At 37.4% G+C, this 115,090-nt stretch overlaps 5 protein-coding genes across 5 annotated transcripts; 3 read left to right on the top strand and 2 right to left on the bottom strand.

Annotated features, from left to right (window-relative positions):
• Positions 1 to 20,413: 20,413 nt before the first annotated feature.
• On the bottom strand, positions 20,414 to 34,249 carry LOC139138704 (armadillo-like helical domain containing protein 1). The gene is made up of 11 exons (XM_070707207.1): positions 33,785 to 34,249; positions 32,788 to 32,856; positions 29,859 to 30,025; positions 28,530 to 28,726; positions 27,574 to 27,658; positions 26,927 to 27,046; positions 26,189 to 26,261; positions 25,476 to 25,605; positions 24,645 to 24,722; positions 23,532 to 23,613; positions 20,414 to 22,454 (listed from the first exon to the last, which is right to left on the bottom strand). The coding sequence occupies exons 1-11, from the start codon at positions 33,988 to 33,990 to the stop codon at positions 22,435 to 22,437; spliced, it is 1,227 nt and encodes a 408-aa protein (XP_070563308.1). The 5' UTR covers positions 33,991 to 34,249; the 3' UTR covers positions 20,414 to 22,434.
• Positions 34,250 to 34,520: 271 nt separating this feature from the next.
• LOC139138705 (transmembrane protein 53-like) lies at positions 34,521 to 39,224 on the top strand. The gene has a single exon (XM_070707209.1). The coding sequence runs from the start codon at positions 34,540 to 34,542 to the stop codon at positions 35,398 to 35,400; it is 861 nt and encodes a 286-aa protein (XP_070563310.1). The 5' UTR covers positions 34,521 to 34,539; the 3' UTR covers positions 35,401 to 39,224.
• Positions 39,225 to 40,666: 1,442 nt separating this feature from the next.
• On the bottom strand, positions 40,667 to 49,139 carry LOC139138695 (sodium-coupled neutral amino acid transporter 7-like). The gene is made up of 7 exons (XM_070707191.1): positions 48,287 to 49,139; positions 46,732 to 46,930; positions 45,407 to 45,545; positions 44,463 to 44,616; positions 43,836 to 44,098; positions 42,785 to 42,984; positions 40,667 to 41,604 (listed from the first exon to the last, which is right to left on the bottom strand). The coding sequence occupies exons 1-7, from the start codon at positions 48,587 to 48,589 to the stop codon at positions 41,414 to 41,416; spliced, it is 1,449 nt and encodes a 482-aa protein (XP_070563292.1). The 5' UTR covers positions 48,590 to 49,139; the 3' UTR covers positions 40,667 to 41,413.
• A 7,646-nt stretch (positions 49,140 to 56,785) lies between these two features.
• Positions 56,786 to 81,442, top strand: LOC139138694 (protein wntless homolog). The gene is made up of 12 exons (XM_070707190.1): positions 56,786 to 56,983; positions 69,518 to 69,796; positions 72,744 to 72,874; positions 73,858 to 74,025; positions 74,734 to 74,870; positions 75,549 to 75,589; positions 76,314 to 76,441; positions 77,623 to 77,720; positions 77,885 to 77,948; positions 79,194 to 79,337; positions 80,436 to 80,685; positions 81,140 to 81,442. Exons 1-12 carry the CDS (start codon positions 56,878 to 56,880, stop codon positions 81,262 to 81,264), a joined length of 1,671 nt encoding a protein of 556 aa, XP_070563291.1. The 5' UTR covers positions 56,786 to 56,877; the 3' UTR covers positions 81,265 to 81,442.
• A 10,373-nt stretch (positions 81,443 to 91,815) lies between these two features.
• LOC139138701 (uncharacterized) lies at positions 91,816 to 103,712 on the top strand. Its single transcript, XM_070707204.1, has 6 exons — positions 91,816 to 91,955; positions 99,167 to 99,209; positions 99,679 to 100,308; positions 102,243 to 102,294; positions 103,011 to 103,046; positions 103,557 to 103,712. Exons 1-4 carry the CDS (start codon positions 91,905 to 91,907, stop codon positions 102,254 to 102,256), a joined length of 738 nt encoding a protein of 245 aa, XP_070563305.1. The 5' UTR covers positions 91,816 to 91,904; the 3' UTR covers positions 102,257 to 102,294; positions 103,011 to 103,046; positions 103,557 to 103,712.
• Positions 103,713 to 115,090: the final 11,378 nt, after the last annotated feature.

Here is a 115,090-nt window from a genome sequence, read left to right as displayed (position 1 = left end):
AGAGAGAGAGAGAGAGAGAGAGAGAGAGAGAGAGAGAGAGAGAGAGAGAGGAGAGAGAGAGAGAGAGAGAGAGAGAGAGAGAGAGAGAGAGAGAGAGAGAGACAGACAGACAGACAGACAGATAGACAGACACAGACAGAGAGACAGAGCGATCGACAGATAGACAGAGGGGAGAGAGGGGCACACACGAGCACCAATACGTGTTTTTGAGGTGTAGTCGCTCTCTGTTATCACTACAGACGTGTTGACGACAATCTCTGCAATCTGACTACAAGGACGTAGTATTTGATTTTGGGCATTAAATCTGTCTGCAAGATACCGTGCTGTGGGCAACAACACTTTTACAGGTTCTATGTTACTATCTTTCAAGCGTTTGACTTTTGACACTCTGCGGTTAGTTGCCTGTGTAGAGGGTTCCACTGAGATAACGTTACCGCCGGCGTTCCTTTTCATTTTCAGAGAGAAACCCAAAATGAATGCACGGGCAGACAGTTTAAACATTTTTCAGTGTTCTGCAAGATTCAAGTACAATCACGAGAAATACCAATCACACAATCCACACGTACAATGGGTCGTGACAAAACCTGGCGATTTATAATGTTTTTCTCTTTTTATCTTCAGCACGTTGAGAAGTACATGTCAGAATGAACATGCCATGTTCAGCATGACTTTTGTAAATATGTAGTTGTAATTATGCTCTATAATGACTGAACGTTTCCAAAACTGATGATATACGTTCAATATCGACGAGTTTTCCCGATTTTCCCGTCAAATTAGATTTATTGCTTGGTAGAAAGGGAAAATTGTCGCTTTTGGTTTTGGAACGCTTTGAATCAAAGGCTTACATTGAAAGGATAAAGTCTGTCTTTTTTCATCATTTTGTTACCAGTCATGTTTGTGACTGAGCAGATAACTGTGACCCGTATACAAAACTGCAAAAAGAAAATGGCACTCTGCAGTTAGCTTGTACAACTACAGTTTTTTATTTCAAAGTTGACGATTAAAGGCATAATGGGGGAATTTTAAATTTTGGAATAATAAATTGAGGCGCAAATTGTAAAAAAGAGACTGTCGCTTGTGGTAGTTGTGATATTTGTACAATTTTGTGTAGTTCACAGCATTGATAACAACGATAATGTTCGCTATCCCCTTGATAACGAGCCGCGTGTCTGCCTCGAACAATAGCGATGACGCTGAGCGAATCCTGTGCAATAGTCACTAGCGTCAGGTCAAAGTGTGATCTCGTTTACACCGTGTGAACACAGTGGTTGTCTTATCACTGTGATAAACGTAGACTCAGATGTTTGGCCAAGGGTTGTCCACGTGTCTTACGTTATACCGAGCACGAACTTTAACCATTTCCGACACGCGTGTCCCCCTTTCATGCAAAATACGAGAATCATAGTTGTGCCGCGTGATTGATATTTTCAAGATTTCCATCATGTCGATGAAGAGTGAATAATTCCATAGCGATGGGGTTTTCTCGAACTTGTGATCGCGAGTACAGACTCAGAACGACGTGTGCTGTTAAAATACAGAGCAAACGACGCTGTTTGTAGATCTTACAGACAGCAAAATAGCTCTGACCAGTATTATTTTTTACTGTAAGTCTCCCGGAACAGTACTCTTGATCGATAAATTTGGGGGATGTTAGGCCAGTGTTGACTTACGAATTGATGAACTTGTTGAAAGCATATAATAATTAATGGAAGAATATGCTTTTTCTTTTAAACTATTTTCAGAAAGATAAATAATTTTTTATAAGTCGCAGATCATTCTGCTCCAAGGCTTTTAAACCGTGTTATATTCACTTTTTTCCACGAGCACGTCATCTGCGGTCAGTCTTAAAAGAAGTGTAATGTTTCTGATAAAAGTCAAACCAAATGCGAACAAGCTATCTGTCAGGGAACAAAACGCGCCAGAAATATATTCCTCAGCTGATGGTTCAGGGACATTTATGATACCAATGATGTTTCATATTTTCATTGGGCTTTGATTTCACAATAAAAACTTTTACATATAAGTTTGATTAGGAAGGCAAACCAAGGTAAAATCAATATCATTATGATTGTACTTTAAGTATATGAGTCATGCCAAGCTGCTGCAGTTGAGAAAAACACTTCGGTACAGCGTTATCGGGAGTCTACTGTTACATGGGTGAAGGCCCAAGGGTGTGTCAATGTTTTTACATGCTATTGTTGGGTGTAAGTATTTGTACATGCCTTCTGTCAAATTTCCTGTTTTCTTGAGAGCTGATACAATATGCTATGTACACAAAATATCATGGCCTTTGCCGTGCAGTCTTGCTAACAACATTGTATAACTGGATTTTAACGTAGTTGCTCTGGTTCGTCCCGCGTTGTACGCTAAACCAACGCAATCCTACAAGTTGTCGTTCTTGTGTTGACGTCAGCGCAAACTTATATTTCGTCTTCACAAAGATAAAAGAAACCTAGATTAAAATTTTAAATTTATGATATATGAATATTATCAATACAATGGCATTAGCATATCATCTGGATTGTGTTTGCTTACAGCACGACCATATCTCGACGATAAACAACCCATGGTTGTTATGTGCCTCAGAGTCGCAACGTCCTTACTTGCACGGTCAGAGACGCAAATAGAGAAAGGGTATACTGGAAATCTTACAAACGTTTTGGTGCTCATAATCCGAGCTGTGTTTGTGTGTGTGTGTGTGTGTGTGTGTGTGTGTGTGTGAGAGAGAGAGAGAGAGAGAGAGAGAGAGAGAGAGAGAGACAGAGACAGAGACAGAGAGAGACAGAGACAGAGACAGAGACAGACAGACAGACAGACAAACAGACAGACAGACAGAGCCGGAGAGAGCCGGAGAGAGACAGAGACAGACAGACAGACACAGACAGACAGACAGACAGACAGACAGACAGCCAGACAGATTGGCCAGAAAAAAGGGGATTATGCAAAAGCATCATTGAGAACCATCGCGCAAACGCTTAATGTAATAAGTTGCATTCAAAACGACGCGGCATTATATTCATAAAATGAAGGAAATTGCAAATTCGCATTTGAAATGACTACCCTGGTTTTGAAGATCATTTTTGAAAAATCGCTTTTTATCGAGCATATCAGACGTAGTTCAACTAAAGTGTCAGGGGCACTCAATAAGGCCGCATTTAAATTCTTGTTTCTGGTTGTGTGTCCATGCGCTGAGAGTTTTGCTAAAAATACCTTTTCATGCAAAGTCTTTATGTTGGTGATATTCCAATGCAAAACCAGGAAAGGGCTTTCCTTCGCCATATAGTACTGATTGATAGCAATTGTATTCCATAGCGTAATGGATATTTTTTAGATAACGTACCCGATCTACTCCAGTTACCACATTTGATTTGGCATAGAAGATCATAATGCAGGAACATAATATATAGAGGCGTAGATTAAATTGGAGGCGAGAAAAGGATTGCAAATTATCTCAGTGGATAATGTATTGTCCAAGAAACTCGCAGTGTTAATTGTGAATGATGAACTGTCCCTTTTCTTTCATCTCATCACTTTACATTGCTGGTATATTAGAATTTCAAAAACTATCTGCATTGAGATGCGTTGATGTACACAGTTTCCAATAGTATTCCTTTTGAATCTTTTGCTCTTTGTCGTAAAAATATGAGACATCTGTGGATTTTTTGACGACGTAGGATTTCTGTGAAAATCTCGAATGAATGAATAAACGAATGGAAAATTAAAATGCTCTTGCAGTAGCTGTTAATTTTATATTCACGGTATGAAGCGATCATGCGGTGGACAGCAATATGGACGCCAACAAATTGACCCTGTAAAATAGCCAAATGAGTCACACTAGTATAGAATTTTTGACTTTGTGAGATATCAGTCAGACTTGACAGAGCTGTCAGTGGCTTTCTTCGTAACGAATGGCGAGTCACGTAGTAAAGTATATCTCGACTGAATGATGCCACGTACTTTTGTCCAAAGTTAACCACTGTAACCAGTTACTCAGATGATACGATATGTCGCGCGTTTGGCCAAAGTTAACCAGTTGCTCGGACCGCATTCATAAATCAGAACTTTCGAACTTTGGTCCGGAGTTGTTTGATACCTCATTCAGGACAGACCGCAAACCACGGTCGGTAATCCTGTGCAAACAGTAACAGTCGTAAATTATTTGTCCTGAGAGACCGTACGTAGACGATTACCTGCCGAATCGGATACAAATTATAATAATTTTTACATTTCGTGACATTCTTTGAGGCAATGAAGGTCGTCGCGAGGAGGGAGTTTAACAACTAAAGGTTCTCGAACTTTGGTCTGCAATATTCACTCCCCATATTAAATTGTTTAAGTGTATACTCTGAACCGACGAAGTGACGTGGTTTTCCTCATTTGATTTCACATTATATGAATTTGGTATTAAATTGACAATTTTCTCGAGACCTCGTCAGCTGATGAAGCGTATGATTTAGTGACTAGTATCTCGCGTTTGTGGGTGTATTCTGACAACACCACTTTTGTAACACTTCGTCTGAAGAGCAGCCTATCCCAGAATGCATTACCTAAGAACTATAGCTGGGAAGTCCTGTGAGTCAGCGGCCAAGAATGTTGACTGTCACAGGGGTTGCACCCAACCATAGGAAGTAAATACAAGAGAGAATTGAAACGTGGACAATAATTTGTGTATACGTATGAGTCATATTTGGTTTTGTATCATGGGTCACATAAGGTCACAAGGTGTAGTTTATCCTTGAACCTGAGAACAAAAGGAAAGGCATGAAAACGTATACAGTTACGGTGTATCCATGCACGATAAAGCCATAGAACCGTCGAGATAAGTGTTTCCAAATTAACAAACAGTCAAATGCGGCAGTCCTTCGTGAGAACAGGTGTATAATGTACATCTTAACACGATTGGAACTAATTTTGGATAATTGGATCTTCATATTTTTCAAAAAACTCAAAAGTGTGAGGTGCCCTATGGCTGAGTGTTGCAATATTACAAATAACTCATAAAAACAAGTGTGTAACTTAAAAAGGAAAGCAGATCAGATTACATTTGTAGATTAAACCGACATTACTTCACCATCCAATTATCCCAAATTAGTTCCAATCGTGTTATCTTGCTTCTCATGACTTTACATTCTCCTCAGATTATTATCCGAGTTTTCGATCACTGACCAACAAAAATGTAGTCTTTTGAGTCAAGGCAATTAATCTGCCCAGATTGTTCAAGTAAAACACCCCATTTGTTTGACTTTGTGCCAATTCCATAACGCCACAAAAACAAAACATTCGGAATCGGGCATTTTTTCAATAGTTCATTTTACTCTTATTTTATTAGCTGATAAGGAGTCCAAAGTTTAAGTTTCGAACGTTCAACTCGTTATTGTTATATTTTTGAATGCTAACGTGATTGATAACGACATTTTAACAGCGTGGACGAATAAAGAAGCATATGATACGTCACTCATCGTACGATGATGTGGCTGAACCATGGACCCTGCGTATCACTTGGTACTAAGTGAAGATGGCTCGGTTATCCGTAATTCGACGTATGGTTATCTGTTACTACGACGCCGTTGTGTTCCCTCTAACATCAAATCTTGAGGAATATCTTGGCGGCTTGTAGAAACAACCATATGATTGATATGCCCCATTAGCACTGATGACAGATAGGAAAATTTGACACACTGACGCAACGACAACCCTTAGTACATAGTACGTATATTGTATGAGGTCATTGAAAATCTCAACAAGCCAAGACCGACTTTTACTGGAAACTTACAGACGACTTGAACTTTGCTACCTGATTATAGCGCGTGCTTTTGATACAATTATGGGACATAATTCACTCAGAGTAATAAAAAGGATCATTTTGATGGGATTGAACAGAAAACAAATTTGTATGTTTTTTTCAACTGATTTAGAATTCAGAGTGGAGGCACACACAGAGAGAAATCCATCATTTTAAAATGACTGGAGCACCAAGACGGTTACGAGGTTTTCACTGATAAATGCGATATACTGCGGATGTTTCCTAAACTCTTATGTCACCGTGACCTAACCCTCTACATTGTCATCGGGACGGCAGAAAAAATGGGTGTCAAAAACCGCAGCAATGCCTCATTTGTATCCTGTGACAAGTAAGCGACAAGGTTCAAAGGGCTGTAGTCTGCCAGTATTATACGGCCGAAATGTTCCCAAGAAACAAGTGGTTTGAAATACCCGCAATGTACTGTATTGATGACATTCATAGTGTCGCTAAACGTAAGGCGAGAATGTACATTTATTACAGAGTGTTTCTAGATACTATAGTAATTTTCATTCGATGCAAAATCCGGGAGGGGTGGGGTTGAGGTAGACTTGGTTCAAGTCTATGATTTGTGAATGTGTGAGTGGGGGGAACACGATGATTTGTGTTCTGTTTTCATGTCAAACGTGTGAGTGGGGTGGAACGCGATGCGATGTGGGGGAATTTCACCCGGACTGTACTGCGCAGACTCAAAGGTAGGACTCGATCGCTAGCAAAACCTGACCTGGGCTGCCAAATTAAAAAAAAGTTTTTCGTCAAAAAAGAAGAGACACAAGAGAAACTGTTGCAAATCTTTTTTTTTTTTGAAAATTCACCGACTTGAACCAAGTCTAGGGTTGAGGGGACAACTGCCATCCAAATGAGGGTTTCAGCCATGTTTCACACGAATCTTACAACTAACTTTTATATAAGTTTCACTCACGTATCAGCTATTTCTTCACGTACGCTACGTAATGACTGTCCATCTCGTTCATAAACAACGTGTTGTGGCGCAAACAACGCTGTGCGGATTTTACTTATAATTCTTGTTGTGTGTGGAGGGACTTTGTTTCAACCTTTGAATAATCGATATCTCGCACTGAATGGGACCATGATGGAGGTAAAAAAGTAGACTTTCGTGGTTGTACCATTATTATGGCGCTACTGCGGCCACTGTCACGATTTCCTTTCGAAATAGAAACGACGGCAATTGCTAGTTCAACTTTAATGCGGAACCTTGGCAGTGGAAACTGAGGACAGAAAGCGACTACGAATTGAAGAGGGCAAATCTTGAGTTCAACATCCGGGCTACCAGAAATAAACTCTCATTGTCACAATGAAAGCACAATGCACATCGTGTTGTGAATGAGTGAACAGCACAAAAGGATTATTGTAATAAACAAATCGTGTGAATTCTCTTTATTCACAGAATTGTTTTCTGGTGCCTGTTTTGCAAAGAGTAAACGGTATTTGACAATAACAGGAAATGATCTATGCCTAATGCCGTAGCTTGAGGATTAAATCTATTATGGAACCGATTTGAGTCTGCTACCTCCATGGACTTACGGAGACCGAATTCTTCGCCGCCTTCGCCATTGAGGATATCACAAAAGCATGGCAACCAGAAAAATCCAGCTTTCACCACCGTTAGTTTGGCTCTGTTTGGAGTGATATAATTTTAATCGTTCATTGAGATTAAGCAGTGGAATAATGAGAAATTTGTTGAATCATGATCAGTTTCACCAGGGTCCCTCCTGTGGAGGGACCGTGGTTTCACCAGCGTCTCTGATCAGCTACTAACTTATATAAGTAATTAATTATTTGCTTGGTGTGATCTCAATCCTCAATAATATACTAGTGTAAATCAATGTTCCACTCTGAGCTTGTTTGGTGTGACATAAAGGAGAATGTAATGGGAGAAACACGACAAAAACATTTTCTATTAAAAACTTGTAACTTCATAACGTAATGTAGTGTTCAACTCACAACATTAACAGGAAGCAGATTGCCGTAAAAACGTCAACACGACTACGAGATGCATCAATACGTGTACGAACGAGTGCATATGCCTTGTCGCGGACACGACTACCTGTTGATGTATCAGAAATAGTCTGATATCCACATTTTGATCTAAAATTAGGTTTTTAGGTTGTCACATTTCTTCTTTCTTTCAATACTCACTAAGATTACAATTTAATGGAAGGTATACAACAACAAGTACAATAAAAACATTAATTTAAATGTACATTACAAGTAATTTCTATTATTTGGCCAGTGTATTATTGTTCAACGAAGCAGCTCTGAACACGAGTTTTATAAAATTTACCGAAACGAAAACTTTTCTTCACTTCACTTCATAACAGTATGATCAGCCATGACCGCGGTAAAATATACCTCCGTAGATAACCTTGTACCAGGTAAATCAGAGTACTTACAAAGCGTCCAGTACATCGAGGCTCACAGTGGGATAAAAAAGAAAGTCGTTGTATGTTCTGGTAAAAAAAGGTAAAAAAAAGGAAAACGCATTTTACTCGTAAAAACAAATAAAAGTAGCCAAACGATTGCATTTTACATCTGATCAACGCCGGGTATCGTCTAAAAACTTTCAGTTTGTAGATTTTCACCTGACTCTCCTTGCAAACCAAGTTTACTGACACACAACGCCACTCAGGCTGACGGTAAACTTTCTACGCTTATTGTCCGCGAGTGATTGTATTCAAATTTCCCTGTCAAATGACGTCACCTGTTTACGTGCAGCAACCACTGGCATCCATCCAGGGCAGCCAACAACATTTTTCCCATGAAAAGGTGATCGCGAGCCTTGTCTTGCCTCGTGGGCTTCTTTTACTGCTGTCAGCAGGAAAAGGGGAAATTGTTTATGTCTTCCTCAACGTTTAACCTGCCATAAGTCTAGGAAGCGAATACGCTTGTATCAGGGTTGCTGTGGAGTACTCGTATCGTTACAGATTAGAACTTGTTCAACGGGAATCGGGCTTGTATTTTGTGACGGCCCTGATAATAAATTAAAATGAGCTACAACCCCTCCCCTCCCCAGTTGCCGGGGGTACAATGCTCAAAATATAACACGAAACGCTGCATGGGCGAGTTCTGTACAAAAATCGAGTATATACCAGCCTGCGAAGGAAGAAGTTACCATTATATTGCATTATATTGAGAGACTTCTGTGTTTATAGCATTAAAAGCTGTTTCCGCTGCAGTCTTAGCACGAAAAATGGAGAAAACAGAATCAAATATTGAGCGATCACCGAGCTAGTATACAGGTCCATAATTCATTCACCGACGTGTTTGTATTCGAAGTTTGAAATGACATTCGATGACAAATCCAGCTGATTGCTTTTGTTTGATACTAGGCTGACTGTTACATGCCTTAGACTCTCAATAAATTGTCCAACAAATCTCTGACTTGGATACATTGATCTGATAGGATAAATAATTTATTTTATGTTTTACAGTTAACTCAAGCAGCAAACTTTAAGGCTACCACTACTTACTGATCACGATGTCCGACATTGCAAATAAAATATATATGTGCTGCCAGTGACCCTAATCTATTAAAACCCTCCGACCTTCGAAACTTTTTTCTCATTTTTTAAATCCACTCATGGTTGTCCGTATTTTGCTTTTTTTATGGGTCACACTGAAATGAAAATAAAAAATAAAAAAGTTTCCGATCGACCTACCCTATTTCACGAGGTCTCGTTGACGAAGCTTTATTACTAACTCAACTACACATCGAGGTAGATTTTTTTTTATTTATTACTTATCCAACAGGAGAACCCAATTTTAGGATGAGGTACCCATAACCCACAACCCAAATGGAGCAATGAGGAGTAAAGTGCCTTGCTCAGGGGGCACAACACCTTGCTGGAGTCTCAAATTCATCGTCCTCAGACAGTGAATCCGTTTCTCAGAACCTACCGGGTTACCATCCCTCCGATAGTGAGTCCAGTGCCCTAACCACTACCCCACGGTGCCTCCTTCCTCCAGTAAATTACTGAGAAAAAGTAACCATGGCAATGTAATCAGTTTAATCAGTAAATTGGGCTCAAAATGCATCAAATCTAATGAATTATAACACTTTCTTATCGTAAAATATGAGCGTTTTGAGTAAAATATCTCGAGAAAAGTAAGGTCAGTCAAAATATTTTCTTTTTCTTGGGAATCGTATAGTCGGCAGATTTTTGTCCTATCTATGTTGGAGGTAAAAAATTGACACCACTATTTGTTGTGTAGGAATTAGCTCAAGGGACAGGACATTTGGTCGAGCATAGACCTTTTCCGCTGGACGGTTAAAAAGGACCCGCTGAATATTTAGCATGATTGCATCAACTCTTCACGACATTTTTGTTTAAAGTAGTTTGCGCCTCGAAAGTGAAAGACTTAAACTTTTTCTCAAACTTTCCCAAAAGAATCTTTCAGCTAGTCTCTTTCAAAATCAAGAATAAAATTCGGGGGTCATCGAGCAAAGTTTGGTACCAGAAAAACAAATTACCCAAGATTTACCGATGTTTGAATTTCAAAATGACCGCCATTCCAATGTTAACTCTATGGAGAAAATGAAAATTTCCGCTTTTCGAAATACTAAGACGGTGAAATGTTTTCTTACTCCAAGAGCTTTGAAATGAGTCCCTACGAGAGGTAGATCAGAACAGAATTGTAGAAATTTTAGAGTCCGCGTATCTGTCCCCGATGTCAATGCTTTTACTGATCGATTTTGTTTATCATACGGTAGCGATTTTCTGATATCAGAAACACGTTTCCAGTCACGGTTTAGTACACGTTTTCAAACTCACATGTACAGCGATCAAAGCAGAAGTTCAAATATTTTGTGACATGGTCTTCAGATTATCTTGGATCTGACACCAAATGACCAGACAAACATCTCACAGAAGTAAATAAATCGGAATCAATAATATTTGTCTTTCGATCGACGATCAGATACACAGGGGAAACTCTTATCTTAAATTAAGCCGTCTGAAGTGGGAGGGACTGTAAGCCGTATTGCTGTTGGCAGACGGTATGCACTGATTTTGGCATTTCTGTCGAACTGTCCATGATCATGACGCAGATATAAGAACAATTTCGTAGAACTCTACCATAGGGTCGAACGAGCAATATATTGATTTATTAATTGTGATAAATAACTATATTAAAATTTTCACGACACAAACTTGAAGTGTTCATTCTGCCTGAACAACTCATTAATAGCTCACAAGATAAATGATGTCAGTCTTTTAACGTATGACCAGTTTAATGTAAAATGGTAAGTTATTTAATTCAATACATCAGTGTGCTGCTTACCGGACCCTGTGGCACAAGATGTGAGGAGAAACACGTGTTAAGGTGGTCACGTTTTCAGACTTGGATCATTCACCTACCCAGTGGAGACGGTGATGCTCTTGTAATTTTTGTTATGCAAATATGTACATCTACGATGATTTATATCGCAAAAGTGTGCCGTCAACAAAGAACAAAAATGAGAGAGAGAGAGAGAGAGAGAGAGAGAGAGAGAGAGAGAGAGAGAGAGCGTGTGTGTATGGGTCTGTGTCTGTGTGTTTAATTTACAGTGATTTATAAATGGCAGACACATGGCCGAGAGAAAAAAGAAGTCTACATTGCGTTGATGGCGGTGGGCACAATGGTTGCAAATATACCAGAACCTGGAGAATGTATGAAGAGCTGCTATTGCTGGTAACAACTGCGCGTGACTTGTATGGAAGATTCTCTTCTCGGTTTCCGATCAAGCATTGTAAAATTGCCTGAGAATTGTTGATATTTTATTGACCTTTTTACGCATGCAACATATTAAAATGGTGGCCTTCCCTAATCCTCAGACGACATCAATAAATATAAAAGAATGTAGATATTTGTATAAAGGGTTTCATAACCTAACGTAGAAAGAGTCTAGATGAGACACTTTCCGGTAGATCTAGGCGAGGAGAGACTTAACGTGTAGATGCTTGAACTGTCCTAATTTTTTCGTATCAAATTTCTGCCAATATAATAGCCCCAAGGCGTGTTGGCCTTGTTCACAAAGTGACTTTAGTTAGTCATTGCAAGCGTCAAAACACTTTGTGTACACGAATTAGGCTAAGTTGCTATCACTTTAATCAAACCACCATATCAAGGGTGCCTGTTACGAGGATTTCCGTTGACATTGTTGATTGCGACATGGCTTGAGGTAAACAACGGGCAGCCGTGAAGTATGAAGAAATGGATTCTGTTCTCAATAAACTCATGCAGAAAAAACTGAACGATACAAATTCTTCGAGGACTTAAATTATTGGCAGATCAGAGCAAGAGTTCGTGTGCGGGACAACAATGCTGGAAAATCGTATGGCCGGTATTCATAATAAAAAAAGGAATTGTCCATTCTACAGAAAAAGAAAAATCAACAACAATCATAATTTTCTCGATTCTACAATTTATAGATTAGTATGGAGAGGTTATCGTGTTATAGTGATTTCCTTTTATTTTGAAAGTAATATTTTGAAATGGAAAACATGCATGCCAACAGAAAGTCTAGTACTGGCCCTGCATGGTAACAATAAAAAGTGTGTGTTTCGGGGGGGGGGGGGGGGTGCGTGCGATGTGTTCAAACCCACATGGCTTGTATAGCTCTTTATTTATTGCATATAGTTCGTTGACTGGTAAGAGAATGATTTCCAACATTCAAAAAAGTTCGAAATACTTTCTTATCTCCGACCCTTGCACCCCTTTGATTTTTCTGGTAAGTAGATCGACCTGGGATTTGTAAAGCAGCTGGGCCGAGATAAACCGTATCGGTACATCGCCTCCAAACATACACAGCCTACTGTATACGATGACATACTGACCAATAACTGACACAAATACGGCAGTCTTCATTCCCTGGTTCTCGCATTAGTGGCAGTTGACATTGACTGTTTGTGTTGTCTTAATCTATTGTGTTCCCCTGTGAGAGCTGTGCACAGCTCAGTTAACCAGTTTGTTTAGAATAAAGCTGATTAAAAAAGTTGTAACCATGCCATAAACTATTCATCATTCATAATAGTGTCTGCCAAGTTTGCAATAATCATTTGCAAAGGAGATAAATTTCAAGGGTTTTCGTAGAAACTGATTTTTGAAGCCTACGCACGCGTTTGTAGAGGAAGTTTACCCATACCAAGCACAATCATTGAATTCTTAATCTGAGCTATGTTGGTGTCGGTATGGAAAATGTACAAATGCAATCAAGGTGACTTTAATTACCAGCTGGGGGCGTTGTTGCCACCAGAGAAACACTCAAGGAACATGGCGAAACGAGAAAAAAATCGGAGTACGATGTTTCCACTTTCTGAAGATGTGCATCAGCTTCTGCTGATTTTCATAAATTATACTTCATGAATCCCAAAGGTTGGTAACGGAAATTTCCTGTTGACCACATATATTTTGCAAGGTCACCTTGCCAGGCACTTTGACAGGGGCGGGGGTATTTATTTACTTTGTTGGGTGGAGGAGGGCGTGGATAACGATGACTGTGCCTAAAGCTAGTTTTTAATGATATCTCTTTAGAAATCCCGACTCCTATGTTCTACGAGCAGCCGGACCATTTTTGGTCCAAAAAAAAAAAAAAAAAAAAAAAAGAAAAAAGATTTGTTCCACACGAAATCACGAAATGGCCGTAGTGGAAAGTCGATGTACATCCCAACGTCAATCGATAATAACCATATAAACTCTTTTTGGTATTTATATACATACCAAATACGAGCTAAAAATCAGATGTAGAGATGGCGACTTTTCCACCTTTGCTTGTTCTAGGTTGTAAGCTTGTCCAGTCGCCTCAGCCAGCAATGGCAGCTCAGCCGCACTTACATAGCAAGGCCCCACTCCTCGTTCCCTCAACTTAACTATACAGTAACGATGGGAACAGCGTCAGCACAGGGAACTTGGTAATCTGGTTGTTGTTGTTGTTGTTGTTGTTGTTGTTGTTGTTGTTGTCGTCGTCGTCGTTGTTGTTGTTGTTTTTGTTGTTATGTTTATGTTTATGTTGTCATTTGCTAATCAAATCGAAAAACACTAATTTGTTGCAGCCGTTGTTCCATTCACGTTGATGTTATTGCAAATACATGCAAAGAAAAGCCATCAATACTCAAAGCAATTGCGTCGATTCCGTGGCAGCAATTTTGAAGGAGCGGAGCTAGGACACGGATCGCCCGTATTACACTTGCTACCTTGCAGCGAGGAATGTAACGGTGGGCTCCGTACATAGTACCCCGCTCAGTCCTTTCCAGGTACATATCGACCGTATCGCCATGGAATCCCTATGGTTATTACGGTGATTGAAACAGCAGTTACAACAGCTTGGTATTCTTAAACGGTATCAAGCAAATGACAACAACACGAACAACAACGACGAAAACAACAACGACCACCACCACCACCACCACCACCACCACCACCACCACAACAACAACAACAACAACAACAACAACAACAACAACAACGACCAGATTACTATGTTCCCTCTGGCGTCAGCTCAATTTCTGCTCCGACAAACCGAGGGATGTAAGGTCCACCCTCTCTGGGTAAACGCGATGGACTGTGCACAATATGTCACATATATATTCTAGCCAGGACTAGAATCCAATTGTCAACAATAACATGGGGTTCTACATACAAACATAAACACTTGTACTTTGTTTTGGCTCGTTGAACAGTCATCAGGCAACAAAACACGGTGATTAAAGAAGAAAAGCCGCGTTTTACGGAAAGAACAAAACTACATGAAATGATGCAGCAGACAGATTTTTTCAGAATCTGGTCTTTTCGCTTCAACGAAAGTAGACTGTCCCATGCAGATATGTTAATATTGGTATAGACACTTATTATTTTTAAAGAAAGGTACAACACTACCGCGTGCATAGACGACGTGGCTTGTTTTAACTGGACCAACTCAACTATTTTCCAGAGAGGTCCATATATAGTATCAGGGCTTAGAACATGCTCTTAAGTACCTACTTTTCAGTTCGAAACAGAGACCGCATACCGGAGTAGAGATGTTCCGATCTAAAATACCATTGATTGGTCGTTGAAAAGTGCGGAGGCGAAAGGTATAGCATTGTTTTCATCGATTGAAGTGGGTAAACAATATTTTAATTACAAACCATTATGACCGATGGCCTTTTCAGCCGGGGCTCGACTCACATGGTGTTTTTAACTTGACAGCATTTTCAATCGATTGATCTTCCTCGGTTACAAAGTTTTTAAATGTTTTTACAAAAAAAGGAAACATGGATATCTCACGATTTTCACACTGTGTGAACACCACCATGGATGTTTTTGTGATGTTAATTTATTAATCGTATGCAGGACCGGAGAGGTGACCTAGATATGGGGTCATTAACCTTTCCTTTGCCTCTTAAAATAATAAATCACTGGACATGACACGCTGGGAAAACTTTACTTTGGATTAGGCTCTGCCCAGGGTCCTCTATTTCACTGGACAATGTAACGGCTAAAATTGGCTCACTTCCCATAGTAACGACCTACTCAAACGGACTGGATAACTTCCAAAACAAGATTGCAAATTATCACCTGACATGAGTGCCCACCTTATAGCTGTCAATCAAAAAGAAAATCAGGTTTCTTTGTGAGATGTTTTTTCCACGAGCTATATATGTATATCACACTCCAAATTCAAGATGGCAAAATTCTTGTTAATTTAAGCATCCACTGATTTCTAAGGCTTGCAGTTTCAAACACGTACCACGCCAGTTTTCAGTTTTATTAAACGTAAATAATCAGAAATATCCTGAGTAATGGTTATATTCAAGAAGCACATTTATTTTCGCGGGATAGTCATTTCCTGTGTCTTCCTGTCCTGGATATCGGGAAAATTTAACATTTTTCGATGGGTTGATTACCAAGGAGGGAGTCATGAACTATAAAAGTTGGTGAGCAGTATGGTCATTCGAGCAACGGTGACGGAAAAACTTTGTCAGTTGATTTAAGGTTTGCAGTTTTAGAGCTGAAACACTGACGTCCTGACCGTAGATGGGAAAGCAACTTGAAATTTCAGCAATGAATTTTTTTTTAACATTCTTCCAGCAGTTTCATCCTTGTTAATGCCATACACCTTTGTCTGTGTGTGTGTCTTTTGATTCAAATAAGAGTTGATAATGAACCTAAAACCAATTTCATTTCCTTACAAAACGGTCAAGTACAAACTGAAATAAACACTCTTCTCTTTTAATACTGTTTTTCAGTCCCTAGAAAGTTTTCATGGAGCAAAATGACAAAATGCCGGCATTTAAAAATCACTTTTCATAGCAGAAAAGGACATTCATATGATAACCTGCAAAAACTACCTTACTCAAAAAATATTTCATTTACATATTGGCCACGTGATATTTTCTAGATCTCTCTCTGATTCCTATTGATTGAAATAGGTTGAGGTGGGAATTTCCACTCTGGTCATTAATGGCTGAAAATATGATTGTATGTTAATAGTGACCTTTAGTCCTGTGTCAGAGGTCAAAGGTCAGAGGGCTTCTCCTACCTCATGGCCTGTGACAGAATTGGCACTTTAACCGATAAAAATAACGATCGATATGCGAGTGCAATGACACTTTAAGCAGTACGTGCCTCGAAATTTGAACGCATCAGACTTTTGCTCAAACTTTCCCATGGAAAAATTCCCAAATTCTCTCCGACAGGTCAAGAATACAAATCAAGGATCACTGTGCAAATTTTGGTACCAGAGAAAAAAATACCCAACATTTACCGATATTTGAAATTCAAAATGGCTGCCATCCTTTGTTAACTCTATGGGGAGAAATTAAATTTTCTATTTTCATAAAAATAAGAGGGCGGAAACTTACTAAAAGAACTTCATGATGAGCTCCCCAAAGGTGAACAAAACCTGGCAAATCTGACCTTTCCCTTTGACAAAGTCCATTTATTTTGGTATATTGTTTGAAATCCCTTATGATTTAGTGCTTGACACAATGTATTAATTTATCAAAGATCAACATTGGACATGTTTATGGAGTTTTTCATTTATGGAATTAATCGTTAACAGAAAATTGAATGACAGCACAGTACTGTGCCAACCACACGATGCCTAGTAACAGGTACAATGGTGTTTATTTATTTATTTGATGTGGTTTGCCAAGTTCTCTGATTAGTTATGAGACAAAGTCCAAGATTTCAGAAAGACTAAACGTACTTACTACTGCGGGTGCAAGAATTGTTCGAGACGGGTAGTTATGGCTTTAATGACTAGCAAAATGGCCTGCTACACAGCGAGATTGGAAGTAATTAGCAGTAAATGCAGCTCCTAAAATAACACGAACACTAGAGTTTTGGCCTCGGCAGATGTTACTATCCATGTCTTTCTGTTCCAATGGGTAAACATCACCAATAGGCCTAAATTAGCAATTCAAACACCAAAAGTTCACTACTCACTTCCAAATGCTCAAAAACTAAATTGTTCGTGAACAATTCTTGCACCCCTTTGTGGGCCCTGGGGCAATCTTGACACTAGAGGATGCCCAGATACGGGTGTTTTGACAGACCATTGGTTTTGGTTTATAATGCGGGATGTGAATGTGATAGAGCAATGTGCAGTACGCATTTCTGTTTCCATCTTTGGTGTCTACAGACTGGCAGGGGATTGGGAAGAGAGGGAGAGGGGAGGGGTGAAATGGTTATAAACCTTGGTAGCTGCTCATGAATATTGAATAGAGAAGAAATGGATTTGATGAAACGGTGCATGATCTTGGTGACCGAGATTAATCTATTACCATACTGTGATGCGTTTATCGAAAACAACTTCAATGCACCAATCAGCTTAGCACTTGATGACCGATAGAGGGCGTGGCAGCCAGGGCAAATGAGTAAGGCCAAAGTAATTAAATTCTTTGTTTTGCGTCCCCACCCGCGTAGATTTTTAAGGTTTTCATGAAAAACACACACTATGTATTTGAATAGGAAATGTTAGGACATGACCGATTAGCTTTTCTGAATTAAAATTTTGTTACAATTTTTTATTTGCTGCAATCAAATTACATTGTGTTAATTCTTGTGTGTGTTTTTCAGCTGCTTAGACACGTGCCTTTTCCCATTTAGAGTGGACGCAAAAAAAAGAATTTAATTACTTTGGCCTAACCCAATTATGCTGACGACCTTTAAGAAGTCGACAAGGTCGTATGATGTACACATATCAGCTAGTGTAGCTTTTATTCATATCTCACAACAGATAGGATCTGAATTAATTATTATTTTATATGGCACATGGTTGATCAGCATAGCTGGGGAAAACCAAACGATAGAACTGAAGAGGGAGGAAGACCAGAATAAATATAGAAATGAAGAAATATTAGAAAACGGGGTGGGGGTGGGAGGGGTTTGTAGATACACATTGATATGGCAAGAAATTAGTCTTTATCAAGAGAGTAAATCAAATTAAATAGCTAATGGTTCAGTTTGCCATCTACATCATTCATACACAATGAATTTGCATTTTTCACAGCCTTCTCTGCTACCTGTAAATTTCTTCACAGTACATCAATGGCATAGAGCAATGCATTGTTTGTGGCTATTGACAAAGGTTGAGACGACCCAAACTAGCCAAAATTAGCCAAACCAGCATAAACCACCAAAAACGACCCATATCATCAAGTAAACGACCTAAAACAAACATTCTAGGTATTCAGGGATACAATAAAACCCCACCTTCTGGAGAAACCGTCGACAGAATTGCGGGCAGCCATGTTGTTGGTACTATCAATTACCAAGTTGTGGGGCTCATTTCGATGACACAACTGAAAACGAAAATAACTTCAGCATCGTAACTGGGCTCACTGAAGGAGGGCGCTTTTTCAAAGCAGTTCTATCTTGCCATTTAATGCCATGTCTGCTGTGGGTAATATGTGTAATTGAAAAATGGATCCACTTTGAGTACATCCAGCCAAGTGAATGAAGAATTTTTTTTATTGTTTCATGTATTTTGAAGCACAAGTCTACTACATGTGTTATTCAGTCACCATGATAATTCAAAACCTCTATCAGGTGGATGCAGCTGTATTATTGATGATGACTTGTTTGTGAAAAAAATTAAAGCTTCAAACTTTTGAAATTAAAACCTTTATACAGTTGAAAGTCCTGCGTGATGTTGATAATGCCACGTGCTTAGAGTCCGAGTCTACATTCATTATCTGTCAGCCTGCCTATGTATGTATGTATGTATGTATGTATGTATGTATGTATGTATGTATGTATGTATGTGTGTGTATATGCATGCATGCATGTATATGTGTATGTATGTATGTATGTATGTATGTATGTATGTATGTATGTATGTATGTGTGTGTGTCGGATCTCAACATATAAATGTAGACATGCATGTTTCCTGTAATATGCCCTTGTATCAATATGGCCATGTGAGGGCGCTGTTTTTTTAAAGCGACCACCCACTTAATCTGTTATTTGCTAGATCTTCAACTTTCCATGGTAACCTGCATGCACGCATATATATGTTTGTGTGCATGCATGCATGCATGCACATATATGCAGGTATGTGTATGTACATGTATGGAACCAGGGCCACGGCACATGTTATCTTAATATTTGGTTTGTAGAATTTATTCAAATAAATTAATGTTGGTATCAAAAAAAATGTGAATGAGCTGTAAAAATGTAATAAACTAAAAACTTTGATCTCATTCCTTGGTAAGCCACTAAACACGACAACGGGGAAATTCCCTGTGCTACACTTTACGTTGTAAAAGCAGTAACAATCTTGCACAGCGCCCTCTATTGAAGAAACAAACCGAACCCCTTAACTCGTTGATGGCATGTATAGGAATTTGCAATGATCGAAAATGCCGGCTGGTTTTCGCCGTTTTTGGGGCGGTTTCTCCAGAAATCTGAGACATATTTCATCCCTGTGCTTATTTTAGGTCGTTTACTTGATGATATGGGTCGTTTATGGTGGTTTGGCTAATTTTGGCTAGTTTGGGTCGTCTCAACCTTTGTCAATAGCCATTGTTTGTTGTGCTCACAGCTCTCTCTTTCAAATGACTGTCCAAAGCGTAACCATGTTTCCTACCAGCCTCAGCAAAACAACCTGAATTCATCACTATTCATGCATGTCAATGTCAGTTGTCCATCTCTATTAAACAAACACTGTCTTTATACAATTCACATCATCATGTCTAAACATAATAACTCAACACTCAGCTACTCACGTCTGTATGAATCATTGAACATTAAATGGACTTGCAAGTCTTTTGAATTCAAGCTTACATGTAAGTGCCAGACAGCAAACTTTACATTCCGGCAAAACCCCAACAGTGGTATGGTAAGTAAATCAATGTTAAATCACAATTTAGAAACCTGCAGGACATCGCTGCTGCATAGAAAGGAACGTGTTTGGATCTGGTACATGGTGTAGAATCCATTTTACTGAGAATAGCCAGCAAATGAGAAATTTTGAAAATTAAGACTGAATGTATGCCCCTTCTGGGCAATCTTTCACCGCATTGATATCAATGGTTAATCCTGATAGCAGTTGGCTAATTATCCCGTCAATAAAATTGTGACAAGAACAAACAACTGAACAGAAGAAAAAAAACAGAAGTGATAACTAAATTGGAGTGACTGTGTTGATGGAAAACACTTAACATTTATTTAAGATAAAAACGCTGCCATCAAATACAATTAGTTGACCTGAACTGACCTCTCAAGATTGCAAAGGTCAAAGGTCACTGGACTGATATTTACATTTGGATGTTTTCAAACTAAACACTGCCATGCAATACAATTAGCTGACCTGAACTGACCACTCAAGATTGCAAAGGTCAAAGGTCAGAGATCTGCAGATATCTACATTTGGAAATTTTCAAAGTGACATTAAAATAACAGTGACATAGTATTGTACAAGGTAACTCAACAAAGAGTGAATATGCCTGAAATCATTGTACTTTGACCTGTTTACCCCAATTCCCTGTAAACAGATCCACACTCATCATTGATAACAATGGGTTTGGGTCAAACCATGGTGGTGAAAAGGTTAAATGTAACCAGTTTGAATTATAGGGTAATTCTAATTATTATGAAAAAATTGGTGAGACAGATGCATGAATTCGGATGATTCATCTATTGTTAATCTTTACAAAATTCTACATAAAGTTATGCTTACATTAATACAGAAATTCTCCACCCTTGAAAATTTTATTTCACCTATGTGTTAAAATCCTTTATGGACAGTACGTAGCAACTTTTGATGGCTGCTTGGGTAAGTTTTGAGACATGTTCACTGCTTCACTACAACTCATTGCTGTGTGGTGAATACGGTCCTGACTCTTGCTAAATGCAACACAGATTACACTGGAAAACTCAGTTGGCTGACATTGGGGAACTTATAAACTTATTGGGAAATCGATAATTAGGTCTGTTGATTGTTTCAATTGCATGGTAGACCTGATATTGTTTATTATTCTCAAAAGCTTATTATAACCAACATTAAAAATTTTTTGGACAAGTAACCTATTAGAGTGTTGGCCATAAAGCACAGGAGGTTTTTTGTGCTGAGTGTCCCGGTCCCGAATCGATGGGCAGCATTGGAAGTTTTGTGCTGTGCTTTCTTATTGCAAATCAAGGTGATGTATTGCAGATTTGCATGCATTACTTTCAGGTCCTAAATCAAGTAGAAGAATCAATTTTCATCTCTGAAAAGAAAAACTTCCAACTTTCAGGCGAGCTTTCAGCAAAAACGTAGAGAGCCTCCATGCAAATGGCAATATCGGTAGACCCACTTAATACCTTTACACTGAGTTGAACACTGCATTGTGCTCAAATGCTATACGTATGCGTCACACTGAGGAATTTTAAGCTGAAGATTAACTCATGGTAATATTGCAGTTCTAGTTGTTGCTGATGTGCAATGAAGTAAACTAGGTTCAAAACATTCACAAAAACTCATATAACCATTGACATTTTGTCAGAGCAAGATTCTGCAAATGTTTAATGACTGGGTGCATCAAGACGTTTTGGTTGATACAATGAACCGAAACACTAATTACTAAAGATGTTGGGTTCTACATTGTCCATTTGATGAGCGGCTGGCAAAGATCTCACACATAATTATAACGTGACAAAATTTACAGAATCGAAACCTTTCAGCCTGAAAAGTTCAGAAACAAGACAAGAAAACTTGACAATTTCTTTCATGCATATACTTTAACAGCTGTTGTTTGGGGTGGATACATTCTCTGTTGAACCAAAACACCCAAGATTATATATTATACGATTTGAATTACACATCAGGTAGTAGGAATAAGGTTGCTGTGAAAAGACAGATTTACAATGAAATTCAGTTCCCTGCATTGTTTTTAAGTTCACCAATAAGACCTAAAAAGTGGCTTGTACAGTGAGGAGCCCTCAGTTAAATTGTGACATTATGTTCATTGCAAAAGCAAAACAAATTTTTTACAAATTTTTACAAATTTTAATATTTCTCAGATCAAATTGAGAAGAAATACTCCATGTTTAGAGGCTCTACGACGATGGAATCTTGCATGAGCAGGACGATTCAATATGGTCGCATTGTAACCTACCAGATGTCATCTGAAACCAGTCCTGCACAGCCATTCCAGCATTGCAACATCATACTATTCTTTCAACTCCACAACTGAAAGATTGACGGATGATAAAACAATGAGTGTCAGTGGAATAAAACAGCCTGCTATATTGCTCACTATTGCAAGACAAATAGCCATCTCGCAGTCACATGCTGTACACATGGACAGCATCACTCTTTTCATGAACAGTACCAGCTGACTGGCAGGAAGGGGAAAATATGTATTCATTAATGAGGAGGAAGGTGGGTATAAAAAATGACGGGATCTTGGAAATGATGGAAAAACTGTGTGAAGTGTGTTTGATATACATATTTACCAGTAGTATGGTATAGCTAAGGGTTACAGTTGTTGGTAACAGGTGATAGGTCTAGTTTTTGTAGTTGCATACCAAACTTGGGCTGGGAAATCTGTCACTTGAGGGCGCTCCTCACTGTTGGAGTGCCTCAAGCAACAGATCTGCCTGTCCAATTAAAACCAAACAAAAACAAGTCATGGACAATTGCTTGAGTAAAAGATACACTTAAGCTTGAAATGGTCAATGTTGTTTTTGTGAGTCAAAGTTGTATTTATTTTATGAGAAATTCTGTTATTACAATCACAGGCATGGTGGGAGGAGAATCACTCAATGCTTCAAGACAAAGCATCTGAATATTTCTATATGGTATCAGTGGCATAACTTGATGGATATATACAACATAAGCACATTTCAGCCTGTGGAATGAAGAATTCTCTTCTAATATGGAATTACAGAAACCAAATTTCATAACAGATGGCACTCTGTCCTTAAATGACCTTCACATACACAGATAAAGGTCATTCAGCTCCAAGTCAAGGAATACACAGAGAAAACTGACATACAAAGACACAGTTCCTTTGATACAATCACCATTATAACAAAATAAAAAAGTTCACAGTTTTTTCTAATTGCTAAAAGAGAAATAGACTTAAAATGCTCCCACACTGCACGCAACACAAAAGAAAATGTTATATTCTACGGTGTTTATATTTATTATTAAATGTGCAGAAAATTTTCCAAGTCACAGTCTTTTCGATTTCATTGATACCACACATAGAAATATCAGACACTGGTCTGTGTTATTGAATCAAATTCATAACAGACTACTTACTGCCTGGAATGTTGACTTTGTTAGAGCGCAGAACATCAGCTTGTACTGCATCCATGGACAGGTATAGGGCTTCTGGATCAGACTGTGACAGAGACAAAAAACAAAGTGATCAAAAAAGGAAAGCACTGTGCAATGAGTGTTCAATTCAGTGCAAATAACATCATATTCACCTGGTTTTTACAGTAAATTTACATGTTTATTCCCTGCTAGTGTCCCCAAATTTCCTCTGATATTGCTAAACAAAGACTTTGTTACTTGAGTAATGATAAGTGTTTCCGTTTACTACCTATATTCTCAGTGCTAATCTGAAGGAGAGGGCTCAGCCAAATTAGAGTTTGTTTTGACAGACTGCACACGTTATTTGCAGTAAAGTGGAGCAAAAATCTATGACATGGTTGCCATGGTACGCATGTACTTTTCTGTTCTACTGATATCCTATTTGTTGAATCTTCAGAATTTTCAATTGATAGTAATTCTTTGAGTACTATGTACACACAAGATTTAGATCCATCATTACTCAAACAGAAACAATCAGTTACAGTTTTTCACATTGAAAAGTGACTGATGGTAGCATGCGCCTTGCAAATGAAAGGCTTGAACTTTTGCTCAAATTTTCCTCGATGAGACTTTCAACCATACTCTTACCAAATCGAGCATAAATATCAAGGACCACTCTGTAAATTTTGCAACTAGAAATACAAACTGCCAAAGATTTAAAGATATTTGAAATTCAAAATGGCCGCCATCATCCCTGTATTAACCCTATGGGGAAAAGTTAAATTTTTGATTTTTCGAAAAACTGAGATGGCAAATATATTTTTTTACTCAAAGAGATTTAAAATGAGCCCACTCAAGTGGTAAGTCAGAAACATATTTGAAAAATTTGGGCATCAAAAAGCTGTCCTAAAGGCGCATACTACCTTAAAAGTACAGTGTCTACAAGTATTGTTATTGTTAACGCAATCAGTGAAAAGAAAGAGTATTTTGAATTATCCTGCACACTACAACAGTTTATTTTAATATTATATTTACTGGATTTGATTTGTGATTATATTTCAGAGAAAGTTTCGTTGTTGTTTGGACAAGTTTCACAACATTTACGATTCCACTTACAATAAATGCTTGATACAATGCTTCACCCATAGCATCTTTGACATGTTCATCCACTACAGGATAAGATGAGGTCAAGAACTGAAACAAAAAGGTCAAAGTTCACTTAGCTGGAAATTAGGAGGCCATTATTAACACTGGTAGGCTTGCAATCTGAAATAAACACAATTTCCCCATCTCTAATGTTTTTCATTTTTTTGTATTCTGTAATCACATTCTGTTCTAAATACTATATAACAAAACAATTTTTTCACAATAAAGTTCTTACATTTTGAATATAAAGACTCATTTCATTTCATTTTAGCTTATCATGATAATAATCTGTTCTTTGAATGTCAATCTGTTCACCCGTGCCATTCAAGAATGGGAATAGATAATACAAAACAAAATAAATTGTCGTTTTTTTTCTCCATATACTCAAGTCTCAAATAAGATATTAAATTTCATAAAGTAGTATCACGTTTTTGGTTTAAATCAATTTTTATCATTAGTACGGAAAGTGAGATTTTCTACTCTAAATATGTACATCCTTCATTCTTTGAGTAAACTACTGCCACTATACTCTAAACTCTAGATCCTCTGCTTTTTGAAAGTACAAATAGTATGAGGAGATTTTAATGTCATATTTGATGAGAAACACTGCTTTGAAAAAATGTGTGTTGGTTAAGTGCAACGCCACCTCAACTCAAACGAGTTGCATTCTCTGTAATAGTACAAACTGAACAAAGAGTCTCACAGAAAACAGTATGAACATAATGATTTCAGGTCAGTGGAACAAAGTAGCAAAGTAGCATTCCTGGATGAGCGACACACAATGTTCTGTATAAAACCAACCTCTAGAGTTATGCTGGCTTGTCTCTGGCTGTCAGCATGGTCTTCATTGCCCATGGCAACCATTAAATTATGCACAACCCGCAACTGAATCAGCTTCTCACCAATGTCTTCAAACTCCCTGACTAGAATACTGGAATAGCACATAAGAAAAAATGTCACAATCAGATTCAGGAATGAATGCAAACTTTTACAATGAAAGATAGTACAGTGACTTATTCTAGTTCAAATTTTTTGGTCTACTGTCTACATTATGGTGGAATGGTGACATATCTGGTGTTCAGTGTGGTGTAATGGTGAAATACCAAGTATTTGGCTGGTTTAACCCATGATGTATGCAACTTGTGTTGATTCACCTTACACTGAGCATTTCAATAAGCTTCAAGCATGTACAGCAAAATGATATAATTGACACATCAAGTAAAACTACAGAAACAAGGCTATAGTAACCATGTACAGAAAAGATGTTGGAAATAAGTTATGTTCTCTTTGAAGAGACTTCAAGTTCAAGACTATTCAATATTGCCAGTGAGTAACATATGAACTTTAAAGGACGGACTAAACAATTGAACAAAGGATGATTTATTTCTAACTTTCAGGGGCACTCTCTCCTGAATACTTTGAGTTATTTTTCTAAGCATCCTTCTTGTCTGCTGTTGTTTGCTAGAATGTTACCGGATTAAACTAAGAAGTGGGTCACTGGTGAAAAAACTCACCCTATGACCTTGGCAGCTGCAGCTTGTTGTACAAACACTGGCAGAGGTTGCTTCATTTCAGGTGCATCAGGATCTGAAAATGAAGAACATCAACGGTGAGGGCGCTGTGCGAATATCTGACATTGTCCATGCACAGTTCAATTTCCTACATGACTGAAATATCATAAGTGTCAAGGAGCTAGCCAGTGAAAGGTTCAACAACTGTTCCACATGCACTTCTTAGTTGGACAAATTAATCCTGATCAAGATGCCATGTCTGCCATGTATCATTTTGTGAGAAGAAGTTCTTTTTGAAATTTTAAAAGAGAAGGCAAACTTTGACTCCATGAAAATATGGGTGTGAAATAGATGATTAAATTTCACCTGAAGTTCCACAAGTACACTGTGTTAAGAATTCTTACAGGAGCATATTTGTTGAAAGCATTTTATTTCTCTACTAAAACACAAAGTACAATGTAATTCTTTTACACATCAATGTTTGTCAAAAAAATGTCAATGAAGACAAATATCACAGCTCTCTGACTCAACATTCATTTTAAACTTGGAGACGATTGGCAGTTCATGTTATCATAATAGACGTAAATTATGGGAGAACAGTAATGTGCAAAAAAAGCACCTGAACTATAGGACAAACAGACTTTGGCACTAATTGGCATGAACTTATTAACACCAACTTTTTTCTGCAAACAGTTGGAAGTTTACGTTATAAAAGACAAAGACTCAAAAGTTTGCACTCACCATCAAGGATCTCTGGTCTCCTCATCATATCTTCCTTGGCTGGTATCAAGACTTGAACCAATCCCCTCAACAGCTGTTCTTGAACTTCATACTTCATTAAATCTTTGATGAGTTCAATGGCTGGCACACAAACAACATGAAGAATAGATTTAAATGCAATGCTAATTACTGATAAACTACGTCATTGCTTTGAGAGCTGTTAATACTGGCTATTTTCACTCTTGTCTGTTTTAAGCAATCGTGTTAGAACCTTACCCTTTGATTGTTGAAAACAGACTGTGTAATTTTTTATGCAACATTTCTTTCTTTGCTTGAGATAAATCCTGTATTAATCCCCCATAATTGTCAAAGCTCACTGTCAGTTGAAAATTTTTCAATTTGGTTTGAGCATTGGGATTTTGACCAAAATAAAGCTACCTAACAAAACAAAACTTTTGTTTTCACTTTGATCAAAATTCTTAAAAATACCTTGTCAACATTAAAGTATTGAAGTTCATAGAAGTAAATTTTACAGAGAAGATTTGAAACATCACTAATTGAATCGCAAGCTTCATACTTGATAAGACTTCAGAAGTTGTTAAAATTAACTGAATAATTTTCTCAGTTATGGACTATGAGGGCGCTTTTGCCACCATAACAAAACTTACCTTCATACTGTACTTCTAAATGGAGTGTTCTCAGTAGGTTGATCAGTGGCTCTACAATGTTGGGATTTGCTTGTCCAACAATGGGCTGATGGAGAAATCAAAGGTTTGTTTCTGTCAGAAAAATGTATGTGCATGGATAAAATAATACAATATAATATTATATGGATAAAAGTGACCTTTTGCTTAATATTCAATATACCAGTAATCAGATTATCAGAATGTATGATTTTCTCAAGCATTTTCTGATAACAATTTTGAGACTGAACTATGGGCTCATTCTGTATGAGCTTAACAGCATTAAAGACATAGAGACAAATAATGGTGACTTGTTGTTAATTTATTGTACCGTGTAAAGTCATGAGTGACCGTGAGGTCTAGCGTCCTATTGATCGGCCACTTTCATGACCCCTGTGTGACCCTTACATCCTGGCATTTTTATTTGGTATGCGTTTGCCATTTGGAGTTCAAATTATGAAACGGTCAACCATACCATAGAATTTATTCACTCAAAGTCATTTTGAAACAAATATTTGTGATTTTCTCTTTTACAAATGGGAGAAAAGTTTATGTTATATGATGCTATGCTATCAAAAATGCCAGGACGTAAGGCCACTCAGGGGTCATGGAAGTGGCCTATTATTCCTAACTTAAGGCGCACCCTGCTAACCTTGGTCCACGTAGTACTGGTAGTATGCCTCTAGCTCTGTACTGTACAGCTACTAGCTCTGACTTATTTCCCGTCTGTTTCAAGAATATTGACTGAATTCATGTCTGTATATCAACGTTATACAACAACAACATAGACACTGCAATAAGTTGTAGCATTTTTTCTTTGCCTGAATGATAATTTCCTCAGTCAAAACTTAAAATTCTACACGCTGAACGTAGATTATGAGAGATGTGGGATTGTTCTGCTCCCGACGTACCAGTTGTGATTTATGACATTACACATTTACCTGTACAATTCTGAGTGTCTGTGCAGCCATTTGCTGTGCTTTGGGTGACGTTGAGGGCAGTAGAGCAATCAAACCCTTGTATACTTGTACTTCATACTTTGGATTACCCTGTGCTAACATCTGAAGGAGATTTCTTGCACAGTCCTGTGTTTCTTCCGACTTTGACCTTGCTAGGCACTCTGCTACTGCTCTGATACCTGAGTTATAAGGAATTTAAAAACTGACCTTCTTACATGTACCTATCATCAACAGATGCACAAAGACCTCAGGCAACAAAACTTTGCAAGTCACAGATAACATTCTGACATATTTATAAAACCATTCCTGTTCAATTATATTGAGTAGTTTCACTTATCTTTGATAACTTCCACTTACATGCAATCTTCAATTCATCTTGTTTGTGTAGATGTTCATGACATGACAATTTTATTTAGCTTTAAGGTAGTATGCACCTCGAAAGTGAAAGACTTAAGCTTTTGCTCAAACTCTCCTCAAGGAATCTTTCAACCATTCTCTTTCAAACTAAAGAATAAAAATTGGCGCTCACTGTGCAAAGTTTGATACGAGAGAAACAAATTGCCTATTAATTACCGATATTTTAAATTCAAAATGGCTGTCATCCTTGTGTGACTCCAGTGTTCTCCCAAGAGCTATTATAGAGTGGTGGCCGCCACTCTATAATTTTTGGTAAACAATAGAAACTCATTACCATAACAATTACATTTATTGTTATGCAAATTAGCCGCCACTCTATCAGAAAATCCTGGGGAGATCACTGGACTCATATGGGTGATCATAAAGTTTTTAATTTAAAAAAAACTAAGACAGAAAAAACTTTTCTTTCCCCAAGAGCTTTAAAATGAGCCCTCCACAAGTGGTAGATCATACAAGAATTGTAAAAGTTTGAGTCCAAATATCTCCCTGTCACCGAGGCACATTCTACCTTAATGGGATCACAGCCCCTTGAGCAACTATGATAAGATGAATCTGATTCAATCTCTAATATGGCACTAGGTTATTGAAAACTGCCCATGGCTGCAGAAGTTGGTCTATGATTGGTGAAAGTATATAACTACATTTTGATATTCAATGAGAACACTCTTCTTGTGACCAGAAATTGCTTGAATTTGTATGCAAGACTTGTACATTGGTAAAACCACAAATGCTTCTAGTCCCTCCAGATTGTCACATGAATGAAACAAAAAATTCTCCAGCATGGCAAAATTATCATAATGGTCCAAAATTCAGTTTTATCATTGTGTGTAAATCATACTGCCTAGTATGTTTAAGTTCCAGAAATGATGTCACTAACACAGCTGGGAAGCTTACCATAGCTTTCACAGATCAGTTCTTTGTACTTCCTGCCTGCAGTGGCTATGCTTTGAAGCAGTCTCAGTGCCTGGGCTTTGTCTTCCTCCTTGGCTTGTTTCAAACCCAAGATTTCCAACACTGTCAGCACTCCACCTACTTCTAAGAATTCTGCTAAAAATTTATGGCTGATAGTGAAGAGGAAAAAAGATAAAACTGGTGAAAAACTAGTTTTATTCCATTAGGTATTCGGAATGAACTTTGTGGAACTGCTTTAAAGAATAGTGGAAACTAGTGATAGAATGTCGAAAGTGGACATTAAGCTTTGGATGCTACAAGCCTGAGGAATTATGTATTATTCTGACCATGCCTGTAAAATAATAACAGAACATGCTTTCTTCTTCCTGTTTGATGATTCCAGACTGACAGACAATAACATCCCATCACTCTAAATACAAGCACTGACAGTTGTAGAATATTTAAGCAATAAAGCACACCCAGCGATAGTATACCACAAGATTTTGACCAATTAACGACATATAGGTTCACCAGCGATAGTGAGAGTATATATGAAGTAGACTGGTCAAAATTGAGTGGTATACTGTCACTGGGTGTGCTTTATTGCTATTATATCATAACAGTATATTGAGTATTTGGGACGAAACGTCAAAAAAGGATTTTTGCACTTGCCGAGAGTTCATGCATGTGCCAACCAAGGTATATCGCAAATATACTACTGTGACAGTTCTTTTCACATCTCAACCAATCAGATCACTGCATTTGTGCCATCAATATACTGGTATGATTTAATACCTAATAGTGAATTTGGAGGAGTGGGGGTTGGGGGTACCACTGCACCATAATTTAAGTCTTCTTTTCAAGTTTTATGTTTCACTTGTTAAATGCTCAAAAGATAACATAAAGAGTCATGGGGGTATTATAGTAAACATAGGGCCAAAGTCCCTGAAGCTACTATAGACATGGATACAAAATTAAGTATTTCCTGACTGTATGAAATTATCTCACTAAGGTCATCCTACGGACAAATAAACTAAATATTAAAGCTGTCTGACCAGCGGTTTTGAAAGAACAAGCAACTCAACAGTTGACAGAGCTCTGTTGAGTTATGTAGAGAATAACCTTTTGTGACACATGTATTGATGAAGAAGGTGGATATCTTTGATTAACATTGTGAGTTCTGTTTAATAAGTTGAGACTGTACATACTCAGAGAAAGCACACTGAAGAGACAAAGGTTTGAAACTTAAGAAGTTCAAGGTCATCAAAAGCATTATAAGGAATCATGTTACACTTTCATTGCACTGTTTACACAGATTGCATAATTGCTATAAATAGCACATGAGGAATCTTTATACAGCCCAGCTTTACCATAAAAACCCTATCACTTTGACCACTCTTTTAATTGACCACTCTATTTTTTTCCTCAAAAAGTAATTTTATTTTATCCTTACCAAGTCAACCATAAATGGAAATTAGAACTTTCTCTATCTCTATCTCTATCTCTATTGACTATTTTGAGCAATTTCTTTTAGATAACATACAGGGCACAATAAATGACGGTTCAGAATATGTCAAAGTTGGGATTCAGGAAAGTTGCCTTTACATGTTTTAATCCTCCAAGATGGTAAGCATTTCACTATGAACTGTCAAAAAAAGTTGAACTTTCTGATAATTCTACACTAAAATTATTTTGGCTTTGATGATTTCCTAATTAATTCAATTATTTAAAATCATATTAATTATTTTTTTCTGGGTGAATTGATAGGGTTTATACAGTACAAGAATTACATACAATGTAAGTCAAATTTTGACCAAAAATTACAAAAAAATTCCTTAAAAATACAGATTTACATATTTCATCACAATTTGAACAAGTCTAAGTTGGGTTACCCCTAGGGACCTGTATACCAAATAACAAAGCTGTCTGACCAGCGGTTATGAAGAAGAAGATTTTTTACCAAAAACACCTTTTTTGGCATTAATTTGCCTATTTTCAACAATATCAAAAAATTAAAAAAAAACAGTTTCTCAAAATCGTATTTTTCATCTACACAACAAATATCAAATCAGTAAGTACTGCGGTTCTCAAGATATTTGAGTGGACGGACGCCTCACAAACGGACATACATACATACATACATACAGACTGACGACGGACGCCGGACGGATACCCATCCCAATAGCTTCTATAGACTATAGTCTATAGTAGCTAAAAAATGAAGAGAGGGATAATTATGAAAAGTAAGGCCATTGTTGATCAATTGATATATTCGCCATAGAGAAAGCTTAAAATACATAAATGGATACATCAATACACAGCAGTTGATGCTTATGACAGAATTAACTTTGTCATTCAGGAACGTAATAAAGTTACCTGTTTGACGAGAACTAGATGAAAACGGATTTGGCCAGAATGTGCATTTCCATAGCGTATAGCTTCACAAGCCATTGACGACCTTATCAAGTTGCCAATGTTCAATGTTATGGTTCAAGGGCAAGGATTGGGCAAGTATTTTTGGTTGAAATTTGTGTCATAAAAAGCTACGGTATCATAAATCTTGCGAATTCATCTGCAATTTTTGTGACGCAATAATTTACCATCTGGTGATAGATCTCAACACCAAACTATTAAAGTCTGTGACAAAAAACAAAGATAGATGAAAGTAATCAGAAACACTTTTCCAATTTCATTAAGTTGTCATTCATTAGAAAAATTTTGACCGCAAACACCTAAGTGTTTGTACATTGGAAGGTACTATCCAATTTTTTAGAGGTTATGCGAATCGACTGTCACTTGATCCTTATGTACTCTAATGGGATTACCAATAATTTTTTTGCAGAGGATCTACACTTTGGAAGGGCCCTATACCTGTTCTGGAACCTTGTATGTAACTGGTCTACATTTCCTATAGAGTGTGTTCATTACTTACCCACTTGATGATGACAAAAAGATAGTCAGTGCTCTAAGCTGAAGGTTTAAACATGTGCCCACCATGTATCTGCAGTCAATATGTTAAGGTATGTTGGAACACACACAGAAACTATCACACAACATGTGGACTGTTCTACTCAGGTTTAACTCCATCGATTGCCCAAATGATTTGCACTACAAGAGACTGAGATGACGACATCTAATGCTTGAAGTATGTTAATCAGCTTGGTTTGAATGTGCAAATTGAAAGAAAATGAGTCTTCAGCCGTAGGGAATAATTCTCGGCCTAAAAATAGTGCACCAACAAGATGAAGGAGTTCCTTGGTTCACCACTCACATCCAGTATGTTTATATGTGTGGCCTGCACAGCTGTTCCACATACAATTCTAGCATACTCGTACAATCTTGCATTTCAGTATCATTAGACTAATAATTTATATCTGTCACACAGCACCTTGTGTTTCGATTTCCAGAGGTTGTGTCTTCTGTAGTATGTCTACTGTCCATGTCATTTCCAATCACCATGATTACACACTGTAAGACAACACAGGTGAGCTGTGCCATGAAGGTAGTCATTCACTCTTACCTCTGTTCAAATTTTAAAATTTTGTGTGCAGCACCAGCAACTTTGTGTTTCAAAATGTCAACTTCCTCGCAAGCTTTAGTTGTAACTTTGGCTCTTTGTAATTTTTGTCTTCTCTTTTTTTCTTGTTGTTATTGCAAAAACTAATCCATTACAATTTGCAAAACATTCTGTTTCCTCTGGGAATTACTGAGTATTTCTTGAATAAAAATATCAAAGAGAGCGCATCATTACTGCTAGTATTGTTGTTGTTGTTGCAAATGCCAGAAACAAGTTATGCTAATGACAGACTCCTTCAATTTTGAATAAACAAACGTAAAACAAACAAACAGACGAAAAACACTTACATCAAATGCTAAGCTTCCATACTTCTTGTTATAAGATAAGTACTAGTAAGTTAGGTAAAGGATACGTTAGCCTCAGCCAAGCCGTTAACCTAGCAAGAAACAGACTTGCAGCCTGCGCAAACTCCGCTTCGAGTTCCGGTCCCGTTGCACTGCTACACTGTGAAACAAAATTGGATAATATCTTGACTCTGGCACCCTTCGAGCCTTTGTCCCACTCTTGCAACATTGCCATAACTTTCGTGACAGCGGTTGTCTGTTTCGCACTCGACATTTTAAATGTTCCCGGGTACAAATTATCAGCGAAACCGCGACGGGTGTGAAACTTGGAAGCCGAATGTAAAAACTGCACTGTGATCGAGTTTCAAGATGCGTCAAGGACGTAAAACGCAATTCATTTTGAAAGCAACTTCAGCTTTTGAAATGAAAGGGAAGGTGTCTTCAAATATTGAGTAAAAAGCGTGTATATGAGCACATTTCTTCAACGTAAACAGCCAGTCGTCCTCGTTTGTTATAGTGTTGCTATCGAGTACAGTTAGCATGCGCGAGCTAATGGATTGTGGGTAGGGATGCCCTTTGGCTGAAACCATTTAATGATGGGGGTTCTTCTTTCCCCTTAAAATGTACAATTTATTTAGTTCGATACTATTCACGCTGTTTTGCGAATAAAATTTACAAATAACCAGGTTTTTACAATTACGTGCTGAACAAAAAGCAATTGTTAAAGCACGAAACCTATAACCATATGTGTGCATATGCGCAATTACCCCTGCAGCTAACAAAGATTGAGATCCCTTTGCCCGTTCGTCCCAAAGCGTTCAAAATGGCGACTGAGGGTGAAGAAGAACTGGAGTTTCACGTTACGTTTCCACCGGCTCTTTCTCCCGAAGACGACGGCGAAGAAGGTGAGAGGGATGGCGCAGATCTTCAACAAGAAAGGGCGGAACCTGTGGTAATACTCCTTGGTTGGGCAGGTTGTCAGGACCGGCACCTTGCAAAGTATAGCGCTATCTACCAACAACAACGTTTCACTACCATTCGATATAGCCTACCAATGGAAGACACGTTCTTTCGACCGGGAAAACCTAAAGAAATGTCTCTTAAGATCATCGAGTTGATCTTCGATCTTGGACTTGAGGATAACGTTATCATCTTTCACGTGTTTAGCAATGCTGGCGGATTTCTGTACCGAGGCATAACTGAAGTTGTTCACGATCCCAACACCGTCAAGCAGGGAACCATCAAAATCGGAGGGGTGATATTTGACAGTTCGCCGGCCCATACGAGCATTATCAATGCAGTCAGGGCGCTAGTTAACGGAATGCAGGCCAACGCTGTCGTCAGGTACGCTATTGCTGTGTTTTTCGTGCTCACGCAGTGGTTGTCAGGCATAGCTGGACTGGTTTTCCCACCCCTTCGCCAATATGGCTCTGGCTTTCAAGGTTACATGTATGCGCTGGAAAATGACAAGGGACGTTACCCGCAGATGTTCCTATATTCCAAGGCAGACGCCGTCATACCGTACAGCGAGGTCGAGAAGTTTGCCGAACGCCGTCGGGTGTTGGGTGTTCCCGTTCGACAGATGTGTTGGGACGATTCCGCTCACTGTACTCTGCTTGTACAACACCGAGAAGAATACATAAACCAGTGTGTCCAGTTTGTCAACGACTGTTTGAAAACCTGACTCTAGGCTAACTAGAAATGTGTGTGCATAAAAACTGTATGTTAGGCCTGTACTAAGCCTTACTTTTGATTTATTCTTTGGTAATCATAGATTTATGACCGACTGAAATCCAAATAATGTGTATTTGGTCGATTTGTTGACGTTAATTGCAAGTTATGTGGTTGCAAATTTGTGTCCTCAATATGTTCTGTCTGCTTGTTTATCAAACCATACAGTGGAGGGGGAACCCCCTCCACTGTCTATGATCAAACTGATCTGTGCAGTTCCCCAATCCAAATTGGAAGCTAAAAGGGGAAGTTCACCAAGGCAGATTTTTACGTATGTGTTAGCTTCGGGGGGTTTGTTCCAGAAAACCCACTTTTTGCCATTTAAAACCTGCATGACTTTTCACCAAAAAAAACAGGATGGAAACGGTGGTGGAAGTTGCATTTTAGGGCTTCATACATTAAGTTGATGAAGCCCTAAAACTGCAACTTCCACCACTATTTTTTTCCGTTTTTGTAAAAATTTGCACGAGTTAAGAATGGCCAAAATGGCTTTTCTTGAATAGGCGACTCCAGCCGTGGTGAACTTCCCCTTTAAGAATACTCCACGATATGATAACAACAAATTTCATAATACAAACCAGAAATATAACTTGCCAGATCTTCTCTTAACAATCTATTCTGCACAATCTATTCCGATGCAAATACACATTTAAAAGCAAATACAATCTTCAATGTAAATAGTAGTACCGGTACTATTCAGTTTTCAAAATCAGGGCATTGCATACACAAGAATCATGTATTGAGAGCATTGATTTTGAATATCAAAACTTTGTATTTGATTTGTGGATAGCTTTTGATCAATAGATATAAAAGCACTGTGTAAATGCCCTGTCTTCTTTCTGCCTTCCTCCCACTGAATTTACTCTGGACAGTTGCTGACAAATTCGTTATTGGCCTTACAATACAAACCAAATGTCTAGTTTTTGAAATTGACTGTGCTGCACCTGTTTAAAGCAGCTCACACTGTTTTACCCCCAAAGTTTTTACCCAGAAGGGTTCTCCCCAAGGAGAGTTTGATAATTAGGCCAACCCCTTTTTCAGTAATACAGCTGTATATTTATATTTTATTATCTGTGGAAACACCATTTTCACAACAAAAGAATATTCAAATTATACGTTGTGTGAATTGGCACCCTTCTGGGTTTCCCAAGCTATGGAAAACCATGCCTAGTGATAAAAATTGAGCAACTGGTCACCATGTATTGTATTTGCTGCTTATTACTTTGTCATGTGACATTGTTGAAAGCCATATCACTGTTCTCAATCCAGACAATTAAAGGGAAACAGTCGTCAGAACTGCACCTGTGTGAGTTTCTTGTTTACAAACAATGTTTTTCGTGCATGTTACCTAGATGCATCTCATCATCATAGCTCCAACATTTAAATCATACGATGTAGATTATGACAGACATGTTTTAATTTTCATCAGTCACCATTGTACCTTGGATACAGCGTTGACATTGGTCGTATGGGTCCCATACGACCTTTGAGTGCAGTTCTGACGACTGCATCCCTTTAAGAAGACTATCATTATATTCAAACAAACAAAATGCCATTGAAAATGAATCTTGTTGCCATTGTATAATTATCCCTTTACCTGCCAGACAGTATCACTTCCCCATCTACCAAGTCAGTAAAAAGTGGTATTGAGCCAAAACCTTACTTATTTTCACTCACTTTGCTTTGTATGTTATAGCAGCTATAGTCTGTATAAATCATGTTTACAGTATCTCTGTCTTCAGGGACCTTCAAATCTCCAAGTCTTTGTTAAAATGCACCATATGGGACTTGTTTGGTTCACTTGTTTTAACAACTTGACCTGATGGTGAAACATGAACTTGGCAGGAAATGGGTTGAACCTTTTTACAACAACAAGTCTGATACATTCCTGTTGTTTTTAGTTGGCTGGATGGACTGCTGTACGGGCAAATTATGTGAAATATGCAGTACGGCATCACCAGTTATATGCTAGATATAGACATTTTGAGACCCAGTCACATATGTGGCATGGATTCAAGAATTGTCATACTTGATGACTTGTTTTAAGAAGCCTCGATAAGTGTTATCTGTTAAGCAGTGATACTTTTATCCTCGCAACATCCTGTAATTTTTTGCTTGATGAGTGTGTATGGAGAAGTTTGTTATGACAGGAAGGTTGATCTCACTAAGAAATGCCTGCGTTCCAAATCAACCCTGTTTGTTCAGTGTCTTTTTATATCTATCAGTGCTTTGTGGGCTAACTGATTTTACTCAAATTGGTTTTCAGATAATTCAGTACTACTATAGTAACTACTAGTTCAATCAAATAGTATACACAAGAATTTTGTTAAGGCAACAATCTGGTCCGATTTCAATTGTACTTATTTCAATACATTGACACAGTTTCTACACATATTAATTTTCATAATGGTACTATAATTTCCGTCCAATTGTAAAAGTACATTAATAAACAGTTGTCAATGCGTACTGCAGCATAGAAAATGAAATTACAGTTAATGTAACATTATTGTATTCTTTTATAATTTTATGATTGACTTTATATACTGGTACATTCAGTTGAACATTTCCAGCTGATAAGATGAGAATTCATGTTCCATTACAAATATTTTGAATTTGTTCAAATTGGTTCATGATCTTTGTGTAATGTGTGTTGCTCTTCAAAGTTTTGGTGTGATCATAGAAGTGTTGATAAAATTGTTTGTATGTGGGACAAATCAAATCACAGTTAAAGAGGCCATGTTAATATTTATCACAAGAGTGATACAAGAAAACTTTTTTTTCTTTTCTACAATTTCTGCTCTTTTACAGTAACTCAGTGTCAATCACTCTATTCTATGGTACATCCATCTCTCCAAAGACAGAGTTATTTAAAGTGTACAGGAAACAAGGATTATTTCAAATTTTATTGCAGATATTTTCATTCATTTGTTTGTTTGTTCAATTGTACAAGTGTATTTAACCCTTTCACCACCATGGTTTAGCCCAAACTCATTGTTATCAGTGGTAATTGTGGACCTGTTTAAAGGGAATTGGGGGTGAACAGGTTAAATTTTTGACGTTTGTGAATCTTTTAGAATCAACTTTTCAACTGTAGACCATGATCTACTGCACACAATATGGTCAAACACATGTTATTGTGTTGTTTACTGTGATAAGTTCAACATATCTTAAGTTATTAAGTTCAACAAGCCCTGAATGCAGGAAATTGAGATGAACACATACTGGTGCAGTCACACACATTTAGACTTCTGATTTTCATACGAATCCAAACAATGCGATTTCGTCCATTAACTTGAAGTATCAAGTTTCATCCCCTCAAATACATAGATACTTGCAAAGTTGCAAAATTGAGCATGACGATGGATGTACTCGGGAAAACCTGCATTTTGCTCCTTTTGATTCAAGTATGTTGTGCATTTAGCGTAAAAAATTGTCACGATAGCAGTTTGGTCCAAAATAAAAGAAATCAAAGGAGCATAACATTACTATCAAGTTGTCCACGCCATCCTTATGAAGAAGTAGCTTCGCAGTTATGAAATCATTGTACACTGACCATGCTGCATGAATGCAATTAATCACACATTAAACTGTTTTCAAATTGTCATGAAAGTTGCATTTTGAATAATTTACAATATCATCATTGTCACCTTTCCTATTTAACACAGTTTTCTGAACAAATTTACCTTGTAGTTGATTCTTTTGACATTCCTATGTGAAACTCTAACAATTTGAATGTTTTGAAGTGAACGTTGCAAAAACTAAATTTTCTGAAGCAGAGTGGGCTGCATATTTTTGACTGTTTTCTTTCTGTATGCATTTACCTTTTCTGCAACTGAGGGATTTCAGATCATGTTAAAGATGTGCCTTTCTGTCATTGCCAGCCAGTACAATCATCACACATTTAAGCAATAAAGCACACCCAGCAATGGTATACCACAAGATTTTGACCAGTTCACGACATATATGCACAAGCGATAGCAAGTGCATATATGAAGTGAAATGGTCAAAATCGAGTGGTATACTGTCGCTGGTTGTGATTTATTGCTATTATATCATAACAGTATATTGAAATTCTGGCATGGAACGTCATAAAAGGACTTTTCCTCAAGCCGAGAGCTAGTGCGCATGCCAGCCGTGGTATATCGCCAATATACCACAGTTTTCGCGTCTCGACCAATCAGATCACTGTATTTGCACCATCAATATACTGGTATGATATAATTTTAATTATATCATACCAGTATATTGTTGGCGCAAGTTGTGATCTGATTGGTTGAAACAAGCAAATAAATGTGCTGTATTTGCAATATAGCACAGTTGAAACAGGCACAAGCTCTCAGCTTGACAAAAATTCCTGTTTTGATGTTTCAAGCCAGAATTTCAAATATTATGATATTACAGTAATAAACCAAGTCGGTAATGGGAATACCTCTCGATTTTGACCAGTTCACTCTATATATGCAAATGATATCGCTTGTGCACATATGTCCTGAACTGGTCAAAATCTCATAGTAGACCATCACTGGGTACAGTTTATTGCTTAAATAGTACATATGTTACATAGATTGTCCCAGTATTGCCTCCAAGTTTTACCAACTGCATGGCATGTAGATCGTGTAGGTTGCAACTGTTGTATATTTCATATTTCCCATCCATTAATCAACTACTTCATTCTGTACAGAATGGCTGAAACATTCCACAACAGAGACCCTGAAACAAAACTGTCATGAGTTTATGATTCTAAAATGTCACAGCTGAAATCACCACCCAATCATTGACCCAGTACACGCTCCCTCCAGACAGTGACTGGGAACATCTTTATTCTGTCAATAGGTCAAGCCTTGTTATTCTGAACAAAAGATCCTGTAATGAGGCTTTCATGCATGATACCTAGATGCATCATTTCAACATAGTTGCAAAATTTAAATTTTACGATATTCATTGTTATAAATTTAAATTTTGCAACTATGTTGAAATGATGCATCTAGGTATCATGCATGAAAGCCTCATTACAGGATCTTTTGTTCAGAATAACAAGGTTACAAACATGTTTTAACTTTAATCAATCGCCAACATACCCAGATACAGTGTGTACATTGGTTGTAGGGGTCCCTGGCAACCTTTCAGCAGAGTTCCGACAAGTGCCTCCCTTTACAGATTTTGTTTTTCATGGTGCCTCAAGAGTAAATAACAACAACAACAACAACAGAGACACAATATAGACTCTTTAGCCTTGCATTATTTATTGTCAAAATTAAAAGTTCAATACAATGCAACATTATCACATGTACATAGTCTTTATGCTATTTGGTAAGTTTATTTGAAACGTTCATTCATTCAGTGTTTTCCTGTTGTTATACAACAATTGTAAAAATGCAGCACATTCGTACTTGTCCCATCCTTAGGACAGCTGTTAGTTTGTTTGGACATTATTCACTCTTTCAAAGCTTTCATGTTGTTACACAACAATTCTGTAAATTAAAATTGATACAATGGTCTGCCAGAAAAAAAATGTTGCTAATCTAAAACAGATTAATTAATTGAATTATTTTTTTCCAGCTTGTAACTTGTACTGTCTCATGTAGTACTGAAGTTGTACAGAATTAATAAGTTTGGCAATCTTTCAACATGTCAAACAATATCAGTAGTATTTCGTATCAAACAAAATTCATGAAAAATGGGCGACTTTGTCCCTTTAAACATGTCTAGGATGTCACGACAATCATACCGTACCTTTTGAAGTGTGGGGGTAGAGTTACCATGGTTTATCACTCATGATGGGATTGTCAAATATCTGGTGAGGCAATGGGGACATCTTTAACTATTGATAAGCTGCCATATAAGGGTGCAGTATCGTAGTCCCTTCACCCTTTCACCACAATGGTTTTGTCCATTTTCCTCTGTTATCAACTGGTGATTGTAGAATAGTTTACAGGGAACTTGGGGTGAGAAGGTACAGTTTTTCATTATTGGCATGGCGACGTGGCACCTGCACCTGGGTATGTTCCTTGGATGTCCTTCATGATCGCCATGGTGATGCTCTCCCCGAAGACAAAAGCCCCTAGAACAGTGAAGACCACGCCTAGACATAGAAAGAAGCGGTTGACATAGCGACTGGTCGTAGTGTTTTGAAGCCCACACTGTAACAAACACAAACCTGGTGAGAAAAAAAGATTACATGGAAATGTCATTTAATTGGCCGAGAGATAAATTACAGCATTCAGAGGAAATGTTCACTGCACCAACTAAGAATACATCAGTAAAAGACGAAATATAGTTTGGATGAACAGATATGAGTTAGGGTTTGAGTATAAAAGACTGAAGAAAAGGTAAAAGATATGTATGTCTCCATGAAACTGAGTCTGCTACATGAAAGTTCAGAGTTTGCGCAGTGCTGGATTGTGTAGATCAGCTGGAGTTATGGGATTTATGTTACTTAGTTACCACAAATTTGCATATTCATATATGGTAAATAAGGGGTATCATTCTCATTCCCTTCCAGAATCTTAGTATAGTAGCATGTCATACCAACAACACTTGTTTATGTGAAAATAAGTAATTGGCTCACACAGACACTGGTGACTGTACAGAGCTGTCCGTGGTTGCAGATATTTTGTGAAAGCTGGCTGCATGCGTGCAAACATCAGACTCTGCTGCTATCCGGATGCATTTTGTCAGTGATGCATGCATTTCTGTTGTTGCAGCTTGTAGTTTGAGTCATTAATGTATTTTCTAGTTTTCATCATAACATTAGCAGAGACCTACTGAGTTGTATTTTGTTGTTGTTGTTTGTTTGATTTTCCAGAAATGTAATCCTAACTTTTGGATGAATATTAATTCTTGCATATTAAGCCTTTGAATGCTGAAATTTTTCTAACAAAAATTTCTGTGCCACATTTTTCCCATTTTTATGAATTTTTCAGTAATTCTTTTGAAAATTTTGGACAAAATGGACAGCACTTTTCATAGATGCCAGTTATGGGTCAAAATTTTGGGGAAAATCTGAAAAAAAAATGTTTGGACCTGAAAAATGTTGTCTAGGTTATATCTCATAAAGGTGACAAAAATTGGCTTTGGCACTCAAAGTGTTAATGAGTGAACAATGATATCATTTGCACACAGCCCCATTCCTTTCATGAGTTTTGATAATCAACTGTACAGTCGTGTGTGTGGATCATTAAAGTCAGCAAGCACTAACAGTCTGTTCTATGTTTGCACATCTCAGAGTTCTACTTCAATAATCATTCCTTTGGAATCATGCTTTTGGTCTGATTCCCCACTTTGAAGCACTCAGTGGTCAAATATACTGGAAAATGGGCGGAAGATCTGCACCTCACCTGGAAAGAAGAGAATAAATGCTGCGGCAAAGGCACCGACGACTGAGATGATCATCATGATGTTTGGTATGAACAGTGCAGCGAGCAAGGTTGTTGTAAACCACAGCAAGGTGATTGTGATTCGGAAATATTTTTCTCTATACACTACTATGTATGACATCATCCCACCACAGTCCTTGAAAAGACCTTGCAATGCCGCTCTGTGGAACAAAACAAATGAAAGATGTTAAATACATATGTAACACATATGCTGGCTTGTCATTGCAATATATAAACTAATTTTTGTATTGAGAATGTCTCACAGAGTCTAAAAGTTTGTCTTGTTATACATGTATGTGGAATTGATTGTTATTTTGTGTGATGGTTTGGGAAAAGACCTGTAGCAAGCTTTGAAGCTGAACTACAAAACTGTTCAGCAGGCAATGACTCCACTTTTTGTGCGTTGCCCTAGAAAAGTCTCGATTGGTAGAACTCTACAGAATTTACATCCATACACACCATTCCAATTAAATCCAATTAGTTTTCTCAAAGTACTTTTAATATTTTGTTAACAAAGCCTGTGATACAATAATGTATAATATGATAGTTTGTTTAGTAATAAACCAAATAATTTCATTTTACTTAATGAAATCTGTTTTACCTAATTGATAGTAAAATTTATGAATGTAACACGCCTTATGTATGATAACATCATGAATATTCATGAGCAACCACCGTTCTCTGAAGGCTAGGTGAGAACCCTTGACATTATATTTTTTGTTACTTTGTAGCTCCTGGTTAAGGCATAGCTTTTTGGTTTCCTCTCGATTGGTTTTTGTATTTACTACAGATACAAACAAAATTTGGGCATGATAACACATCTGAAGAGCAGAGCTTTCCAGTTTGCTTGAAAGTTTCTGTTTAACCTTTTTAAAAAAATATCACTCTGTTTTGACTATCAAGAGAAAGACTGGTGATTGAACAATCATGAACAGATCAAACATGCTATTCCCAAATGAACAAGTACCAGTGATAATTGGAATTGACAAAACAATATAGGACAGTCCCTTACCTTGCACAATAATGCAAGATTGGATACGTTGCCAGCAGTGAAATGACCAGCATGATCCGGGCCACGGTGACCTTAATATCATCTGACCCATAGGACATCAGGATGTCACCTTGGACGCTGTTGCCAAATGTCAGGTAACCATAGATACCGGTGACGGTGTAAATGGTGAAAATGACAGTAAATGCAAGGCCGACCACTTTTGAGTATTCTCTCAAGGTGCGTTTCTTTAAAGTGCAGTAGACTGGAACTGAACTCATGTGACACTGAAGTATAAGAAAATATGAACTTGGCAATGCAGTGAATACATGAGAGAAAAAACAATTGTTGGTTTCATTTGGAAAGAATAAAATTAATACAATAAAATGTGTACACTTAATCCAGTAACTTACAATGTATACAACCAAAATGGAAGTTGTAAGAATGGCATATTTTGATTCGTGACTATGTTGAAAATTGATCTGTTTTGGTTAAGGCACATGTAATTCTTTTGGGAGAAAAAAGTCATTCCTGTTTTAATATGTTTCAGAAAATGAAAGCTGAATTTGCCATAATGTGGCAAAAATGTCCCTGTATCATGTATTGGCAAATCCGACTTCACACATGGGCAATTGACATACTTGAACTTACCTGGAATGCGAAGAAAATGACGGGAAATGCCACAAAGATGTCCATCCATGATGCTGGCTGTGTTGTGATTGGGCCCCGATTTGACGTATCTGTTATGTAATACTGAACAATCACAATAACGGCTATGTAGCTATTGGCCAGTGCTCCGAAGAAACTGAAATTCAGAATATTAAAATAATAAGGTTTTGAAAGATTGCTTTCATTCCTTCTAGAAATTGGGAAGGTCAGCCAAGATCTTTTTATTCTTTTTTTTATTTTGGATGGGGTGCAACCCATCAAAAACCGCAAAATTTTGGCAATTACTTTGGAGTTGTGAAACAAGCTTTTGCATACATATAGGGTAAGTCAAGTAACCAAAGCGCACAGTATTTTTGTTTCGCATTATGTGCCTAGATTATTACATTTTGACTTGCATACACAAATTATTTCAGTTCCAATGATTGCAAGTGACGCTGCCACTATGGATGTAAACCCATTTGGGAAACTTTTGACACCAAATTTCTGAACAGATTTCATACACTTTGACTTGAAAGAAACCATAATTGTTTTGTTATCTTCTCTGTTGATCGATCTACTTGATCCAAAACGAACATACTTGAAGCGAGAAACAAATATTGTGCCCTCATTATTATAACACTCGTTCAAATCCATGAATACGACATTTACCCATTACAAGATTTGAAAATCAGACTTCATGAGAACTTGTTCCAATCCATGAATACAACTGTTCAATTAATGTCACATGAGAACTGCATTAACCCCAAATTCTGTTCTTAAATTTCAAATCCGACATGAGTATCCTTACTTGTTTCACAAGGAAGAATTCCATCTTTCAGGAAAAGAGACCATCTCTATCTACGAATATATCCTCAAATGCCACTTTAAATTTAGGGCCTCCTTGTAAATGTTAATGCAAAACCTGGAAATATCTGATCAACACTGACCTTGAATACTTCAATACTTCAATTTTTGCCGGGAAGCACAGCGGCAAGATGAAAAGAATGGAAGAGACAGAAACTGTGAATCTTCTCTGTAAAAACCAGTGCTGACAGAAATAGTCTGTTTCAAATATCAATTCCATTACTGAAAAAAAAAGAAGAGCAATACAACTTGATGTTGACCAAACTCTGTTTTCACAATTCCAAATTGTCACTGAAATGAAATTTGTCTCTGGCAATATTGCTGTAAGAATGTTTGTATCTTTGTCTATCATTACTAAGGGAATAAAGAGTGACGCACTGATCATTAACCTGTTCAACCCTAATTCCCTGTAAACAGGTCCACACTCACTATTGATAACAATGGGTTTGGGCCAAACCATGGTGGTGAAAGGGTTAATGGTTATTAGTGAGCAAGGGCCATATGAAAGTAAAACATTGGTGGGCACTGCAGTTTTCTTCTCGCAAAGTGCATAAATAAACTTTGTTTTTCATCTTCTCTGACCTCAGTGATAAACATTAATTCATTCTGAGCACGGAGTCATTGACTCATATTTATAAATGTAGTCCGACAAATCAATGAAAATCTTCATTTTTTAAAGATTTTGCGCGCAAGAGGCCTTTTTGACATGCAACAGAGACAAGCAAACGTGAAATGTACAGAACAGTGATGGATGCGTTCACTTGCAGTGGCTGTGTGTGAGAATGATACTAGGTCACACAGCATACTCAAATTTGTTCACTTTCATTTCTCTAAAAAGCAAATAGGCGATGAAACACCTACATATGGCCAGCTTGACCACTCCTCTGTAAATCAGTAAAACTGAACAAAATAATTGGCTCCTCAGTCAAGATATCATGAAGTTGAGCGTTCTCCCAAGAACTTTTGCGAGGATGGCTAATTAGCATATTTATTTGCATATTTGTGCTTAAATTAACCTATGACCTGCAGTAGGTTAAAAGGTCGCCAATAATATCTTGAAAATACAGGACTGAAGAGCAGTAAAAAAGTTGCTTTTTGCTGTCAGAACAGTACACGCTTTTAACATAATACATCCTTCCAAATCAGAAGTAGGATGGCGAAAAGTCAAGAGTCACTCTGACTCATTACAGTAGAACGCTGAGCCTGATATACATGTACATGTAGGCTGATTTTGTCTACTGCTCGTTCTTTGATGAAAATTTAAAAAATCAATTACTTATAAAAAACACAATTGTGACCCAAAGTAGTTCAACAGTAAATATTATCAATAAATGTGCAAAGAAACCTCAGTTATTATGAGATTTGAAAATGTCAAGGCTATACAGGTGAAAAGAAAACAGTAACTTGCCTTTATCAAATTGGTCACCAAGGACAACAAGGTATGTTATGCAGCCTCCGAGACCATAGCCCATGATGACAACCAGACAAGCGATCTTGACCTTGTTACCACAGAGTGAGGCTACCGCTGTCTCGTAGGTTACCGTCTGGTGTATATCAGAACTGTATGCAAGAACCATGAGGCTGATGGCAGCACAAATCACAAAGACCTGTGGTAAAAGAATTACAGGTTATGTTTACGCTCTAGTCAACAAGTCATATGTCTGTAGCTTTATTCAACATCAACTTTGAATGTTGAATTGACAGAACAAGCCTGATGACTCCTGGCAACTTTTTCTTAGATAAACAATCATGTCTCAACCACCTTTACATTTTGACAGACATGCAGCCATACTGTCAAGTCATTACCTTTCCACTGGACATGGATTAACTTGCTCCTGGTGAACAGAATATCACAATGTTTGAAGAGGGGTCATGCCAGAGATTCACATATCAGATTGCCAACTAGTACCTCTCCAGTTTTTATTACATGGGTGTAGTGACACAGTTACTGCAAAATACACTATGGTGCTTCGCTTCCTCTGACAGGAAACTTCGGTTATTGGGTGACTCTGATAAAGTGGACGTCATCAACTGGGCGATGGAAATAGTTTACATACAGTGACCATATAACTCATAGACCTATGGTCATGTCTACATCAACAAAATTGTTTTGAAAGCAAACGGCTACTATCTATCAATGGCATGTACATTTTTCTATCTGCTAGATCCTGTAATGTATTTTGGGTATTTTATTTTAATCTTTGGATTACACTCAAAAAAATTTCAGAAAATTATATTTAATGCTGATAAAGTATATTTGCCAGCATCATATTAATTCATATATGTCCATCAAGCAATGGAGCTTCTACCATGCTTCAGGCTGCTGGAAGCTTTTATTGGAATCATGTATTTGCTTGATTGAGACACATAATACTGGATAAAATAAACAATACCCTAGCTGCTTGAAACCAAGGCTAACTGATGTCTCTTCAAAAGGGAAAGTTTTATTGAATGACCATTGATAGTACTGCCATGGCTTACACTGTCTCCTCATACAGAATTGCCAAAGTCAGGTAGCTCTGGATGGCAGGGTTTTATGTTACTGGCTACGCCCCCACATAGCCCTGCCATGCAGAGCTATAGGCTAAAATAAAGGAATTGCCAGTTGTAGGTCCACTCAACAGGTAGACGGGTAAACGGTTGAAAACACAACACAGAAAATTTAACACAGACTCAATTTGCCTTCTCAATGTGATGAATAAAACAGCACGGATTGACAATGGGTAAAACGTTCGTGTTGTTTCTAGAGGGATGTTCTAAGTCATCACATGGTTCAATGGTTGGCATGTGACTGTCCCATATGGCCCCTCCCTCGATGGGTAAACCAAAGGTAAAAGCTACCTCTACCACAAGGTTCAACCATGAAGCAAAGAATGGCACGTTCAACCATGGAGGTAGAGGCGAGATCTCGCCCGCTACTAGCCCGATGGTTCAACTATCCCCTGAATGTAATTGTTTCTTACCACTTGAAGTATAATGCACACAACAATCCCGCCAGCGGCCCCATATACAGCTGGGAAGGCCAACATGCCGGCTCCTATGCATGCCTTGATCATGATGAGCGCTGCACCGAACACAGAGTTCTTGCCAGTGCGGTAGCTTTCCTCATATGTACCCGAGGAGATCAATTTTGGACCGCGATAGGACGGGTCGATGGATCCACTACTGAGTAGAATTTGGTTGTCTTTGAGAAGTGGCGACTCTTCGCTTGGTTCGCCGAACACGCTGACCACTGGGTCGTTGAGGGAAGCTTGTTGGACGGACATTGTCGACTTCCTTGGCAAAGTAAGCAGCCACAAAAGAACTGGGCGAAAGTTTAAATGCGAAATGCCTCGGACTCTTTGAGTTAGTGTCCTTCACCTGTCTCCGAACTTGGGTCAAGTTTGGAATACAGTATGGTGGTAATGCACGTCTTTGTTTCCACTAGTACAGAGAAAGGCCATGAGAATTTCCGGTATCATGTACAAGTATTACACATCAAAAACGTAGTTTGGTGCAAGAAAGAGACACCTACGCTACTATGTCTTCGCCATGTGGTTTACAGGTTGATTGTGTCATACCCACGCAATACAATGACAAATACATTCAGCGAGTCTTCAGGTTGCACGGACACAATGTTGTTATTATCATCACCTCAATCGCTTCTGCGGGCCTCTGAGCAATGCTTGCTAAAATACGCATTCATATGGACCAAATCAGTTTTCTCAGAGACAACTTCGACATTGTGCAACCAGAAACAGCCAAACTTCGAAGAATATGGATGTTGAAACTAAAAAACTTTGACAGTACATCAGGTCAGGTGACCCAGTCACATGTCCATGAGGCATTATGACTATTTCTACCGCCTGGTGGCGTCACGTCTGTTGCATTGCTCAGGAAAAGAAAACTGGCTGCCCAACCTGTACTTTCCAGACTTTCTTTGAACCGCCACCTTTCGAATTTAGGTGACAGCTCTCTACATTATGCACTGAAATATTTTGACTTAATAACGGTAATGCCAATTTTAAATTACGCTGCCAAAATATGGGGATAGCATGAAGGGTATTGACCGTGTAGAAAATTAGAAAATTAAACAATTGCGTGATATTTAGCCTTTTCAAAGCGATACCAAGGTGCTGTCTATTTGTTATAAACTCCAGTATGATAAAGCTGAGCGAGGTATAATGCTTACACTGTTTGGCTCTAGTAAAATAAAATTTTATGTAGCCTTGGGTTTATGTTGCCAACAAAATAAATGGGCGTCTCAAATATTTTTCAGTGAACAAAGATGCGAGATATACAGCCTGACATGAACTGCCACGGAGACATATCAGTCGTGAGCTAAACATCTATTGTAGATTTACAAGTCAAGCTAAACTAAACTAACTAAACTAAATAAACTGACTGAGTTTAGCTTTTCAAGATAAGAAACATTTTCAAGAAATATTTTTTCGTAATTCATAAAAGGTTTGCCAGAGTTGAACTGTGTCGCTTCAACTATCAGGCCATGCGTTACGTATTGAGCAACGCCGACGGGAAAGTGAAACCATTAAAATGGGAAAGGTTGTGTTTTGTATATAATAGTGGTCAAGCTTAGGATGAGTCCCATATGAGAAATGTTACTCCGAAATATTTCGAACCTCAAATCATGTGTAAATTTTGTCAACTTGTGTCATCGGAAAGCGGGTATTTACTAAATTCACCGAGCAGATCTATTTATTTTGCTTCAAAACGGGATAAGCTTTGCTAACATACAGCTAATCGTTTGTACGAGTAAGTGATACACATACTGTAACTTATCTTGTATGTAAGGGCTTTATCCTCGGTAAACTACTTAGGGTTCCAAGACAAGAAATTGACCTCTTTAATCTAACAATTCTCAGAACCCCCGTACATTATGCATTTTCTGAAAGCCTAGATATAGGGGAACATTTTTGTGACCACTGAGTGTCACCATTCTTTACATAGCTATCACGTGACAGGTAATTTGCATAACCTTTCAAAAATCGGTTTTCCCTATGTTTTTGTCTCAATATTTCAAAATATCTTACTTAAACTTGCTGGAATGCAAGCTGTTACAAGGCTCTTTAAAAGTCTGTCTCAGATTTTTTATATCTTGCTTAGTTTTTATTTAAGCAAAATTTTAAAGAAATCAACTAGGGTTAAATTCACCTCACTGGAAGTTTTTTCTGGCATAAAAATTGTTTAAGTAAGTTTTAAAAAATTCTGAGACAGGCTTTAAAAAAATCCTCGGAATAGTTTGCACTCATACAAATTTCAGCCACATATCTCAAAGCATTGAGACAAAACATAGGGAAAACCGATCTTTGAAAGGTTATGCAAATTACCTGTCACGTGATAGTTATAAACAATGGTGACACTATGGTAACAAAAATGTTGCTCTGTATCTAGGCTTTCCGAAAATATATAATTTACGGCGGTTCTGAGCTTATTAACCACTATAGAACTGGTAGCTTAAAAAGGTCAATTTCTTGTCTGGGAACCTTAAACTCTATGTTTTGAACACTTTTCCAGTTTGTCCCACTCATTTTCCAAGACGCTCTGGCTACGCTTTACAGTTATCTAAACGATTTAAAAATTTGTTTGGTAATCATTAAGAAGACCTCCTTACACTCAAAAATACAAAAAGCATGCTTCAAACGAGACAGTCGGTGCTCTGTAACAAGTTGTCTTCATGGAATCATGAAAGTCATTACAGCTTGTTGCACAGCCGAGCATTATTATGGAATTCGTGGTTCATGGAAAACATCGCGAATACAGCTGTCAACGTCCCGTGTCCCAAATAACATTGCCATCTATCTATCTATCTATCTATCTATCTATCTATCTATCTATCTATCTATCTATCTATCTATCTATCTATCTATCTATCTATCTATCTATCTGTTTGTCTGTCTGTCTGTCTGTCTGTCTGTCTGTCTGTATGTCTGCCTGTGTGTCTCTGTAACACACACACACTATATATCTATCTATCTATCTATCTATCTATCTATCTATCTATCTATCTATCTATCTGTTTGTCTGTCTGTCTGTCTGTCTGTCTGTCTGTCTGTCTGCCTGTGTGTCTCTGTAACACACACACTATATATATAATATAATATATAATATAATTTTATATATATATATATATATATATATATATATATATATATTTATAGTGTGTGTGTGTTACAGAGACACACACACACACACACACACACACACCACACACACACACACACACACATATATATATATATATATATATATATATATATATATATATATATATATATATATATATATATATATATATATATACAAGCTTACGGCAACAAATCACTTACACTGATATATTACAACATTTATGTACATTCAGCAGTATTCGGTAGCAAATTAACATTTGCAATGGATGTGATACAAGACAGACAAGACAGTGCAGGTAATCACATTTATTTTGAAGCCTAACATTCCCTTAGAATGGATATATCTTGTATGTCATCACCGCTCGAAATTTTCGAAAAGTCGGTTCTAGTGCAAAATTTAAACATTTGATCTATGTCATCTTTAAAGGCGCACTCCCGTATTTATATCTGAGACACTCATGAAATCTCTCAATAAAAGCCAGACTTTCAAAACAACCCCATGGTTTTCTTTGGCAACTGCTGATGACTCAAATGTTTCTTTAAAAAGACGAAGCTTCATGTTGAATCCGCTGCAGACAAACATTTCAGAACGAGCATTATCATTAATGCAACAATATGATGGGTCTTGTTTTTCATTACAGTCAATTTCCAGTAGCTAAATACACCGTTTATCACTCACCATTATCTTGTTACAAAGTGATAAACAGACCTGAAGAGTATTACCAGAGCATAAACGGTATAAAGTTTCTTTGGAACGTCATTCTGAATTAGTTTAGTCAAAGACAGTAGTCTATTTGGTTTAGTCTGCGTGAGCTGTAAACTTTAAATGTGCACGCCACACGGCAGTGTTTCGATAAAAGGACGAAACAAATTCAATATGGTTTCCGTCGTTAATATTCATGATAAAATTTAATACTTTATATTTTTTTACAGTTATGTTGAAACATTACCAGGTATATTCAACGTATTCATTCATCAATCGCCCTGTGCAATCATAGTCCCGAGTCCCCTCATGGTCGCCAATTCTGGGTATGGCGCCATCACCGTCAGTAATGCGTTGATTGCAAATGTGGAAGTATTTGCGGGTTAGGTGATTTCGAAAAAAAGAAAAAAATCAATATGTGTAAAAGTAGAGGCGACGATTCCATGTAATAATTTGCTTATTTTGTCCGACAATAGTAACTTTTCTCCAATTGATAGGACAAATAATTGCATGCCCAGCGAGGAACTGGTTGTGAACTTTTTATTTTAGGCGTTAGGCTTGTGAACTTGAAGGCAATATGATCGTACTTATGGTGAATTGTTTTCGATGATCTTTCGCCTTCGTTTACATAATTATTTTCTCGAATTTTTCGCAAAATGCACGATAGTAAGCTAAATTTTTCAAGTAGTTTTTTTTATGTTGATTTGTGAAAAAAACAAAAACAAGAGCGCACTATGATGTTAACTAGGAAATTTCGAGTGATTATTTGTATGTCTGATTTCAACACTTTTTAATGTAACTGGTCCTAAGATACTTCCCAAAAAAGGTTTAGAGTAGAGAAATATAGATATATATATGACTATCCGTCACATAGCATTTTATTCGGCTTTAATATAATCCCCTCCCCCTCCCTCCCCACAGTGCTCATGATATTGTGATGACTCTCCAGTAAAGTACCAAATTTCCCACAAGTTGCTATTGGAAATAATCAGAACTTTTTTATGGAAACTTTGACCTTTTCTGATTTGGCAGATATTTGAATACATGTGGATATCTTCACCCGTTTATGCATGACGTACGGTGTATAGAAGGACTGTACCATACGGCAAACATAACATATCACGAAAACATATTTTCACGTTTTCTTTCCTTTTTGTTACTAGTATTCAATATTTTACCGCGGCGGAATGCTTGAAGACACCCTCAATAAAATCACCCCTAAATCATTGCGTGATGTATCTGGTATTCATCATTTTACCTGTTTTGAACGTTAAGCGATTGTCATGTTTACTCGTGTCGACTGTCGGCGTGGACCATGAATGAGAAATTCTTGACTGATGACAGTAACTGCTGTTGGCTCTTTGTTGAGGATTATCAAGATTCATTCACGCTGCTCCGAGTGGCGGTGCGGTATCGTAACCGACGCAAAATCAATAAGAAGTCATTTAACAGAAATAGAAACAAAATGAAAAATCGATGATAAATGAAGAGAAACAAAATTTCTTTACATACGAAGGCCTTGTTCGATAAAATAGTGATCGAACACTGAGATCGACAAGACTTCAGTAGCCAAAACTGAGACTATAGGAAACTGCTGTGTAGAGAAAGCATTAAAGTGCCATCGAAGGCTACCACGGATTTGTGCTATAAATATCGGGATTTGATGGAGATGGAACTGCTGCGATTTCGATTCCGATTTGCCCCGGAAATAGATATTAAACCGTAACGTTTATGGATAGCATAGATGTGACATAGGAACAGGGCTGGCTCTGTGACGACATCAACACTTCGCACTTTTGGAGGGAGGGGGTTTGGTCTCGTCTTTTCAGCATTATGCGACATTGCGGCCCCATAGTTTAGCATTTGGAGGTAACGAGTAAGCCATGTCAGGTTTGCTAGTTTCCGCTTGTTTATGTTACATTATCGGTACTTGATGGCGACGCAAAACAGTGCACGTGAAGTATTCTCACTTCATGTCCGCTTTCAGTCAGTTACCTGGCTCTATTTTTTACACTTAGGGAGCATTCGATTTTTATGGGGAGGGGGCAGGGTCGGTGGAATTTGAGCGACAAATGAAATGTAAAAAACCACCCCTCCATATCAAATTTCTAAAATTTGACCCCCCCCCCAAATTCATCAATTGTAAAATGTGACCCCCCCAAAAAAAGAAAACATTCATCAGATTTGATTCATTAACCCTTCGCACCCTATAGCCCAGGGCTAGTCCCTTCAAAAGTGTTTTCAAGGAATAGAGTTACTCATCCCAATTTTCATGCACAAAAAAAAATAGCCACCCTCTCCCAGATGTCACAGTCCGTATCAATAATATCTTACTTGACTTACAATTTCCCATTTGACCTTTGAACTTTCAAATAATCCTTTTTGAACTTTACAAATAATCACTGGGTGAAATTCGAATATCATGTCGGTTTTTCAGATCTGCTCTAACAAATACAATATTTATATCAATTGTCAAACTTTTTTAAAACACAGATTTTAATTGCTAGTTTTGCATTGTAAAAAAAATTTTCAAAGTGTCCTCACAGATCACTATGTATAGAGAATCAATTTTTGGTGAAATTCCAAAATCAAATTTCTTGCAAAGACATGAACTTGTAATCGCCCTAGTCTAATCAAGTACACTAATATCAATAATCAAGAGTTCATAAATGCACAAATTTACCTAGTTTTGTATTTGAAAAAAATTATTCATAGTTTCCTCATAGACTAACATGTATAGTGAATCAACATATCTTGGTGAAATTCCAAAATCCATTTTCTTGCACTTACATCCACTTGTAACCACCGTAGTCTAATCAAGTACATTAATATCAATAATCAAGCGTACATAAAGACTCAGATTTAGCTAGTTTTGTATTGAAAAAAAAATATTCATAGTTTCCTCATAGACAAGGTAGTGAATCAACATTTCAGTGAAATTCCAAAATCAAATTTCTTGCTCACACATGCACCGGTAACTACCCTAGTCTGATCAAGTACATTAATATCAATAATCAAGAGTCTATAAATACACAGATTTAGCTAGTTTTGTATTTAAAAGAAATCATTCATAGTTTCCTCATAGACTACTCATATATTATGTATTGAGGATCAAGCAAGATTTCGGTGAAATTCCAAAATCAAATTTTCTTCAATAAATCCATACAAACCTTTTGTAAAATTTGACCCCTTTTCAACCATTGATTGTAAAATTTGACCCCCCTAAAAACGGTTTCGTAAAAGTCAACCCCCTGATTTCCACCGACCCCCTCCCTTTAAAAAACGAATGCTCCCTTGGTCTATCGATTCATTTTGTACCGTTCCTCCTCTAATCATATATTCCCCATGATTGTTTTTTATACATCTTGTCAGTTTTAGTCACTGGTTGTTGAATCCTTCATATAAAAAGCAGTAAGGTGTTCAGCCAGCAGCCATTAACTTTATCACCTGTTTCACCATGTAATACTTAGGGCTTTTCTGGAACCCAACTCCTTTTCATTAATATTAAAGGTCAGCTTATCTTGTCTTGTATTATATGTTGTATGTGCCCCAATGTAGAAGACAAATGGTCGCCCGTTCCGTCAAAGTATATTTGAAGTGATTATATAGCCTTAAATATAATCATACGAGTTGTTGATATTTAAATATCTAATTTTTGAAATATTAATCATCTCCTGTCTTCGGATATTGATATCACGTAGGCCTATATCTTAGAACTTCTGCGTAGATTCTGTTTACTTGCCTAAATTTAATCTTGGTCTTTTTTTCAGTGCCTTTCTTGGCAAAGTATACACGACATGATCCAGAAAACGAATTCACTTCAAATGGGAGCAAAATGTTATTGACACTGGCAACATGGGTTTCATGTAAGCGAAAAGCGCGCCATTGAAGTAAAACATCAGAACATATGGAGGGGATATAGGCTAAGATGGGTGGGGACAGTTATAGCTCTATTGACGTAAAGGAAGTTTGACGGTAATGATAATGATGTTGGCCAGATAGTTGCTACAATATAAGCCGATGGAACAACAGGAAGCTGAGCGTTTTGAAATTGTATTTATGAATAGAAGGCGTCATAAAATTTATCACTTTATTGAACGAGAATTATTTTACAGTGTATTTAAAATGAAATAATGCGCATATATCAAACAGCTAAAAGATTCTTCAGAATATGCAATATTGTTCAACTTCTGGCTTTGCATATTGTTATTTCTTTATTTATTTTGCATTGATGGGCTTATTCTGACGGCAATCCCTGACAAACCGAAGGTTTACTATTGTTGGAGAAAAAAAGCACTTTGCTATATTTCTCTCCCGCAGGTTTAGTCTACCGCTGCTTGAAGATTTGAATCGTATCTTAGTATGCTTTCTCGACACAGCGTTCATCCCTGTAATTGTTCAGTGGTAGGCCTAACTGTTTCCAACGATGACCAGCGGATATGCCTTGACCTTGGTGAACTTAAACCTGCATTTTAAATCGCGGCATGTCTGATTCATTGGTAATAAAATGTGTTTACATTTTTCAGACACGGGGACACTTGTCGGCGTTTTTTAGAGCTGAAGACGTTTGGTTGCTCAAGACGAAATCTGTCTTCGGGCGCTGATAAATTATGCATGCAAGTACGCAACGCATGCTCAGTAAGGAAGCTATAAAGCTGAACTTTGGAGTTCGGGTCGTAGTTTTGCTCGTATGCACAGCTACGTATAACGGGTGAAATCTTAGATTATGGCAGGTGCAGTGCTTGAAAATCTCAGCACTCGGAAACTCATCGTCCTCTGCGTGGGTCTGCTACTCCTACAGATCGTATTCTTCCTCGTTGGAGGCCTGATTGGTGAGTATATATGCTGGACAAGTTTGTCCGACTTCAACTCGGCTCGTTATCTCGTGTCAACTTCAAGTTTACTAAGTCTCGTGTCACCTAGCTCTGTCACATTGTGTGCAGTGATTGTGTGTGCGTGTCAATGAATGTACAGTAACTGTTACGAGTGCCGTATAATGTGAGCCATATTGCTGCTCTAGCTCATCCTCTGTGCCAAATCGAGAAGTTCGCGTTGGGTTCATCATTTCTTGTACATTTGAGCGTCGGGCAGACGGTACGCGGTCTGGAGCTACAACCAGGCGCCTAATTCACACTCGTCATCGGAGACCAAACCACGGTCTCTCCACCGGCGGGTACCTTGTTATTACAGTCGTCGGCATCTTGGAACAGCGTACGTTTTCAGTCGCGAGTCGTCGACCGAATCACGACATACAATGTAATGATGGCTACAGTCGCGAACATTACGAGGAAAGCGCAGAAGATTTCAGTAAAAATATTTCGGAGAACCGAGCATCGCGTCGTCGTGTGAAGTCTCGTGTGTGGCATGTCTGCTCTTTGAATGCCCTTCAAAGGACGCAGTCGACGCTTGATTGTCTTTTCATTCACGTAGGCCTATACTACTAGAGTATCGTTTCATTGACATCTTTACAATAGTAACCCCCTAGTGCGAAATTCCCCTCTGTTGAAAACGTATTTGTTTGAAAATTAACTCAGGTCATTGATATGATTACTCTGGTGGCCAAGGCGATTCTGCTGTGCAACATTCTGTCAAATTGATGCAAACGAGGGGAAATTCCACAAATTCTTGCTTTTTCTCACCTATATGTCGGTCTTTCTGTTACGGTCACAGAGCGCATAGTAATTGTAATTCGCCGTTTCTGGTCGGAATATAAAGACTAAATAAGCTTGCCCCGCGGTGAGACCGTTTTTTCCCTTTACAGTAAAACCCTCTTAGATACATCTGCAAGATGACCTCAGTTTTGAGTGGCGAAGGTCATGCTAGGTCCACAATGTGACCAAGGGAAACCCTCCTCGGAAGCCCTAAAGTCCTCCGTTGTTAGCTTTTGATGACCAGTTGAACGGATATCGGATATTGTAAAATTGCTTATGGCTATACATCCTGAAAGACTAAAAAATGGGAGTTTTACTTAAACGAAGACAGGGTAAAAATATTCTGATACGGTGGAACGGCGGTCGATTTTTGTCTTGAAACCGTGGATCCATGGAATTGTTTCATCAAAGATCCCGCCATGTTTACTTGCTAGTGTCTCGTTTACATTTCCATGACCTTATTTATTTATTTATGTAAAGGTTGTCTGGCATTTGAGGTAATACTGCTGAATTCCCTCCACGTTATCCGCACCACATCTTCCCCACAATACACATGAAAGCCAGCCATTTGATGCCAAACAGTGTCATGTTGGCTTTCATTTTTGCCCAGAAAATGTGTAATTTTTTGCTGAAATCATTGATATTGGATACATTGTAAACTGATGAATATGGGGTACTAGTATAGAGGGTGTATGTTTGGAAAAACCTCATTTGAGTCTTTATGCTCAAATCTAGCCCTGCAGAGCAGGGCTTGATGTTACCGGCCACTCAGTCCTACTACGCAGAGCACAGAACAAGCTCAGCTCTAACATAACTATTATACCTCTGCTGTTGTGATTGTGGTAAATTTGTCCTTTAGAGGCACAAGTTTCTTGTCTCATATGACAGCTCAGTTTTTAAGAAAATGTTTCTGTGATTTTTGAGAATAGGAGAATTTGGATAAAAAACACCCAAAATTTCAAATATCCGTCACATTTAAATAATGGTAATGCCAGTGTAATGACAGCAAATAATGTTTTTCCTTAATTTGTAAATGAAAATTGTTTGGCACTTAGACTAAACATTTGGAAGCTTTTGTGGTTTCCTGATAATGAAAGAATTCATGATTAGTAAATTAATATGGCTGCACTGTATATATGCTGCTAGAGTTGTCTGTTTGATTTTTCAAAATTCAATGTACATACATGTACCGGTACCTTAGCATTATAACCTTGGAGTATTGACACTGGGCTGTGTCTATGTTCCTGAATATCTGTGTTTCCAAAGAGATGCCGATCCCTAAAGTACAGATTCCCACAGCCACAACACATGTTTTTGTTTCTCATGTGTTCATTGAAAAAAATGTGTTAATCCTCTCCTTCTCCGTTTCTAAATTGGATTTGATTCAAGTTTGGTATTCAAAAGTCGTTCACAATTTCCAAAGCTGTGAACAGCCTGATGAAAGCCAGTGTAACTTAGGATATTCTGTGTTTTGATAAGCACCGTTCCACCAAATCATGGAGTTCTGTAGAAGCGCTTCTTTCTCCGTGGTCAAATATACAAAAGAAAAGACATCATAGGCCCTCCACCAAATCTAAGAATTTATGTAGTATCGACACTGTAATTCATGTTGTATTGACCCTGTCACCACTGAAATGCTCTCTAAGCCATACTGACACTTCACTGATAAATTCTTAGATACCAGAAAAATTGATCGTACAGTATTGCTTGTACTGGTAAATTGATTATGCAAAGAACCTAGAAATTCCCAAATTTCCCTGAACAGTTTCAGGAATGTGTTTACTTAGCAGAGACATTGGTCACTGCCATTGCCTTATTAATCAAGGAATTCATCAATTCCTTTGAAATGTCGATGGCTTTGTCTTGACATTTGGTTGGTTACAGGGTCAATTGGCAATTGCCAGTTAGCACTAACACACACTATCCCCTCCTCTTGACCCAGGGTTTATCAAGTTAACCCTTTGAGTGCTGTGATTTTTCCCGCCAAAATTTTAGTGCAACATTTTACCAATTTTTATGACTTTTTTGTAATCTTTTTTTTTTTCAATTTTGGACCAAATGGACAACAAATTTCATCGGCTACAGTCTTTTATCAAAATTTTGGCAAAACTCTGAAAAGAATTGACTGTGCACATTTTATAAATGAGACAAAAACTGACTTTGGTGCTCAAAGGGTTAATGCCCACCTCAAACTGAAGAGGTGGTAGCTTTATATTATGTAGCATAGTTGAATGACATGTGTACCAACATTTATTTTGTTCTGGAATTACTTGGTACATCTGATGAAAATCAGGTGAAATTCCGTTCTGTAGCATTTAGAAAATTAATAAATAAAATATTTTAATAAATGAGAAATAAATTAAACATACAGAACAGCTCTAATAAATAAATATGTAAATAACATACTCTTGAGGATAATGTAGAATTTTGATTAATAAATGGTTTTTTTTTTGCATGGACACAGAACTCGTTCTGTCCGTTAAATCATTGAATAGCGTGAATTACTTACTTTTTAAAGGCAAGTCTGAAGTTAAAGGAAGTGAAGTATTTTAGAAGAGATGTATGTCGATTTTTCTGTAGCAGTTTCAGAAATAGTCCAGTGTGGAGAAGGTTGTTAAAACTTTAAAGAGGACTTTGTGATCAAGTATTCCCTGAGATCACATCCATTGTGTGCAGCAATAAGTAATTTCATTGCGGGATTACTTCACTCAATGAAATTTACAACTGTTGTTTTAAACTTTAGCACCGATGTCCTATGCTCCAAGGAAATCCTGTTCCGCAATAAAATCTAACCTTTTGAATGTGTAGCACACGCTGCAAAGGTTTTCTGGATTCATTAATTTTGTTGTAAATTTCATTCTTCGCACTGTTTAATCCCTTGATCCTAGATTATTAGAATTTTCAAAACTTAACCAGTATCAGAAACCAAAGAGTTGGTGGCAGTTCAATTAGCATACCTGCTATCCCTAGTGCTGTCTTCTCATACAATTTATTTATTTGAACACGCAAAACAACTGAAAGATTTTAAAGATCTCAATAGTGTTCAGTTGTTTGATACGACCAAATCTTACTGGTGGCATTCTAAATCCCTCTATTGCTGTAAACTTCAAGGTATTGCATGTATTTTTTCATGAGTTTGTGATGGAAATCACCCAGACAACATACCGTACACCACTGTGTTTACGGCCTTGTCACTGATTTCAGAATGTGGCCGACAATCTTAATAGATAATTATTTTAACAGAAAGGCGGACCTTTATCAAAATCTTCAATCCCCATTTCCTAGTGCAGGGATCCAAATTTACTGTTGAAAACAATGGAATAAGGTCAGACCATGAAAGAGTTTGGGGCAGTGGTTGGGGGCAAGTGTTGGGTTGAGTGTACGGTGATTTTGTTGTATGCAGCAATGTGAAAAAAACAGGAAAACCAATAAACAGTAATATTCTGGTGGTTTTTTCCATTTATAATTCCATCCTCACTATGTTCAGGCCGTAAACTTCTCTGATTTTCATCCTGTTTGTAAAACGTATTTCCTTGTTCCACTCCATTAATCACACAAGAATGTCTGGCGTTCCATTTTCAACACATTGTACCTGACGAATGTTCAATGTTAATGTTGATAAACACAAATTAATTTTGGTCCAGAGGAGAATTAATTTGTCAACAACAACATTGCAAATAGTACACAATGGTGTGTTTGCTATTGGTAAGAAACTCTACTCGTTTTCTATAAGAAAAATAATAAAAATATGATGAAAATTGGCAGCTACTGTCCCTATAACTGAGCTGATGTAGCGTTAGTCACAATCCAGTGCTTTTTTGCAATAGTTGATTATTTTTGTACATGAAATGTTTGATATGTTATGAACAAAAAATACAAGTTGTACACACATAATTCTCACCAAGGAATTCCCAGGAGTTCTTCCATTGATTCAAAGACCTCAGATCTCACAGTTTGGAAACTGTGTGAAGTATTTTCTGCTGGTTGTAGCATACTGGATCGATTGGTGATGCGTATCGGATGAAAAGACTTCACCATTGATTTGTGAGGTTAGGTTTTAGGCCAATAAATACTGATGACATATCCTGAAAATTGAAATAGCAAAATTTCCAGGGTCATGGAAAATTAATAGTCAAACTTTCAGTTTTTGTACACGTAAGTACACCACAAATACTCTGAGAACATGATTAATACATTTAACCTGGTCATCAAAGGTGGTAGAAATTAGTGTTTTCGGTTGTTTTTAACAAAATAGTCATGTCCTCCATGTACATAATAGATCATCCTAACAACTCTCCTGGTAAAAACCGTACTTGATATTACTGATAACCACTACAGCATACATGTAGAACTAGGTAACAGAGGTTCTGTGCACTTCAATTTGTCAAGCTCTACCACACTAGTACCAGTCACTGTCCCTTTGTACCACTTTAAAGAGCCAGTAATGTCAACTTTTGATGAGTTTTTTCATTATTTTTATTTCGTATACCAATTGCAAGTTTGAATCTACTCCCAGAAGAATGTTGAAACACCCACTATTTAGCTTGTAAACATAGCGACCATAGTGTAAAATAAATTGTTATTGTTTACATTTGAAGTCTAGTCTGAACCAGAATTCATTGGTCAACGATAACAACGCAGTCTACACATGTACAGGCTGAGTTGACGAGCTGAATACTATGTATCTCAATTAATCCATCACTAACTGGGTTTTTCTGTTTGACCGGGAACAATTTTTACACATTACATGTACCATGTTTATGTCATAGGGTTAATCAGGAAAATTTGAAGAAATTCCAATATTGACTCAATGAAAGTAGAAATGTGAACATTTAGAGGGCAACTGCATCGATCAGACTTTGGGTAGAAATTGAAGATGCTTCAACATCACCATTTTTGCATAAATTATAGTTCATATTTGCATGTTCATACACCGAACCCTGTAATCCACTGGATTTTATAGATCAGCTATCAGCTATAGTAAGTGCAGTAATTCAAATGACAAATATTATGCTTGTGAGGCAAATGCATTATAGTATTGTTTTTGGTTGTCGAAACATTTTAAAAGAAGCATTTAAAAAAAAAATTAGTGTCCATACATATAAAACTAGCCAGTCAGAAATTTTGATGTTGACTCGTATGGAAAAATGCACTGTTCCTCAGCATCCTCGGAAAACCTTGGAAAGATGTGCCTCTGGGTGTTCGCTAGTTGTGCACAATGTACCTGGATTTTATGATGCAAGTATCCACGTCTTTGGGGAGATATTACCAAGATTGTGTCACAGACCATGAAACTCACACAGCGTTTGCCGCCTGTTTTTATCACCGAAAGATATACAGCCACTTTCATGTAAGGGACATTCAGACTAATTTCTATGTTACATGTCCACAGATTAGTGTGGGGAAAAAAAGATACGTTTTTACTGAGGGAAGAGATAATCCTTTACTTCGTTAAATAATTCTGTGTTGTGTTGCAATAATTTTATTATTGTAAGTTTCATCAAAATCATTGTTTTTCTCTGAATACAACTGATATTTAGGCAGTCAAAAGAAAATCACCCCTAAAAAACCAGATTTTGTAAAAGTACTGAAAGATTTCCTGTAGTATTATCAAATACATTTTTGATATCATATCATCCATTTTTGGATTTTTACGCATATGACTTTCTTGACAATATTTTCCCTGTCCATTGAATCAGCTTGAGGTATGGATATATAAAGAAACTTGATAAGCTTGAATTCATATGTAGTGTTTCTCATATTGTCATTAACATCTAGCAAGATTTTTTCGTTATTGTTGAACAAAATTTTAAGCAGGGGAAAGTATTTTTTTTTCAAAGATCTTGTTATTGTTGATTGTCACATAAATTTAATAAATGAGAACTTTATTTGATGAAATTGATGAAATGACTTGATTGATATTTATTTGTTTTTCTGATGTAATGAATAGTCGAAATCTTGTCTGGCCTTCAGAAAAGAAAAATATTAGCCCTCCGTGTGTTAGTGTCAAGAAACCGTTACATACCTCCAACCCTGTCATGCAATTTTATCATTTGTCATTTTTAAGTGTACTTTTCAGGGAGAAACCTGAATTCTATTCAAAAACCAGTGAAAAATGATGTTCTTTCTTGTTTGCTGAAGAGGAAGATTCATTTCAAGGAAATGTGAAGGAAACATTTTCTGATTGTGAAGTGTAAAACAGCACTGAAATGTGTAGCAAGACCTTTTCAAAGTTGGATTACTGCTCTATAGTATAGTCTGACCACTGCATACTATTGCAGCACAAGTTTCATAATAGGACCGTGCCTACAGGTACATTGTGACCTTTCACCCTGTTTTGTGTGAAGTAAGCTAGCATATCGCATGTAGTCACAGAGTCTTTGTTATCCTCGCAGGGTAAGGAAGGCAGGTAAAGGAAAGGGGTGATTGGTACTTGTGCTTACGTTCAGGGGATTTTGAAGGATGGGCCACCTCTCTGTGTGTTTTTTAGCAATCCATTCACTTGTTAATAAGCAAACCAAGAACACATTTGCATGGCAAAACAAAATGCAAAATTATACATTGTTATGTAGATTGCCACCCTGCTGTTTTTTCCAAGTGGTGGAAAAAATTGAAAACTGTAGAAAAGATGGAAAGTGGATAAAGTCTGTTGGTTGACAACGGATTTGTAGATGTGACCATTGATAAAGTTAGCAATGACTGATCTTCAAAACAGCAAAGTGAACATGAATTTTTTGATAAAATCAATGATTTGGAAAATACAATTACATGTCTGTGAGTATTATAGACTGTTACCTGAGATGAGTGTTTGAGGATGATAAAGCGTACAGTGAGTGAAGATTGCAATATGGATGTATATTTTGTGATTTTTTATGTTCAAAATCTAAAGGAAAATGGAAATAAACAATTCTGAAGTATTCCCATCAATTTATAGTTGGCCAAAGCCCAACCTTTATCTCTTGATATTTGCCAGTGTCTGGAGGTGAAAATCAAATACTCAGCTAATTTTGTATGACTGAACGTCAAAATTACCAATTAGAAGCTAAAGTTTTAAACAGATAATCGTAGTTTCCCAATAATTTGTTTCAACTTTTCCCAATGCATATTTACATGGTATTTTACCTGTAAGAAGATGTTTTTACTCGTAGTAAAACTCTTACATTTTCAAAGATTGGCAAACAAGCTCAATGTCTGTGGTTGCAGCTTCAGCGCAACTGTGTGCATGCATAGCCATTGGCTATCATTGACGATGTGTAACCAACTCCAGCCTTTTTAATGGAGAACATCTCCAGCGCTTTAGATTCATAATACAATCATCTTTGTAAGGCATTGACCCTACCGGCTCATCACAAAATGGTAGAAAAGAAAAACCATTGCTATGAGAATTCCATTTTAGCTGAGGATGACATTTCATTAACATCCAGAATGTAATGACAGAGAAAAGGTTAGCAGAGGTGTAATTACGGATCCCAACTCAAGTAGACATCCCGAGACAGAATCGTTGGAAGAAATCGTTTTGTAGTCCGGTCACGTGAAATGAGATATTTGTGCAATTTAGAAAGTGAGTCACACAGCGTATCACTGATTTCTACATCAGAGATTTGTTAGCATTGAGCCGCTGTTTATCCACCATTCTGCTATAACACCCAGCCAATCAATAAAGAAGATCTGCCCGGCTAAATCTCGGCTAAATTCCTGTAATTTGTCCTCGGCGCTTCCCCGGAGACTAATTTTCCGCTGTGCACTGCCAATTAACCCCACTTGTTGTTAATTACTGCAAAACAACATTTAATAAAGTGTGATGTGAGGAGCAATTTTCAAGTTCAATGAGGTATGAAAGCCAAGGTAGCCGGCCTGATGTACTTTGCACTTATAAAGCTGTCGATTGAAACTGTGTCTAAGAGCAATGCCTCAGTGCGTCTGATTGAAAAAATGTACTTGCACTTTTGTAGACTTTGTGTAGGATAGTTCGATTTTCCAATTGTGCTTGTTCGCCTGTCTCGTGTCAACTTTGTAGTTTTTAAGAACAGTTTGAAGAACTGTCATGAATGAGTGTAACAATTTCATTTTTTTAAGATTGAAAATGACAGAGGAACGCTCAGAGGTAAAAATAGAAATAAATTGCACAACAAAATAACTTTAAGACTCAACAGAAAACTTGTTTCAAAAAGAGGATTTGTCATAGACACAACTTTTGATTGAATTATTTTTGCCAAAATTTTGTGGATTTTTGTCTTGATCATAAGTCCCTTTTTTTCCCCCGAGGCAAAAGTTTAAATGCCCAGAAAGTATGCTCAGCTCTCAGCTAACTTGCTAATCTATCTTCCTTGAGTTTCTTTTGATTTGATAAGCCATCCATTCAACGCCCAATCAACAGTCTTAACCCTTTTCCTGCCAGACAGTAATAACTGTATCACTTCCCCCTCAGCCAAGTCAGTAAAAAGCGGTATTGAGCCAAAAAATGACGTATTTTCACCCACTTGGCTTGGTATGTTATAGCATCTTTTGTCCAAAAAAAATCAACTTTACAGTATTACCATGTTGTCAACAGCCTTCAAATATACAGTATTATGTTAAAATACATCATATGGAATATGTTGTGTTTCATTAATTTGAACCATCTTGACCTGATGGTGAAATATGGACTTGGCAGGAAAAGGGTTTAAAATTGATATTTGTGTATGAAATAATTAAAATATCATGTGTTGGAGAAGTTTTTTTTGTGCTCCTATAATTTGGAGATGTCATCAGCAAGACAGAAACATTAAACACAATTCAACTTGTTAGAAAAGTATTAAGTCCATTATTTCAGCAATTTGTATTCGATGGCCAACCAAAGTTCACCAATATGGAACTTACTACATGAATAGTTGAGATTATTTATTTGAAAAATGAAACGGACATTGATTATCCAACCTACGGTATTGATCTATCATATGCTTGCATGCTTGATCGAAAAAATCGTTTAATTCACTCAGTGAGATGTGCGATCAACCTTAAAAGCTGTTGAGTTCCATACATATTCACTATCATAATTGTTACACTCTGGTTGTCTTCTGAATGTCTTTAATCTGCTAATTCCATAGTTTACTGAAATTTGCTTAGTCTAGACATGTTGACCTGCAGGAATGGTGAAATTCAAGTTTTTTCACCGATGGAAATAGGAAGGAAATATTCGCACGGAAGATTGAATGATGCAAATTGCTGATATGGTTGTTGTCCTTGAGAACAAAACAAGTCTTAAATGTTCCTTATATGTTTTTTGCTGATGGGAATTTGTTGCCATAGTGACACCTTATGGGGAAAAAAAGAAAAGTAATTTGGCAAGCATAATGGCATGAATTTATGTCATCTTGGGAGAACTTTCCAGGTTTTTCTGTACTACCTCTGTGTCATTCCGCCGCCGTTTCATCTCTGCCGACAGAGACTGCCCGTGGAATCAAACGTCACGGAAGGGCAATGAAATGGAAAATATTTTATTAAAGTGAGTTCGTGGAGGACAGGGCGATAAGTACAGCCGATGAGTCATTCTGGGGTAGGCTCCAGTCAACGGCAAATGAAAATGGTTGCTTTTCAGTGGAAACTTATGGAGCCTTATGCTCCAGGGGGTTCTGTAGTTAAGCATTAGAGTGGTGAAACAGAGCTGAGATGACAGTCTGAGATAATGCCTCTATCTGCTACAATTAGAACTGTCTACATCACCTCTAAGGGTTTTTTCCTAAGGTGAATGATTGTGTCTTCTCATTTTCACTGGCGTCAGATAGATGAGAACTTTTTCCCAGCCAACAAATTTATCAAATGTACCTTCTCTCCTTCTCTCTTGTCAGATCTCTCTCTCTCTCTCTCTCTCTCTCTCTCTCTCTCTCTCTCTCTCAGTTCCCTTCTTTCTCTTCATAAGAAATTTCAAATGTAATCTCTCTTTCTGGAGCTTGCTCTTGGTCTCTTTTTCTGTTTCAATGTTCCATTGTATCAATAAGAAAATATACACTGAGAAAAATTTTCCAAGCCATGAAAAACATTTTCCAAGCCATGAAAAACATTAGATGTCGTGAGCAGTTTTTCTGCCTCAATTAATAATTTCATTTCTTAAAAAAATTCCTGACATAGCCTTAAGAGTTTCTAAATAGGTATGGTATGTGATTGTTGTTTTGATTTATTTTCAGAGAAATCATTTTGACTTATGATATTTTGGAAAATTCCACATAGGACGAATAGTGATAAATGTGTAATTTTGACTGAAATGATTTATTTTACTTGATCAATAGTTTTACGAATATGATCAACACCTCGACTACAAAGCTTTGATGAAAGTTTATGTTTTGAAAATGTCTCTCTAAATGTTCTTTCAAAATGTATTTTTCAACTGAGCGAGTATAATTTCTCTGTGCTGAAAATGACGAAATTTCAACAGTTTTATGCATAGAAATATGATCAAATAAAATGCTTGGTATGACTATCCAGGTTGATACATGTACTCAAACCAGGAGTGTTGCTTGTTGTTATATCATATAGAAAGGGCCAATCAAAATCAAATTTGTAACACACCGTAGTTTATAATGTGATGGGGTACTGCTTTACATGAATATCTATAAATTCTAGCATTTTAGGCCGATAATGATCCCATCGGAACATCAAATGATGAAGTAGACTGTTAGTATAAGTAATACTTCAGTATTTTCAATATCTCATAGATTTCTACAAATATCATTAACAAAGTCTCTGTGTTGGGATGTTGTGTTTGTTAATGTTGTATTGTTCAAGAGGTCTGGTATCGTAGTTGACCATCCTAAAAGCAGCATTTGTGGTGAGTTTTTGATCTTAGCAATTAAGTTACAAGAAATCAAGATTTGTCTCGCCAAACCAGAATGTCTGTCAGGTAAAGCTGTGCATTCCTGCAATGACTTCATGAAAAGATTTTAAATTATTGATGTCCCTGTGCAACTCTGCATCATATCTTTTTGAACAAAGTTATCAGCTGAGTGATGCAGTGACAGCATGCCAGCAGTGTTGTGAGAATTAACCCTTTTGCCACAATGGTTTGGTCTAAGTCCATTACTTTCGATGGCAAAGTTGGACCTCTCTACAATTAAACAAGGATGGAAGGGTTAAGTCATACAAAGTTTGGATAATTTCATGCCAAAACTGGCCAAAGGCACTGTTCTTCTTACGTTTCACCATCAGCGAGTCTGCCGCGGGAACACTGCAGGGTGACTTGCAAACTTGTCGTCAGCCCGACTTGTACTCGAAACAGATCAAAAGTGATGCTGTAATTTCTTTCATCTAGCAGATATAATTCGCAATCGTTACATTATTTTTCAACAATATTAACGTTTATGGCTGATTTTAAATTTAAGAATATTTCCTGCCATTGCAATGTGCAAACCGTTTACCCTTTTCCTGCCATACAGTATCACTTCCCGCATCTGCGAAGTTAGTGAAAAGCGGTATAGAGCCAAAACGGCATGTATTTTCACCCACTTGGCTTGATCTGTTGATAACAATTAAAACAGCAACTTGATCAACCAGTTGATCTGAGAAGTTAGGTACTCAGTAAAGTTTGTATAGTGTTAGCCTGTGGTCTAGGAATATCCTGTTTGAGCTTGAAGATTTGCAATACAGATTTTAAAATTACAACATGGTAAATTTATTATGTCGACTCACTGAAAGACTTATGTACATATAAAAATGTCTATGTTGCTTTCTTTTCTCTCTCAGCTCCTTCTCCAACGTCAGCAGTTGTCCATCTTGCCAACAAGTGCGTTGACCATGGAAAACACCTCCACAAGCACCAGTGGTTTACGCCGTGGGGTCCCAATCACATCAAGTGTGAAAAGGTCAAAGATTTTGACGAAGCCATTCAGAGGCAAATCACAGCGGAGCAGATCGTGTTCGCCATAGAGATGCCGCACCGGCCCAACAGGATCACCAGATGGTTTCAGTACATCTTGGCTGTGATGGACGTCACCGTGGAATACGACCACAACAACCCTCTGGGTAGGTCAGAGTTCAAGCTGTCATAAAGCTGTGATGCTCAGAATGTCGTCGGAGGTAATCACACTAAAAGTTTGCCGCGTGTATGCAGATGACTGATTTAGTGATGTTACCATGGCGACATGCTGATTTTATGGAGCCCTCTTATGATCCCCCTGTCCTTGAATCGGAAACTCACAGCATCTCGTATATCTGTTCAGAAGGTTATTGAACGGCTGTATAACCTGCCAGAATATTTGTTCGCTGCCGTACACAATCTGTCAGCTAGCTCTCAACCTGTGTTGTGTAATAGACTCTATTGAAATGCTGTATTTACAACCTCAAGGTCTTTTCAACAAGTTTGGTTTCAAAGTTGTCTCAGCAATGTATGTACCAAGTTTAGAGTCTATACAATCAGATTGTCCTCTTCCTGTACATTGTATTACCCCCCAAGTTGGTCTAATCTATTACTACTGGTACATTAGTTAACTTGTGAGAGGTCAGACCATCACAATGGGAAGGGGGAGGGGCGTGGAAGGTTGATGAGGGGAGCTGAACTGGCTTCAAGTGAGCCATGCTTAATCAGGTTTTAGAATAGAACAAAAAGACTGTCTATTCGTCGCTTTTGTCAGTGCTGTTGTACTTTTCCTGTCTAGTCATTGTATCATGTCTAGGAATTATTGAATCCATTCATGGCACAGTATTGCATGGACTTTCTGTGAAACCAGTTCTGTAAAGATTCATTGTGCCGATATGAATAACTCACATTTTATGCTTGCAGTGTGAAATTGCACACCAAAGTACGAAATTATGTTGTATTTGTACCTACAGATTTTCTTTAGCTTTTCAGAAACAAAACAAAAAAGAATTAATGAAGATAAAGTTTTGTATTCCAAGTTGAAATCATGTAAACCAAAGTAAAGTCAAAACATAGCAGCTTTCATCAGTCAAATAAAGAACAACTACATGTAACTCACGTTAACCCTTTGAGTGCTGTAAATTTTTTAGTGCAACAGTTTACCAATTTTTATGAAGTTTTCTGAATTTTTTTTGATAATTTTGGACCAAATGGATATCACATTTCACTGGCTACAGTTTCTTATCAAAATTTTGGCAAAAATCTGAAAAAAATTGACTGGGGTATACTTTAGAAAGGCGACAAAAATTGATTTTGGCGCTCAAAGGGTTAATGGAAGGTCTTCCACATGCACTCCAAGCCTCCAGTAATAGGACTCAATGCTTTCTTGTGAAATTTTTATAAGCTGTGCTACACAAATATGTCTCAAGGATATGGTCATAGTTCTGTTGTCCTGCAGTCTATATGGTTGGAAGTGGTTCGCTTTTTAGTCCCTGCTGGGATGAGTCCAGAATAGGGACGTATGGATCGTGTGCTGTTCGTCTGTCTGTATGTCCGATCATCAACGCAGATACTCAGACATGGCCCTTGGCACAAGGATAATAAACTATGGAATACATATACTTGTCAATTTGTTATTCGATATGATCCAATATGGCTGCATTTTGTTTCCATTTTTTCATGTTTAAAGCCATTATTCGGATATGCCTTGACTGGTTTGTTTCAAACTTGGCACAAAGGCAATACCCTATGACTTACATACATGTATGTACCGGTATGTAGAATTATTTCATGATACAACCAATATGGGTGCCAGGTTGCAACTTTGTTTCCATTTTTTCATGTCTAAGCCATTTCTCAGACATGCTGTGACTGTTTTCTTTGAAACTTGCCACAAGGATAATACACTGTGACATACATATGCATGTCTATCAGCAATACAATCCAATATGGTCACCAGGCAGCCATTTTCTTTATTTTTCCATATCCAAAGCCATTACTCACACATGCCTGGACCAATTTCATTTAAACTTGGCACAAAGATAGCACATTATGACTTACATCTGTATGTCAAATTCATTTGCGAGACAATCTAATATAGCTGCCAAGTGACGGTTTTATTCAGACTTTTTCATACCATAAAGCCACATCTATTACCCAACTATTACACAAAGTTGGCTTTTAACTAATACCATTCATACTTGGTACATCAACAGTGCACATACACATCAATACAAGGTTACTATTTTCTCAGCCCATGTACTTTGACCAAATTTACTTCATTATGATATCCGTCAGTGGTTTCAAAATTTATTGACCAAGTGGGGTACTATGTACCGGTATATAACTTATTACTCCCAAGTTTTGTAAAGCTCTGATAACTTTATATACGGTATAAATAAGTTTTAACATTTTGTCTTCTATTTTTGTTCTGTTTGTCATTTAAGAATACATTTTCTTGCTCTATTCCTTAATTCATATCGAAATTCTGGTGTTCAATATGTCAATAGAGCCTACACTATGCGATGTCTAATATTATTGTTGACCAATAATTTAGTGTGTACAAGAATTCACTTGTCAAATATAACATTTAAGGTAGTATGTGCCTCAAAGTGTGAGACTTGACTTGTGCTCAAACTTTCCTCAATGAAACTTTCAACCATTTTCTCACCAAATCAAAAATATAAATCAATGGTCACTTTTGCAAATTTTGATACCAGAGAAAACAAATTACCTGACTTTTACCGATATTTGAAATTCAAAATGGCCGCCATCCCTGTGTTAACTCCAAAGGGAAAATAAAATTTTCACAATTTTTCAAAGGTAAGACAATGATAATGTTTCTTACTCCAAGAGCTTTAAAATGAGAAAGAATTGTAAAAGTTTGGGAGTCTTGAATATCTATCCACAAGACACCTCCTATACATATATATTGTGTTGGCAAGGCTAATATTTTTATTTCAATATACTTTTTGAGAGATGGATATGAAAATTCATTTCAAGAAGAAATATTATGAGAAAAGTATAAAAATTTACCACCGTTGTCGGTTTGGTCCTTTTTTCCTTTTTACTTGATCAACTAAAGACCTCTATTTTGATATTATCTGTGTACAGGACCCAATCCAGTCATGACTTTGGATGTTTCCCTTGGTTACCGGGACTTTGAAGATGATTACGATGACTGGAAGATGATAGCTCGATCTACAGAAATGAGAAAAATGGATTGCAATTTTAGCAGGCCTTACGTGAGTTCATGACGTTTAACATTAATTTTGACATTTTATGAGATCAACAGTTTACTTGATTGTACATTCAAATCACTGATTTATGAACAAGGATAATGGCCAACCAAGAAAAAGGATTTTTGTGTGCAGGTTGTAAAGTGATTGCCCCAAAGCTATGTTATTTGCTGTAAATGGAAAAACGATGTAAACCATTTTTTTCTGCTTAATCTGAAATTCATTCCTTAGGAGACAAACGATCGTAAACTGATGATCATTGCAAGTGCAACCATTTAAGCCAAACATTATCAGAGTATGCGTCACGGCTAGCCTAAAGCCTTGTCAGCTGTATCATTTTGCATTTTACCCAACGAAAAAATACCATCTAATCCATGGAGAAATGTTTTGGATCTCCGTTACTAAGCTGCATTGTCTTTGAAAATGTCACTGTTTCAATCCTTGGTGAAGGGTTTGGTTGATTAAATTCTGTTGCTTACGTGTATACATGTATTTCATATTTGAGTTGCTACTCAAAAATTATTTAGTTGTTAAAATCCAAGTAATACATTTCCAATCAATGTTTGGAAACTGTTTGATGGTCATACTTTGGTGATGATTTCTATATATTAGGTTCGTTCGATTTCTAACTATCGAATTGCAAAGTTACAAAACGATAGAGCTAATGGGGCTTTTAGTAATGAAGATAAATTATTTGTAGGACTGTACCTTAAGTGTGTCATAAATGGTGATGACCTTGGGTCAAAGGTTAAACTGACCTATCACAGGAAAACTTGATAGCATGTAGCTACGTCTATACAGCCGTCTTGAAACTACATGTATGCAGGAAAATTTGAAGACAATGCCTTGTTACTCTGAATGAGATCTGTCTGACTGAATATAAATGCTCAGAGATTTTGTATGAAAAGCCAGCTACATGTACTTCATCAGCTGAGTATGCTTTAAAAAATCACAATTTGCTATTTTTCTTTGTATGGTCATGCTTTTAGCATCCTGACAACAATGGCTATGCCTACAACTGTGACTTGCTGCCCTTCTTTGAGCTAGGCAGCGCCCACCACGACCATTACCTGATCAACATCAGGTTACCGATACACGACAAGGAGCACGGCCCTGTCAACCTTGGTCTCGGAAAGCTGTCTGATATTTCCATCACGGTCAGTTTCTTATAATAAGCGACTTGCTGTTATATTTGTATGGCTAACCAACACAATGCAGTGTGTATATTTCATTGAAATGTGAGTGACCTGCCAATCATACAAGGGTTGAGGAGCTCGGTTGTTCCTGAAACTTGTTATTGTTAAGTTAGAGAACCACTCTGTCATTTACCCGGTACTGTTTTTGAAATTTTGATTATATATACGGTATGTGGAACTTAAATATATTGGAAATAGGTATAAAATGAATCATGTTAATGACTGCTGTACAGACAGTATTTTAATAACAAATCCATAAAGATGCTCTTCCATTTTACTTTTTGAATATAAACGTTCTCTGCAATACTTGTTTTTTACAACAATTCGTGTGGGTACAACATCTTTGTGAATGTTTAATTTTAATTTCTTCCATCAAAAAAAATTATCTGTAAAAAGATTTTGAATTACACCAATCCATTTGTTCCCTGGAAATGCTGTAACAGCAAATTTAGTTTCACAATAGAATTTACATTTTCACATCGAAATTCACACTTCCACATAAATGTAAGTAACATTCATAATTATTGTTTTGTGTTTACATTTTTATTGTAACCCGGTCTTTGTTAGATATAATCCCAGCATCTTTCAAATAATTCATCATCCTGATCTAAATCATCTGAAATTTACCCCCACGCAACGTATGTATCTGTATAACTCTGAAACCCTCAGGAGATTCACCAGAATGGAGGCTTTACCAAGGTGTGGTTTGCTATCAAGACGTTTGTTACTCCACTGCTCATAATGCTGACTGTGTGGTTCTGGAGGAGGGTCTGTCAACTCAACAGGAAGTCTGTCCTGATGGAAAGGTAGGGTTCAATGTTAATGTCTACAGCCCTGGTCTTCCAAGATTGTCAACGGCAGCAACTTGAACTTTTGATGATCTTTTGCTATTTCTGTTCTCAATGTCAACTATACAGTATCTTGTTCTACTCTCTGAAGCATGTTGAGATACACAGTGCTCAGCTTGTCAACTCTGTCTGTACATGTGCAGACTGTATTGTTATTGCTGACAAGTGAATTTTGGATCAAAGGATGTGCACAATCACAAAAGACTGAATTCATTGAAATACCTCCTAGATCAAACTATAAATCACCAGTTTAGTGCCTATCAATAGCCTGAATATAGATGCTTGTATTTGAAATGATAAAACTTGAATTGTCATATATTTTGAACTCAAATTTCTCATAGTTTCAGACATTTTGTGAGTACAAAGGAAACCCAGAAGAAAATTTTGGCACGCAATAACAGACTTTATTTCATCTTTGTGGAAATGAATTTTGAAACACAATTTGACATTTTACTGCCTCAGATTAATGCCATACCTTCAATCAACATCTGAACTAAACTGCAGACATACGCAAATATATTAAGCATCTATGTTCCTTCATGTCTTTAACAACCCCTGCTCCTTTTAATTCTATTGACAATTAACAAAACCTCATATCAGAAAGCCGACTTTTTTTTCTTTATGTTTCTATTTCAGAACCATATTAGCGCTGGGAATTTCCCTCATAATCCTGGATTGTAAGTTTTATTGTCTGCCGTAATCCCCGTGGTTACGACCTCATGCTGCCTTTCTAGACACCTCTGAAATGGAACGGCAATAAAAGAAAATGGAGCTCTAGAGTGCAATGACATCAAGGCATAGAATATAAGGCCCACGGTTAAAAAAATAAAGAGTTCTTGAGATGAATACTGAAAATGTACCGAAATATGAACATATTTGTAAAATGTCATTGCTCATGAAAGAAATCTAATGGGCAGAATTGAAATAAAGCATTGCTGGAATCTAAAAGTGGGCAATCCTCAGTGGGAATAAAAATTTGATTGTACTATACCGTGAATACTGATCATGCATGGAGCCGTAAAAACAGCCCAGTCATGCCGGGAATACAATACAGTACATTCTACATAAATTATAGCATAGCACTGTCAAAAATTCATCTACCATGAATGAATTTAATGTGTCAGTATGAACCGAAATTTATCTATTAATATCTTTATTTATTTATTTATCCATGTCCTCATTTATTCTCATTTATTTAATGATGTTTGTAAGCATGCACACATGTATGATAGTTTGTATGTGTATTTTGAGTTCATAGGCACACTTGTCACATCAAACTCATTAAAGTTATCTCAGAATAAGATTGTGTGATGAATTTCAAAAAATTTTACGTAGATTGCTCAAGTGAAACAAAATTGTCTCTGTATCAAATCATAGGATTTTTTTTTTTTCGCTGTTTAGTCCCATTGGAATGGCTGACGCTGTGGGTTGACATACCGTTCATGTTGTTGATCAGCGACATCAGACAGGGTATCTTCTATTCCATGTTGCTGTCTTTCTGGATCATCTTTACTGGAGAACATCTCATGGTAAGAGCATTCTCTTTTTTCAATGTCTCTGTTGCATTGTTACCCATCCTTACCTTGGCCTTAAAGGTAGTATGCACCTCGAAAGTGAAAGACTTAAACTTTTCCGCTAACTTTCTTCAAGGGATCTTTCAATCATTCTCTTTCAAAATAAAGAATAAAAATAGGGGGTCACCGTGCAAATTTTGGTACTAGAGAAACAAATTACCCAAGATTTACCGATATTAGAAATTCAAAATGGCCGCCATCCCTGTGTTAACTCTATGGAGAAATATAAAAATTTTCGAAGTTCGAAAAACTAAGCTGGTGAAAAGTTTTCTTTCACCAAGAGCTTTAAAATGAACCCCCACATGTGGTATATCAGAAGAGAATTGTAAAAGTTTGAGAGTCCGAATGTCTGTCCCGAGGTGCGTTCTACCTTAAAGCTTTGTGTGGAGACTGCCCATTTCCATACTCAGCCATTGCTGCCAGAGTGTATGCATGTACCGGTTCATGTATGTACACCATTGTACAACTTTTCAAACATTCTTTATTCCTTCTCTGGCATTTGCAGCAATCTAATGATCAGTAATTTTAAAAACTCAAGAAGACAAGGCACAAAATTTGTGATCACTTCGGAAAGTTTTACAAAATGTTATAAATTTGACCCCATGAGTAACTCGTTTAAACTCAGTTAATTAGAATCAATACATGTGTAGAAAAGTTTGTCCAAAGCTTTCTATGGTAGCAATCTGCCTGGCTTAATGTGTACTCCCTAAGATAGTGTTGAATTTTCATACAGCTTTTTATAGCCTAGTTTTGTACATTTCTCGGTCGTGACCATTAATTCATTTTTGCAATGGTTTCATGTATTGTGTCTAAAACCTGAGGTGAATACACGCATGGGCATCCATTCATTCAGTATCTTTCAACATGTCAAACAATATAAATAGTGTCTCATATCAAACAAAATTCATGAAAAATGACCGACTTTGTCCCTTTAAATAATCAGTATTTTAGAATTTTACAGGTAGAGTTCAGACAGTGACTTTGGCCACATCTGACGGATGGTGTCCATTACTTTTATTTCCTTGACTGAAATTGTCAGCTTCTAGTCATTATTTAGGTCATATTTATATCTGTGCATGCATAATCTAAAAAAAATTGAAAATGCTTAATGGGTTTATGGTTGTTTACTCTTTCAGGACCAGACACAGCGTAATCGTCTGTCAGTGTATTGGACTCAAGTTGGCGCTATTGTCTTTGGTTGTCTGTGTCTCTTTGTGTTTGATATGTGTGAAAGGTAAGTTCTTTATTTCTAGAAATGATTTCATACTTGGAAAATTCGTACAAGACTATGGAGCTTTGCTAAGTAAAACCAAATCATGCGAGTTAGTCTGATTCTGCTGTTTTGGATCTGTTGTTTGATCTGATTTTTTTGGTTTTTTTTCTTGCTTTGACTTGTAGGGGAGTGCAGCTCACCAACCCATTCTACAGCATTTGGGTGACAGAAACCGGCAAGAACTTGGCTGTATCCTTCAGAAATTGATGTCAGTGTATTGTGTACGTTAGCCACCTCTCTTGTGTACGTTAGCCACTTCTCTTACTTGTATGTGTGTTTAATAAAATGTGTGCATTTTTTGGTAGTCTGCTGTTTTAAGGTTATCTCTCTATGTCAAGGATGATATTACTCAAAAATTCAAAGGCATTTGAGGGACGAACAAGATATTCCTTCCTCATGATGTGCAGCGTGCTCGGAAGATTATATCTGATTGGTTGTTTGTCACTCATTACGGGAAGGCTCCATTAACTTAGGAATACCCTACTTCCCTAGAGGATCAATTTCACAGACCTGCCTTTCCTACAATGGCACTACAATAGCACCAGCTGGATTAGATAAACATAACAATGGAATATTCACACCTTGGGGAGTAAAAGTCTTCTGTTTGTCACCCGAGTTGGTCAGGCAAGGACTCGGGTTTCAGATACCATGCAAGTTAATGCAGTCTTCCCCTAATGTATTCACAGCAACTTAGGGAGTATATTTGTATTTCAATTATAACAGTCAGATTCAGCCAACCAATTGAATAACAGCTTCTGAGACGCTGCACATTGGCCCAAATATTGTGTTCAAATATATTTGGGCAAATGCACTGTATGTGAAGAAACTTTCTCAGTTGAATGATTTGTGTATGAAACAAACATAAAGATTGGTACAGGGATCCACAAAAAGGTGTATGTAGGCCAAAGTTCTTCTTCTTTCAATCATACTTTTGCTAATAGCTCCCTGTTACTGGGGAAACATCATTTTATAGAAAGTAAGAAATCTGAATTGTCAATAATTCAGTCATTCATGTTCATAATAAACATGTCATTAAAGAAATCAATAGGAAATGTTTCATGAATTAGTTGCTTTGCAGCTGTGCTACTTATACACTCTTGTATTTTCAATGGTTATGGCTTGTTTTAACCCTTTGAGCACCAATGTCAATTTTGTCGCCTTCATAAAATATACCCCAGTCAAGTTTTCTCAGATTTTCGCCAAAATTTTGATAAAAAACTGTAGCCCATGAAATGTAATGTCCATTCACTCCTAAATTATCAAAACAATTTTGGAAAAATTCACAAAAATTGGTAAAATGTTGCACTGAAAGTTTGATGGGAAAAATTACAGCACTCAAAGGGTTAATCCAATTTCTCTTTTGTGAACTCGGTGCATATTTACCCAGTTCTGTTGGTTACCTCATGGTTACCTTAACTCAAACCTTACATTCAGATGGCCTTCATCATTGTTGCCGCCATATGTGCCAGCGTCTACTTCATGTTTCTGTGCTACATGGTCTACAAGGTATTCCGTAACATCAGCATCAAGAAGACAGCTCTGCCAGCCATGGCTAAAGCCAGACAACTCCACTACCAGGTGAGTCAGGTAGCAAAATTCACCCTGATGAAACCATAGTCACATCACCCACAACCCTACCCCCACCAACCCCTGCCTCTGAGATGGTTTGCTACCACTCTGATAGAAGGCAGGTATTCACCTGTTGGTCAGTGGAGTATCTGGAAAGTCATAAAATTTTCAGACATTTTATTGCCTTTAATCTTCACCAAGCTGATTGATTAGAACAAAATTCACCCTGATGAATCCCCTGCCTCTGCAATGGTTGCTTCCACTCTGATAATAGAAGGCAGGGCACTCGCCTGTGGTCAGTGGGGTATCTTGAAAGTTGTAAAACCTCCAGACGTTTTATTACCTTTAATCTTCACTGGGCTGATTGGTCAATTAAAGCTGATGGCGCTGATACATACTGAGTAATTTTGTGTGACTTCATTTACCTTTGATGGCAGCAGCTGTTGATAAGGCTGTACTCTGATACCTGATGTGTTGCTGATCCTTGTTCAGATACATGAATACTTAGAAGGGACGAAAGCTTTTACTTTTGATAAATCAAGTACATTTCTTACTCTTCAATTTCAAAAAGGCTGGAGTGTCAAGCAAGTCAACACAACAATTGTAAACTCTGTGCAGTGTTATGGTTGAGAAACGAATTTTATTCTCTGCACTATAATTCAGTTGTTAAAGATGTTAGATGTTACACTTATATAGGCTGTATAAATATTAAATGCATTTGAGTATAATTTTTTGAGTAGAACAAGAAACCTCTTTTTACAGACAGAATACAATGGAATATGTATAATAACTTACAGTTGATGGGGGGATAGTATAACAGAGTTTCATAAAAACACTGTAAAGTATTGGCTCTTTAAATTTCTCTCATTCATGTTATCTGGCTGGTTCTAAGATGAAGGAAAATTATTTATCGGTGTTAACCTTTGAGCTAAGTGAGAAATGGGTTAAGAAATTGATAGCATCTAGAAGTGTTGATAACTGTCACTTAGCAGTGTTTCAAGTAATGATACTGCTAGCATTTTATCTTCCAGGTTCCCATCCTGTAATGCCGATTTATCTCATTGACCAGGGTTTCATCTGTCGCTACTGATTTGTTTCCTTCATCAGGGTCTCATCTACCGCTTCAAGTTCTTCATGTTTTTCACTCTGCTGTGCGCCGCCATGACGGTCATCTTCTTCATCATCACACAAGTCAACGAGGGTCACTGGAAGTGGGGCGAGGAACACACAATACAAGTCAACAGCGCTTTCTTCACCGGCGTCTATGGAATGTGGAATATCTATGTCTTTGCTGTTATGTCCCTGTATGCACCATCACATAAAGACAAAGACAAAATGACAGCTACCATCCCTAATGGTAAGTCAATGTAGAAAAAACAAAAGATTAGCATGAATTGGCCTGTGAGGGCATCATGAGACGTCAATGTAGTTTCATGTCTTGTGCTGGTTTTCATTCATTCCTGTTATTCACATCTATAGGACCATTCAGTCTTACAACAAGTCATTTTAAAGATCTCGGTGCTCATCTGTTCCTGACATTATGTAAAATAAGTAACAGTATCTGTAAAAGTAATATCAACCGTAATGTCACTCTGGAGTGAGTTATTGGAGCATAGAAGTAGCTGTAACAGCATTAATGGTATTGTCTTTCCAAAGATAAACAATGTCACTTTGTAAATCGTAGAATATTTTTCACGCAGTCTCTAAATATGGAGAGGTAAGTGTCCAGCTAGTATTGTGATAGAGTTCATGTGTTATGTGCTTTATAAAATCTGCTTCAACATTTTTTGATCGCTTGGTTTTCAAAACAGGCGAGGTGAGCGGATCAAGCAACGAGGAGTTTGAAATGAAACACACGTCCACAGTGACCACCTCGGCTGTCGATGAGGAGCCATCTGAACTATACAGGTTAACAGGCAAGGCTGCACAAGACTAGAAATGTGATCAAAGATCCCAGTAAGCCATCTTGGTTATGAACCTCGGTCACTTTGAATATTACCACACGAGCAAGAAAAAAAGTTGTGCTATTGTCAAGGATAACACAGTTTCTTAAGACAATATTGAAGTGAAAATTGACCAAATGAAACTTCCTATTTTGTCATTTGAGTTAGAATTTTTTTTATTTATTTATTTTGTGATAAATTTTTTGTTTTTATACAGCTTCATTATGTTTCAGTGTAAATGTAAGAGTTCCATATGAGCGGATGTTCACAGGTGAAAAAAGATGTGTTATTCCTGTGAACCACGGATCTGTATTCTTTTCTTGAAGTTAAGAAATCTTAGCATCCCTTTGAATGATGCAGTATATTGTTTCTGGATAACCGATGACAGCAAAATTCAAAAAGTGGTACTCCACCAAATATTGAAGGCAATACAGGGTTTGTGTTTTTTTTATTGTTAGATTCTAAATTCACATTTCTACAGAAATATGTGCTTTTTGATCTATAACAATAAATTAGAAATATTTCTTATTTTACTTCTTCATGAATACTTTCCAATTTTGAAATCCACTCTGACATTCATAGCTATGAGCAAAAGAACCACATTTCATTGGACAAGCCACAAGAGCTAAATTGCTGCTTAAACTTTCTTTAGTGTATTGATCTAAAGAGGGCGCTGTTTTCATGCTGTTGACTAGGTAGAGATATCGGCTGACAGAGGTAGTGGTTTTCTAATCTTTGCAGATGATCATGGTAACGAGGGCTATATCTTATCAGCTCTTCCGATATGACATTCTGGGAAAGATTTTGGAAATTATCCTCTGAAAAAAGTAAAGATTCTGCATTTAAGAAAAGTTATGTTTTGAGCTAGGTGTGCCTTTTCAGAATTATTTAAAGGATTCTGTGTTTGTGTCATCTTATTCTACAAGCAGAATATATATATATATATATATATATATATATATATATATATATATATATATATATATATATATATATATATATATATATATATATATATATATATATATATATATATAAGCAAATTTTTTCCTTTTGATTTAAATGAAACCTACCCAAATTTTGTCTTCTGCATCTTAATACTCAATCTTGTAGTGTTTTGTGAATATCGTGTTTTTGCTAAAAAACGTTTTGAAATAATGTTGACCACAGTCGTGACCGTAGTTTTATGGCAAAAAAAATTTCCTCTCAATTAATTTGTTCTTGAATAAACTTTTCCAGCGCTCTTCCACAAAGTTAAGCTTGATCCTGCCAGATCATATCACTTCACCATCTGCCAAGTCAGTGAAAGTGGTATTGAGCCAAAACTATACATATTTTCATCTCCTTTGCATGATATGTTACAGTAGATTTAGACAGTAAAATATCATATTTACAATGTATAGGTATTCATAAGCCTTCAAATATTCAAGTTTTTGTTAAAATGCAATATGTGAGATTCGTATGTCCTACTTGTTTTTACCAACTTGACCTGGTGATGACATATGGACTTGGCAGGAAAAGGGTTAGAGTGAGTACTCTGCATGTTACCGCGGAAGTTTATGTCACAAGTTGATGTTGATATCATTTGTAGAAGTATTGATAACGCTGATCAGACATGACGTCTGAAATCACTGAGATTCAGTTTCAGATTCTGATAGACCTCACGTCTTCAGAGCTCATAATAATCAAATCTAAAGTGTTTTCAGTCCTCGGCTTCTAGTCTAGCAATTCAAGTTTACAAGTCTGTAGATTTCCTACCTATGATGAGCATTATTTGTACAGTTTTGTGAGTTGAAATTTGTACTACCTCTATTTGTCAATATGTTAATTTTCTACTCAGAAGCATATTTGTACAGTATTTGTCAGTGAGTTCTACCTTTTTCAGTCAATATACATGTTGGAGGCACTGAATTAGGTTTCAAACCATTTGGGATTTCAACTCTGCTACAAAGCCTCTTTTCTCATCCCATCCCATGTCCAAATTTAATGTAATTTCTCATGGTATTTATCTGTAAGTTTTAAATGACATTCATGTATTCATTTTCAACGGAGTATTTCTCACTGAAGAAAAGTGATCATGTGCAAAAATGTTGTCAAGACACTATTTAATAAGGGGCCATCGATCGTAAAAGCTTATGCACTAGAAATGTAATTCCATAGTTTGAGGATGGGAGTTTGGTAAAACCCCAGTTTGATTTGCGTGCATCAAAATCACAATAAGGATTCTGCTGTAATGAAAATTTTAAAAAAAGTTAGATCTTGACACCATAACAAATGCAATATCTTAATTACAGCACATGAAATTGGTATACGTCATGACCCTGAGTAATGACCTATCTGTTAAAAAATTGTGAAACACGTCTTTTTTGACACTGTTTGATACATTTGCACCAGGAAAAATCTTAATAGATGGACACTTTTTACGTGCAGTTCTAAGGTGTTGTGTCCTGCAATGAAGAAAATCACACCTATCTATGGGCAACCACTCTTTTTGGTCAGCACCAATATATAGATATGTGTACATTGAAGACTGGTTGGAATTAACCATCCATAATAAAGATTACAGTTTTCCTGGAACCAGCTTTGCATTTTGAATTTTGTATTCAGGGAGAGGGGGATTGACACCAAAACTAAGAAATTACGTTTCTAGTGCATCAAATTTTATGATCGACAGCCCCAAAGCGTGTCTTTAAAAGAGCAAGTCTGTCCACAAGTTAGTTTTTCTGTCAATTTTATGTCAAGTTTATTCTGATAATTGTGGTCCAGGCAGACAACTAGAAATAAAATTGTAACAAACCAGTATTCCATCCGTAGGATAAAATAATAGATTTCCAAAGCTGTTTAGCCATTACATCATAGATGTGTCAATGTTTTTTAATACTTCCACACAGCTGTGACATAGAACACTGATGTTTATACTAAATGTTTGTCACGTAACGTCCAAGTTCAGAATTTTCCTCTACTGTACTTTTGATTGGTGTCAACATCAAGGGTCTTGATGTTGTAGCTCTAGTGAGAAGCATAATATAGATTATATGCACTTGCACAGTCAAAAAAAAAAAATTGTGCACTTTTTTATACAAGCAGAAAACAATTTTAGAAAGCATCTGTTTATTTATACGGTGGGTAGTAAACTGTTAGATGCTTCATAGAATACAAAGTGGCCAGTATTTTTGGTCGAGACCACCGATATTTATAAATATCTATGAATTGTTATCAAGTATGGCGGTCAGTATGTTCATTAGGTATATTTTTTGAGTTTTAACCTGATGAGGTACAGCTCTTTGATCCGTAAACATTTATTCAGTCGGTTGTTTGTTTGTACGTTTGTCGTCTTTTCCAAATGAAGGATATTCGATCCATATTGCAGTAAACCTGGCACATCAGTCCTGTCCGTTGTCGTGATTACTATAGTATGATAATGAAATAAAATATCCCTGTGAAACTAAACGATTTATAATCTTGCGACTGTAAACCTACCAGTTCTTGTATGTTTATTTTGTCAGTGAGTGCTGAGAATTGTATGTATCTTAAAAGCCGATCTTGCGAAACTAAAGACAACTCTGTGTTGCTATAACAGCAGTTATTCTGTAATTTCTTGTTATATTATAACTGTGTCAATACCAGTGAATTTTGTGACGTCATCCTTCCAGATTACTACTGACAATGTATCCGATTGTCCAGCATTGTTACCCCAGATGTTTACTACATCTACAAATTCACTGGCATTGCCAAAACTATAAAATAACAGCAATAATGTACCCCCTCCCGTCCCATAATGGACTCAAGAAGACTTTGCACTCCATAATGTGCTCTTTGCCTCGTACATTATGTTGTGCAAAGCTTTTTTTCATCCATTATTGGACGGGAGGGTGTACATTATTGATTAAATAACAATGTCATGTTAGGTAAACGGGACCAAGACTTATCAGCTTATTTAGCGTGATTGCTTTTTTTAAGTTGTCACATTATATAACACAGATTTATGAAAATAATTTAATTCAATGTCCATTGTAAAGAAAGCTGTTGTTGCTCATTTAGTATTTTTGATGTATTTAACATAGTGTAGTGGCAAATACTTTAAAAGATGAATGTCGGTGAACCATTTACAAGTGAATTATTCTGCCAGTACGTATCGACATGAAATAACTGTTGATAAAAATTATATACAGCGAAAACGGAGTCAGCGTGGACTCTCTGTTGTGTCGGGCAACAAAATAAACGCAGCCACAGACGTTTTTTCAGACAGAACACCCAAACTTAATGTCATCAAAAGCACCCCGCCTATTCAATTAATCCCTCAAATCAAAGAAAAGATTCAATTTGTATTCTTATTGTTACAAAATGTTCCTCATGACGAGTTGAGAATAAAACCAAAAATACAGTAAATTGTGTACAGAAAGAGCTTGAACGGCGCGGTATCACGTTTCCTGCGTCTGCATCTACGCAAACTTCAATCGAGGTGGTAGCTTCAGCGAAACGGGGAAAGCATCAACCGAACAAACATCGCATCAAGTGGCTCAATATAGATTGCTGCCATCGAAATGCCAGTATTATACACCTTATCTATATTACTCGATGTCACCTTCATCACCGTAAGGCGTCTATTACAAACGTCCAGACGAAATTCCGACGACAGCGAGCACACCGTCGACTGTTTGATCGACACCTCCGTAGTGTGTGTTTTTCCATTGACGCTATCCTCTTTTAGCGTCAGCTAAAGACAGAAAACCTTTGGTTCAGTTTGTGAGGTGGATAAAATCATCGATAGTATTAAAATTTAGATTTTTTTTCAATTATTTTGTTCAAGACATGGATATATTTGTCTTACACATCCATGGGGAAATCAACACGTTCAAAAAAGTAAGTCCTGGTAACGCTAGCACGCCTTTTCAATAGAAAAGATTTCACGACATTTGCTACATTGTCTGTGTGTTTTGTCTGCAAAAAAAACGTCTGTGGCTGCGTTTATTTTGTCGCGCGACACAACAGAGAGTCCACGCTGACTCCGTTTTCGCTGTAAGTAATGTAGAACACATTTAGGAAAAGTAACAACATTTTTTCAATATGAATCGTGATTAACTAAAATAACATTGTCCATCATAGATGTTTAAGGGCAGCTGTACGATTCATTTCAAATTTACCACAGCTGTGGCGGTAAACCCTGAAGTATTTGTTTCACAAAGTTTCTGTATTCAATTACCATGTGAATTTATGACAACAGTTTTTATGACTTCCACTTCCTGTATTTGTAAACGCAATGGTTATTTGTAAATGCAATGGTTATTTGTAAACACAATGGTCATTTGTAAACACAATGGGAATGGTGTCACTGCAACTTTGTGTAAATGTAAGCGCAACACTTATGGTCATTTTGTATTTCCTGTGCTGGTACTCACAACATTGAAGGTGTAATTTCTGTATTTGTGACATTGTAATATTTTCATGGATACTTCCCGTGATCAGCTATGGTGAAACTTCATACTGTATTTGTAAACATAAACAACTATGATGTCACATATTTTTCCTGTATATGTAAACAAAATAGCCACGAATGACACTGCTGCTTCCTATGTCTGTACGCACAACTGCAATAACACCCCTGCTGTTCCTCTATCTATTAACAAAACATAAATTATGTCATCATGTGTACCTTTGAAGTATGAAAGCAGTGGTGTCATTAATTCATGCTGTATTTACAAACATAAAATCAGTGAGCTCGGTGCTCCTTCCTGTGTTCGTAAACAATACCAAACGAGGTGACTGCTGCTTTCTGTATTCATAAACAAAACTAATGGTGTCGTTATTTGTAAACAAACAACAATGGTGTCTTTGCTACTTGTTTGTGTAAACAAAACAGCAATGGTGTCACTTTTAGTATTTGTACGAGAGCAAGTAATTTACGAATATACGTATCTGACACAACAATATAACAAAAGTAAAATCACTATTCTTTGTATATTAGATATACTTTGTTCATTTTTTCCCTAGACTCTTATCATTTCAGCATTCTTAGATAGTAAACTTTTGTACTAAGATTGAACCCATTTTTGAGTCCATCTTTAACCACTTACATGTACATCTACTTATGGAACTCATTTTCATAGATAGCTTTAGTAGAATATTGATATTATATATTTACAGCTGAGCTTGTACATTGTGAACATTAAAGTATTTGAGAAAGCATCATCTGTTTGAGTGTCCATGCTTGTTCAGTATCAAACATCTTGATCTTTATCAAAAATCAGGCGAAATTGGCAAGGTGTACATTTATGTGCTCTTTCATTATAAAACTATGACGCATCTTCTCCTTTGACAACCTGTACATTTGTAAACAAGAACTTTTTTCTCCATTTGTTCCACATCCCATATTGCCTTAAGGTAGTATGCGCCTCGAAAGTGAAAGTCTTAAACTTTTGCTCAACTTCCTCAAGGAATCTTTCAACCATCCTCTTTCAAAAACAAGAATAAGTATAATTCGGGGAGTCACCGTGCAAATTTTGGTACTAGAGAAACAAATAACCGAAGATTTACCGATATTTAAAATTCAAAATGGCCGCCATCAATATGTTAACTCTATGGAGAAAAGTGAAATTTCCGATTTTCGAAAAACTAAGCCAATGAACACCATGAGCTTTAAAATGAACCCCCACAAGTGGTATATCAGAAAAGAATCGTAGAAGTTTTGAGTCCGAATATATGTCCCCGTGGAACGTTCCACGACCGCATCATGCAAGGATGAGAAATAAAAGTCAGTTTTTGCTACAGCTCCAGAATCATGTTAGCATCAGTTACTCTACCCTACATACAGTAACCGTTGGTGAACAGTTTCTTACTGTAACGAAGTTCACAGATTAGTCACATGAAGTTCACAGTGTTACTTATCCTCGTCAAGCTAGGGAGTCTGGTGGGTGTATGTGTAGCATCTATTACAAGACTTTAATGTTGTTCTATGACCAGGACCATTGGCTATGATGCAGACAAATTTGAGTCAGTGTGTCGTATTCCTGATGTTGAAATGAATGTATTATCTATATCTCAAAGTATACAGATGTCCTCGTGGGAAATTACAGTGCTCGATGCTACAAGCAGAGCGTTAAAAATGATAAGGGAGCATTCAGTAATTGTGCAGGGCTGGTGGGGGAATTCCGTTGCACCTGTACTGTAAAATGTGACCTCCCCCTAACCTCTTGTCTAAAATATGAGCCTCCCTCTTGTCCAACATTCTAAAACTTGACCCTCCACCCAATCACTGCAGTATTGTCCCCAGGAATAACTGAACCAGTATCAGCTAATTTACATAACGATTGGTTTAATTGTTATGTAAGTTAGGGACAAAAATTACAGGGCGGAGGGCTGGCGTTTTGGAGGGAGGGAGGGTCGCGATTTATCATGCAAGCAATTTTGAAGGATCATACATTAGCGGAAGGGTCTCCATATTATGCGCAATTAAAAGAAGGCAAGAATTACAAACGACCTCAAAAGACGGATAAAACTTCAGCAAGTGAAAATGAACACAGTAAAATATTGGCCGACGACCAGCGAGAGATAAAATACTTGTTAAAAGGCAGAGGATAAAAACTGCAACAAGTTACAACAAATACAGTAAAATACTGACCGATCAGCAGGAAATAAAACACTTGTAAATCGCAGAGAATAAAAACACACAGACGTTTCTGATGCAACCCTTCGTCAGTACTAAAAGTCCCTGGAGAAACGTGGAAACACAAGAAATTAAAACTGCCAATCAAACAAGAGAACGATCAAAATGCGATTTTTTTTCCAATACAAAGCATAAAACTAATAATATCTGTGCATCTTTAGACGTTTGATAATTAATATACGCTTTGCCACCTATCTCATATGTTTTTGTCTCTTGTCTTTCATCAGTTTTAACTGTTCAAGGTGTTAATGTAGGACACCACTGCATCTTCTTTGCTTGTGAAACTTGTTGATAATGTGTATGTATTTAAAAGAATCGGTGTATTACATCGGTGATTTCCTATTGAGAAAATATCACATGGACAATCCATAAAATCAACTTCTTTCTGTTAAAAGTGACCCTCCCCTCAAGATAGGTTTATGAAAATTGGCCCTCCCCTTTGGACAGTTTTCTAAAAACTGACCTGCCATTCCCCCGGCCCACTTCCACCTGTAATTACTGAAGGCTCCCTAACACAAATTACTTCAAGTACAAAGTAATAATATCTGTTACTTACGTTTAATGCATCCGGCAATCGTCAGACAGAACTAAAATGTTCTTAGCCCTACACTCTCTTTTTACATGGTTGGAACCATAGACAGTAGTTTCCGACTACTGTCTGTCTATGTTGGGACGTACCATTGTATTGTTTTTCTACGGGGCGTTAAAATTTGAAAAATAATATTTGTTTTGATGGCGACATTTTTGAAACCAACTTAGTTTCAAAATGTCGCAATGTTAATTCTGGACTTCATTTTCAGAATGCATCAGAGTAAAAATAAGCAAATGTTTATCGAATTATTTAAATGACGAAGACACAGGTACTTTGGACTGAACAGCTTAAGTTTTTTACATGAGTGTATAACTAACTGCTTAATATGTAATGTTTCATTTTCTCAAATCACCTTATTATAGTACTGCTAGAGATAAGAAAGTCATCTTTTGGGTTAGTGATAAAACATCCCATGAATGACCACTTCAAACATTTCGTAAAACTTTTCCATAAAAATTTTGAAATGGCTACCTTCCCACTTTTTCACATCTAAAGCGTTATTCCTGCACATGGGTCTTTCTAAATCCGAATCGTACTTCCATACACGTCTCGAAGCCAGTCCATATTATGGCGACATACTTTAATTTGGTCTGTGTATTTTTACATCTGTGTTTGACTGTCTGTTAGAATGTTTCTTTCACCAGTAAGTCAAGAGATTTTCAGCCAAACTTTATGCTCATAGTAGTACCCGGATTTGACAGGTTTACTTTGCATGAATGTGTTCGAAAGATTTATGTCGATTAACATAATTATTTGACTGTTCTCTAAAAAGACTACATGTTGCCTGCAGCGACTTAATAATATGCTCGGCACATTTGGATGTTTAGGGCTCCATTAATTGCAACTATTGATAAGTTTTTCTAGTAATTTTTGTCCATGTCTATCATTGCCGGTATTGTCGGTGCCCATAAGAGATAAAGGAGGTTGGGGAGTGTGTCTGAACGTTAATAGTGGAAGAACCGCACCGTGCATTGGCGTCAAATGAAACCACAGAGCCATCGGATAGCAAATAAATTCTGAATTAGGTCGAGCTCAGACTTTGCTCGATGAGACAGCTCTTCAATATCAAGGGTAAATGGAAGTTAACTACAGTTTTAGAATAATTGCAGGTAACTTTGTCGACCATAGCTTAGTATGCAGAAAGTAAATCTTTTCAAGATTTTAGATAGGGCAGTGCGATCATTTCATACATCATTTCGTTTCCATTTATTTATTAATTAATTAATTTATTTATTTATTTGTTGCAACCCTTTTAAAGCAGGGACTCACTGAAAACAACAGGAGCAGCAAATTACACTGGGCACTGGAAATTTAAATAAAAACATACAGAAGAGCTACATGTAGTTGAACAAATCTAACAAAGAAAACAAGCCATTGTTATCAACAAAACCATATTGTTAGAGACTAAAGCTGAAAAGGAAATGTTAGTTACATTAAAAATTTCTTCCTGCTATCAACTATAGATCTGTTAAGAAATGTCTGAAAAAGTTGTCCATTTCTTTGTACAGATCTTTCTTGTAATTATTTGTAGAATCACCCAGGAAAAAACATATCAACTCCTTTCTTTCTCTGAAATCCTTGAGTAAGTTCAATTCGTTATTATTCAACAACATTTCTTTAGTATCAGTAATTAATTGTTGTCTTTCTGTTGTGAGCTGATCACATAAATATTTGAAAAGAAAATGTTCCAATGTCTCATCTTCTTTTCCACGTACAGCAAACAGTGGTTTCATCTTTTTGTATTTCGAGAACATTATACTGATTTCATTCAGCTTAAATCATTTAAGCCGATAATGTCATTTTCTGTAATTAAGTTGTGAGCGAGGCCATCAACGGAATGCAACTTAGAAACAGCTGCCGAATCATTGAGGCCATATGTGACAGTTGCAGCAATGTTGCTTTTTTAATTTTTACTTTGATTCTGAACAAATCCCGTCAAAATGAAGATGTGAGAACGTGTGAGATTGTAGAAAGAACGGCAGTTGGGGAGGGGAGAGCGCGCTTATATCTGCATCGTGTTCTCCCTTGCCCCTAAACAGTTGTCAAAGAAAATTAGAAAAATATATCGAAGGAACATTGAACTCTTGAATATTGTGAATTACTGTATCACAACTTAATTTGAATTTTGATTGACTTGATTTGCAAGGATTTCCAGTCACAAATGCATTATAGGATTATTCAGCGACTATTTCTAGGCAAACAGATACGTTCTATGACGTATAAGGACAAAAACACTTAACTTCATGCCACAGATGTCTGACGGGCGGGGCTTCTCTATGCCAGATTGTATTTAAGTAACGCGCAAGAGTTAGCGTATACTCTCTCCTTGTCGGCGACTGATGTAGTTTCCCGAACTCGTGACTCATAAAAAAGTGAAGATGTGGCTTTCAAAAGTTTTGGTTTTTGCTGCTACGTTTATTCTCCAGAAGGTAAAATATTTTTTATCGTACTGCATCTATTATCCTTAGATTCATTGGCAGCATGTACGCTAATTGATAATTAGACACAACGATCTCGTATTTGAATGTGATTTGCGGACTTCTGTTGTTCTTTCAGGTCATCGTGTTGTACACATACTTTCAAATATACAAAACTATTGATGTTGGTTATTGTAGAGCAATTTCTGCAGAATCTTAGACATTGCATTATAAATATGGAAGGGCATTGACTTTTAAGAAAACTAACTTCTGTTTTGAACTTTGAAGAAAACTCACTAAGTTTAACCGGACTTGCAAAGAACGCTGTCGGAGCTATTTTGAGACATATATCGCATGACAATAAGAAGTGAAAACAGGGTGTACATTGCCCAACCTGATTCCTCTTTCGGATCTAAACGAAATTCAAAACGACACGGTTAAATGTCTCTGATATATGGAAGCTAGCCATCATGGTATCAACGTGCCTGGGGAGCATGTTCAACCGCGGCTGTAAAGACCAACATTTCTTTTCGGTAGACATTCACTGTGAACGGTTTCAATTGAAACGGTTTTTTTTTTTACAATTATGTAGTTACAAAAACACACCGGTGGGCTTAAATCGTGTGTACAGACACATTTCGGGATATCAGTTAAACCTGTGTATAGTTGTCACACAGGGGACAAGAAGGAGTGACCACTATATGGAGTAGCCATTCTATATAAGCGTAGGGTAGGTGCGGCACTACTTTCAGTATAGGTGCCATTTCCTTTTAAAGTTTAAAGTTTAAAGTTTATTTATTTTCTAGAGCGCCTTTTCTATTCCTAAATATTCAAAAGCGCTACACACATTGATAATAAACCATAAAAAAGTCTGCAAGTTAAAAATCACTGCTGAAAACGAATAATAAAACTGGATACAATGTTAAAAGGTGGGCTAAATCTGTTGGTTAAAAAAGCACATTGCAATTGGTCCCTACAATTTATAGTACTGTTTAAACAAATGTGTTTTAAGTTCGCGCTTAAAAAGATCGATGTCAGTGGTTAACTTTAGTTGTCTGGGAATTGAGTTCCATAGTTTTGGCCCACAAATAGTGAGCGCTCTATCGTTGAGTGTATTAAATGAACGAGGTACAAGAAGATTGTGAATACTATCGTTACGTAAATTGTAACGTGTATTGCTGGTAGGTGTGAACAAATCCTGAATATACATAGGTGCTTTGCCATTCAAGGCCTTAAAAACTAGCAAAACTACTTTAAAATCGACTCTCGCCTTTACAGGCAGCCAGTGAAGCTCAATGAGAGATTGTGATATTCTGTCATTTTTTCTCAGACCTTTTAATAAGTCGTGCAGCATTATTCTGTACTCGCTGCAAACGATCGAACAAGTACTGCGGCATTCCATACAATATCAGATTTGCATAATCAAGATGAGAACTGACGAGAGAATGGACCAAAGTTTCACAAGCTTTCTGATTCAAGTATTTACGAATACGACGTAGATTATATAAGTTATGGTTGACTTTCTTGGAAACTTGGTTAACGTGAAAAGACATCGATAGATTTGAGTCAAGCCAGCCTCCAAGATTGCGGACGTGGTCAACTAATTTGATCTGATTACCTCCGATATCAATATGCTTGCTTCTTATTTTAGCTAATTGTTGTTTTGTCCCCAAGAGCATAACTTCAGTTTTGTTCTCGTTTAACTTCAGTCTATATGTTGACATCCAGGCTTGTATATCACGAACACACTTCTCTATACACTTTACAGCATCAGATTCATCTTCCATTCGAGGTTTAAACACTTTCAAAAGCTGCGTGTCATCAGCATAGCCATATGAAGTGAGTGAGCCGATATATCGAGTATAAATGTATTCGAACCTTTTCGTAAAGACATTTGAATTTGGTGAATTTTAAGCACAAACAAAGACAAAGAGAAACACAGATGTTTCTCTTTGTCTTTGATTTAAGACAATATAACAGCAATAATAAGATTTAATATAAAAAGTCTTTGAAAATCATGATACGCGCATTTAATTTCTAAACTAATAAAAGTGTATACAGCTGTTGGCGCTCGGTGGTTTTCTAGGCGCTCTGAAGTGCCTAAAATAAAGCCACAAAAATATGGGTTTTCCTGTCGCTTTTAAACCTTTTCCTCTAGATAGATGGTTTGTTTGTTTTTTCTCAACCAAATCAGATTGCACGGCTCACTCCCTGAATGAAGATATGTGAGCGCGCCGACTCGGAGCGACCAAGCATTGCCATTTACCCAGCACGTCATTGGTGTACTGGCCCCTTCCATTCCATCCTATAGCCATCCTTTATTATTTCCATCTGCACGTTTATCGAGTATAAATGTATTCGAACCTTTTCGTTAAGACATTTGAATTCGTGATTGGTTAAGCGCCTCTTGGTTGACATTGTATACTTCCCCTAGCAATCAAATGACCCCTGTCCAAAGAAACACGGCCTAGCTGGCGAAAATGAAGTTTCGTTGATAAGAATTTGATTTGATTTTGTGTTGAGAGCAAAACTATTACTATCTTTAAAATAGAACGCGCCTCGGGGACAAATATTCAGACTCTAAAATGTTTACAATTCTTTTCTGATACGTACCACTTGTGGGGCACCTTTTAAAAATCTCTTGGAGTGATAAAAAATTATTTCACCGTCTTAGTTTTTCGAAATTTGGAAATTAAAAAGTTTTATGTTTCTCCATGGTGATGCACAGTGATGCCGGCCACTTTGAATTGCGAATATCGGTAAATGTTTGGTAATTTGTTTCTGTAGTACCAAACTTTTCGCGGTGACCTCTGCTTTTATTCCTGATTTGTAAGAGAATGGTTAAAGGTTTTCATCGAGGAAAGTTTGAGCAAAAGTTTAAGTCTTTCACTTTCGAGGAGCATACTACCTTAATGAAACTATACAAAACAAGAGAGCCCCCTAGCGACTTATTTCCTTTTCGACATACACATTTAATTTCTATTCTCGTTATTTCATTAAAATTTCAAGGCCCAGTAATTGTTACCTTCGACCGTATCATTTGCGGGTTTTGTTGCATCTCTCGGTACATGTAACAGTTTCTAGGTCTACTTTCCACGGCAAGCTGGGCAAAAAACTTGTGAACATTAACTGAGTATATGAGTGTGCCCTGCACCTCAGCAGTCGGTGATTTTCGTGCACATTTGTTGAATGTAGGTTTTTCAATCAGTTGAGCTTAAAGGGACATCAGCTGTAACTTTTGACTAATTTTTCACTACTTTGTTTCAATGTATCAACCACAGAATTTTACTATAATCCGATCATCATGATCAATGCCCGGTGTCCTGCTTGCCAACACAGCCTGTATATGTGAAATGACCATTGTTATTATTGATAAATGTATTCTAGTCCGGACCTAAATACAAAATTTAAACAATAACAATGCAGATTATACTCATATAGGGTGTATTTATGAGCGAAATATTAGAAATTTCTCTATGGTTCAGGGATTCAGACCAGAAATTGCAGATGATACACAGAACAAACAAAATTTTAAAAATGACCAAAGTTACAACCAATGGATCTTTAATTTTTGAAACACACGTATTTTCCCATCCCTGACTGTAGTGATTCATTGATTAACTGCTGCCACCAGTGTTCACGCTAGCGCTTTACCTGTTTGAGGGCGCTACTCAAACACATAGCTCTCTTGATTCAGTTGCACCGTAGAGTCTCGCCTGTAGTGTGGAACACTGTCCCTCTTTTTGTGGAGGGGCCGTGTGTGGCACAAGAGAGCGCCCGCTCCCTAGCAATCTATTCCAATGTTAAGAAAACAGTATAAATTGCAACTGAAATTCCCAGGTGAGCTATTGCCTTGTCACAGATACGCAGATTAATACCACCTTCAACCAGTTAGTGTTGTCTTTGAGGAATTACTAAATATCACAAGCCTTAGGGTTTCAAAAATCTGGAATGCCATACCCTTCAGCTTTTTTGTGATGAATCTCGACAGATCGTCGACCCCACAGTACAATAAATTATCAACAATTCTCTTTGATTTGTATCATTGAAGGTTACCTCTCTCATAACTTCTTCAGTTCTGCATATTAGCGATAATGTGCATCATCTGAATAATTGTTAAATAATATATAGTAAAATTACATTTAGATTTTTCAGTGAAAGTTTCCAAATAACCATTGACCAACCATAAAAGTCACATTTTGTAGGTACTACAAATGCCGTACTTTTTGACAGCAAGTTATAACAAGCTGAACTTGAAGGGTCATTCTCTCAGAAAACTTAGTGTGCAAATTTCTTTTGTCATTTCCATTAGAAAAAATCGACATCATTTTATTTCATAAAACAGGTGCAACTAGTCTCCCCACTTTCCATCATATTATTCTGTATGGCTGAAGACACAGTCAGTGGAAAATTTTACAAAAATGCTATCTCCTCTCTCAATAATGCATAATTTTCAAAATCATTCAAAATCAGAATCGAGAAGAACGGTGTGCTTAAAAGTACGTTTTCAAAATTTTTACAACTAGTCTATGAATTAGTCTACACATGGGAGACATGGTAGACTTCCCTGAGTTCGAGGTATATCCGATGATACAAATCATAATGAATTATGGGAAATATACAGTACTGTGGATCCTTTTCCACAGAGCTGATGAAATTGTGTGAAGAAAAGCTGTGCAGCATAGCTTATACCAGCACAGGGTAATCTTGTGCAATCCTACCTACCATGAATTGCGTGTTTTTGGTGGTTTTGTCAAATGCTAAGTGAACCTCATTCTAATCTTTCGATGTTTACGTGTTAGTAAGAAATAGACTATAAAAATAGGTTGTTTTAATAATTTAAATATGTACAAAGGATAAATTAAGTGTGTACAGGGGTGCAACTCATTGTTCAAATAAGAAATAAAAATTTCCTTCGTTTATTTTACTCTTTAGCTCAATTGGATGCTGTATTCTACTACTGTGTTAGGATCGAGTGTTCTCGAAGCATACCGACTGGTTGGTAAATTCTACAGTCGTGTTAGTACATCTATAGCGTGTTCTCGAAGCACTTTCTCGTCAACGATTATTAGTTACAATTTACTACACTCAGAGGAAAATTCACACGTGACACATCAATCTCATGGAATCCTCCATGGAGAAAATTTTAGTGCCAATAGATGCAATATTAGAGTTTTTGTGTAAATAAAAAAATCCTGTCCTGAAAATTAAACAGGGAAAACCCATGAAATTCTACATTCCGTTCACCAATAACGTAACGAGGCAATCATCCTAAATAATTCCAATCTTCTGGCATGTAAAATAACATGTTCACTCCGTAATTCATAGTAGACGTAAAAATCTATTTATACACTTTCTACATCAACGTACACGCACCACGTTGAAGTGAATCCGGGGTGAGTGAAATTCACTGCAGAGCAGCTGTCACCGTGCGTTCAAACGACTTCACAGTATCATCACACACAGCCCCTCAAACACATCGCGTTTGACGTGACTTGCTGCTCACAGTATGAACACCTTCAACACAACAGAAAACACAAATTATCGAATACAGGAACGTCTTCTTGAATTGTTGCAGTTGAATATGACTTGTTAAATAATGTGTTAGGATGTTTTGGTTTTTTTTTCATCCGAGAGTTTTTTTAGGTCATAAGAGGATTTAAGAAACGTCGCTACTGTTTTACTTTCCAGTGAATATCAATTTTGTGAATAAATTTGCCTACAGATAAATCAGAATACATCACGTGTCTCTAAATCCTTTGCATGTTCTAAAAAGAATTATCATGACGTCATAATCTTCGATGTGAATAATATGATCGGATAATTTGCACAGCTTGTCATCACACTTCATTACCAAAGGCAACAGGTGTCGATATTCGCTCCAACGGACGTTCTCGACTGTGTGACACTGTCATCTTGTTAGGATACCGTAGTATACGCACGCCCTCAACGGTCAGCTCTGGCAAGGCCGACGGATGGAATACTTAACCCAGTTGTTTTTCTGAGCCAACTCAGCCGGACTTTCGCACTTTCTAATGTTGCCGCCCACTTTTAGGGCGATATTCGAAGGGTATAGTAGCATATCAAATACATAGCCTCCATCAGGGGCACCCATCTCAACAAGGCTATATACCCCGAACAGTTAGAACAACCAAGCACAATTTTCAATGAAACCGGAATATAAATTTTAAAATCAACATTTAGGCCCAAATACTGGCGTCTAAACTCTATATTTTCTTCAAAATTGTGAGGTCTGACACGCGAGACCACGCAGCAACGTTGTGCTGTTGATGTCGGTATCGACTATACGCACATTGCGTCACCGACAGCTTGTCAAATTTAGATTATGCATTAAAAATCGAAACAGGACGCCACAATAAAACGCCGGCACATAAAAGAGTCGGCGATCTCTGCGATGGCAAATGTGTAGAAGATGAACAACATTTTATCATTTCTTGCAAATTTCGCACCAGTCAAAGAAATCTCTTGTTTGCTGCAGCTACAAAATGTAACAAAACAGTCTTTGATATGTGTAATAAATTTGAATTCATAATGAAAAACACTAGCATATCAATTCCTCTAGCACAGTACATATCTACATGTATGAAATTGAGAATGGAACGCCTATCAGGAATATAATCATTTGTTTTATCTCGCTATCTTCATGAGATTAATTATTCTATTGTTTTTGGTATAGATTTTTTTATCTTATTATTACTTTGTTACTCAGTTTTGGTTTCTTTTGAGTAACTTCCTCATTTGTTTTTGTAACGCTTTTCTTCCCTTCAGAGGGAAGTTGTGTGTGTTCATTATGGATATTATATTATGCAGAATCGAAATTATTGGAATGAAATAAACCATTATTTGACCTTGTTTATAAATAAAACATTATTTTAACGAATACGTTCATGGTGTCTCATCGTAAAGTAATCACTGCAGTCCGATGAACACGTTCATAGTGCTCGGTTTGGTATTTGTTCGTCCCGCTCGTGATTGGCAAACGACAAAGAATTTCAGAGTCAAGTTAAGGCGAAGTGATGGTTTTGCGGCCCATTGTGTAATTGACAACCCCTCCCTGGAAGACAACCCAGGGGCTGTTTGGTGGCTGAGGCATCTGACACAGACATTGACTATCTTTTGCTTGTATAAAATGGCCTAAAAACTTTGCAACCATGCACGACTGTCCTGTACATTTACTTAAATCAGGTTTTATCGCTTTTCAGGCCAGCGCATCGGACCGAACACTTCTCTTCCGAGACACACACGGTAAGACATGATAATCATGGTTATGAGAGAACATTCGAAAACCTGTGTGCGCGCGCATGAGAGAGAGAGAGAGAGAGAGAGAGAGAGAGAGAGAGAGAGAGAGAGAGAGAGAGAGAGAGAGAGAGAGAGAGAGAGTTTACTGTCTGAGTCTTGTATTAATAGAGATTTTTTGTGAGTTAAAAACTTTTTTGAAAGACTGTATAATTTCTAAATGTTACCGTAGCGGTCGGAGATTAAAATTCCTCATCATATTAAAACTTGTTGAAATTTTTATTAATCCAGTTGGCGTAGTAAAATGGTAAATTTCTCCTTTATATGTTAGTTAACTTGCCCCGAAAATCGAAATTTGTGGTGTTTTCATCCGTAAAAAAGTCAGATTGTATTTCACTGTTCGATCAATGCAGTGCAAGAAGGAAAAAGTATGAATGTTATAGAAACCTTCCAATATGGCACATGTAATTTTGGACAGAAACTGGTTCTCGAACAGTGATCGGCGTGACTACTGACAAAGAAATGGTTGTGCTGGGGCAAGACGGTGAGTGGTCCGACCCTATCGAGAACAGTTGCTGTGTCGTCAGTGTGGCGGTACAACTAGGTGGAATCGTCGTCGGAGTTGGCGTGGACAACCAGCTGTATGAATGGAAGTCGAAGGGAGGAGAATGGTCGTGGGTTGGCCCTACCGAAAACAGTTGCTGTGTGATTTCAATAGCGGCCAGTTATGGAGGCCGTCTGCTGGGGATCACTACAGACAACAAAGTGGCGATCAAAAAGTCAAGTAGCAGTCCATGGATCAAGATACCCGACAGTTGCTGTTTCCAGAGCGTGGAGATACTGAGGGACGGGCGACTCTTTGCCGTCACATTGTACGGCAAGGTCAAGTCCAAAGTCGACATGGCCACCGGCGAATGGCAGAAACTATCGATCGACGGCCCGGAGATCAGAACCGTTATCTATCTTGATGAGCTGGGAATATCTGTCGCTCTGTCCAAAGATGGATGTGAAATGTACAAATTAGATGATGAGAAAATGGAATGGGGACCAAACATCAACGTCCTTGGCGAGCCGTGCCTGATCTCTATGGCCGATGGACTTGAACCGGGTGAGTTCCTGCTTGCGTTGCTGTTCGTACTTAGGGACCGTTCAGTTTTTACGTCCGGGGGCGGCAAAATCCAGGGGGGGGGTCATCGTTATTTTGGAATCCGCGAAGGGGGGGGGGGTCATCGCTTTTTCACTGGTAGGAAAGGGGGGTCATCATATTTTTAAAAAACATAATACCTACAATAAAGTTCACTTTATGCCCTGGCCATGATCGACCCTCTTTACCCGCCCGAAGGCGGCCCACTACAATAAATTGACTTTATGTATTACCCATGACCCTCTTAACGGGCAGACGCCTTTGGCGGCCCACTCCAATTAGGTTTATTTCCTGCAACGGCCATGATCGACCCTCTTTAACGATCACAAGTGACTGTGTGATCGACCCTCTTCACTGGCGGGCCGCCTGCGGTGGCCCACTACAATAAATTGACTTTATGTAATAGCCCACGTCAATGGGGGCATAGACGCCGAGCAGAATAGACCGATCACAAGTGACTGTGTGATCGACCCTCTTCACCGGTGGGCCGCCTGCGGCGGCCCACTACAATAAATTGACTTTTTGTAATAGCCCATGACCATCTTAACGGCCGGACGCCTTCAGCGGCCCTGTCCAGTAAAGTTTACTTTATGCAATGGCCATGATTGACCCTCTTTACTGGCGGGCCATCTTTGGTGGCCCACTAGAATAAAGTTGACTTTACGTAATGGCCCATGACCCTCTTAACCGGAGGGCTGCCTTTGACGAATCACTCCAATAAAGTTTACTTTATATAATGTCCATGGACATAAGTTGCCTATGGAAATAAAGTTAAAAATTGCCTTGCAGTCGTCCTAATTAACAGACGTTTGCATGGATGTGGCTGATAAGTTTGTGCACTGGTATCTCTGCTACACGAATAAAGTGCGCCGCGTACCGGAGTTCAAATCCAAACCCTGCGGGTAAATTTGACATATGGATTTTGGTTATTTTTCAGCGGGGAGGGGGGTTCATCAAATTTTTTCGTCTGACAAAGGGGGGGGGGTGTCATCTTTTTTCACGAAAAATGCAGGGGGTCTATATTTTTTTGAACACTGGCGACAAGATCTTGCCGGCCCCCCAGGCCGTAAAAACTGAACAGTCCCTATATTAAACAACTTATAAAACAACGTTTGGTATGAAGTGATGTAATCTCAGAAACGTTATATTGGCTTTGAAAACCAGTTTGTAAATGTTTGAGTGGGGTAAACGAGATTATAGTGTTCTAATTTCATGTGAAACGTGGAAGTAGGGTGAACGCGATGAGAGGGGTGTAAGCGATACTGAGGAGTTTCATCCAGATCCGGCAAAAAATATCTCACTACTGCGCAGACTCAAAGGTGGAAAAATCTGACCTGGGCTAGCGCTGTCAGATTTCAAATAGGTTAGTATGAAATCGGGGAGACACAACAGAAACTGTTGCGAATGAATTTATGAATATGTTTGTTAAAAATTCACCGACTTGAACCATGTCTAATCGGTTGCATATGGCATAAAAGAAACTTATCCATGATCATCAAATAAATTTCCAGTTTACACAGTGACTTTTATAAGCGTGCATTTAAGGAATGAGCGTACCAAATTGAAGACATCCTCAAAAATGGAGTGGGAGATGTGATTCCTTTAACTGAAGCAATATTGTGTGTGTAATTCACCCGTTAAATACGTTTTGAGTCTCACGGAAGCGTAACCCATGAATCGTGACTAATAGCGCAGCTACATGAAGCAACCCGCGAAATATGTGTATCGGTGTTTTTGCTAGATTTGGGGAATATTGAGCAGCAGGCATAGATACATGGTGTTGATACAATGTAAGCATTCTTACTATCATATACAGGACTATTATGTTATCTGAGAAAATAGAAAATTTATCAGAAAATAAACTTAATCAACATTTTTAATTTCTGCATTCTTTCCAGAGCTAATAACGTAAACTCCCCACGTACAAATGGTCTCTGCTGTTCCGGCAAAGTGAGTTGGTGCTGTAAAACGCATTTTCAATTTGTAAAATCCATCGTCTTTTTAAACTTTTTATGAGAGCTCCACAGTTATGGAGTGTAATCATTGCCAATATTTCGAATATTTCCTTTTTCATTGGCATAATTTCATTTAAGGTAGTATGCGCCTCGAAAGTGAAATACTTAAAATTTTGCTCCAACTTTCCTGAAAGAAATTTAAACTTTCATTACGACCATTCTCTTACAGAATTCTTTTACCAAATCAATAATAATAAAAATTGGGGGTCACCATGCAAAGTTTTGAACTAGTGAAACAAATTACCCAACTTAACATTTTGCGACACAAGTATTTGAAATTCAAAATGGCCGCCATTCCTGTGTTAACTCTATGGGGGAAAATTAAATTTGGATTTTCGAAAAACTATGACGGTTAAAGTGTTGCTTTCTCCAAGAGCTTTGAAATGAGCACCCACAAGTGGTACATCAGAAAGGAATGTAGAAATTTGAGAGTCCGACAATCTGTCCCCGAGGCGCGTTCTACCTTAATGAATTTCAATTCCATTTTCCATTTTATATAGCGTCTTCACATTTGTTATTCGCTGAGTTTAACATTGCAATGTGATCTTTTCTCAGATTTTGTATTGTAGTCAATTAATTGTTGAGTCTGTAATTAGTGTCACGTGTTCTTAACCTGACAAACGTTCTCCAAGAGTTACCTTTTCGTTTCAGTGATCGACTGACGTTTACAATCCTGATCACGTGAAGGTGAGTTTCAGCGTAGAACAGCCGCGGTTGAAGGTGTACTTGAGAGAATCCGTTTGTCTGTTTATCTATCTGTCTGTCAACCTACCTACGTACCTGCCACCTACCCATCCATCCATCCATCAATTCATTCATTCATCCTAGTCTGGTCCGCTGCCCCATTTCTGATGGGACAGGGGACCAGGCTATCATATATCTAGCTATCTATCCATCAATCAATCAATCAATCAATTCATCTGCATGCAGGCCAATCTGTCCGTCAATCTATATATACGTATCTATGTAACGTTTTACTTCATTATCACCTACAGCATTATTATCTAACACATGCATCTATGTTGCCTACCGCTATTTCAGTCAGTGTACTGATTCTAACCTTTCGGGTGACTTCTCCAGTGCATATAGCGAGTTTGCTCATGTAAGACTCTCTGCAGAGATTACTGACGCTTGTTGCGCAATGACAGAGAAATAGGCATTTGCTATAAGACATTCTCTTTATTCCTTTTTTTCCAGCAAAACTGGACAAATTATCGGTTTGTTGTAGGCTGCAGAGGTGGAGGCTTAATAATGCTCTATTAAAGATGATAAGTATTTTGAACCATGCAAGAAATTGTTATTTGTTGTGTCAATGAATTTAAGTAAATGAATAAAATAGTATTCTCCAGCAAACAAGCGATATTGTAGCATTCTTGTTTGTTAATGTTGACGGAGTGATAATTGACGAGGATGACGATGATTATAAATATATATATATACATATATATATATATATATATATATATATATATATATATATATATATATATATATATATACTTGTTTAGTTCAAGATCAGCATAATCTAAAATATTACATTTCCGCTACAAATTTGTTTCGTATAGGCTGCAGAGCCGCCTACACTCATCGGGTGGCTGTGATCGACTGAAACTTTAGGCGGGAAACGATTTCTTTTGTTTTGTTTTTGTTGGCACCTGTTTGTTGCAAAAGGTAGAATAATTAGTGACTGCACAAGACTGCTCTTGTGCAGTCACTAATTATTCAACCTTTTGCAACAAACAGGTGCCAACAAAAACAAAACAAAAGAAATCGTTTCCCGCCTAAAGTTTTAGTCGATCACAGCCACCCGAGGAGTGTAGGCGGCTCTGCAGCCTATACGAAACAAATTTGTAGTGGAAATGTAATATTTTAGATTATGCTGATCAACTCAGTTGTGTGTGTATATATATATATATATATATATATATATATATATATATATATATATATATATATATATATATATATATATATATATATATATATATATATATATATATATGGTAATATAGATGGTAATAGTGTTCCCACCTCAAAAAGGTGGTTGTGATTATGGGGATGATAAATGCTGATGATGATTCTGAACGTATAGTTGTGGTGGTGTTTATCTTCTAATGGTGGTGAGACTGCTGCGACTGGTGAAGGTGAAGGTGAAGGTAATGTTGGTAACGATGACGACCATGATGATGATGATGTTGATGATGGTGGTATTGGTGTGGTGTTAGTGATGATTATGACGTTGTTTTTTCTGCTGCTGCTGCTGCTGCTGATGATGATGACGATGATGACGTTGATGATGATGAAACCTTAAGCGGACAGATAAGCTCTGTTTACCCTACATTTCCCTACATCGACATTAAATCCTGAGATATTTTGAGGTAAGACTTCTACACATAATACAATTCTCAGCCCCACAAACATTTAAGGGAGAATGCGCCTCGGGGACAGATATTTAGACTCTCAAACTTCTACAATTCTTTTCTACAATTCTTTTCTGATTCACAACTTGGGGGGTCATTCATTTTAAAGCTTTCTGTGTAAGAAACATTTTCACCGTCTTAGTTTTTCGAACAGTTTATTTTTCTCCATACAGTTAACACAGTGATGGCGGACATTTTGGGCAAATCTTACCGTAATTTGATTCTCCAGGAACACAATTTGCAAGGTGACTCTCGATTTTTGTTCTTGATTTTGAAAAACAAATATACAAAAGATAAAAAACAAAAACAAACAAACTTGAGTAAGTACGATCGTGAAGTTAGAAATAATTGAATAATTTTATTTTGAAAGAGGTCCTTTGTCACGTAAATTTCATGAGTAGCGTAAAATAATGTGATGAGGATTTTTCCGGTAACAACGCAACGCAAACCTAATATCTCATTGGCGACGATGTCCACGGGTTTTGGGTTTCTTGTTTTCCAGTCCCCTCGTTTGCTGGTGGGTTATGATGACATTGCGAATGAACCAGTTTATGGGTTTCTTTGCTTGCGATCTCGCGTGCTTCAATTTTAAACGGTAATGTAGAAACATACATAGTACCAAAATTTGCACGGTGACCCCCTTTTTTTATTTGGTTTTGAAAAAGAATGGTTGAAAGATTCCTTGAGGAAAATTTAAGGAAAAGTCCTTCACTTCCGAGGTGCATACTACCCTTATGATGTGTTTAATTTTCAGACATAAGGTATCAGTATGTTAACAATGTTAGCTTTTTTGTCTAACAATCAAGCGATCACTCAATTTTATTTCGTTTCTGATGTTGCTGATGTGCAGTAGTTCTTTGGATCCACCGGGTGACACTTTCCTAGCGGCACCCAGAGGGAAAAAAAACAACGAGTCCCGGGGAAAGCAAGCCCGAAAAGTCTGACATGAAGACAGTACAAGAAAACAGTTCTATGATGTAAAGGTAAACCTGTTTTATTCGTAACGTCTGAACGTTTCTGTCGAAATCAGCCATGGATAAACGTTTGCTTTGAACTAAACCGTTTTTGTGTTATTCAACAGGAAGAGATGGTCGACAGAATTCTTCATGGTTGAAGGTGATTGTGTTGGTGTAGGCTGAATCTGGATGTAATGTTATGGTATCCAAGAATTCACAGAAATATTAACATTCAGTTGATGAAAAGGGACTTGGAAGTAGATAAACACATGTACAGCTGGTGTGCTATGTCGACTTATTTTGACATTCTACTTTCTAAAACGCCTTCTTTGTACAAGATCGGGCCAGAATCGCCCGACGCTGGCAAAATCCATCTTCTATTGGACAAATGTCAGAAATGTCAGAAATGTAGATATGGGCCAAGGTTGAATTAACATTCGTTACCAAAGGATGTCACGTGTACCCATATATATCATTGTGCTCTGTTTTTTCTGCTAAATTGTCAATGTAAATCGCTAGAAACACCGGTCATCCTACAGAATTTTGTGTTTTAGAGGGCGTATGGGGTTCGAATTTGCAGTACGGTTGAAATGAATGTGTTTCACATGTATAACACCTGAATTCGAGTACTTCACACTCATATTACAGTTAAATCGCGCCGTTTATATTTAAGTCGTTTGATTATTAGATAAATAGGCAGTACATAGTATCTTTTGATAATATTTTCATTGTTGCAAAGAAACAAACATTTTCTTCTTTTCTTCCCAAAGTATATCATCCTACCGCTGGCGGCGCTGTACAAATCCAAACCTGGCAGTTTAAAAACTTTACTTTTGCCGACTGTAGTTTCATCCGGGCATACGGTTACCATATTCCCTAGTGAGGTGTCATCATATGCAATAGCAAAATGAAGTAAACGTGAAACAGTTGTGCAATTCTTGTAACAGCTGCATTATAGTTATAGGGTGGTAGGTCGGAAAACCTTTGTTTTTGTTAATTTTGACCCGGCCGAAAGAAAATGCAAGAAATGTTCCCAAATTGTGTGCATTTGTGTTCTAATGTTGAAAGAAAGAGTACCATGAAAGCAATCCTTTAATTTCACTGTTTCACTTTATCATGGTCCGACACAGAGCTGATAGAAAATAAACTGTAAACTGACGGTTTGTTTTGTTTATTTACTGGTTTCTTACCCAAGTTTGGCTTTACACTCAGTGTCATAGCGTTTTAATAGTCAAGTCACGGTATATGTAATGGTGATTATGTTTCTCAGGAATAGGCCATCTTTATTCAAAACACAGCTTTTTCATAATGAAAGGAAGCAGACTGTCTATATGACAGTGCACAAAGAGAACTTCAAAAAAAAATCTCAACTCTCTTGTTTATCTTTCAGAAAGTCAGACAGAGTCATTTTTCCAACCCATTAACCTCTAGTAATCGCGTGGCTTGATACGTTGTGGCGGCAACATTGACACTGTGTATACGAAGAGTTAATGTCGTGTCAATCAAACACTCTCAATAGTTTTTTTTCCCAAAGGCATGTAGCATATGGAACTAGAACTCTCACATCTACCATCATGCGATATGAGTCACCTAAGCCGAATCGACTGAAACAGTTGCCTCGTTCTGATGTGTTCTTCCTGTTTATGCACTCAGGGTGCAACAGATGATGTTCACAGATTTACTTGTTGTCACAAAGGTCGTTCCCCTCTAATCTAGTACCAACGCGAGATTCATTGTTATTTATTTTGGGATGTGACCAATAGCGTCTTTCTTATTTAAAGGGCATTGACTTGTTACCTCTGGCCCATCAATCAGAAGCTGTCAACAAGGCCACAACATGGTAATGATACTGACGTAGCAGTGTACATGATCTGATCACGCAGTGCAACGAGTTCGGTCGATATTTGAAATTTAAAAAGGCACCATCCCTGTTAACTCTATGGAGAAAATTAAAATATTCGATTTGTAACCCGATGCTATGATTTGCTCCTACAGCATTATCAATGTTAATCGCCTAATGTTAGATATTATATCGAGTGCGCTGCAGCAGATGCTGATAATCCTAGTGCACACGGCACCACATGCATGTTAATAACCTAAGAGGCTATTTCATAATGTTTTAGATAATGAAGGACGTCAGCATTGTGCGCAGTCGGTGGTTCAATTTAAGAGATGAAAGACATTTACTCTGACGTGTTAAAGTGCTCTTTATCCAGTTGTACTGAAGCTTGTACAAATTTTATGTGATTTCACAAGGAGGAAGAATTTTGCCTAAGGAATGCGCTTTTCTGAGAATCATTTCAAATGAAATGCTATTATTGTCCAAAGTTACGGACACTCCTAGTGACCCAGGGCGCGTTTTACTGCGCTAATCTTCTATTCTTTTGTGACTAGGCCACCAGAGGTTAGCTAAGAAATACAATTGTGAGTGACTGATAAAATTTATTTTTATTTCTTTGGCAATTTTTAATACAACAGTTCTCGTTGATGGTGAAAAGGCCGGTCTTCCAAAGTTACCACCCTGTATTATCCGAACTCTATGTAATCCAACATTAGTTCCTAATTGTAATGCAAAATTATACATTCAAATCATAATATGACGAAACATGTTCATCCGATCATAAAAAGAGCGCATTAGGTTCAAGATTTCAAAAAGCTCATAAAACTGTATCCGATCATGTAACAGGTGCATATGGATTGAAAAATAGAAAAAAAAACAAGTTCATAAAACACGACACAATAACTTGTAATTGACCCATGATGCTTTCATTGGCAATATCGGTTTAAGTTGAATGAGACAAACTCGTTCACTGTTTTCCATGACACTCTGAAGAAATTCTGTAAAATAAAGGTCATCTCTTCATATTCTTAAATTTTTCTAAAAGCATGCGCTTTGCGGTCATCGTCGTTCATATCGTTTCGATTTAGCAATCAAAATGAAAATATCCCGCTTCACTCTCTATATTGTCAACTTCATCTCGTGTTTCAGGTTTTTAAATGCAAGCGTAGAGTTGCCTCGGGGGCTCGTGTTTGACCAAATTTTCCCTTTCAGTTTTAAAGTTTTAAAGACTAGAGATTTCCAATGTCTACATTGAGGTCGTAAGTCCCTTAACTTCAATGGCGATATTCAGTTTACCTCGTGTCATATAACGAAGCAATTAAGCCTACCCGGGCCGCAGACGGGCATACTTTGGGTACAATGCGGACATATAGCAAAGCCGCTTGGCTACTTCTTCAAGGAGCACGTTGTACCCACAAATCGAGCGTACAAAGGGGATTATTACTGTCATATTTGATCAACATTTGTGTTTATGGCGTCGATAGTTGTTCGTCCATAGTTTGAGCACAAAAACATGGAGGGAGCAGAATGTAAAGCGGCGATCGTCGTCGAACGGTAATTCGGCACTCAGGACCGAGCCTTCTTGCCGCGAAGGATATATCGGACGAGCGCTCGGCTGTAGGGGTGGAAGCGCCGCAGACGACAGAAAAGTGACAGCGCTGATTTGGCGGCGAACAAGCCAAAAGCACAATACGACAGTTCTATTGAACAACATTCTAAATGGTTACACTGCTCTTGCAAATAGTGCCATGTATTTCATCATTTCATTAGTTTTATCGCCAATTTGTCCAGTCACTATCATGCCCTCATCTCCGCCTATTTTACAATAGGCGTTTCCAGACCGGTGGATAGAGGGACTGTGCTTCTACGCTACTTCAGAGGCCCGTCTTAGCGCTGGTAAAATGTTTCATACCACGGCCAGCGTGAGCTCTCGTCCAATCAGAACGACTCACTGCCGTTATTAACACACTGACATAATACAATTAATTATTGTCAAAAGCAAGGAATCGGATGATGGTTTTAGGCTATGATCAACGTCAGCCGGTTTTAACCAGATGTACATCGAATTTACAACAAATGTTTCTAGACATCGAAAGTTCTAACCACAATGTTGCAAACTACGTGTGGCGCCATAGATGACATAGGCAAACAGAAATCTGCCGTAGGAAAAGTCGTTTATTACGGTGTGTTTCGTGACAGGTACTTGTGAGGACAAAATAGGTTTCACAGAATAATTGTCAAGTTGCTGGTTGAAGCCTGTACAGCTTTGCACGAATTTCTGATTCGTAGAAAGTTTTCTTGATGAGATGAAGTCTGAAAAATTACAGACCTTAGAAAAATCGACAAAGTTCGAGAGTACAAGAGTCTTTTCCGTCCCAGCGATCCTCAGATCGACGATGATTGCAAAGGCAATATATGCATGCCACTGTTTATGGTCGCTATCTGTACTTTCTACTACGTTTAGATGTGCTTTTCACTACTAACAACTGCATCTTACCCCGTGCTGGGCCGGAAAAACACTCGTTAAGTACCACAACCAAAAATTGAAGTGCCAGCATACTCGCTCAATGGACGATTTTTATTTGTGGCTTAAAGACGCAGACGAGTAAAATATATCATAGATAACATTTGCCTATGTGACCGATTATGTGGTGATTTTTAACTTGATAAATAGCAACGTGAATGAACTTGAGCTACACATGTCGATTGAGCCATATGTGTCATTTCTACAACATGAGCAACATGTAGAAAACTTTGTCCTTGTTTTATGAGTAGAAGACGACGTAAATTTCTTCATTATGGCTCTGATCGTGACCTGTTTTGCTGGTCGATTCTTCGTGTAGATCGTGTATTTCTCTTGAATATTTGTCGTCACACAGGAAAACCTCGGGTAACTGTCGAGATTACAGGCAGTTGAAAGGCGTTATCAGTGGTTGATCAGTTGTTAACAGTGACAAATGGTGGAATGAAACAAAAATTAAAACTCCATGTACCTTAGATGTGACCAGGCTTGCAAACTTCGCTTGGATGATTTCAACTATTGTATGACTGTTACGCTATGATGGCATTAACCCTTTGAGCGCTAATTAAAATAAATTGTTGTTGTTTTTAGCTCACGTGTTCACACAATTGAGCTAATGTCATAGCGATGTCTGTCTGTCTGTCCCTGTCTGTGTGTGTGTGTGTGTCTGCTGTGTCTGCCTGTTTACACGATAACTCAAAAACGCCGAACAGATTCAAGTCAGAATTGGTAGACATGTACCATATGCCAATTGCAAGAACTGATCAGATTTTGGTAAGTGTGGCTTGCATATTAATGAAGTTATGCAATGTCATATTTTTTTATATAATGGTTTCCCTATTGAGACAGTAATGGCAGCGTCGTCATATATCAAGAAATACTGCACAAAATTTCATGAAACTTTTCACAGATGACAAACTGTAAGTGTCATGTCTAGTATATGCTCATTTGCACATAAAATGAACTTTTGTAATTAGCGACATAACTCTGAAATTCCTGCACCATATTTGATGATAGATGCTTTGTCAAGTTAATAAATAGCTCATTTGTATATTTTATGAAGTTTTGTAATTAGTCATATAACTCCGAAATAAATGCACCGAATTTGATGAAATCTGCTGCAGATACTGATCCGACAGATATCTGATTTTGGTTTAAAACATTTAGTAGGTGAAGTTAACTGAAGATTCGTTTACATATTTAATGAACTTTGTAATTAGGTATGTAACTCTAAAATTACGGCACCAAATTTGGTGAAACCTGCTACAGATATTAATTGATCTGATAATATCTACTTGTGCTATGAAACAATGATGTCAAGCCAATTAAGGGTTCATTTGCATATTTAATGAACTTTCTAATTAGTGATATTACTCCAAAATTACAGCATTAAATTTGATTAAACGTGCTACAGAAGTTGATCTGATAGATATCTCATTGTACTGAGAAGCATTTGGTAATAATAGACGTGGTATCAGTGTACGCAAACACACCCCAAAATAAAGCCACAAACGCAGTGGTGCTGGACTCTTAAACAGTACTAGCCAAAACATAGTACATCAAAAACCATCAACAACGTACATGAAACTCTACTGTCGATTATTCTGAAACATAAGCATATTTAAATTCAACCGAGAACACTAAAAACTAATCTGTGGATGCAGTTTGGGCTCACCAGCCACTTGATATTCGTATGCAAACGTTTTATGGAGACGACATTTTAATGACTTACATAGAAACAATTTACAAAGGAACATAACGTGAACTACTGACATTTGTCGAGGAGTGCAACACCCTACACCCTTCACGTTATAGGCTTAATTCACATTCGAACATTCTATCAACAGAATCTCATACTTTGACCTACTGATTTAAGAGGTAAGAGATATAGTCGGGAAAGACGGCTCAAATTTAAAACCTTTACAAAACTAAATGACAACTTCCAATATTTATTCAGAAGACCACCCAAGTAACATCTTCAAAGGCTCCGTCAAAGCTAAATTCCTCAGATATGCGCGCGTATGCAACATCAATGACTTCATAAAACAGCTTTAAGCTGAAGTTCTTCATGCGAAAACTTCAACATTCAGATTGCTAAAAAATATAAGTATCTTATATATGACTCCATCCAGCTGTACGCATGATTTTAGTCATGGATTATACAGTCGTTAATCACTATGAATGAGTATAGCAAGATCAATGATGCTTGAACATAGCAGACGATTGCAGTCTGATAAAAGCATGACAAACATTTGGACAACGTCGCGCAGTTTAATTTGTATAATTCTAAAATCAACCTAATGCGACTGATTTTCAAAAAGTTTCTGAAAACCTATTTACGATACGGGTATGCGCTTTTACTCGATATTAAAAAAGTCATTGTATGGCTGTTGTCAAAGGAATTCAGATATCATCACGAACTGTTTCAAAGGAACAGGCTGTTTATTAGATTTTCCAAGGTCTAAGAGATTTTTAAGTGTGGTGGAGCCGTACACGCAAGGAACACGGGTCTGAAATTGATGAACGTTCTTTGGTGAGTTAGTAGGTATTCTTTTAAATTTTTTATTTAACCCATTCTTCGTTTACGTCTTGATTGTATCATACATGTATTTTACGTAACTGCAACAAATAACGTGGATGATATGAAATATGGTTGCTCCTGGTGCGACATGAAACGCAAAAATGTTAAGGTTAATGAACCGCTAACAGGGCTCGAAATTAACTTTTTGCCTGGTAGTCCCATTGGGCTACCATTTTCTGAAGTTGGTAGCCCAGTGAAAAGGTCTGGTAGCCCCTGCATGAATGAAGAGGTTTTTTGTGAAGGGTATTTTTATTTATACCTAGACAATGAAACATTTATTTTGCACGATTCTATCCCGGAAGTGAATTTTCTAGTCATTTGACATCATTAATTGCAGATCATACCCCTAGGAGAACGGTATAGCATGTGTAGTGGATAATGGTGACGCCTCAAAGTTTGATGACCTATTCACACATACGCAGACTCCGCTTATATGCAAAGTTTGATGTTCACCATGACAACGACTTTTTACTCAGGACGTGTAAACATAACATGGCTAAAATAGATTGGCTGTCAATTACAGGATGACAACTCGGTAGTCATGTTCCAAATACTTCCGTGGCTATTTTGGCAATTTTGTATATATTTCTCAACGATAGTACACTATCATGGGATGATCTCGTACACTTCGGAAAGCGTAATTTGTGGATGGCCCGACAGCTTTTTCTTTCAAGTTGCAGTTTGAATAATTTTGTGTTTAATTGTGATTGTTGCATTGTGATTAAATAACTATGAAAATGAATTTTCATTGGCCATCATTTCCCGAGCCTGTCATCCTGGTAAATCAGTTCAGATAATGATATTTTATTGAAAGTTTGTCGCAAAAAAACTCGACTGCTTCTTAATTTGTATAATAAATTCATAGTATGGCCTTTTTATGTCTAGCTGGGTTGACTGTATGAGCGTCGGTCATCTCACAGCGATCAACACCATGTCGCCCACTAAGTAATTTCATGTCCCGGGCTTTGGTAGTCCGTGTGGGCTACCATTTCATGGGTTTTGGTAGCCCCAGGGAAAAGTTGGTAGTCTGTGGACGCGGGACTACCGCTAATTTCGAGCCCTGGGTAAGATCAACGAGTACGCCAACTGCTGTTGCGGTTTTGCGAAGAATTATAATAAGGGATGTGTGTCGATTAAAGCCGGAGTAATGTACCTAATACAATACTGTAGTGAATGCTTACATGTAGATGATTTTTCTTGCACCAGTTTCATAACCATGTTTAATAATCATAAGCCTTCGTTATTCCTGCAGATTCAATTGTTCTATTTTCGTTGCTGAATCGAATTCTTCTCCTTAGTTCACTTGCATTAGAATAAAGGTCAAAATTCCCCTAACTTATCAAGCAAATCCCTAAGAATGGATCTTATTTTTCGAATATACATGGGTAGATGTTTGCAAATTGGCTGGCACGCCGTCCCCATTAAAATATCAGGAGTACCCCGGGGTTTTTTTGGATGAACAATCAACAATGTTTAATGATTTTTTCCGTGAAAAAAATGACCCATTTGGACGGCACATGCCCAAACATCTTTCTATGGGAGTAACCCCCGGGAGGAATAGCACAGATGAGAAACGTTTGTGATAAATTGTGTAACTAACGTAATAGTAAATCAATCATTGTAACCAACCTAGTGCTTGCCTGGGAGGAGCTAGAACTCACTGATGGAAGACCTAGGATTAAGAAATTGTGTCTTTAAAGTGGAACAGAGTCCCTTATTTCACATGTTCTCTTCAGATTTTTATAAGAGTGAAACAAAAATGTGATGTTAACAGGGACTGTGATGAAGATGGAATTTTCTTTTTCATATTTGGTACTTATATATACAGGACAAGGGGATATCGTTACCTGGTCACGCTTAGGAGATCCGCCAAACAATTCGAAAAAAAACCCGGGAATTTACCAGGGTTGGTGGCGGTAAGGGTTAAACTCGCCTCGCAAAACCGTTTTACGTCGATCATACTGATGTAGACCGGTTTTCACGCGATTCACACTTATCGCCAAGTTTCTTGTGCTGAACGCTTAAACATTGACCAAGATGGTTTGCAAACTGCAGCACTTTGTGAAATTGTTAGTTAGATTGTCACCACACTTGATTCTGTTTAGCTCTTGTAATCGTTAACGACGTAAGAGTGACTAGTGGTCACTTTTGCTTGGTGATTAACAATTATATAATCCCGGCAACAAAATAGCTACATTGTCAGCTGGATAAGCTCTGGCAGATGGTACGACCCGTCTATCAGTCATAGCTTTATTTAGAACTTGAATAGAAAGGCCTCAACTAAACAAGCAAATCAAACTCTGTCACTCTTTTTCAGCTTTGACTACAAAACATTACTCAAATATAGAACACTTCACGTTCCAGACTTGTCTTATACATGATCAGGCCTTAACACTAATGATATGAGAGTGAA

The sequence above is a fragment of the Ptychodera flava genome, chromosome 8, assembly GCF_041260155.1.
Source record: "Ptychodera flava strain L36383 chromosome 8, AS_Pfla_20210202, whole genome shotgun sequence".
Lineage (NCBI taxonomy): Eukaryota > Metazoa > Hemichordata > Enteropneusta > Ptychoderidae > Ptychodera > Ptychodera flava.
Note: the sequence above shows the minus strand (reverse complement) of the source record. Positions and strands in the feature narration are given on the sequence as shown.

Coding starts and splice junctions, on each gene's coding strand:
- LOC139138704 (XM_070707207.1), bottom strand. CDS start 33,990: ATGTCGAGTGCGAAACAGACAACCGCTGTCACGAAAGTTATGGCAATG. Junction 28,727..29,858: donor ACTGATCTGTGAAAGCTATG/GTAAGCTTCCCA, acceptor CTTATAACTCAG/GTATCAGAGCAGTAGCAGAG. Junction 22,455..23,531: donor CAAAGTCAACATTCCAGGCA/GTAAGTAGTCTG, acceptor TCAATCTTTCAG/TTGTGGAGTTGAAAGAATAG.
- LOC139138705 (XM_070707209.1), top strand. CDS start 34,540: ATGGCGACTGAGGGTGAAGAAGAACTGGAGTTTCACGTTACGTTTCCA.
- LOC139138695 (XM_070707191.1), bottom strand. CDS start 48,589: ATGTCCGTCCAACAAGCTTCCCTCAACGACCCAGTGGTCAGCGTGTTC. Junction 45,546..46,731: donor TGGTGACCAATTTGATAAAG/GCAAGTTACTGT, acceptor TTTTTTTTTCAG/TAATGGAATTGATATTTGAA. Junction 42,985..43,835: donor ATCTTGCATTATTGTGCAAG/GTAAGGGACTGT, acceptor TTTGTTCCACAG/AGCGGCATTGCAAGGTCTTT.
- LOC139138694 (XM_070707190.1), top strand. CDS start 56,878: ATGGCAGGTGCAGTGCTTGAAAATCTCAGCACTCGGAAACTCATCGTC. Junction 56,984..69,517: donor CCTCGTTGGAGGCCTGATTG/GTGAGTATATAT, acceptor TTTCTCTCTCAG/CTCCTTCTCCAACGTCAGCA. Junction 74,026..74,733: donor TGTCTGATATTTCCATCACG/GTCAGTTTCTTA, acceptor TGAAACCCTCAG/GAGATTCACCAGAATGGAGG.
- LOC139138701 (XM_070707204.1), top strand. CDS start 91,905: ATGTGGCTTTCAAAAGTTTTGGTTTTTGCTGCTACGTTTATTCTCCAG. Junction 91,956..99,166: donor CTACGTTTATTCTCCAGAAG/GTAAAATATTTT, acceptor ATCGCTTTTCAG/GCCAGCGCATCGGACCGAAC. Junction 99,210..99,678: donor TCTCTTCCGAGACACACACG/GTAAGACATGAT, acceptor AATTTTGGACAG/AAACTGGTTCTCGAACAGTG.